This window comes from Balaenoptera ricei, chromosome 1, assembly GCF_028023285.1.
Source record: "Balaenoptera ricei isolate mBalRic1 chromosome 1, mBalRic1.hap2, whole genome shotgun sequence".
Lineage (NCBI taxonomy): Eukaryota > Metazoa > Chordata > Mammalia > Artiodactyla > Balaenopteridae > Balaenoptera > Balaenoptera ricei.
Genome location: NC_082639.1, coordinates 20,735,788 through 20,879,580, shown reverse-complemented (window position 1 = coordinate 20,879,580; position 143,793 = coordinate 20,735,788). Strand labels below are relative to the sequence as shown.

General features: G+C 46.1%; 1 protein-coding gene, 1 long non-coding RNA gene and 1 pseudogene across 6 annotated transcripts; 1 reads left to right on the top strand and 2 right to left on the bottom strand.

Moving 5' to 3' along the window:
* Positions 1-63,461: 63,461 nt before the first annotated feature.
* On the bottom strand, positions 63,462-99,492 carry RPS6KA1 (ribosomal protein S6 kinase A1). 5 transcript variants are annotated; one of them, XM_059916128.1, is made up of 24 exons: positions 99,357-99,420; positions 95,029-95,107; positions 94,634-94,679; positions 93,237-93,281; positions 84,762-84,878; positions 84,411-84,492; positions 82,648-82,728; positions 82,387-82,466; positions 80,909-81,015; positions 80,146-80,183; positions 79,655-79,797; positions 79,191-79,261; positions 78,788-78,876; positions 77,765-77,829; positions 77,407-77,509; positions 75,820-75,950; positions 74,321-74,446; positions 74,010-74,099; positions 73,467-73,625; positions 66,502-66,663; positions 66,182-66,258; positions 65,783-65,900; positions 64,737-64,874; positions 63,462-64,407 (listed from the first exon to the last, which is right to left on the bottom strand). In XM_059916128.1, exons 4-24 carry the CDS (start codon positions 93,237-93,239, stop codon positions 64,285-64,287), a joined length of 2,103 nt encoding a protein of 700 aa, XP_059772111.1. In that variant the 5' UTR covers positions 93,240-93,281; positions 94,634-94,679; positions 95,029-95,107; positions 99,357-99,420; the 3' UTR covers positions 63,462-64,284. The 5 variants fall into 5 exon arrangements, with proteins under 5 accessions (XP_059772111.1, XP_059772105.1, XP_059772098.1 ...); XM_059916122.1 differs by lacking the exon at positions 95,029-95,107 and having other exon boundaries at positions 99,357-99,442; XM_059916115.1 differs by lacking the exons at positions 94,634-94,679; positions 95,029-95,107 and having other exon boundaries at positions 99,357-99,492.
* Positions 99,493-103,896: 4,404 nt separating this feature from the next.
* Positions 103,897-105,686, top strand: LOC132364195 (large ribosomal subunit protein eL18-like; annotated as a pseudogene).
* Positions 105,687-106,235: 549 nt separating this feature from the next.
* Positions 106,236-115,313, bottom strand: LOC132348445 (uncharacterized). Its single transcript, XR_009497476.1, has 3 exons — positions 115,197-115,313; positions 107,415-107,486; positions 106,236-106,625 (listed from the first exon to the last, which is right to left on the bottom strand). It is a non-coding gene; the product is annotated as an uncharacterized LOC132348445 (long non-coding RNA).
* Positions 115,314-143,793: the final 28,480 nt, after the last annotated feature.

Genomic DNA, 143,793 nt, shown 5'->3' with positions numbered 1-143,793 from the left:
GTCATCTGTATATCTTCTTTGGGGAAATATCTAATCAAGTCCTTGCCCACTTTTTAATTGGGCTGTTTGTTTTTTGTCATTGTTGAGTTGTAGGGTTTGTTTTTTTTAACATTTTCTTTTTATTAATCCCTTATCAGATATATGATTTGAAAATAGTTTCTCTCATTCCGTAAGTTACCTTTTTACTCTGTTGATAGTGTCCTTTGATGCACAAAAGTTTTAAATTTTGATGAAATTCAATTTATTTTTCTTTTGTTGCCTGTGCTTTTGGTATCATATCCAAGATATCATTGCCAAATCCAATGACATGAAGCTTTTCCTCTATTTTTTCTTCTAAGAATTTTATAGTTTTAGTTCTTACATTTAGGTCTTGTATCCATTTTGAGTTAATTTTTGTGTATGGTATAAGGTAAGTCTTTTACATTAGGATATCCAGTATATGAGGATATCCCAATACTATTTGTTGAAAAGACTGTCCTTTCCCCATTGAAAGGTCTTGACATCCTTATTGAAAATCATTTGAACATCTATGCAGAGGTTTATTTCTGGACTCTATTCTATTCCATTGGTCATGTTTTTCTTTATGAAAAATAGACTTTTAATATACCATTTTTAACTCCTCAGATTGGCAATATATCAAAACATTGATAACATTCAGTACCGGAAAGAATATGGGGGGATGAGAACTCTCATACATTGCTGGGGGAAATGATTAGTGCTATGACCATTTGGGAAAGTAATGTGGCAGTATCTTTTAAAATGTAGTATACCCTCTTTTTTTTTTTTGGCTGCACTGTGTGGCATGCGGGATCTTAGTTCCCCGACCAGGGATCGAACCTGTGCCCTGTGCATTGGGAGTGCGGAGTCTTAACCACTGGACTGCCAGGAAAGTCCCTAAAATGTAACATATCCTTTTAATGCAGTATATGGGATCTTTTCTATAGAAATAAAAATACCAGTACATAAGCATACGTGTACAAAGATATTTATTGTGGCATCATTTGTAGTGGGAAAATGCTGAACTGGAAAATAGTCAGGTAGCTTTCTCTCTGTTCATCTTTCTTCCCTGGGGTCACATGCTTTCTCATCTCTCTTTCTCTCTGTATTTCTTCCTGGACTTACAGATGGACCAACAAGGTCACCAGACTTGAATCTCTGATCCTACAAATTTCAGTGCTCACCATGTCTCAGTCTAGAGTTTCTATTTTGTTCATTTACAAAGCTGCTATTTTTTTTTTAATGTCACTTTTTATAGTTTCCAGTTCTCTGCCAAATTTTTCAAGTTTAGCTTTTATCTCCTGGAACATAGTAAACAGTTATTTTATAGTCTGTGTCCAGTCATTGTAACATCAGAGTCCCTGTGGGTCTGTTTCTATTATGTGTTATTTCTCTCCTTCCTCATGGTGTCTGGTCACCTTATGTTCCTGGTTATCTTTGTGCTGGACACTGTATTTGAAAAAAAAAAAATTGGGAATCCCCTGGCAGTCCAGTGGTTAGGACTCCGTGCTTCCACTGCAGGGGGCATGGGCAGGGGCACAGGTTTGATCCTACGATCCCACATGCCACATGGCAAAATATATATATATATATATATAAATAGTTTGATGCCAACGATGATGATATTTTCCTCCAAAGAGGATTTTTATTTGCTCTTGCCACTAGCAATTAGGGACAGTTTAATACAAGTTCAGGCTTTTAGATTTTTCTGGGCCACTTAAGAAGATATGAAGTCAGCCTGCAGTCTGTATGAGGGTTAGTTAACTTCTCGTGCTCCCTTATACCTACAGTGCAGTGTTTTAAAGTCCTGAGCCAAAGCAGAGGGTGGTATATCAGAGTTACCACATTTTATGGTAGACTCCAAATTTTGTTCCCATAAACTCTCGAGACTGCCAAAAGTACACTTTAACTTCCCAGTCACTTCTGAATCAGTAAATGTCTCCAGACAAAAGCAGCATGAGTGCCAGGCTCATCACTCCAAATTCCTTACCTATTGAGAATTTTGGCTGAGTAATTCCTCACTGTCTTGTTATTTTATGAGATGTTTCTAGAAGATGCTTTTTAGGTTTCATCCAGGTTGTTTAGCTGCCTTCAGTAGGAGGGTTGACTTGAATTATATAGTCTACCATTACTAACAGTGAAAGTCTATTCAGTTTACCTTATTCCTGCAAGAGAAAATTTCATTAGTTCCAGTCAAGGGCTGATTCCTGGTGATGTGGCCAAGGGTATAGGGTCATTCAATATATAGAGTATTCAATATATATTAGCCTTGAGAAGGGCAGATTCCTAAGAAGAGGATGTGAGCATAGGAGAAATGATTGACATCTCTAATATAACTAATTACTTGCTGTTCTCTAAATATACTCTCCGATGTCATATTCCTGTACTTTTTCATATGCTATCTCCTCAGCCAGCATTTCATCCCCTCCTGTTCACTAGGCAAACTACCATTTCTTTTCAAGTGTTGATACCTCATCTCAAAAACAAGCAAACAAACAAATAAACAAAAAGGCAAAGACAGACATCCCTTCCTCTGCATGCTCTTTGTAATGTGCAAAACTTTTTCATAGCAATTTTTCTATACTTCAGGATAGGAATTATTTTTTCACCTATGTGACCTGACATTGTATCAGGCACATTCAACAAATATTTGTTTAATAAATGAATGACTGTGAGTAAAGAACAACTCTTTCTAAGTTCCTTCAGATCTTACATTCCATGGTTCTATAAAATTCCAACTCCAAAAAATAACTTACTTCAGTGGTTTGTCATTCACAGGACCTTAACACTTACAAAACGCTTTTTCTCCTTTCTTCTAAGAATACAGGTATGTTTTCAGAAAGAGTAGATAATGATATCATTTTAGGGACTTCCCTGGTGTTCCAGTGGTTAAAAGTCTGCCTTCCAATGCAGGGAACATGGGTTCGATCCCTGGTCAGGGAACTGGGATCCCACATGCCGGGGGGCAACTGGGCCTGTGCGCCACAACTGGAGAGCCCACACACCACAACTAGAGAGAAGCCTGCACCCCGCAATGAAGATTCCACGTGCTGCAACTAAGACCCAAAGCAGCCAAAAAAAAAAAAGGAAAAGAAAAGAAAAGGTATCATTTTAGAGGCAATTTCTTAACTACTTTTACCCTACTAGATTTGGTTCTCTCAGATTCTTTTTTTTTTTTTTTTTCTCTCAGATTCTTAATCTTTTTCCTTATTTTCATGCCTGAATGACAAGGCTTCAAGCTCATTAGCTGGCTTTATGACTAATTCACACTTTACCCACCTCCCTCTCCATTCCCACAAAATCCTATTTTTTTTCCTTCCACATTTTCATCCCTTCTCCCTTCTAACATTTCATTCCTTCTTCCATACAAGGACCATTCACCATCACACTACTGGTCAAATGCAGCAAAAGAAACACACAACTTTATATCTACACAATTCTGTAACTTCTATGAAAATCAGAGAATAAGGAATCAAAGCAATTACTAACAAATTTAGAGCATTCCTCTGGGACCTGTATCAACCAGTTTTAACAATTGCACTCCAAGGGAGAAATGGCAAAATGTTTGTGAGTACTAAGACGCCACCTTTTGAAGATTTTTTTTTTTTTTTTTTGCCACACATTGTGGCATGGAGAACTTCCCCACCCAGGGATCGAACCCGCACCCCCTGCAGTGGAAGCATGGAGTCATAACCACTTGACCACCAGGGAAGCCCCTGAAGATATTTTTGAGAAAGATAAGGAGAGCAGTGTGACCAAACAGCCCTCCCATTAGCAATCACCTTCACCAGGACAAGGAAAACAGAAAGCATCTGTTCAACCATACTCCCCAAATAGAAGAGACTAGGAAGAAAACAGACAGAAAACTAATAGTAGCTCTTTGAGGAGGAACAAAAACAGAGGTTGACGTATGACCAATTGTACAAAGCAGGAAGGATGCAAGAAAACAATACCATTAAGAAGTTGCTTTGGGGGCTTCCCTGGTGGCGCATTGGTTAAGAATCCGTCTGCCAGTGCAGGGAACACGGGTTCAAGCCCTGGTCCGGGAAGATCCCACATGCCTTGGAGCAACTAAGCCCATGTGTCACAACTACTGAGCCTGCGCTCTAGAGCCCATGAGCCACAGCTACTGAGCCCGCGTGCCACAACTACTGAAGCCTGCGCGCCTAGAGCCCGTGCTCCACAACAAGAGAAGCCACGGCAGTGAGAAGCCCGTGCACCACAACAGAGTAGCCCCCACTCGCCGCAACTAGAGAAAGCCAGCGCGCAGCAACGAAGACCCAATGCAGCCAGAATTTAAAAAATAAAATAAATAATTTTTTTAAAAAAAGCCATAAAGTAAATTATGAGGACAATTGGGAAAATTTAAATACGGATCATATATTAGGTAATCTGTGTATCTGTGTTAAATTTCTTGAGGATGACAATTGTATTGTGGTTGTGTAGGTGTATTGGAAAGAATGGTAGCCCCCAGAAAGATATACCCATGTCCTAATCCCCAGAACCTTTGAATGTTATTTGGAAAAAGGGTCTTTGTAGATGTAATTAAGGCTGTTGAGATGAGGAGATCATCCTGGGTTATCTGTGTGGTCACTATATCCAATGAGAAGGATTCATATAAGAGATACACAGAGGAGACAGAGAAGAAAAAGAGGTAATGTCACCACAGAAGCAGAGACTGGAGTGATGTGGCCACAAGTCAAGGAATACCAGCAGCCACCAGAAGCTGGATGAGGCAAAGAGGATTCTCCTGTAGAGTCTCCAGAGGGAATGTGTCTCTGCAAACACTGTGACTTTAGAATTCTGGCCTCCAGAACTGAGAAATAATACGTTTCTGTTGTTTTAAGTCACCAAGTTTGTCGTAATTTGTTACGGCAGCCACAGGAAACTAAAACAGTAGAGAATGTATTTTTTCTTAAGCAATGTATGTAAAATATTTAGCATATTTAAGAAATGCCATGATGTCTACAACTTGTAACTTACTTTTGAAAGGATCATAAAATAATATTATTAAAGTATGTATGTATATATTTTTAAGATACATATACACACACATATGTAGTAAATAAGACAAAATATTAATGTTATCAATTGATAAATGGATGTTGTACTATTCTTTTTTTTTTTTGGCTGCGTTGGGTCTTCGTTGCTGCGTGTGGGCTTTCTCTAGTTGTGGCGAGCAGGGGCTACTCTTCGTTGCGGTGCGCAGGCTTCTCATTGGGGTGGCTTCTGATGTTGTGGAGCACGGGCTCTAGGCGCACAGCCTTCAGTAGTTGTGGCACACGGGCTCAGTTGTTGTGGCTCATGGGCTTAGTTGCTCTGTGGCATGTGGGATCTTCCCGGACCAGGGCTCGAACCCACGCTCCTGCATTGGCAGGCAGATTCTTAACCACTGCATCACCAGGGAGGTCCCCTGTTGTACTATTCTTTCCATTTTTATGTAGAATTGAAATTTGTAAAAAAAAAAAAAAAAAATAGAAGTTTGGAAAAAATAATAAAAGAGTACTTCTCTAGCTAAGTAAGAAAAAAAAGAAATTTTCCTGGCCACGGGGCTGTCAGTTCTTAAAAGCAGCATCCACAGGTAGAAGGACAGTTATTTCAGGAAGCTTCTTGGAAATCTCAAATCAAAATCAGCAAAATCTGCTGCCTTATACCCTCCACCCAACCCTCAAGATGGAAGGGCTATGGAAACTATCTAATGCTTCTGAATGGCAGAGCTAAGCAGACTCCATATCTTACTTATAAACTGGGATGACAAGGAAAAGGTAGAGTGGCCAGTTTAAGTAAAACGAGAAAGAACTTAGAAAATGAACTTGTTTCTCATCTTCCCTTTCTTCAGATTCCTGATATGAAGAAATAATTCCACCTGCACATATGGGTTCTTCCACATCCTGCCTTTATGGTGCTAAATACAGAGACCATTAACTTGAATGGTGCTAATATGATTAAAGCCCTCTGAGGAGGAAACAAACCCAAGGTAATTGTTTTCTAAAATAATGTAAGTATTATAAGCAGTAATCAGACAAAATAAATTCAGACACCCAGTTAAACTCTTTGCTCTCAAAGGTGAAAGTTAATGAGAGCAACTTTTACAAGTAAATCAGGAATATAAATACTGTGCAAATGAGGAGAACATGGACTAACCAGCTCAATTCTGTAATGGTATATGACCAAACGGTACCTGTACAAGTGACAGATCACAAAATAAACCAACAAAAGTGAAAATAATCTTTGAATATAATATACTTTTTAGTTGCAAAGATGTTGATCTGCACTCAAGCTAATTGAGTGCATTACTAATTTAAGGAGAGAACTAAGCAACTGTCTTTCTGGAGCTTAAAGAGAAAAATATTATCAATTATTTCAATTTAATTTTCCACTCATTCATTCAAATATTTTTTGAGCACCTGCTATGTGTGAGGCACTGGGGTTGGTGGCGGGTGGTTGTTGAAAATACAAAGGAGAAAATGAGCTCTTAACTTCAAGATATATATGAATACATATTTTTTAATTGATATAATTCACAAACCATAAAATACACCATTTAAATTTAAGTGTATAATTTGGTGGTTTTGAGTATATTCACAAAGTTGTGCAAGCATCACCACTATTTAATTCCAGAACATTTTCATCATCCCTAAAGGAAACCTTGTATCTATTAGCAACCATTCCCTGTTTCCCCCTTCCCCTAGCCTCTGGTGACCACAAATCTACTTTCTGTCTCTATGGTTTTACTTATTCTGGACATTTCATAGAATTGGAATCATGCAACATGTAGCCTTTTGTGACTGGCTTCTTACACTTAGCATAATGTTTTCAGGATTTATCCCTGTTGTAGCAAGTACCAGTACTTCATTCTTTTTTTATTTCTGAATAGTATTCCACTGTATGGATATACACATTTTGTTTATCCATTCATTACCTGACAGATATTTAGGTTGTTTCCACTTTTTGGCTATTATGAATATTGATACTATGAACATTCGTGTACAAGTTTTTGTGTGAACAAAGTTAATACAGAATGATTAATTAATGTACTAATTATGTATTAATTAATACAGAAGTAATGGAATGTGGTAAGCATCATGTAGTGGATTTTTATTGGTTTTGGCTGCCCAGCATCTATTCCTCCTTCCCCTTAGAAATAGTACCCATATTCTCTTACGTATAATCATAAAAGGAAGCTTCCAAGGAAGCTGACTTCACACCCAAAACCAGGATAGACCCTATTTGGCTTAAGCAGAGTACATCCTATCTCCATGGACATTGATTAGTTCAGTGATGGACAAGTGATTTTTTTTTTTTAATAAATTTATTTATTTATTTTATTTATTATTTTTGGGTCTTTGTTGCTGTGTGCAGGCTTTCTCTAGTTGCAGCGAGCAGGGGCTACTCTTCCTTGTGGTGCGCGCAGCCTTCTCATTGCAGTGGCTTCTCTTGTTGCGGAGCACAGGCTCGAGGCGCGCAGGCTTCAGTAGTTGTGGCGTATGGGCTTAGTTGCTCCCCAGTGTGTGGGATCTTCCCGTACCAGGGCTCAAAACTGTGTCCCCTGCATTGGCAGGCAGATTCTTAAACACTGCGCCACCAGGGAAGCCCCTGGACAAGTGATCTTGATTCAGGACAATGGGATATGAAAAGACCTTTGCTGGGGCTCCTGGAAAAGATGCTTCCTTGTTATTCTGAAATAGCTTCCTTGAGAGATGTTCTCTTCCCACTAGAGATGAGGGAAGCACATGCAGCCCTCCTAGAAACTGCTACAGCCATACTGAGATCACGAAGGAGGAAACTTTAGAAAATCAAATATTTTAGAAGATGAAATGGAAAGAAACCAGGTCTTTAGTAGTATCATTGAGCCTCAACACTGAGGACCAAACTTTGAGTTTTCAGTTGATAACTAGTAAATTCCCTTAATTAAGTTTGAGATGAGTTTTCTGTTGCTAACAATCACAAGATTACATCATAATATGAACAGGAACTAAATTTTTATAGCACTTATAGAGTGTAACTTCAAGCTGTGTGAATTCAGTGGTGGACACACTGGCTACTGCCTGTGGGAGTCCTGAAAGGCTTCATGTGGAATGTAACATTTGAATTACAACTTGCAATTAACAAAGTATTTACTGAGTACAATGGGCTAAACAAATTTAAGCAGATTTCTCTTACTGCAGATGTTCTCAGAGACTTTAATATTCATTCATAATTATTCATAACATGAATCATAAATATCTCCAAGAGAAGGATATAATATACAGTGTTTACTAAATTTATTTCACCCGGAACACCTAGTAATATTTCAAGGAATTGGCCAGCTTGGGAAACACTGGTATGTTTAATGTGTTAATGGATGGCTAGAAGTGAAGAACAAGAGCATCTTGGCCACCTTATTAGGAAGTTTTTATGAAGATGAGGGCATTTGAAACAAATTTTAAGAGATTGGTAAGTCCTGACCAAGTAGAATGGATTTAGGTAGCTTCTTGACTAAGTCAAGTTCATCAGCAAAGCTCTTTAGTCAAGAGGAAATCTGAAAGGTTAGCCAACGATGAGTCACTTTAAAATTTATCAGTAACACTCTTTTTTTCTGGAGTCCTGCAGCAAATTCAACAAATAAAAGATAATAACTATTACTAAAAAAAAAAAAAGCTAAAGTGAAAAATTTTTTAATGTATTGGCCACTGTATTTATAGGACATAGTTGCAGAACACAGGCATGAGTAACAAGCAACTGATTCTTTTATATTTGATAAAGGACCTGGTAATGCGTTTGTCACATTCAGCTTCACTATATAATTGTGAATGTACCCTGAAATAAATACTACATCTTTTCAGCTCTGCTATCCAACAGGAACAATTGATAGTTGGAGAAAACTCTGCAAGTTTGTAGGGATAAAATTAGAGAATTAGGGTTGTTACTTTATTAAGACAGAATCATTAAGTTTCTAAAACTCACAATTTTTTTTTAACATCTTTACTGCAGTATAATTGCTTTACAATGGTGTGTTAGTTTCTGCTTTATAACAAAGTGAATCAGCTATACATATACATATATCCCCATATCTCCTCCCTCTTGCGTCTCCCTCCCACCCTCCCTATCCCACACCTTTAGGTGGACGCAAAGCACCGAGCTGATCTCCCTATGCTATGCGGCTGCTTCCCACTAGCTATCTATTTTACATTTGGTAGTGTATATATGTCCATGCCACTCTCTCACTTCATCCCAGCTTACCCTTCCCCCTCCCTGTGTCCTCAAGTCTATTCCCTATGTCTGCGTCTTTATTCCTGTCCTGCCCCTAGCTTCTTCAGAATCATTTTTTTTTTATTCCATATATATGTGTTAGCATACAGTATTTGTTTTTCTCTTTCTGACTTACTTCACTCTGTATGACAGACTCTAGGTTCATCCACCTCACTACAAATAACTCAATTTCGTTTCTTTTTATGGCTGAGTAATATTCCATTGTATATATATGCCACACTTCTTTATCCATTCATCTGTTGATGGACACTTAGGTTGCTTCCATGTCCTGACTATTGTAAATAGAGCTGCAATGAACATTGTGGTACATGACTCTTTTTGAATTATGGTTTTCTCAGGGTATATGCCTCTCACTTACAATTATTGATGGTAACTCCATTAATTCCAGATGAAGAGGTCTTTTTCTTCTACATTTTTCCAAATCACATCTATGAATAGCAGGCCAATTAAAGCTTGAAAGGAAAAGAGACCATTAATATATATCCATCCTTTATTTTCCAAAGAAAATTGTACAATTTTGGGCTTCCCTGGTAGCACAGTGGTTAAGAATCTGCCTGCCAATGCAGGGGACACAGGTTTGCGTCCTGGTCTGGGAAGATCCCACATGCTGTGGAGCAACTAAGCCTGTGCACCACAACTACTGAGCCTGTGCTCTAGAGCCCACAAGCCACAACTACTGAGCCTGCAGGCCACAACTACTGAAGACTGCACGCCTAAAGCCCATGCTCCGCAACAAGAGAAGCCACTGCAATGAGAAGCCCGTGCACTGCAGCAAAGAGTAGCCCCCGCTCACCGCAACTAGAGAAAGCCCGCACGCAGCAACGAAGACCCAATGCAGCCAAAAATAAAATAAATAAAATGAATAAATTTTTTAAAAAAGAAAATTGTACAATTTTGCCATAAATTGCTTTCAACAAAGGCTTAGTCTACACATAAAAAGATGGTAGGGAGGTGAGCACGGGGGTGGGTTGGGGGTGGGAATAAAGAGATTAACTAATAAAAGAAACCCAAAGACTGTATCTAGAAAAGCTACATGGCAGAAGAAAGAAAATATAAACACTGACCTTTCTCTTTAAGAGTAAAGCTTCCACTGACTTCTTACATCCATCAGTCAATGCTTATCCAAACTCCAGGCTGAAGTATTATCTCATATAAGGCTCACCTACCAATAGAAGGCCAATTTTTCCCAAAGTAGGTAAAGCACCCAAAACCAAATTTCTGGGCTGCAAGATGCAAATGCTGACTAAATAAGGTGTTTACAGGGTACTTCTTATCAATAGCTAAGTCTTTAAAGGTAGAGAAGGGACTTCCCCTGGTGGTCCAGTGGGTAAGACTCCGTGCTCCCAGTGCAGGGGGCCTGGGTTCAATCCCTGGTCCAGGAACTAGATCCCGCATGCATGCCACAACTAAGAAGCCCACATGCCGCAACTAAAAGATCCTGCATGCCACAACGAAGATCCCACATGCTGCAACTAAGACCTGGAACAGCCTAAATAAATAAATAAATATTTAAAAAATAATAATAATAAAATAAAGGTAGAGAAAACCTGAGATACTCCTCAAAGTACCAGATTCACACACCAAACATTCACTCTGAAGTTTTTCTACTTATTGGCTGAGTCTCTATCTGAACTGTCTTAAAAGTACATAAGTTATAAAAAAGCAATTGCCTCTGCTCTGCCCTTTAAAAATTGTTACAGTATTCCTAGGACCCAAAGACTTGTCCATTACCCTAAAATCTTCTGCTTCCCTCATGCTAAATAATTTTTTCTTGATATTTTACTCTGCTCCCCTGAACATGATTCCCAAAGGTCTTTTCAAATAAACAATTCAGTATTTTAGGAATAAAGATAGGGTATATTTTCAGCAGAGTCAAAAGGTAATTCAAACACTACTTTGTGAGGTTTAACAAAACATCACTCATTCATTCAAAAAAAAAAAAATTCTAATTCCGACTCCTTTCCATTGTTTCCATTGGGCTATGGTAGTTTCTATTGTAAAGACAGATATTATCAATCACTATTTTTTCTTAAATTATTTTCAAAATATTCTGTAAGTATAAAATAATACACGGGCTTCCCTGGTGGTGAAGTGGTTAAGAATCCGCCTGCCAATGCAGGGGAAATGGGTTTGAGCCCTGGTCCAGGAAGATCCCACATGCCGTGGAGCAACTAAATCCGTGCGCCACAACTACTGAGCCTGCGCTCTAGAGCCTGCGAGCCACAACTACTGAGCCCACGTGCCACAACTACTGAAGCCCGTGCGCCTAGAGCCCGTGCTCCGCAACAAAGAGAAGCCACCGCAATGAGAAGCCCGCACACTGCAAGGAAGACTAGCCCCCGCTTGCCGCAACTAGAGAAAGCCTGTGCACAGCAACGAGGACCCAACGCAGCCAAAAATAAATAAATAAATAAATTTATTTTTAAAAAATAATAAACACACAAATATACAAGGGTATCTTTCATTATCTTAAAATAAAACTATCCCAGCTACTCCCCCATGGTATCACCCCAGGAAGTAAAAATCAGGAAATACAATTATTTTTTCACCATTCATCAATGGCAAAGATGGAAAGAGAAAGAGAGAGAGTGCACAAGCTAAAGTTGTTCTTGAATGGTAAAAAGGCAAAAATGAGGAAATAAAGAAGATCCAGGTGACTGACTGACACGAACTGAGAGCTAAGAAAAAGATAAAGGGAGGAAAGAGAGAGTGAGATTGACAGATAGACCCAAGTCCATAAATTGGGCTGTAGAAAATATAAGGTAGAACACGGTAGAACATGGATACTGAGATGGAAAAACCACTATCCTGGGAGTCAGGATATTGCATTCATGCCACATCTCTGAGATATCAGCTTTATGATATTAGCCTCTGTTTCCTCATCTGAAGTATAAGGAGACTGAACAAACTGCTTCTGATATTCTATCTCTAACTTTCTATGAATTGCTGGATGGATCCCAGGTGGCAGAAGCTAATATAAGCCAAGATGGAAATTTGGAGTAATTTGAAGCCTAGAAAGAATCTCACAGAGAGTGACAGGACAGAGGAACATCCAGGGTAGGAAAAGAAAGTGAGAAGTTGAAGATTCAAGAGCAGATACCACATGAACTATCTCCATTTTTCTACCAATTCCATAAGAGACGAGAAAACACATCACTACCTAATAATATGCTTACTGCTATCAGGTTGAGCCATATGAAATTGTTGACATTTAATTGTTACTTAATATTTTCCATTATCTCACTTGGAGACAAGGCATCCTCACACTGATGACAGTTAGCTGATTTACACTGATTTACATGGAAAATGATAGATTTGATTTCTTAATTTTTTGATAAAGCTGATTTACTCAGTAACTAGTAAAACTAGTAAATGGCCCCCACCATCTATAATCGTGGTTAGATTAATCTCCATATTTTAAGACTATAATTCTGAAATGCTATATTCCCTTTTTTTTGGGCATATTATGTCTTAATTTTCCACCAATTAAGGAAACTGAGTGATAGAACCACAGAAATGAAAACATACAATTTTATTTAGAATAGATAATATTGAAGAGACCTTGAAATGGAGTGGCCTATGGAAAGAAGTTTAAACAATAATACACCATCACTCTATGGGGGACAGGGTACAAATAATACCATATAAAAGAAGCTGACCATGTACAGAAAAAGACTGGTGATAAGAAAGATGTTAAACCTACAAGAGGAAAGAGATATCCCAACTGTACAGCTCAAAAATTTCAGATTGATCCTTGCCTAATCATGAAGGAACTGAAAGAAGCATTTAGTTATGTTAGTCTGGTTCTCTAGTAGAAGGAACTAGCTCTAAGGAACCAAGAAACTAAAAAGAGAAGTAAAAAAGGGGTGGCTCAACCTTTGCCATCCAAACAGAAACACCAAACAATTCAGTTGGTGTTGTAAAAAGATGACTGACATCTGGAGATCTGAGTTTTGGCCCTAACTCTGTTACTAACTTGTGTGACCTTGAGCAGTCTTCACCTTCCCAAATCTCAACTTTCACCTCTTCAAAGTGAGAGGGTGGAACAAATGATCTAAAGCAATGTAATTTCAAACTTACAGAAAAATTTCAAGAGTAGCAGAAGGAACTCCCCTAAGTCCTTTATCCAAATTTTAAAATTATTTACATTTTTTCCATTTACTTTATTATTCCCTCTTTACATATAGACTTATATGTATTTTTTCCTAAACCATCTGAGACTTACAGACATCATACACTTTTTAAACCTAAATACTTCAGTGTGTTATTTATTAAGAACAAGGCCATTCTCTTATGTAACTACAGTGTGTGTGTGTGCGTGTGTGTGCGCACGTGTGTGTGTGTGTATATACAAATTAGGACATTTAACATTGATACAATATTATTGTCTAACTTACAGTCTATATTAAATTGTGTAAATTATCCTAAAAACATTATGTAGAGATATATTTTTTCCTAGTTCAGGATCAAATCTAAGGTCACACACTGTATTTAGTTGTCATGTCTCTTTTGTCTCTTTTAATCTGGATCAGTTCCTCAGGCTTTCTTTTGTTTCCTGACCTTGACATTTTTGAAGAGTACAGGCTAGTTATTTTGTAAAATGGCCCTCCATTTGGGTTTGTCTGACATTTCCTCATGATTAGATTCAGTTTGTGCATTTTTGGCAGGATTACCGCTGAAGTAATGTTTGGTCCTCAGTGCTTTTTTTTTACATCTTTGCTTTTTATTTACTTGTTTATTTATCAATGCATAGAACTGATTAGCTTTTATTCATGTTACAAAGAGTTTTCTTTACAAAAATTATCTTTCTGTCTTCTTTTTTTTAACATCTTTATTGGAGTATAATTGTTTTACAATGGTGTGTTAGTTTCTGCTTTATAACAAAGTGAGTCAGCTATACATAATTTATCCCCATATCTCTTCCCTCTTATGTCTCCCTCCCTCCCACCCTCCCTATCCCACCCCTCTAGGTGGTCACAAAGCACCGAGCTGATCTCCCTGTGCTATGCGGCTGCTTCCCACTAGCTATCGGTTTTACATTTGGTAGTGTAAGTAGTCCATGCCACTCTCTCACTTTGTCCCAGCTTACCCTTCCCCCTCCCCGTGTCCTCAAGTCTATTCTCTAGCAGGTCTGCGTCTTTATTCCCGTCCTGCCCCTAGGTTCTTCATGACCATTTTTTTTTTTTTTTTGGATTCCATACATATGTGTTAGCATACGGTATTTGTTCTTCTCTTTCTGACTTACTTCACTCTGTATGACAGACTCTAGGTCCATCCACCTCACTACAAATAACTCAATTTCGTTTCTTTTTTATGGCTGAGTAATATTCCATTGTATATATGTGTCACATCTTCTTTATCCATTCATCTGTCGATGGACACTTAGGTTGCTTCCATGTCCTGGCTATTGTAAATAGTGCTGCAATGAACATTGTGTTACATAACTCTTTTTGAATTATGGTTTTCTCAAGTAATATGCCCAGTAGTGGGATTGCTGGGTCATATGGTAGTTCTATTTTTAGTTTTTTAAGGAACCTCCATACTGTTCTCCATAGTGGCTGTATCAATTTACATTCCCACCAGCAGTGCAAGAGGGTTCCCTTTTCTCCACACCCTCTCCAGGATTTATTGTTTCTAGATTTTTAAAAAATTTTATTTTATTTATTTATTTATTTTTGGCTGCATTGGGTCTTTGTTGCTGTGTGCAGGCTTTCTCTAGTTGCGGTGAGTGGGGGCTACTCTTGTTGTGGTGCACAGGCTTCTCATTGCGGTGGCTTCTCTTGTTGCAGAGCACAGGCTCTAGGCACACGGGCTTCAGTAGTTGTGGCTTGCAGGCTCTAGAGCGCAGGCTCAGTAGTTGTGGCACACGGGCTTAGTTGCTCCATAGCATGTGGGATCTTCCTGGACCAGGACTCGAACCCATGTCCCCTGCATTGGTAGGCAGATTCTTAACCACTGTGCCACCAGGGAAACCCTGTTTGTAGATTTTTTGGTGATGGCCATTCTGACTGGTGTGAGATGATACCTCATTGTAGTTTTGATTTGCATTTCTCTAATGATTAATGATGTTGAGCATTCTTTCATGTGTTTGTTGACAATCTGTATACCTTCTTTGGAGAAATGTCTATTTAGGTCTTCTGCCCATTTTTGGATTGGGTTGTTTGTTTTTTTGATATTGAGCTGCATGAGTTGCTTGTAAATTTTGGAGATTAATCCTTTGTCAGTTGCTTCATTTGCAAATATTTTCTCTCATTCTGAGGGTTGTCTTTTTGTGTTGTTTATGGTTTCCTTTGCTGTGCAAAAGCTTTTAAGTTTCATTAGGTCCCACTTGTTTATTTTTGTTTTTATTTCCATTTCTCTAGGAGGTGGGTCAAAAAACATCTTGCTGTGATTTATGTCATAGACTGTGCTGCCTATGTTTTCCTCTAAGAGTTTTATAGTGTCTGGCCTTACATTTAGGTCTTTAATCCATTTGGAGTTTATTTTTGTGCGTGGTGTTAGGGAGTGTTCTAATTTCATTCTTTTACATGTAGCTGTCCAGTTTTCCCAGCACCACTTATTGAAGAGGCTGTCCTTTCTCCATCGTATATTCTTGCCTCCTTTATCAAAGATAAGGTGACCATATGTGCGTGGGTTTATCTCTGGGCTTTCTATCCTGTTCCATTGATCTATATTTCTGTTTTTATGCCAGCACCATACTGTCTTGATTACTGTAGCTTTGTAGTATAGTCTGAAGTCTGGGAGCCTGATTCCTCCAGCTCTGTTTTTCTTTCTCAAGATTGCTTTGGCTATTCGGGGTCTTTTGTGTTTCCATACAAATTGTGCAATTTTTTTGTTCTAGTTCTGTGAAAAATGCCATTGGCAGTTTGATAGGGATTGCATTGAATCTGTAGATTGCTTTGGTTAGTATAGTCATTTTCACAATGTTGATTCTTCCGATCCAAGAACATGGTATATCTCTCCATCTGTTTGTATCATCTTTAATTTCTTTCATCAGTGTCTTATAGTTTTCTGCATACAGGTCTTTTTTCTCCGTAGGTAGGTTTATTCCTAGTTATTTTATTCTTTCTGTTGCAATGGTAAATGGGAGTGTTTCCTTAATTTCTCTTTCAGATTTTTCATCATTAGTGTAAAGGAATGCAAGAGATTTCTGTGCATTAATTTTGTATCCTGCTACTTTACCAAATTCATTGATTAGCTCTAGTAGTTTTCTGGTAGCATCTTTAGGATTCCTCAGTGCTTTTTATTAAGAGGTACATGCAGTCAGTTTATCCCAGTATCAGTGATGTAGGCTTGATGACTTGGTTAAAGTGGTGTGATGAGGTTCCTCCACTATTGCTCTGTAACTATTAAATAATTTATGGAGAGATACTTTGCCATGTAAATATCCTGCTCCTCATCAAACTTTCACCCACTAGTTTTAGCGTCCATGAATGAGTTTCTTACTCCATCATCCCATCTGTATTTATTAGTTGTCATCCTCCTGAAAGGAAACGCTTTCACTTTTCCTACATTTATGTAATGATTCATTTACTTATTTATAACAGTGTGGACTCAGGGATTCTTATTTTATTCAGTGGTTTATAACCCATTACTAATAGTATTTATTTTGATTAAAGCAGGGGTTCTTAATCTTTCTTTGTACCATGGATCCCTTTAGCAGTGTGGAGAAACCTATAGACCTTTTCTCAGAATAATGTTTTTAAATGCATAAAATAATTACAGAGGATATTACATTGGTTTACAGAGGAAACCTAATATATTGAAATAGTTATCAAAAAATTTTAAATGTATGATACATTAATAAATGTATTTCTTTTTATTCAAACTAATTTATTTATTTTTGGCTACGTTGGTTCTTCATTGCTGTGTGCAGGCTTTCTCTAGTTGTGGCAAGCGGGGGCTACTCTTCGTTGTGGTGCGCGGGCTTCCCATTGCGGTGGCTTCTCTTGTTGCAGAGCACGGTCTCTAGGTGCGCGGGCTTCAGTAGTTGTGGCACACAGGCTCAGTAGTTGTGGCTCACGGGTTCCAGAGCGCAGGCTCAGTAGTTGTGGCACACAGGCTTAGTTGCTCTGCAGCATGTGGGATCTTCCTGGACCAGGGCTCGAACCCATGTCCCCTGCATTGGCAGGTGGATTCTTAACCACTGCGCCATCCGGGAAGCCCAATAAATGTATGTCTTTATTAACACATTAAATAACAAGATCTCCTAGTAATGAGTACAAACTATATCAATGTGTCTGCAACAACCGCAGTGTGATATGAAATTATCTGTGATTTCTATCAATGACAGTCACAAGTACGGTATTGCTAATACAGTAGTGCTGTGGTTTTGTTACTAACATTCAAACTAAAAGAAATGTTAAATTTCAATTACAAATTAGTGAAAATAAAGATGTGATTTCCCCCAATCCATGTTCATCGACCCAATGCATTCTATCCTGGATGCCAGGTTAAGAATCCCGGAAATAGTCTCTTTGTTCCCCTAAACTCTCTAAGACCTTGCCTTAACATCACATTATTTTTGGAGCCCCAAATTTCAATCCCTCAGTGTAAAACTTCTCTCATCAATGTATAAAAGCTAAATAAGACTAGAAAAGACAGATTTGAGTAAAAGAAGAAATTACTTTAAAAGTCCAGGGTCCTGCAGCACTAAAGCAAAGAAGTAACCTTCTGGAGAATGACCTGGAGCAGGTTGTGGGTTCAGCAAGACCCAAGGTAGAGAAACTGAAGCCCGAATAAGAGGAATGACTTACCCAGGACCCCAGAAAGAATGGAGTCAGAGGCAGTGGCCAGAAAAATCATCTTTAGAAAGCTTGATGATAAAAAGATTTAGCAGGCATCTATTCAAACTGTGGTTTCTAAAATGACTAAAGAAATGGAAGCCTTATGACTTCCAGCTTGGATGCAAGACCGACAATAAGGATCTATTTATGCTCTATGACACAGAGGTTGACAATAAAGGGGAAAGCAAGGCCTGAATTCCATTATGATAAAGCTGACGACTGTGTCAATTTTTATATAGGTTTTAGTCTATAGTATGATTTTCCCTTAAGAAATCAGATAGTGCCACTGTTCTCCCAGTTCAGTGACAATAATCCACAGCAGTTTGACTCTAATGCCTATGGGGCACTGCTGCAGGTTATGAATAGCAATACAGTCACATACAAGAGTTCAGAGGATTATCCCTAGATTTAATAAGAAGTAGTACATTTTCACATGTAATTTCTTCATTTTACTTAAGAAAGACTATGTTCTTGGGGTTCTTACAATTTAACTTCTGAATCTAAATGTTAGAATAGGATTGAGCTGAAAACCTAGTTACACTATCTTATAGCACCAACACCATGAAAGGCATCAGTTTGCAGACCAGGATGTAACAGCAAGGTTGCAGTAACTCTGGAAGCAGAAGCAGGAGCCCAGCCCAAACATTTAGAGTAGCAGAATGAAGCTAAAGCTTATAAAATCACTGTAGAAGGGAAATTTGAATAATAAAGTTCAAATGCAAGGCTTTCTAAATTGGTCAAAAAGTATTTAGATTTAAGTTATATGTTTAATCTCAACTGTAAGTGATTTTCTTTAGGGGTGGGGTGGGTAAGAGTTTTGGTTCTGTCTAACCTAAATCAAAGGATTCTCCCCTTCTCCTACTATAGGAAGTTTGAATTCCATTGCAAACTAGATTTTTTCTTCTCTATCACTAGTCTTGCTTAAAACTCCTCACCAAGGAATTCCCTGGCAGTCCAGTGGTTAGGACTCCACACTTCCACTGTGGGGGGCACGGGTTCATCCCTGGTTGGGGAATTAAGATCCCACATGCTGCGAGGCACGGCCAAAAAAAAAATTTCCTCACCCAATCTGTGCACCTAGGCAAGTGCTTAGACTTAGATGCAAGACTATTTCATCCTTCCAGAAATAAAAGCTACATTTGTGAACACTCACACAAAGTTAAACAGCACATAATTGCTAAGGCCTTCCATCCTTTTTCAGTATTTAAAATCTGAAGACCTGGACATCCTTACACTTACACTTCTCTTTCTTGCCATTCCTACAGTCTTATTTTTCAGTATTGAACTGTGTGATTATTCATATTCCCATTAAATCACTGCCCACTCCTGATCCTTTCTGTTTAGATGCTTCTTAGCTCTTCATTCCTCCCATCCCTCAATCTACATGTTCAGAACCTGAGAACTGCACATGAACAAGGGGAAAAATTTGGGGAAACCTCAAATCAATATATAACTTAAGTGGTTAAAAAAAAAAGTTAATCTAGAAATAACACTGACTTTCTACTGATTTGAGCCTGTGGTGAAGAATTTTATCTCCACTACTAGGTTGCTTCTTAAGAATAGCCTTATCTTGTCCACCTTTATATCTCACAAAAGACCTAATATAGTGCTATGCACATAGAAAACATTTATTTACTGAACAAAAGTTCAGAAACTGTTATCATGCAACACTCAGTCAACTTAACAAAAAAATTGCCTTGTAACAAACATGGACTGGTTCTTCAGACCATCATTGTGCTTAGAAGACATCAGTCCAATAGATTATTCAGAAATATTTGCAATAGAGGAAAATCATGATAAAAGTCATTTAAAAGAAAACAAAATAACAAAACAGACCCATATTTACAATGCTTGGAATGAGACTCAAAACATTTGAATCTGAAATAATGAATCGTTAGATATACATAAAAGTACACGTCTATTTCCTTTCATTCTCACTTATAGCTTTAAAGTTTGTGATACACAAAAAGTTTACAGAAGCAGTACCTCAAGATTCTCTATGACATCTCTTGCAAGCCTCTCATCGACTGAAGGTAACTTTAATTAGAGCTGAAGCCCAGGGAAGAATTGACTTTGGGGATTGAGGTGTGGAATTTAGGAATAATAATCAACCATATTAACAAAAAGGAAAAGTTACCCTTTAAAATGAAATGGTAATTTTTTTTTTTACTGGAGGAGACAAATTACGTCAAAATGTTTTCAAAACCAAAAGAACGATCTCGAATGGGGGAAGGAATAAAAGAATTACAAAATCTAAAACATTAAACATCGTGTTAAAAAACGACTTCACATTGCATAAATAACCTGCAGCACCTCTAAAAGCCTCTGTGCCTGCTAAGATCTCCAACTGGCCCTTCTTCTAATTCAGTAATCGCTACATAGTTCATTTGGGATCAATCGTTTCTCTGGCTTTTGCCAACTGGGCTGGCCTGCAGGATTGAGCGTGCAAAGGAAAAGACTGGGGACTGGCTTCCCACGGCTGCTTAAATTGTAGGAAGTCAAGGGTTACTCTTAACAGTGTCAATTACCGTGTTTGATTTTGGGGACAACTCAAGGAGCCTTTAGAGTCCAGCCTGTCCGAGCTCTGGACCTTAACTTCCTCATCTGTAAAATGGAGCAGGCGCTAGCCTGCAGAAGGAAAAATACAGGATTACTACCCGCAGCCCCACCAACGTGAAAGCAGCCACCCAGTTAGGGCCGGGAGGAGGCGGCGCCGAGAGGAGCGAGAACAGGGCAGTTTGCAGGAAGCGCTTCAGGCTTGGGAGGGGACATAGAAGGCGGAGGCGGGAATGTGAAAGCTGAGCCCTAGCTGCGGAGTTTGTACCGAAGCTCCGGGGAGGCGGGGCGAAGCTGGGGTGAAGGGGTTAGTCAGTGGATGGGCAAGACGGGCCACCTCCCCCGAAAAGAGAGGGCTGGGTGCGGGGGAGGCTCTGAGGTGGCGGCTGAGGAACGTGGGGGGAGGGGGGAAGCTAACGCGCTCAGGAAAGGGGCGGAAAGCGCGCGCCCAGTGCACGCATGCGCGCGCCTAGCTCCTCCAGGTCGCAGGCCTGGGCTTCAGACCGCACGCCCAGCGCCGACGGCGCGGACGTTACAGGAGGAGGAGACATGCGGCCCCTCCCCGCCGGGACCTGACGGTCCTTCTGCGCGTCTCTCGAGGTGGCGGGTCGCCACTTGTTTCTTCAGTGGGGATTTAGGAAGCAGGGAAAGGGAACACGTTTCTCTCCCTTGCTCTTTTCGTTCCCCTCCCCCACGAAGAATGGGGCGGGAGGTTCTGGGCGTGTCAAGGAGAGTCCGCTCCGGGTTTTCCCGCCCACTTTAACTCTGTGAGCGCTTTACTCCACCCGGCGCGTCCGAGCCCTCCGCCGGAACTCGTTCCGCCTCCCCCACACATCTTTCTCCAGGAATGGAAAGTGGGAGCTCGGACCTCTTTGCTTGAGCTCCTTAGACCAGGCAGCCACTCCTTATCTTTTCGGAGTTTCAACTCCGACAGCCCCTGGTAGCTAGAATTCTCCTCTAATCAGGTCGCTCTGAGGGACTACTTGACGTCTTCGTGCGCTCGGTGGTGCGGCCGCGCTCTGAGCTCTTCCTGGAAACTCCCGCCTCGGGGAACCAGGAGAGCCCGGCCGGGGTGGTGGGGGGGGGGCGGGGGGCGGGGGGGGGAGGGGAGTGGAGGGGACGCACACGCCCCCTGTCCCGGGGGAGGGCTCCGCGCCCCCGCCCTCCTCCCCGCGGGGAGGGGAGGGAAGGCGCGAGAGGGGGAGGGGAGGGCTCGGGGCAAGGAAACGGCGGGGGGGGAGCGGCTTCCCGCCCCACCCTACCCCCGCCTCGAGAACAACGGGTTCCCGCTGCTGCCCCCTGCCGCCCACAGAGCCCCGCACCCCGCGGTCCTGCCCGGCCCCTAGAGGGGCGTCGGGGGAGCCGCAGCCTCCGGGGCCGTGGGAACCCGAGCCGAGGCTTATAAGAACTGACCGGTTTCCTGTCAGAAAACTTCCAGTTACTTTAGAGAAGCCCTTTGGGCCAACTTGGTCCCAGCCGGAACTGGCCACATTTCACTACAGCCCGGTGACCTCCCTTCTACTTTAAAACAACGGGGAATAATCTTGGGGGAAGCAGTCGGTTGGTAAAACCAAGAGCAACATTACGTTGCACCGCTCTGACTCAAAGGAAATTAAAATACTGATTGTGGGGAATTTTTAAAGGACTACCAACAGAAGGGACTCGGGTTTTTGAAGTGAAAGCTTTTTTCCCTTCTGTATGTACACAAAGATTTAAGTCATGAGAGTTTATTACAGCAGTACATCTGCTTGTAAGCGTACTTGAGTTTGTGGTTTAAAAAAACCTTCCTGAACTTTTTAAAAGAGAGGGGTTTGTTTCTGAATCCAACAGGAAAAAAACCAATTCGAAAAAGCCTAAAAAAGTTCAATTAGAATAGCAGCCACATTTCAACATTTCCCAGATTTTGCAATATTAAACTGTGAGGGTTTGTGCCAAATTTTAAGGCAAGAATTCTTGCTGCCAAATTACAAATTTCTCAAAATGAGGGGTGTTCAACCAAATTGCTGCCAGACCCCATAAACAGGCACTAACAGCACTGCTATAATTACACCTTATTATCTCCCTCGCAGCCTTATTTGATTCACTGCCGGATAGAATCCTCATCCCGGGTGTCACTAGCTGGCCTTTTTCTGGGGCTGAACAATCACACACCTCCCATGCCTCAGTTCCTCCAACGCCTCTCTAGCTGTACAACCAATCGCCTTCTAGTTCATTCTTTATGGTCCATCTCTTCCAAAAATGCAACCCAATCAGATAGGTTATTTTCACCCCAGCTTCCCTAGAGACTAAGAAATGAAGAAGATGAAAACACATTTATCAGAGTTACTCACAAGAAAAATTTCTTCTTTGAAGAAAAGGATTTAGGCCAAGAAACCAAATTTGTTGTTTAACTCGAGCCCCCTACGGGGATTTAGCATAGTGGGTTGAATGCAGTTAAACCAGCTTAATCACTTTCTTTGTTCTGGGCTCTTTGCATTTATTTAATGTTGTATTTTAACATGATTTGACACAACCTAAACTAATTTCTTCTGTTAGTGTAGAGTCTACACTGTAGACCGTGTAACTTAACCAACCATAGCTTTCTGTGGAACCTTTGACGTTTTTGTAGAATTCTGTACGAAACTGCTATATGACTAAGACTAAAAAAGTGGGGGTTTGGTGGAGGAGGGGTGGGGAGGAAGTCATGTTTTCTTTTTTTTTTTTAATCCAGAGATTTTAAAAACACAAAAGCGTGGCCATTGTAGACCACTTAATTCTTTGGTAAGATCTATAGCTCCACAGCCCTTTCTAGGAGCCTTTACTCATTTTTGTCTGAAAGTGGGTTTGTTTATTTGTTTGTTTGTTTCAATAGGTAAAAAAGGAAGAGACCATGCTGGATCTCATGCCCAATAGATTCTAATTCTTCTAGCCTTTACTCTCCCTCTTTAACAATTCTACCCTGCTTCTCACCAGCCCCAGATTGAGGGGCATTCATTCACAAATGACTCTTGAGCTTCCTTCTGAGTGTCTGCTTCCTTATAAAGCCAAAATCTCAATACTAAGACTCAATGAATTAAGGCTTGTAAAGATTCAGGCAGAAAACCTAAGTGCCTGGGAGAAATAATCTCTTTTCTGTTCTAACTTTAAATTATTTTGCAACGTGCAGGAATAATAATATCTGTCCTTTACTGTGTGCGAGACAAGCACTCTTCTAAGCTTTTTCCATGAATTAACTCCTTACAACAGGCCTAAGAAGTGGATACAGTTGTTGCCACTATTTTACGGATGAGGAAATTGAGTCATAGAAGTTAAGTAACTGGCACAGGATCACCCAGGCTGGAACCTACAGAACTAGGATTTAAACCCAAGCTGTTTCCATTGTGCTCCTCATCATCCAAGCTGGTTATCAGCTCGACTGTCCATAAAGTGAAGAGTCATCATTAATTCACCATTGTTTGCTTTCAGGGTGTCCCCTTTATGACCAAGTCTTGGGCTATGCTTTTTCCTCTGGAACTCCAGGAGAGTGAAATTGTTGAGATCTGCTTAGGAAAAGCATTCCCAAAGCAGATTACTCTCTTGGAAGGCAGCCTCAAACTGTCAGCATATGCATTGTAAATGCTAACCAGGACAGACACATCCAACCTCACCAGATGCAGAAAGAAGCAAGATGGTTAGAAAGTGATTTGGATTCTCTGATGTTGAAACAGGTAGAAACAAGGAGATGAAGTGGAAAGAGATAAGACAATGGAAACTGAGAGAAAATAAATGTAACATATGTGCACAGGGAGAGATCAGTCTGACACTGCAAAGAATGAGGATCGAGGTCATGCAGAAAAGAAGTGTATGGGCGTGTTATGAGAGAACTAGAAGAAGAACGTAAACATGAAAACCAAGTACATAGCAAGGAGAGGTGGTGGGGAGTCAGGTTGGTTTTTTCCACATATGGAGCTTCAGATGAATTAAATACAGTTTTAGGCTGGATTAATAGAAATATAGCAACTGGAACAGGGAAAGAAAGAACTCCATTTCATTCTATGTTAGACCACATCTAAGTAATGTGTTCACTTTTAGAGGGAGGTAATAAAGACAGCAACCAACCAAGATGGTGAGGAGACTTGAAACCTTGGCTTACAAGGAAGAATTGAAGAATTCATAAGTGATCGAAGAGCCATCTTGAAATACCTGAAGAGCTATTGTGTAAAAAAAGAATTAGACTTGTCCTGGGAGGCTCCAAGATTCCAGAACTGATGGTTAGGAGCTTTAGCTCAGAATACAGAAGAAGTCACGTAAACATGAAATAGATTGTCTTAGAATGTAAGAAGCTCCACGTCCATCACTAGAAGCATTCAAAATATATGTGGTGGCTGGACCGTACAATGTTGAGGTGCCTTTCATCCTTGCTACCATTCACTTGGACACTGTAAAAAGGGGGAAAACAATATAACCCACCTCATTAGTTTGTTGAAAAGCACTTAGCATATAGTGATAAGTGATAGCACTCACTAGAAGTCAGCTGATAATAACATCCCTGAAGTTCTAAGATTCAGGATTTCTAAATTTATCAGTGGGCAATTATCTAAGTCCTGTGTTTATACATGCCTTCTTTGGCATTATCAATACTATCCTGAATGATGGCTTGGGTATCAACTGTCACCTTTAGGAGATCTTGGTGCAACTAAAACTTATTTAGTAGCATCCAGGGGCAATATTGTGAATTCTACACCATGAGGATCTTTAAAATTGAATTGTAGTGCCACACAGCAATTCCAGAGGCAAACAACACAGTAAGATAATGTGGGGTGACTGTAGGAAGGGTGGATAAAATAAAATTAATAAAATCTGGCAGACCGAGAGAAGTCAAGCAGTACAGCTTTGTTTTGACGGTTGAAAAGCAATAGCAGCTGAGGTCAGCCTTACATCTCACGTACAAGAGTCAGATGAGATGGCTCATCTTGAGGAAAACATGTCATGAAACCCATGAAACCAACTGGGAAAGCTGGGTACAGAGACAAAGACAAGCCAACAGGTGAGCTGGTTACCTGCTCACCCCAGGAAAGTAGTTTGGTAAAGACGTTGCTATTTCATGTAGAATAAGGCTGACCTCAGCCACATCTTCAAACAAAAAGAAAGCATACATGACTGTTAAAAGGGACAATGAAGCTGTCTTAGCAATCAGACTTACTTAAATTATTTTTTCCTCCAACCAAAAAGGAAAAATGGAAAGGAGACAGGACTGCTGCAGAGTAGGACAAAACTGGAACTAGAATCCCAGCTCTGCCTCTGCTAGATGAGCAACTAGAGCAAATGACTTTACCTTTCTAAGCCTCAGTTTTCTCATCTGTAGAATGGGAATAATAATAACACCCACCTCATGGCATTGTTGTGAGGATTATATAATATATTACCAGTAAAATATAGTTAGGACAATGCCTGACACATAGTGCCTAATATATTACCAGAATAAATGTTATAGGAGAAGCAGGGAAGAAGGTGTGGCCATCTTAGTATCTGTGATATAGATTCTGCCATACAGAGATAGTGACATTATACAAAGAGAATGAAAAGCCATGACCACTGCACAACCCTCCCATCTTAGGTGGTTACTAAAGGGCCTAAAGCTTAGAACTTGCGTAACTTATAGGAGAAAGCCAGCTGGAATGGAATTGCAAGTGTCCTTGCTCCAAATGCAAGGTAAATGATTTCCCTTTTCTCTCCTTTGGTTCTGCTTTTCTCTTCATGCTTTAATCATTTTGACACCAAGCTGTACAAAAGTAATTTAAAATTAACATGTCTGACACTTGGAAGCTAGCAGAACCTGATTCTGAACCCTGCCCCCTCTCCAGGGCAGCCAAAAGTCTTCTTTGATTGGCTACTGGTCCTGCAGCAGCTGATGAAGGGCTCAGGAAAACACATCCAACAATTAATTTGCTAATTTAGTTTTCTGTTTAATTTGAAACCAGAAAATCCTCAATAACCCAAGAGCTTGGCTTTCTGGCTTGCGCATCGGCTTCTGAAACTTCTTTTTCAGTAGCGAGCAAAGAAACAGAAGAGAAAGGGAGAAAGCTTACCTACTTAGGTACATACCATACCTCCTGTGCCCTTCTGTCTTCACAATGGTTTTCTATAGGATCACAGTTCGCAACTCCTTTCACCAGGAGAATTGGGAGCAAAACATTAATACTCAGTGTAGGTAAACTGCTTCATGAGTTACAAGGGATTTCCAGGCCAATATGTGTTCAGAATTTAGAAAACTACCTTAGGGTTACAGACAGACCCAGATGATGGGTGTCTAGCATTAGAAGTAAGCATTGCTCTAAATTTTGAAGCAGCTTTCAGGTTCCCTGGGAACTTTTCTGCTGATTTCAAAAGGAAGAGGCAGAGGGAATTTGTATCAGAGATTGAAAAGATTTATATTAGAGAGTTGGGTGAGAAGAAGGACACAAGTTTCTTCCCACAGATCCCTCTGATAGCTTGCTCTTGCTGGAGAGAGTCTCAGAATTAAGAGGCAGAGGGGTAGGCTTAACCCTCGAGTATGCACCAGAACCCATACCCTTTCTGCCACTCAGAGTGGATTTTGCTCAGCTGGTGGTTTAATTTTACTCCCAGTTTTCCCACCTCAGGCAGGTTAAACTCTTCTGCCTGACTTCCAAGACCTTCTGTAATCTGGCCTCACCCTACCTATCAATCCCTGTTTCTAACTCTTCATCAAAGTGTATTTTCTAATTTGGCCAGACTCAGTGTTCTGAAAACATGCTGCTATGTTCCTGCCTCTGAACCTTTGTTCATTTCGCCACTGATTTTCCCCCCACATGCTCCTCTCCCCCTTATTTAAATCCTATCCAAACCTCAAGGCCCACCAAGATATTATTTCCTCCATTCAATATTCCCCACCAGTAACTTCTCCCCGTCTGTCTTCAAATTGGTAACATTTATATAATGTACCACATGTTGACCACTCTGATGAAACCATATTCAGTTATTTCTTATCTCAGTTCTAACTTTCCATGTAAACTGTCAAGTTCTGAAAACCAGGGTCCATATCATATACTTCCTTGGTATCCCAAAATGGCCATCCATGATAATCATCAGTGCTTGTTTAAAAACACAGATTATCAGGTTGTACCCTCCCTGAGATTCTGTTTTGTTAGGTCACAGATGGGACCCAGGAGTTTGTATATTTTACAAGTGCTTCAGGTATAGCCAGTCCCTGATAGTAGAGAATCACTGCTCACAGCACATGGCATGGCAGTCACTCAACTTGACTATGAACATTTGGGTATAAACTACAGTATATGTAGTTATTAATATCACATGGTGACCTAATTGATGGGCACTCCCACTGCCAAATGTACACCTCAGGGCACAGGTTTGGAGGCAGATAATCTGGTATATCTTTGGTGGCATCAGTTTGGTATGTTTAGAATCCAGATCTCCTCTCCACCTTATGATCTCTTTGTAATTACAATTACAGAGATTAGGTTGACTGAATTGATGGAATTGTAGCTGGTTAGAAACATTCCCATCTTCATTGCCCATCCTCTTCAATCAGTAGCAATCTATAGTATTTGTTTGTGGAGTACTATTTACGGGCAAGGGGACTTTGGTGTGTGAAAAAAGCTCCAGGCACAACTGCAAAATTGGTAAAATACCCGATATCCTAAATCCAACTCAAGTGTTAAATGATGAAGGATTAAGCTGTGATCCCCTCCTGGGGTATTTGTGTTTCAGAGGGAATCCTCTGGAAGTAAGAGGAGGGGATTATCTTAATGACTCCCAATCTTACTTGACAGGCAAGCTGCCAGAGCCCAAGATTTGGGTGCGCATTTTCTTAGCAGATGACCCCCTGGGCACCCCTCTGCTTCTTCCTGTACTCTACCATCTTCGATAAAGTAAACAGTGACCATAAAAGTTTCCGATCATTGTCCTCAGAGCTGAGAACAGTTTAAATGTGGACATGTTGGTCTGCTGTGGCTGGTGTTAGAAGAAGCATCTGAGACAGAGTCCCATCTCTGTTTTGACAAGACACCATATTCTGGATTTTTCACATTCTTACATTATTAAATTCAAAAGAGAAAACCCTTGAAGTCTTCTTTTATTCATCCAACAAATGTTGATCTAGTGCCAAGTACTGTCCTATATTCTAGAGATACAGTAATGAACAGATAAAACTCATAGGGGTTACATTATAGTGAAGAACAGGGGTGGTGAAGGGCAAGATATAAACTAAATAAATAATTATATTTTAAATGATGAATGCTGTGGAGAAAAAAATAATCAGAGAATGGAAATGAGAAGTGTTGGGGGAAGGGTTAAATTTTAAATCGAATGGACAAGGACGTTCTGAGAGGGTGTCATTGGAGTAAAGACCTAAAGGAGGTGAGGAAGCAAGCCGTGTAGATATCTGGGAAAAGAGAATTCCCAATAACTGGTTTAATACCTCTCAAATCATAGGTTAAGAGTTAAGTCTTGCAAATTCTAACCAAACTCTAGTGCCTTTGCTAAATGCACAATAACTTCCCCTTGAAAGTTATTCAGTCCTCAAAACTATAGTCTTTTAAGGCTTAGTTGAAAATTTTGTATTGAAAAGCAAAAAAAAAAATGTTTCCTGAAAGCCAAACAGTACTACCATAGTCACTTAGAGGCATGGAAGTCCACCCAAAAACCAAACAAACCAACAAATAGTTTCTTGTAATTTTCAGCTGAAAGATTCATGTTAATTAATTACTTTAATTAAAAAAACATTATTCACATAAACAATTAGACATTGGATTTTAAATGGATTATTTGTTTTTAGAAAATGAAAAATAGTTCTTCTCATTTGGTTCTCAGAACAAATTGTGATATAGGCAAAACAGGTATTATGCTCAGTTTACACATGAGGATGCTAAGGCTCAGAGAGATTAAGTGCCTTGCCTTAGGTCACACAGCTAATAAATGGTTGAGCCAGTGTTAAAACTCAGGTCTTTTGACTCTAAATCCCATGTTTCTTCCCTCTATCATAGCTACCATTTCAGTTCCCAAATTAGGAAAACAGCTCCAGCACAGTATTTACTTACAGAATTTAAGCAACCTCTAGATGCCCTGTGAAACCACATCTGTCATACAAAAAAGAAAAATAACAACAGTATATTGGAAAAGCTAGCTGTGAAGTTAAACTTAAAACCAAAAGGGCAGATAGCTGGCACCAGTTCCTAAGGCCTAAGTCTTAAAGGCTGGAAGTCTAAATCACAGCAGAAATATTATACCTTTCTACCACTGGGCTCTGGTACAAGAAATGCTTTCCACCTAGGGCAGAGTAGATGCTGAGAAGCAGCACAATGTTCCATTAAGTACTAAAATTTATCAATACCCTAGTTCAGGCAAAAGGAGATATAGATAAAGAAGTGGTTATATTTCTGGAATTTGGTTCTTTCCCCTCATTTCCAAAACCACTCTAGTCAGGGCCCTTGTCACTTATTTCTCATATTTCTGTAAAAGCCTACTATCTGGTTCTCTCACCCCTGTTTCTCCACTTTCCCTGACCTCTTTCCCAAACCCTTATTTTACATTCTTCAGTCCTGTCACTCTTTTGCATAAAAACCTTTAATGACTCCAAAATATAGTTCATTTCAAGAAAATAAGATTCAGTCTAGCTAGCATTCAAGACGTTATCTAATACAACTTACTAAAACTGACACAAGATGAAGTAGAAAATGTGAATTGCCCTATATCTCTTAAAGAAATTGAATTTGTTATCAAAAATCTTCCCTAAAGTAAGCTCTGGGCCCAGATGGTTTCACTGGCAAATTCTATCAAACATTTAAGGGAGAAGTAACACCAATCTTACACAAATTCTTTTAGAAAATAGATGAGGAGGGAATAGTTCCAGCTCATTCGACATTATATAGCCAATCTGATCTTTGATACTCCTGCCCAACCACCAAAAACTATGCATGTTTCCTAATTATCTTCCACACAACATGCTGTTTGCCTTTGCTGACAGTTTTCGCCTTTCTTGGGATTCCCTCCCCACTCCCTTTGCCTACACAAGTACTGTGGAAGGATAAGAGTGAGGATTCTTAGATGACCTGAAACTTAGGTCTATTCTTTTGTCACCTGCCTCTAAAGACAAGTACAGCCTTGAGAAGTGAGCACAGAAAATAAAACATATCACTGTTAGTACTATACATAGACGTTAAGCCCAGCATAGTGTACACCAAAGAAGAGTCAAGGGCTTTTCTGATTCAACAAAGTGGAGTGTTTCCACTCAGCAGTGAAATGCAATATAGAACTATGCAAAATGCAGGAAAAAATGAGACTTTTTTTTGAAGAACAGAAACAGAATACCAATAAGAGTCTTACATGTCACTCAGCTTTTCAGCAAACATTTATTGAGAGCCTACTATGAGCCAAGATTTTGCCAGGCATTGTGTATACACTTGGTGGTCCCTGCCTTCATGGAACTCACAGTCTAGTGGAAAAGACAGACAATCAACAGGTGAACAGAATTATAAATTGTGTTGTGATTAAGTTTTCTGAATGAAAAGAACAATCCCCTGCCCCCCACCTTTTTTTGGTCTTGCCATACAGCTTGCGGTATCTTAGTTCCCCAACCAGGGACTGAACCTGGGCCCTGGCAGTGAAAGCGCTGAGTCCTAACCACCGGACTGCCAGAGAATTCCCAGAACAAACTCTGAAAGAAAGAATAATGGTGGGAACCTATTTTAAAATTGATGGTCAGGAAAGGTCACTCTGAGGAAGTAAAGTTTCCTGCAGGATGAGAAGGCACCAGCCACTCTGGTGAGGGCCATTGCAGGCAGCGAGAAGGGAGTGTGTGATAGTTCTGAAACTGGAAAGTTGTTAAGTTCTCTTAGCAGCCGAACGGAAGGTCAATGTGGCTGGTGGGTTGGACAGGTAGTTGAGGCCAGGCCATGATGGGTCTTCCTGGTTTTGGAAAGAGTTTGAATTTTATTCTAAATATAGTGGAGCCCTTGGAGGATGATAAGTTAATGAAGAGAGAATTGAGAAGACCCCAGATCCATAATATTTCAAAAGGCATTATTTGCTCCCAGATTCAACTGGCATTTATTGAATATGTCTGTGCCAGGTACTTGTCTCAGCATTTTAATATCCCATTCAGTTTTCACCATAGACCTGTAAGTGAGGTATTACATCATTATCACTTTCTCACTTATGAAGAAACTGATGCTCAGAGAGATGCAGCGACTTGCCCAAGATTATACCAGCCCAAAGCTATGGATTTGAAATTTAGTCTCACCTCTGATTCGAGGCCCCTGTTCATTCCACCAGATTATCTAATCGTTGCTCAGGCCCAGACATCCACAGTATCCTTGACTCATCTCTATTTCTCCTATAACCCCCCAACCCCACGCTGATGTCCATCAGCAAATCCTGGTACATTTACCTCTAAAATCTAACCACTTGTCACCACCTCCACTGCTGCCATTCTGACCTGAGCCATCATTGTTTTGTGCCTAGATTCCTGCAGTTGCCTCCTAACTGTTCTCCCTGCTTCTGCCCTTGCACTCCTATCTTCTTTTTTCTACACAGCAGCCAGAATAAACCTTTTTTTTTTTTTTTAATTTATTTATTTATTTATTTATTTTTGGCTGTGCTGGTTCTTCGTTTCTGTGCGAGGGCTCTCTCCAGTTGTGGCGAGCGGGGGCCACTCTTCATCGCGGTGCGCGGGCCTCTCACTGTCGCGGCCTCTCGTTGCGGAGCACAGCTCCAGAGGCGCAGGCTCAGTAGTTGTGGTGCACGGGCTTAGCTGCTCCGCGGCATGTGGGATCCTCCCGGACCAGGGCTCAAACCCGTGTCCCCTGCATCGGCAGGCAGACTCCCAACCACTGCGCCACCAGGGAAGCCCCCAGAATAAACCTTTTAAAACATGTCATATAGTAAAACATAAGTCATTCCTCTAGTGACTTCCCATGTCACTCAAATAAAAGCCTATAATGACTTCCAAGACCTTACAAAGTCTGCTCCCTGCACTCCCACTTCCCTGTCCTAACTTTTAAGTCTCTCCCTGGCTCACTCTATGCAGCTACACTAGTTTCCTTCGACAAGGAAACTCTTGTCTCAAGGCCTTTGCATTTGCTGTAACTTCCACCAGGAAATCTCTTCCCTGTCATATTTATAAAGCTTCCTCCATTCTTTTAGGTCTTAGCTCAGGGAGTCCTTTCTGATTACCCTTTATAAAATAAATAACTCTGTCCAAACCATAATCCCCATCTCCCTTAACTCTGCTGTCTGATTCTCCATAACCCTTATCACCATGAGGTAGACTGTATGTTTACTTATTTGTTTATTGTTTGCCTCCTCCCACCCTTCAGAATGTAAGTTCCACGAGGACTTTATTTTCTGTTCTTAGAACAGGGTTTTCAGCTCCTAGAACACTGCCTGGCTTGATGAATAGAGGTAGGTGACTAAAGAACAGAGCCTAGGGCTTCCCTGGTGGTGCAGTGGTTGAGAATCTGCCTGCCAATGCAGGGGACACGGGTTCGAGCCCTGGTCTGGGAAGATCCCACATGCCACGGAGCGACTAGGCCCGTGAGCCACAATTACTGAGCCTGCGCATCTGGAGTCTGTGCTCCGCAACAAGAGAGGCCGCGATAATAAGAGGCCCGCGCACCGCAATGAAGAGTAGCCCCCACTTGCCGCAACTAGAGAAAGCCCTCGCACAGAAACGAAGATCCAACACAGCCAAAAATAAATAAGTAAATAAATAAAATTTTAAAAAAAATTTCTTTAAAAAAAGAACAGAGCCTATTTGTTCAATGACTGAATGAACAGAAAGACAAAATCATTCTCCTGAGGATGGGAAAGCAGTTTGTAAACTAGGAAGTTATGTAGAGGTTTATTTCTTCCAGTTGGTTCTTTGGTTCCTAAGCCTTAAGAATCACTTCTGAAAGCCTTGACTAAACTGAGTGGACCCAAGTAATCTTGGTTTATGCAGTGCTGACTACCAGTGACATAGGCTACCAGTGACATAACTGGGTATCTCCAGGGAGCCCCGTCTTGCCCCACTTGCCTTCTCTGGTTCATTGGCAAAGCTAGTGAGGACCCCTTCTCTCTTCTAAGATACCCTTATATGCCTTTGGCTTTTTCGAGTTTTTATTGTAGGCAATGGGAGTGATGGTTGGTCCCTATCTGTGGTTGGGATTCCATACAGGGAAAGTCATTCAATTAAATCAAGCAGTACTGAATTCTTTTTTTTTTTTTTAATTTAATTTAATTTTATTTTATTTATGGCTGTGCTGGGTCTTCATTTCTGTGCGAGGGTTTTCTCTAGTTGCGGCAAGTGGGGGACCACTCTTCATCGCGGTGCACGGGCCTCTCACTATCGCGGCCTCTCTTGTTGCGGAGCACAGGCTCCAGACGCGCAGGCTCAGTAATTGTGGCTCACGGGCCTAGTTGCTCCGCGGCATGTGGGATCTTCCCAGAGCAGGGCTCGAACCCGTGTCCCCTGCATTGGCAGGCAGATTCTCAACCACTGCGCCACCAGGGAAGCCCAGTACTGAATTCTTAATTGACACAAATGAGACAGACAGACAGCTGGAGGAGGGGGGGAGGCACAGGGAGCAGGTGCTCTGCATAACAGAGAAAGAAGAGGGGCAGAATATAAACTGAGCTCACTTGTAAGTCTAGGTTTTGTACTACAAGAAAGGTAAGTTTGCCACAACTTACTTTACATACAGCGGAAAGGATCCAGTGGTGTCTTTGCCAAGGATAAGGCAACAGGTTCCAAATGCTTGTGCCATTTTGGCTGCCCTGCCGGCCAAGTCTGCCTCTTGTCAGGTACTGTCATTTATGAGAATCACTCTGTAAAGCCCAGGTTTTTTCCAGATAACTTTATCAGATAATGTTTGAATAAAAGAAACCACTTTTTAAACTCCATTTTTCAAACAAAGGGATTCTTAACACCTGAGTTAGGAAGGTGAAGGAAAGGCTGTTTCCAAATCGTCAAGTCAAATGCCAGATATACGGGCATTCCTGCAGAGAAGGCATGTCCCTTGACAACTCTGGAATTTCCCTGAGAATGTTGGGGGCATTTTTCCTCTCAAGCCCCCTCTTGATCGGAGCTTTGACTCCCCAGCTCAGACAATTCTTCTCTGTATCCATGGGAATTGCTCCCATAATTAGCAGTGTCTCCTGCCTGGAACACAGACAAGTAAATGTTCAAACCTGGCAGCTGATCCTGGGAAGGAGAGCTGATTAAATCTTTCCTGTTGAGAGGCACCTCTTTGATTTGAATGTGACACCTACATCCTCCACCTCAGGTGTGTCTGAGGGAAGCCGTTTCATCCATACCTTCATAACCGGAGATCCTGATATTTAAAGACACATTTAATCTTAAAAAGAGCCCACTGGTTTCCTAAGTCAAGTGACTTAGGAAAAAGCACAGGTTTCCCCCCACCCCCCTCTCCTGGCCACTTCCCCACAAAACACCACCCTGTATTCGGTATGATGAAAGCTCCTGCTGCATAGGTCTCATCATATGCCAGCGGCCTTGAGAAATAAAAGGAGTTCAGAACACCACTAAATACACATAAGTATTAACTACAAATGGAAGAGTGAAAGAATGGGCAAACTATTTCTTTAGAAGTTTTAGTAAGACAGGCTGGAACCATCAAGCCCCTAAGTGAATACTCTTGGTGATATTCTGTTCCAGAAAAGCTTTCTATGGGAGGAGATGTATTCTTATCTGGATGTAGCTAGGATTATGTACTATCATTCAAATGTGTTCAGGAGAGACAATATCCATTTTCTTCTGACATCAAGGCAGCCTTTTAAGTCTATCCAGATTTATTTTGGCTAGTGTAATAAAAAAGCCAGGTTGGAGAATTATGTCTAACAACCACCACAAAAAAAGCCATTGTATGCTTAAAGTTTCCCACTGGAGGCCTGCTTTTAAAGCAGTTTGCTACTCCACAATTCCAGTCACTTCACAGTATTTGCATTCAGGCAGGTTGGCTGTAAACAAAGCAAATTTGCTTCACAGGCAACAGCCCTAAACCTACTCTCTCAAGACAAAAGTTTTTCTTAGCAATGTTTTCTACATGGCTCTGGTGAAGGGCCATTCACTTACCTCCAACCTCTTTCTCCCGGGAGACAAAGACACCTTTGGGCTGCACTGACACAGGAGAGTTAGAATCAGATTTGTTATCGACATTGCAGCCTTCAATTTCAGTAAGAGCCTGAATCTGTCTATTCCAACTACAGGAAGGCAGTCTTTATAACCCCTGGAGCACTTGGCCAATTATGCACCTGCAAATATACCATACAGGACATTTCAGGTTCCTAAGCACTTTGAAAACTGATACTAAAACAGTCTCAAGGGATCCTATCACCCACCTCAAATAATAGCTGCTTTGGAATCTGTTGTTGGCACCAGAAAGAGTCCTCTGAAGTCATTCTAAAGCCATTTTTATTGTGCATTTTCAAACAAAGAACCTCACCAAAAGAACTTCTGTTACAAAATCAGGGTAGAAAGTCAAACTCATCTAAGAGTCAATTACCCTGGCAATTTTGTGAAGGGATGGGAAATGAGGGCTAGGGGAGAGGATTGTGGGGAGGGGGTGGGATTGGCTTTATAAAATCCCCTGTGGGAGAAGTGTGTTCCCATTGGCTCTAAGCTCTAACAATTACAACAGAAGGGCCTCTGTGACTTTCTGGCTATAAACTTTTTATGATTATTAACTGGGGAAATCTAGAATATGTGGTATTTTAACAATCGGCTTTCAACCTCCATTTGCTTCTTTCTGAGAAATTTGTTTTTGCACAGAGTGTAGTAATAACCTAAGGCTCAGAATTTATGTTGACGACCTGATATTCCTTGCTGAAAAGCCACCTTCTTACATATCTTACTTCCAATAAAGAGGCAGATGCCCTGAGTGCTGTTTATCTCCGGAAAGAAATACATGTGGGAAAAGAAGCAATTTTCTTCTTGCAGTTAAATTAAGTCATGACCACCTGTTGTGGGATTATCCTGCCATCTGCTGTTCAAAAGAGAAACAACAGCAGAGAAACAGGTTGAACGAGCTACAATGTCCCTCAGTTGATGAAGGGTTTCAGTACAGTTAAAATCTTCCTTCTTTTAAGGTATCACTGTCTGTTTTTATTATTGTGAGGTAGAGCAAAACTGCTGATGGAGGGTCCAAGAAATGGGGTACAATCCTTTCTGAAAACAATTGGCATTATTGTTTCGAGTCATAGAATGTTCTTTTTTTTTTTTTTAAACATCTTTATTGGAGTATAATTGCTTACAGTGTTGTGTTAGTTTCTGCTGTATAACAAAGTGAATCAGCTATACATATACATATATATATATCCCCATATCCCCTCCCTCTTGCGTCTCCCTCCCACCCTCCCTATCCCACCCCTCTAGGTGGTCGCAAAGCACCGAGCTGATCTCCCTGTGCTATGCAGCTGCTTCCCACTTGCTACCTATTTTACATTTGGTAGTGTAGATATGTCAGTGCTACTCTCTCACTTCGTCCCAGCTTACCCTTCCCTCTCCCCGTGTCCTCAAGTCCACTCTCTACGAGTTGTAGAATGTTCTTTACCTTGACTTAGTCAAGGCACTCCTAGAAACCTCTTCTAATTGATGAATCCAAAATTTAGAAAAAGCCATGTGTGCAAAGATGTTTATCACAATGATCATGGTATATTGAAAAAAAAATTTAAAGACGTAACTCAAATGTCCACCAACTAGCAAATGGTTAAAACCACCTACTTGGTGGAATTTTCTGAAGCTATTATAAATACTTATATTCAAAATTAGTGACATGATATAGTGTTTATATTTTAATACCACATGAAAATAAAACAGATTAAAAGAGCAGATTAAAACCTAAGCATGAAAAATAAGTATTTTTTGGGAAAAAAAGCCACACCAAAATATTACCAGTAGCTCTTTGTGAGGCCATGAGGGACTAAAAATTTTTTCATACTTTTTAGTCTTTTCCAAATTGTCTTTAATCAGCATATATTAAGTTGCGGAATGGAGGAAAAACTTATTTCCCCTAAAAGATGACTGGGTTCTAATTCCATATTTTACTAAAAAACATTGAAGAAACAAACCCTGTGTGACCATGGGCAACTCACTTCAGCTCTCTGGGGCTCAAGCCTTTCATCTGTCAGTTGCTTCCCTCCCTTCCCAGGGTTGTTTGAGGATCAACCCAATAATGGTTGTGAAAGAACTTTGAAGAGTATGATATTCCATATGATTTATTACTAATAATTTACTTTGTTTACAGGTTCTCCCCAGTCTTACCCATATCCCTGGTTTCTTGTCTGGGATTAATAGGGAAACTATAAAAACTTTTATTTCCCCTCACTCTTGGCAAAATAATAATTTATAATCTTGGTAAAAGACACCACTCTCCACCCAATAATCCAAGTCCTCTGGGTGTGTCCCTTGAGCTCTTGATTTGGCCACTGTAATTGTCTCCCATCTGACCTCTCTGTCTGGTCTCTCTTCCCCCGCGGCATTGCTTACACTACTGCCAGCCAGAGTGATCATTCTAAAATACAAGGTTGATTAAGCCATTCCCCAGCTCAGAATCTTTCAACAGCTCCCACTGCCTTATGGGATTAAGATCAAACTCCAGGCTACTTCACACCTCTGTGATTTCCTGTTCCCACTACCAGGGATGCCCTTTCTCACTATCTGCCTGACAAACTCCTCCCCATCTTTTGGGACTCAGTTTAGGCACCATCCCCTTTTGAGACCTTTCCTGACACCCGGCTCCATAGGACTGGCCACACCCTCCTTTGTACCAGTGGCTCCCTTCCCCACCACACTTTAGTAACGGTTGCTTATCACATAGTCAGGTAATTTTCTATTATTTCCTTATCTGACTCCCTTATTGGATTAAAAGCTCCTTGTTTACGAATCTTGTATCAAGGTGTATATCCCAGCACCTAGTACTGTGTCTGGTTTATAATAGAAGTTCTATAAATACTTGCTGAATAAAGAATTCATCTAACATTTTGTTTATTTATTTATTTTGGCCACACCATGCAGCTTGCAGGATCTCAGTTCCCCGACCAGGGATTGAACCCGGCCTCGGCAGTGAAAGCTTGGAATCCTAACCACTAGTTCACCAGGGAACTCCCACATCTAATGTTTTAATTTCCAGAAGGCTTTCATTATAATGTTCCATTTGATCCTGGTAAATGGCAAAGCAAGGATTTGAACCCAGGTTTTCTAAAGGGAAGAAAAAAAGCCAAACCCTGTAGCAGATACTATTCTTGCTCATCCCAGATCATCTTAGATCTCTTGCCACTTCCTCCCCACCTCCCTTGGCTGCTGTTTGTTTTTGTTTCCAATAACCAATACCTGTGCCTCTTCTGAGGAGGATGGTCCTCAGGCTACCAGAATAGCATTGATTCTTCTCTCTTCCCTAGTCTCTAGCAAATGACTAACTGGATATGGGAATTTGCAAACCCAGTTTACTTGTCTGCAGTAGAGTTTATACTCCTGAGTTCCCTAAGGGATTAAGCTACCCTCTCTGGGACTGCCTGAAATCTCATTTTTGCTTGGCTTCTTCCCCTTCCTTGCCCTGCTTTCCCTGTGCCCTTACTGGCTTCTTGGAGGACTTCCTTAATTAATCTTCTATCCAGGAATCATTATCTCAGTGTCTGCTTCAAAGGTTCCCAAAACATCCAACTAAGCATGTCCTTAGTTCCTACTATATGTTAAAACCTGTTAGGTGCTCTTACAAAAGCTAGATTATTTATACTTCACAAACTCTCTGTGAATGAAGTACATGTATTTATTTTTTTTATATACCTGAATAAACAGGCTCAGAGAGGCTGGGTAATTTATCCAAGGTCACACAGCCATTGGAAGAGTCAGAAGTTGAACCTAGTTGCTTTTACTCCAAAGACGTGTCCTTTCCACTAAGTCTTGTTGCCTCTTGTAAACTCTAAATTTAATGTTTTTCTCTTTGTGAAGACTGCATGATAGGCTAACTAAGGTAAAATCATTTGATGGGAACTCTTTTATTTTGGAGCTTTATCTACACATCTGGTTGACTCATTTCCCAGTTTGTATAATTTTTAGTAACGTCAGATGAGTGGCAAAAACAGGTAAGAGACAAAAAGACCTTCATCAAAATAGGCTCTCTCTTTTTTTCTCCTCCTACAGGATTCCCCTAGATTAACTATAAATCATTCTAATAACTTGTGATCTTTGCAAGTTTCCTAACGCTTTGGGCCTCAATTTTGTCATCTTTAAAGTGGGGAAATAAGATTATAAGAATACCCACCTTACAGGATAGTTTAATGAAAAACACTTAGAATAGTGCCTGACACAAAGTGTGCATTCAGTAAATGTTGGTTACTATTATTATTGTTATTAAAACTTCTACTTATTAAACAGGTTATTCTCCAAAAGGTTGTTTGTAAGTCCTTTTGGTCACATGTACATTGCAGTGTAGAGACTCAGGATGGACAAGACACTAACAATGGGTCAGTCACATGGCCCTGGATGTGACGTACTAAGAAGGAGCTGGTTGCTCAGATGTCAGTATTGTTATTTCCAAGTGGGTAGATAAAAAATATTTTTGAGTTGTTCTCACAGTCCACAAGAGTAAATTCCTAGTCCCTCTTGTGGTAACTCCTAGAATTACCATTACCACTTAAATAAATCATAGACTTTATAGGATCAAATTTGCAGTTGTTAGAGACCACTGAGAGACCACTTTAGTTCAGAGGTTACCAAGCTAGAGTCCCAAACCCCTACATGTCAGAGAAGGTCTAATGAATATTTTCAAAATTTCAAAAAGTCTATCTAAAATTGTTCATTTACTTATGACAGAGAAAAATTTTTTTTCACACATATTAACTCAATCCTCATAACAATCCTTTGAGGTAGGTGTCACATTATCAATCCCATTTTACAGATGGAAAAGTTGATTCATAGAGACATTGAATAACTTGTCCAAGGAAGCAAATAGCAGAGATGGGTTTGAACCCAGGCAGTATGGCTCCAGGGCCTATCTATTCCCCTAATTGCCCAGCTGTATGGTTGCAGTAGTACTAGCTCTATTTTCCCAGTGCCGATTATATGCCAGACCACAAGTTAAGTTCACATCATACATCCTCACAACAGAGCTGCATTTTGCAGATGAAAAAGCTCAGACTCAAAGGGGCACAAGGAAGTTTTGGGTGTGAAGGATAAATACATCACCTATCTGTGAAGATGGTTTCACAGGTGTATACAAATGTCAAAACATCAAATTGTACACTGTGCAATCTATTGTATCAGGTTGTAACATTAGACTGGTAAAACTTAGAAAGCTGGGGAGTGCTAAGTGTTAGGCAAAAAGGGGGGATATAAGGACTCTAGTGGGAATGCAGATTAGTGCAGCCATTCTGGGGAGCATTTTGCCAGTACATAGTCAAATGAATTTTGGCTTTAGCCTATGTCTCAGTAATTCTGTTCTTTTTTTTTTTTTAATTAATTAATTAATTAATTAATTTTATTTTGGGCTGTGTTGGGTCTTCGTTTCTGTGCGAGGGCTTTCTCTAGTGGCGGCAAGCGGGGGCCACTCTTCATCGCGGTGCGCAGGCCTCTCACTATCGCGGCCTCTCGTTGCGGAGCACAGGCTCCAGACGCGCAGGCTCAGTAGTTGTGGCTCACGGGCCCAGTTGCTCCGCGGCATGTGGGACCTTCCCAGACCAGGGCTCGAACCCGTGTCCCCTGCATTGGCAGACAGATTCTCAACCACTGCACGATCAGGGAAGCCCAGTAATTCTGTTCTTGAGTCAACATTTTAAAAAAGAAGAGTCACATCATAGTGAAACTGCACAAAATCAAGGAAGAGAAAATACAAAAATATTCAAGACAGGAGGACTTTAAACTACCCAATATTTAGACTTACTATAAATACTATAAAGCTATGGCAATCAAAACAGTGTGGTATTGTATTAAGACATATAGATCAATAGAATAGGGAGTTAAGGGACAGAGCCACATGTATATGGTCAATTGATTACCAACAAAAGTGCCAAAAAAGGATAGTTTTTCAAAAAATGGTGCAGAAACAACTGGATATCCATAAATAAAAAAGAAATATCAACCCTTGTCTCATACCATACAGAAAAAATTAGTTTGAAATGGATTGTAGATCATTAAAAGCTAAAAGCTAAAACTTTGCAAGAAAATAGGAGAAAATCTTTGAGACCTTGGGATAGAACAAGCTTTCTTAGAACTAAAAAAGAAAATTAACCATAAGAGAAAAACTTGATACATTGGACTTAACCAATAGTAAAATCTTCTGCCCTTCTAAAGACACCCTTAAAAAATTAAAACGGCAAGTTGCAGAATAGGGGAAAATATTTTTATTTTTAATATATATTTCTTACAAGGGAACTGTATCCAGAATATGTAAAAAAAAATCTATCAACTCAGACTTCCCTGGTAGCGCAGTGGTTAAGAATCCGCCTGCCAGTGCAGGGGACACGGGATCGAGCCCTGCTCCCGGAAGATCCCACATGCCGTGGAGCAGCTAAGCCCGTGTGCCACAACTACTGATCCTGCGCTCTAGAGCCCCGAGTCACAACTACTGAGCCCATGTGCCACAACTACTGAAGTCCGCGTGCCTAGAGCCTGTGCTCCGCAACAAGAGAAGCCACCGCAATGAGAAGCCCTCACACCTCAACGAAGAGTAGCCCCCACTCGCCGCAACTAGAGAAAGCCCGCACTCAGCAACAAAGACCCAATGCAGCCAAAAATAAATAAATGAATAAATTAATTTTTAAAAAATCTATCAACTCAATAATAAGAAAACTCAATGAAAAAGAGCCAAAAGATTCATTCAGACTCTTTTCCAAGGAAGATATATGAACAACCAACAAGCACATGAGGAAATGCTCAGCATCATTAGGCATCAGGGGAAATGCAAATTAAAACCACCATGAGATATCCGTATGCATCGACCAGAAAAGCTGTAATTTAAACAGACATAACACCAAGTGATGTTGCTGAGCAACCAGAACCCTTATATGCTGCCGGTGGGATTATAAAGTGGTACAGACAAACATTTTGGAAAACAGTTTGATAGTTTCTTATAAAATTAATCATACACTTAACTTATGACCCAGCAATTCTACTTCTAGATACCCACTCAAGATAAATAAAAACATGTGTCTACAAAATGTCTTGTATATGAATGTTTATAGCCGCTCTATTCATAATAGCCCCAAACTGCAAATAACCCAAACGTCTATCAACAGGTAAATGAATAAATGAATTGTGGTATAATAATACAATGGAATACTATTTGGCAATAAAAAGGAACAAAATATTGAATATGCAATACGGATGAATCTCCAAAACATCATGCTGATGAAGGAAGCTAGACAAAAAAGAGTACATACTATATTACCTTCTTTTACATGAAACTTTAGGACAGGCAAAACTATAGTAATGGAAAGCATATCAGTGATTTTCTGGGATTGGAGAGATTGACAGCAAAAGGGCATGAGAGGATTTGTGGGGCTAGTGTAAACGTTCTGTATCTTGATTGGGGAGATATATATACTCATATATATGAGTATATATATTTGTCAAAACTCAACCAACTGTATACTTTAAGTGGATGTATGTTATTGAATGAAAATTATAACAGGACATTTTTTTTTTTAATTTTTATTTATTTATTTATTTATTTATTTATGGCTGTGTTGGGTCTTCGTTTCTGTGCGAGGGCTTTCTCTAGCTGTGGCAAGCGGGGGCCACTCTTCATCGCGGTGCGCGGGCCTCTCACTATCGCGGCCTCTCCTGTTACGGAGCACAGGCTCCGTAATTGTGGCTCATGGGCCTAGTTGCTCCACGGCATGTGGGATCTTCCCAGACCAGGGCTCGAACCCGTGTCCCCTGCATTGGCAGGCAGATTCTCAACCACTGCGCCACCAGGAAAGCCCTATAACAGGACATTTGATTTTTTTTTTTTTTTTTGTCTGCGTCAGGTGTTGAGGCATGCGCGATCTTTTGCTGCAGCGCATGGTCTCTTTGTTGCAGCGCTCAGGCTTCTCTCTAGTTGTGGCGGCGGGTTTTCTCTCTTTAGTTGTCGCGTGCAGGCTCCAGAGCACATGGGCTCTGTAGTTTACGTCGTGCAGGCTCTCTCGTTGAGGCATGCAAGCTCAGTAGTTGTGGCGCACGGGTTTAGTTGCCCCGCGGCATGTGGGATCTTAGTTCCCCAACCAGGGATCGAACCCGTATCCCCTGCATTGGAAGGAGGATTCTTTACCACTGGACCACCAGGGAAGTCCCTCATTTTAAAAATAAAGAGGAGGGAGACTTCCCTGGCAGTCCAGTGGTTAAGACTTTGCCTTCCAATGCAGGGGGTGTGGCTTTGATCCCTGGTCGGGGAGCTAGGATCCCACATGCCTCACGGCCAAGAGACCAAAACATAAAACAGAAGCAATATTGTAACAAAATTCAATAAAGACTTTAGAAATGGTCCACATCAAAAAAAAAATCTTTAAAAAAAAAGAAAAAGGAAGATAAGAAGGAGATAAAAGGAGTATGAGGAGGTAGGGGAAGAGGAAAGAGAAGGTGAGGGAGAAACAGCATCACTCAGGCTCAGAAAGGGAAAGTGATTTACCTAAGGTCACACAGCTGATGAACTGTGGAGTTGAGATCTCAGTCTAGGTCTAACTGACTTCAAATCTCAGTCTCTTCCCACTGCTCCCATCAACAAATGTGGTTTGATTATAGACACAGGATTAGTGAAGGAAAAAATAACACAAAGGGGGCTTTACTGGTTTTCAAACAAACAGAACCATTGGTTGGGTCTTAGTCCCTCATATTACAGATGGGAAACCTGAAATCCAGAGAGGGACGTGACTTGCCCAAGGTCACACAGCTGGTAAATAACAGAATTGGGACAATAATTTTGCTTCAGTGTTTTTATGATTTCTTCATGAGACACTTTTTCTCCTACCTCATTCTATTATTTTTCTCTGCCTCAAAGAGTTAAGAAAAGTAGCTCATAGAGTTAAGAAAAGAGTAAAGAAAGAGTAAGAAGAAAGATGGAAAAGCAATAGTCAAATGAGTGTTGCAAGCAACAAAAATAAAAGGAGACAAGAGCAAGCAATTGGGCTCAGATGATCAAGAAAGTCTTTCTGGAGGAGGTGGGACTTGATGGAAACCTGGAAAGACGGCATAGTGATGTTTGTGAGCAAGAGAGTTTAATTACAGGGTAGTAGGTAGACTTCATGGGAATATGGTTTGGGAGGCACCCTGCCATCCCATTCAGAGTTTTTTCCTCTGGAAACCTGCCAACCTCAAAATGTTATCATGAGAGCCTTAATTTTTCAGTTTGAGACCATATGTCTCCAGCAGTCCTAGGTCAGGGAAACTATCCAACACACTGAAGGCAGAGTTCAGTCATCAGCTCTTCCATTATTTGATAACTATGTCTACTTAGTGAGGTTGCAGAGTATGAGGGGGTCTGGAGTGAGCGATACTACCCTAGCTGGACTCTCTGTGTGGGCTTCTCAGGTCCACAAAGACAGATCCTGGAAAGCTTGGAGGCTGTGGATTGCCAAAGATGAGAATAGACCCTTCCTTGATCTCTTAGGGTAGTACTTGCTGCTATAAGAAACAAAGCCTCAAAACAAGTTTATTTCTGGCTAATGTAAAGTCCAGAACAGGTGTCTCTGATTGATATGTGACCTTCCTCCAAGCAGTGATTCACTAACCCAGGCTCTTTCCATCTTATGGCTCTGCCATCTTCACTACATGAAGCCCAAAGTGGCTATGTTTGTCAAACCACAGGAAGGAGAAAGAAATGGAGAAGTCTTCTTGGGAGGATTTTGTGGACAGATAATATCCGCTCATATCCCATTGGCTAGAACTCTGTCACATGGCCACTTCTAACAGCAAGAGAACATGGTAAATGTAGTCTAGCAGTGTGCCCAGGAAGAAGAGGAAACAGAGAGTCAAAAGTGACAGAGGCAAAAGGGACCTTGCCCGCAGCACTTAATAAATAAAATAACTACCACTGATTGAATGTCTGCTTTATGCCAGACATGGTGCTGGGCGCTTTACTTAGTCAACTTAGTCCTCCGAAACACTTGTGTAAAGTAGGTATATTGTAAGGAAGATGAGAGAGAAAAAAACCAAGGTTTAGAAAGGCTGGATATTTTGCCCAAAGTCATACAGCTAGTGGGTGGTGGAACCAAGTTTTCAAACCTGGATCTGTCTGATACTAGAGCCCTCACTTACTTATGGAGTACACAATGCAGGGGACACGGGTTCGAGCCCTGCTCCCGGAAGATCCCACATGCCACGGAGATCTCACATGCCGCGGAGATCTTAGGACAATTTTAGGACAGGCAAAACTATAGTAATAGAAAGCATATAAGAATGGGATTCCTTAGACTTGTGTTCCTTATTTACATTTATATCTGATCACCTTTCTATAAACCACTAACGAGCAACAGATTATTCATTTATGTATCCTCCCAATGCCTCCCAGTATAGGCTTTGTACATAATTGGTGATCAATAATGTTTTTTGATTAAATAATAATACATGTGTAAAGTTCCTTAAAGGTATACAAAATTCTTTGGCAACTTTAAAACAATCCTCATTAAAAAACTTAAGCAAAAAACTAAACTGAGCCGTTCAGTGGCTTGCCTAAAATCACATTGTAAAAACAAAATCTGAACAAGGTCTACTAATGCCAAGTCCAGTACTGGTACCAGCTTTACCACTTTCTAACAGGATGACCTTGGGTAGATAATTTAACCTCAAAAATAATTTAACCTTGGGACTTCCTTGGCGGTCCAGCGGTTAAGACTCCATGCTTCCAATGCAGGGAGTGTGGGTTCAATCCCTGGTCTGGGAACTAAAATCCCATATGCCACGTGGCTAAAAATAATAATAATAATAATTTAACCTCATACTCATAAGTAAAATGAGTATAATCAAAGCATTGTCTCCATAAGTAAGTGAATAAAGGCAATAATACTTATAAAGCACTTAGTACAGTGGGTGGCACCCATAAGCACTCAATAAACATGAACTATTGATTAAGGGATTTAAGTTTTTCAATATTTCATCTGATTTAAGTTCTCTGACATTCCATTTTTTTCATGTGTGAAATAATAATATCTCTTTGATGTAGTTTTTGATAACTAAATGAGCTAAAGCATTTAAAGCCCCTGGTTAAGTGCTGAGCGTGTGGTAAATGTGAGGAAGGAACAGCGATTGCCTTTTAACAAACACCAAACCAAAATCATCATTTTTTTTCCTCCAAAAAATTAGATGCTGCGTAGGTGCCCAGGAAATGTTGTGTTTTTTAAAAAAATATATTTTATTATTTATTTATTTATTGGCTGCGTTGGGTCTTCGCTGCTGCGAGCGGGCTTTTCTCTAGTTGTGGGGAGCAGGGGCTACTCTTCATTGCGGTGCGCAGGTTTCTCATTGCGGTGGCTTCTCTTGTTGCGGAGCACAGGCTCTAGGCACGCGGGCTTCAGTAGTTGTGGCTTGCGGGCTCTAGAGCGCAGGCTCAGTAGTTGTGGCTCACGGGCTTAGTTGCTCTGTGGCATGTGGGATCTTCCCAGACCAGGGATCGAACCCGTGTCGCCTGCATTGGCAGGCGGATTCTTAACCACTGTGCCACCAGGGAAGTCCAGGAAATGTGTATTGACTGACAAATGAGCAGATGCCAACATCACTGCAATGTATAGTGTAATAAATAAATTTCATCTTTCTAAAACATCTTGCCTTTTAGGCAATCAGAACACTTGCCCGTCCCTACTTAGGCTTCCTTGCTTTCTGTGTTGGGGATCAGTAAATCATTTTCTTTTTGCCATAGTGTCCCTGCAAGGCCCTGGGGATTAGTTAAGACTCTCCTTTGATATCCAGATGGCAGAAAGGTGGCTCTATAGGGCTATATGGTCAAGGGTACAGCAGCTACTTTTTTTTTTTTAAACATCTTTATTGGAGTATAATTGCTTTACAATGTTGTGTTAGTTTCTGCTGTATAACAAAGTGAACCAGCTATATGCATAGTATATCCCCATATCCCCTCCCTCTTGTGTCTCCCTCCCACCCTCCTTATCCCACCCCTCTAGGTGGTCACAAAGCACTGAGCTGATCTCCCTGTGCTATGCAGCTGCTTCCCACTAGCTATCTATTTTACATTTCATAGTGTATATATGTCAATGTTACTCTCTCACTTTGTCCCAGCTTACCCTTCTCCCTCCCCGTGTCCTCAAGTCCATTCTCTACATCTGTGTCTTTATTCCTGTCCTGCCCCTAGGTTCATAAGAACCTTTTTTTTAGATTCCATACATATGTGTTAGCATACGGTATTTGTTTTTCTCTTTCTGACTTACTTTGCTCTGTATTACCGACTCTAACTCCATCCACCTCACTACAAATAACTCAGTTTTGTTTCCTTTTATGGCTGAGTAATATTCCATTGTATGTATATGCCACATCTTCTTTATCCATTCATCTGTGGATGCACACTTAGGTTGCTTCAATGTCCTGGCTCTTGTAAATTGTGCTGCAGTGAACTTTGTGGTATATGACTCATTTTGAATTATGGTTTTCTCAGTGTATATGCCCAGTAGTGGGATTGCTGGGTCATATGATAGTTCTATTTTTAGTTTTTTAAGGAACCTCCATACTGTTCTCCATAGTGGCTGTATCAATTTACATTCCCACCAACAGTGCAAGAGGGTTCCCTTTTCTCCACATCTTCTCCAGCATTTATTGTTTGTAGATTTTTTCATGATGGCCATTCTAACCAGTATGAGGTGGTACCTCATTGTAGTTTTGATTTGCATTTCTCTAATGATTAGTGATGTTGAGCATCTTTTCATGTGTTTGTTGGCCATCTGTATATCTTCTTTGGAGAAATGTCTATTTAGGTCTTCTTCCCATTTTTGGAATGGGTTGTTTGTTTTTCTGATATTGAGCTGCATGAGCTGCTTGTATATATATATATATTTTTTTAATTTTTATTTATTTATTTTTTTGGGTGTGTCGTGTCTTCGTTTCTGTGTGAGGGCTTTCTCTGGTTGCGGCGAGCGGTGGCCACTCTTCATCGCGGTGCGCGGGCCTCTCACTATCGCGGCCTCTCTTGTTGCGGAGCACAGGCTCCAGACACGCAGGCTCAGTAGTTGTGGCTCACGGGCCCAGTTGCTCCGCGGCATGTGGGATCTTCCCAGACCAGGGCTCGAACCTGTGTCCCCTGCATTGGCAGGCAGATTCTCAACCACTGGGCCACCAGGGAAGCCCTGCTTGTATATTTTTGAGATTAATCCTTTGTCAGTTGCTTCGTTTGCAAATATTTTCTCCCATTCTGAGGGTTGTCTTTTTATGTTGTTTATGGTTTCCTTTGCTGTGCAAAAGCTTTTAAGTTTCATTAGGTCCCATTTGTTTATTTTTGTTTTTATTTCCATTTCTCTAGGAGGTGGGTCAAAAAGGATCTTGCTGTGATTTCTGTCATAGAGTGTTCTGCCTATGTTTTCCTCTAAGAGTTTTATAGTGTCTGGCCTTACATTTAGGTCTTTAATCCATTTTGAGTTTATTTTTGTGTATGGTGTTAGGGAGTGTTCTAATTTCATTCTTTTACATGTAGCTGTCCAGTTTTCCCAGCACCATTTATTTAAGAGGCTGTCTTTTCTCCATCGTATACTCTTGCCTCCTTTATCAAAGATAAGGTGACCATATGTGCGTGGGTTTATCTCTGGGCTTTCTATCCTGTTCCATTGATCTATATTTCTATTTTTGTGCCAGTACCATACTGTCTTGATTACTGTAGCTTTGTAGTATAGTCTGAAGTCTGGGAGCCTGATTCCTCCAGCTCTGTTTTTCTTTCTCAAGATTGCTTTGGCTATTCGGGGTCTTTTGTGTTTCCATACAAATTGTGCAATTTTTTATTCTAGTTCTGTGAAAAATGCCATTGGCAGTTTGATAGGGATTGCATTGAATCTGTAGATTGCTTTGGGTAGTATAGTCGTTTTCACAATATTGATTCTTCCAATCCAAGAACATGGTATATCTCTCCATCTGTTTGTATCATCTTTGATTTCTTTCATCAGTGTCTTATAGTTTTCTGCATACAGGTCTTTTGTCTCCTTAGGTAGATTTATTCCTAGGTATTTTATTCTTTTTGTTGCAATGGTACATGGGAGTGTTTCCTTAATTTCTCTTTCAGATTTTTCATCATTAGTGTAAAGGAATGCAAGAGATTTCTGTGCATTAATTTTGTATCCTGCTACCCTACCAAATTCATTGATTAGCTCTAGTAGTTTTCTTGTAGCATCTTTAGGATTCTCTATGTATAGTATCATGTCATCTGCAAACAATGGAAGTTTTACTTCTTCTTTTCCAATTTGGATTCCTTTTATTTCTTTTTCTTCTCTGATTGCTGTGGCTAAAACTTCCAAAACTATGTTGAATAATAGTGGTGAGAGTGGGCAACCTTGTCTTGTTCCTGACCTTAGAAAAAATGGTTTCAGTTTTTCACCATTGAGAACGATGTTCAGCCAGCTACTTCTGAATCTCCCCACCTGTTTGATTCTTAGCACGTGTGCTTAGGAAGGACTGGGTTCTGAAAACAAACATGCATGCACATTTTTTTTTAAATTAATTAAATAATTTATTTATTTAATTTTGGCTGTGTTGGGTCTTTGTTGTTGTGCGTGGGCTTTCTTTAGTTGCGGTGAGTGGGGGCTACTCTTCGTTGAGGTGCACAGGCTTCTCATTGTGGTGGCTTCTTTTGTTGTGGAGCATGGGCTCTAGGCACGCCAGCTTCAGCAGTTGTGGCACGCGGGCTCAGTAGTTATGGCTCACGGGCTCTAGAGTGCAGGCTCAGTAGTTGTGGCGCATGGGCTTAGTTGTTCTGTGGCATGTGGGATCTTCCCAGACCAGGGCTCGAACCCTTGTCCCTTGCATTGGCAGGTGGATTTTTTTTTTTTTTTTTTTTTGGCTGTGTTGGGTCTTCGTTGATGCACGCAGGCTTTCTCTAGTTGCAGCGAGCGGGGACTACTCTTTGTTGTGGTACGCAGGCTTCTCATTGCAGTGGCTTCTCTTGTTGTGGAGCACAGGCTCTAGGCGCTTGGGCTTCAGTAGTTGTGGCACAAGGGCTTCAGTAGTTGTGGCACGTGGGCTCTAGAGCACAGACTCAGTAGTTGTGGCACATGGGCTTAGTTGCTCCGTGGCATGTGGGATCTTCCCGGACCAGGGATCGAACCTGTGTCCCCTGCATTGGCAGGCAGATTCTTATCCACTGTGCCACCAGGGAAGCCCCTCTTTTTTTTTTTTAATTTTTTTTTTTTTGATGTGGACCATTTTTTTAAAGTCTTTATTGAATTTGTTGCAATATTGCTTCTGTTTCATGTTTTGGTTTTTTGGCCACGAGGCATTTGGGATCCTAGTTCCCCCACCAGGGATTGAACCCGCACCTCCTGCATTGGAAGGTGAAGTCTTAACCACTGGACTGCCAGTGAAGTCCATGCACATACTTTTTCAATGTATGAGTTTGTGACTTTTTTTTTTCTGAAATCATAGATTCATCTTAGGAAGTTTGTCAAGTATTTAAAAAGCACAAAGAAGAATCATTGTTAATATTTTGTTGTCTATCATTTTTTTCTATTCATATAACATTAAGAAAATAAATCTGTCTTATACTGTACTTATACTTGCTTTTTAAAACACATTATATCATGAATATTTCCCCATGTTCTTAATAATTTTCCCAAACAAGATTTTATTCATGTCATATATCACCATATAGCTGTACCATATATGCACTTGTTATCTCATTGGTGTATATTTAAGTTTCACCAATTTCCCACCAATAAAACAACACTGAGAGTACACTTGTGCATAATTTTTATATTCATCCTCAATTCTCTCTTTGACATAAATTTAGTGGTGTCCTGGAGCCCATTTGTCCCAGCTCATGAGAGCCAGTTGTGCCCATGTCTTCCCAACTACATGTTTGTGTTAGTGCTTGAAACTGGCTATTATGGGAGTATTTACATCACAAAATCAGTAAAGGCTACAAATTGGGGACCCCTCTCCCTGCCCCTATGAGTTGTTAAACATTTTCCAGCATGCCACTGTATAAGTTCCTCAAAGTAGTATTTCGGAAGCAAGAAGTATGTGTATTTTACACACCTTTTAAACCTTTTGTTATTGCCACATTGCCCTCCAGAAAGATCAGGCACTTCTACTAGCAACTCATGAGAAAGAGGCATGACAGAGTTGGTATTTTAGTCAGCTTCCATTGGAGGAGCCAGGATAAACCTTGCAGATTTTAAGAGTAGAAATCAATGAAATAGATGACAGAAAAACAATACAAAAAACTGATTAAGCTGAAAGCTAATTCTTTGAAAGTATCAATAGAATTGATAAACCCTAACCAGACAGATCAGGAAAAAAAAGAGAAAAGACACAATTACTGATATCTGGACTGAGAGAGGAAACATTATTATAGACACCACAGACATTAAAAGATAATAAGGGAATATTCTGAATAACTTTACACCAGTAAATTAGATGTCAACAATATAGATGAAATGGACAAATTCCTTGAAAGACGCAAACTACCAAAGTTCATTCAGGAAGAAATAGATAATCTGAATAGCCGTCTATATCAGGAATGCAATGCTGGTTTAACATCTGAAATCAGTCTATGTAACTCACCACCTTAACAGACGAAAACAACAACAATGAAAACAAACAAACAAAACATGATCATCTCAATAAGTACAGAAAAGCATTTGACAAAAATGTAACATCCATTTATGATAAAAACTCTCAGCAAACTAGGAAGAGAAGGGAACTTCTTCATCCTGATAAAGGACATCTAGGAAAAACCCACAGATAACATCATACTTAATGGTAAAAGACTGAGTGCTTTCCTCCTAAGATTGAGAACAAGGCAAGGATGTTTTTAAATGTAATATTGTACTAGAGATTCTAGCCAATGCAATAAGCAAGAAACAATATTATTTTTTAAAATATCAAATTCTTAAGGATAAAGTCAGCAAAAGATATGGAAGACCTGGACACTTAAGTCTACAAAACATTGCTGAGGGAAATTAAAGAAAACCTAAAAAGGTGAAGATATACTGCGTTCTTGAATTGGAAGACTCAAAATTGTTGAAGTGTTAATTCTCCTCAAATTAAGCTATAGATCCAATGCAATCACAATAAAAACTTCCTAGACCTTTAAAATTCCCAGATTAACCATCATTTGGGTTTAAAATTATAGAGGCATGGGACTTCCCTGGTGGCGCAGTGCTTAAGATTCCGCCTGCCAATGCAGGGGACCCTGCATTGGAGCCCTGGTCCGGGAGGATCCCACATGCCGCCGTGCGGCTGGGCCCGTGCACCACAACTGTTGAGCCCGAGTGCTGCAACTACTGAAGCCCATGCGCCTAGAGCCCATGCTCCACAACAGGAGAATCCACTGCAATAAGAAGCCGGCACACTGCAACCAAGGGTGGCCCCGGCTCACCGCAACTAGAGAAAGCCTGTGCGCAGCAACGAAGACCCAAGGCAGCCAAAAATAAAACAAAATTTTAAAAAAAATAGAGAGAGGCAGTAAAGCAGCAAATATTAGGAGCAGGGAGTGCCAAGTTAGATAGACCTGAATTTAATCCCAACTCTATCTCTTACTAGCTGTGTGTCCTTGAGTAAGTTATTTAACTTCTCACTGCTTAGATTTCCTCATCTTTTCTTTTTTTTTTTTTAAATATTTATTTATTAATTTGGCGTGCCGGGTCTTAGTTGCAGTACGTGGGATCTAGTTCCCTGACCAGGGATCGAACCTGGGCCCCCTGCATTGGGAGTGCAGAGTCTTAACCACTGGACCACCCAGATTTCCTCATCCTTTTTTTTTTTTTTTTTTTTTTAATTTTTTTTTTAATGCTATTCTTGTCTGCTTACATTCTTTTTATTTATGTATGTATGTATGTATGTATGTATGTATGTATGGCTTTGTTAGGTCTTCGTTTCCGTGCGAGGGCTTTCTCTAGTTGTGGCAAGCGGGGGCCACTCTTCATCGCGGTGCGGGGGCCACTCTTCATTGCGGTGCGGGGGCCTCTCACCATCGCGGCCCCTCTCGTTGCGGAGCTCAGGCTCCAGACGCGCAGGCTCAGTAATTGTGGCTCACGGGCCCAGCCGCTCCGCGGCATGTGGGATCCTCCCAGACCAGGGCCCGAACCCGAGTCCCCTGCATTGGCAGGCAGATTCCCAACCACTGCGCCACCAGGGAAGCCCCTCCTCATCTTTTAAGTAGAGATAATAATTTACCTCATGGAGGTAACACTGATGATTTAGCATAGTGCTTGGTGACAAAGGCTCAGTGGTTGTTAAGTATAATCATGGATTAAAATTACAGATTTCCCTTAAAAGAAAATCTTTGTGACCATTAGATAGGTAAAAATATGAAATAGAAAAAAATGAAACTAAGTTGAAATTTGAGAAATAAATTGTATTTCATCAAAATGAAAAACTTCTTCAAATGAAATGGCAAGTCACAGATTGCAAGAAAATATTCACAGTATATATATCTGATCAAAGATCTTGTATCCAGAATATGCAAAGAATTATTTACAATCTATAATATAAATAACCCAATTTTTTAAATGGGGCAAAAGTTTTGAACAGACAAAAGAATATATGGGAATAACCAGTAAATACATGAAAAGATATTCAGCATCAATAGTCATTAGAGAAATGTAAATTAAAACCACAAAGGGAAACCAATTCACACCCACTAGAATGACTAAAGTTAAAAAGACTAATAATACCAAAGATTGGCAAGGGTATGAAGCAACTGGAACTTTCACACATTGCTAGTCAGGGTGTAAAATGTACTTTGGAAAACAGCTTAGTTATATAATTAAACATATACCTGGGACTTCCCTGTGGTCCAGTGGCTAAGACTCCTTGCTCCCAAAGCAGGGGACCCAGGTTCAATCCCTAGTCAGGGAACTAGATCCCACACGCTGTAACTAAGAGTTCACATGCTGCAACTGAAAGATCCCACATGCCACAACTAAAAGATCCTGCATGCCGCAACGAAGATTCTGCACGCGGCGACGAAGATCCCGCGTGCCGCAACTAAGACCTGAGGCAGGCAAATAAATAAATATTTTTTAAAAAACACAAAAAAACAAAAAAAAACCCCATACACCTACCCGGGGATGCAGCAATGCCACTTCTATATGTTTACCTAAGAGAAATAAAAACATATGTCCACACAAAGATCCTACATGAATATTCATATGAGCCAAAACGGGAAAAAATGTCTAACAGCAGATGAATGGATTAAACAAATTGTGGCACATTCACTCCACGGAATGCTACTCAGCAACAAAAGGGAATGAACTCCGGACACAGGCAACAACATCCACGAATCTTCACAGACATTATGTTGAACAAAGGAAGTCAGACACAAAAGAGCATACCCTGTATGATTCCATTTATACAAGTTCTAGAACAGGCAACACTAATTTACGGTGACAAAAAATCAGAATGGTGGCTGCCTCTGACCTTGGGGGAGATTGAGAAGGGACACAGGGAAATTCTCTGGGTAATAAAAACATTCTGTGTCTTGAGAGTGGTATGGGTTTCACAGGTGTACACATTTGTCAAAACTCATCCAATTGTACACTTAAAATCTATGCATTTTATTTTCTGTGAATTAAACCTCAACATTGATATAAATATACATGTGGAATTGCTTCATGGTCTGTCAGCCTGTGTTGGAGTTTAGGAAGGGAACCCCGCTCCATGAATCAGCTCAGAATAGGGCTGGTCATAGTCAAGGATTTGCCACCTGCAGGCAGCTCATCAGCACCCCCAGGAGGTGTGCCTGCACCTCAGCTCCCTCATTGTGACCCCAAGGCCTTTCTTATGGAATGCTGATCTGGCTGGTCTTGGTTAACCAGAGGGAACTTGGGCAAGCCACAGACCTGGGGGACCCCTCTACTGAGACAAAAGTGGCCAGCTTTGCAGTCAGAGATTTGGGGTTCCAATCCCAGCAGTAGGCTTCCTTCCAATCTCAGAATTCTGTGACCTTGGCTAAATCACTTATCCACTCTGAAGCCTAATGCTCCAGAAAGGCAAGTAGCATTCATCTTTGCATCTTCAGTGCCTGAAACATACATGTCTACTGAATGAACTACTGCGCAGTGCTGGGACAGGAAGGCTGTTCTACATACTTGTAGAGTAAAAGTCTAATTATCTGCTCCCCTGGACACAATGCTTCTTAACATTTTAGGGGATCACAAACCCTTCTGATAATCTGATGAAAACCCTGAACCTTCTCCCTGCAGAAAACTACACATGTGTATACCATTTTACATATCATTTCCACATTCCTGGGAAGCCCATGGACCTTGAGTTAAGATCCTTGGTTCTGGAGTGTTTCTTTCACCTCTGAAGTTTCTATCAATCATTTTTGCAACACAGCTACAATTTGTTCTGCACTTAATCTCTGCCAGAGCCTCTACTCTTATAACCCTCTGAGGATGGTTTACAGATAAGGAAAATGAAATTCAGAGAGGCCAAGTAACTTGCCCAAGATCACACAGCTAGTCATGGCTCATGTTGAGATTTGACTTCATTTGCATGCCTTCTGATTCTAACCCTCTGCTCATTCCTCCAGGTGAGGATTTAGACCCCTTCAGATGCTCTCTGAAGCTCATGCAAAGGGTCTGGGAACTGTAAAGCTCTGTAGTAACAGCAGGAATGACTGCCCCAATCCAGTCCTCTGGTAAGAAGATTCTGCAATGGGTGAGCAACTCCAGGCTCATCCCAGGTGCAGGCCTCAGGCCCAGCTCAAACATGTGTCATCTGCCCCTTTATTTCTCAATTCAGCCCACAGCCCGGGGAGTGGGTATGGAGCGGAAGAAGGGAAGAGAAACAGAGGAAATTACTTATAAAAAGAAGTTTCAGACTGAGTCATAAACATGAGTTATAACTCAGAGAGAGGCTCTGAGGTAGGAGAGGAAAAGAGAGAGATGGTCCTTACGAGAGGGCTCCTTCTCCTCGTGGGACAAAGATGCTTAGATGAGTTGACTGGTATCTCTGCTCTAGAGAGAGAAAGAGAGAAACTGAGAGGGTGGAGTCTGTGCTTGGGGAGGAGGGAGTGGGTAGTAGCCAACGTGTGTTAAGCATTTCCTATGTGTCAGGCCCTGTGCCATGTGCTTCTGATACAGTGCCTAGTTTACCTTCACCAAAGAGTAGATACTACTATTAATCCCCATTTTATTTATTTATTTATTTTTTTAACACTTTAATGGAGTATAATTACTTTACAATGGTGTGTTAGTTTCTGCTTTATAACAAAGTGAATCAGCTATACATATACATATACATATATTCCCATATCTCCTCCCTCCTGCGTCTCCCTCCCACCCTCCCTATCCCACCCCTCTAGGTGGTCACAAAGCACCGAGCTGATCTCCCCGTGCTATGCGGCTGCTTCCCACTAGCTATCTATTTTACATTTGGTAGTGTATATATGTCCGTGCCACTCTCTCACTTCGTCCCAGCTTACCCTTCCCCCCTCCCCGTGTCCGCAAGTCCATTCTCTACGTCTGCATCTTTATTCCTGTCCTGCCCCTAGGTTCTTCAGTTAATCCCCATTTTAAAGATAGGGAAATTGAGGCAGAAAGTTTAAGTGACTCGTCCAATGTCACACAGACAAGGGGTCAAAATTGGATTCTAACCCAGAAATGCTTATACTTCAAGAAAAAAGTTAAACAGCAAAACCAGGACAGCCCTGACCCCAGAGTCCATGCCTAACCACAGCTCTAGACTTCTTCCTATGTCCTGGTTGCCATTTGCTTATAACCAAATGGCTCTGTAGACATACCCTCTCCTTTAGTGCTCACAGCAGCCCCATTTGACAGTTGGGGAAACCTCAGGGCAGTGAAATGACTCTCCCAAGGTCACACAGCAGGTCAGCGCTGGGGCTGGGGTGTGATTGCAGGTCCGTCTGACTGCAGGTCCAGCACTGTTCCCACCACCACTCCTGCCTTCCCAGAGAGCTGGGCGGGAGCGAGTAGGTGGGGTTCACTGCACAGCCCGAGGGACGGGGATGGCCCACAAAGCCCGCCTGCTCACCTCCACATCTTTCTCTCTTGACAGCACAGCCTTAACAGCTACCCTTTGCCTGTGGCTGCAGCTGACTTCACTGGGGGTGGGGCTGGGAGTGTCATTTAGATTTCCCTCCTGCTACTGCTGAGTCATTTCTCCCTCGAGTCCTTGGAGTTAGTCGGAACCGCCCCAAGAAATGGAAGCTACTCAGAAGACCTCAGTTCAAAGTGGAGGAACTTTCCAGCCGTACGGGGGACTGCCTTGTGATGTGGTGGGGTCTCTGTAGTGGTTGGCGGTATTTGGGCAGAAACTGGATCACCATCTATGGGAGATTCCTGTCATGGGCAGAGACTGGGTCTAGACCTTTAGAACCCTTCTAACTGTGAGATTTTATGAGTCACTGTAAGATGAAATTTAGCCCATGCAGCAAGGTGGCTTAGTATGAGCTTTGGGGCCAAATTAGACCTGGGCTCAAAACCTGGCTCAGCCACCTCGTTGCTGGAGACCCGTGGGCAAGTTTCCTCTCTTAGCTTCAGTTTCCTTGTTATAAGCTGGAAATGATCATACCTACCTCATGAGATTGCTTTGAGTATTAGGGGTGATGTATATATTGTGCCCCATAAAAAGTGGGAACTCAATCATGCCTACTATCATAGCCATTAAATGAATGGCCAAATCAAGGATCAAATCCATGTGTTAACCAAAGTACCAAATGTTTGGATGCATAACATTTGGGGGAAACCAGATTTTTCTCTGAGGGTGCCTGTCTCAGAAATAATCATGAAAAACACAAAACGTAAGTGGGTGAAAAGCAGGAAACAACTAGGGACTTCAATGCCTGTGCCAACAACTGAGAATTGGCATCTCTGACTCAGACGGGGTGTGTAAAATCATCTAAACAGTCCCCGACTGGGAACAGGAATATTCTCTAAGACCTTGACAAGTCTCATTAGTTCTCTGCATGTGCAGCCCAGGCGATGGGGAACTCACTACCTTCTGAGACTGTCCATAGGAAACTCCTCAAATTCCCTAAGGTGTTTTCTGCTGTTTGCCAGCTGGTAAATGTAACTTTCTAACAACTACATCTTCTAATTGAGACCAGACCCCAATATTATAGGAACCTTTATGACCACATGGCTGGCTGAGGGGAAAAGTGATAACCAGACAGGTCTGTGGAACATGTAAGTAGATCTTGGGCATCTTGGAAGCAGAGAGGTGGGACATCACCCTGTTAAGAGTGAGTTTCAGGGACTTCCCTGGTAGTCCGTCCAGTGGGTAAGACTCCGTGCTCCCAATGCAGGGGACCCGGGTTTGATCCCTGGTCGGGGAACTATATCCTGCATGCATGCCGCAACTGAGTCCGCATGCCACAACTAAAGATCCCGCATGCTGCAACTAAGACCTGGCACAGCCAAAATAAATAGATTAAATAAACTAAAAAAAAAAAAAAAAAAAGGGTGAGTTTCAGAACCACACAAACCTCGATTTGAGTTCTGCTCTGCCACTTAGCTGTGTCCTTGGGCAAATCACTCAACCTCTTAGCCTCAACTTTCTCATGTGTGGAATGGAATTAATCATATCTCTGGGAAGTCCTGGTGATCCAGTGGTTAGGACTCTGCTCTTCCACTGAAGGGAGCACAGGTTCGATCCCTGGTCGGGGAATTAAGATCCTGCAAGCCACGTGGTGAGCCAAAAAAAAAAGCATATCTCCTTCACATGAGGATCAAATGAAATAAAGCCTGGAAAACACCTGGCATCCAGCGTCTCCACATAGTATTTGTTTAATAGACTGGAACGGGGACTCCCTGGTGGCGCAGTGGTTAAGAATCCGCCTGCCAATGCAGGGGACACGGGTTCGAGCCCTGGTCCGGGAAGATCCCACATGCCGCGGAGCAACTAAGCCCGTGTGCCACAATTACTGAGCCCGTGTGCCACAACTACTGAAGCTCGCACGCCTAGAGCCCGTGCTCCGCAACAAGAGAAGCCACCGCAATGAGAAGCCTATGCACCTCAATGAAGAGCCACTCCCGCTCCCCACAACTAGAAAAAGCCCATGCGCAGCAATGAAGACCCAATGCAGCCAAAAATAAATTAATTAATTTAAAAATATATATATTAAAAAAAATAGACTGGAGTGGATATTTCATGGGAAGGGGCATCCTACAGGGTGGGAGCTCATGCATTCTTATTTGAGTGTTGAAGGGAAGAGTGACTCTGGAACTTGGGGACATCTGGACTGACAATTTGTTTCCCCAAGCCGGGTAATTTCTATTAGTGGGTTTTGCCCAAAGAGTCAGCACACAGGGAAGTTCCTGGCTGAGATGTTGGTGGCTTGGAACTGTGTTTCTGGAGCCCATTGAGTTCCTGGGGGGCCGTCCTGACCTTATGAAAGTTAGAACAAGCTTAACTGTACAAGCCACACTTTTTACCTTCCAAAACATGTTCAGACTCACTTGTTCATTTGATCTTCAGGTTATGCTGTGAGATGAGCACAGATTATGATCCTCATTTAGCAAGTGAGGAAACTGAGGCTCAGAGAAGGGAAGTAATATTTGAGTTTTGGGGTTTAGCTGCTGAGAAAGCAGTTGTGGACTCCCACTCTACCCATCACCGTTTCCGGGTTCTTGAATCTTCCCTCTGGTGCCTGGGGCAAGACACTGCTTGGTGTCTCAGAGCATCAGCTTCCTTTCCTCCTCCCTAGATGCCTTTCCAGGCTCCTGCAACTCTGTGGGTGAAGTTTCTATACTTCCTCCAGCACTACGAAGTCCACTGTTCCTGCATTCTCTCTTGTTCACCCATTCAACAAACACTAGCTGAGGACCAATATATTGTGTGCCAGGCCTGGTGCTAGGTGCTTGGGATACAGAAATGAACAAAACACAGCCCATACCTTCGAGTTCACAGACTGGGTAGGGAGAAAACACATCATCAGCTAATTCCAAAGCTGTGTGATATACAAAGAGATGGAGTGAGAGCGTCTGGGGATCCCAAAGGAGGACTGCCAAACCCTGTCTGGGATGTCCTTGTTGGCTTCCTGGAGGTGTCATTTGAATTTTCCTAAAGGATGAGTAGAAGTTAGCCAGGCAGAATCCAGTGGAGGCAGGAACATGTTCAGGTCTTGTGAGCAGTATGGGGATAAGTTATGAGAGCTGATGCTGGGGCTCAGCAGGGACCAGATCACACAGGACACTGCCTGTCAGGCTAGGACGTCTGGGCTCTCTCTGTGGGCAGAGAGGAGCCACTCCAGGACAGGTGCTGGGTCAGATTTGTGATTATAATGGAGTATGCTGGGGACACAAAAGACTGAAGGGGGGACTTCCCTGGTGGTGCAGTGGTTAAGAATCCACTTGCCAATGCAGGGCACATGGGTTCAATCCCTGGTCCAGGAAGATCCCACATGCCGCGGAGGAATGAAGCCCATGCGCCACAACTACTGAGCCTGTGCTCTAGAGCCCGTGAGCCACAACTACTGAAGGCTGCGCACCTAGAGCCCATGCTCTGCAACAAGAGAAGCCACCACAATGAGAAGCCCGCGCACCGCAACGAAGAGTAGCCCCCGCTCACCGCAACTAGAGAAAGCCTGGCCCGTGCACAGCAACGAAGACCCAACGCAGCCAAAACTAAATAATTAAAAAAAAAAAAAAAGACTGAAGGGAATTAGTAGCCTGTGGCAAAGAACAAAAAATGCGGTAATCAGGGAGAATGGAGAGAATGGGATGGATCCCACAAATATTTAGGGAACGATATTGATGGGACCGGGAGGAAGACTGGATGTAGGAAGTGGGGGGAGGGGTCAGGGATGATGCTCAGGACTCCAGCTGCGATGATGGGGTCCAGGGTGGACAACCTAGGGTGGCGGGTGGGACAGGAAATGTTGGTTTCACTGCGCAGAGAAGTGGAACGCACCCAGGTCAGGGACTCAGTACTGCGTGTGTCAGTGGTGTTCACCAGAGCTCCAGTGCAGCCTTCCCTGCTCCTGTGGGGAGGCTGCTAGCTCAGAACCTGCAAGCCGAGGCCAGCTCAGAAGCTGAGCTGCTAGAGTCACAATCTCCTTCCATCGTAACAGGACTTACCTCTTGGGCCCTTACTTTCTTATCTGTAAAGTGAGGAGGTTGAGAAATAACAGAAGCAAAAGACCCTGGTTCATAAAGCTTTGAATCCTGCCAGACTGGCAGGTCCCCACTCACTGACTGTTATCTCACAGTTTCTTTTGCTGGTTCTCCCTCCTCCAGGCCACCTCTAAATGCTAGTATGTGCTAGGGCTCAATCAGTCTCCTCCTCTGCTCTCAGTCCCTACAATAGCACTTCTTAAACTTTAACGTGCACACAAATCACATGCAGATCTCATTAAAATGTAGATTCTGACCGAGCAGGTCTGGGGATGGGCCTGAGATTCTGCACTTCTAACAAGCTCCCAGGTGATGCGGATGTTGCTGGTCCATGCACCACACTTTGAAAGTCCAGCTTCCTGGCTCTACAAACTTCCTCCAGACTAATGACTCCCAAATTTATACTTCCAATCCAGACCTCTCTCCAGAACTCCGACTTCTAATTACAACTCTCGGTTGACACCTCCATTTGGATATTTTAAGGCAACTCCCAGAGTTCTCACACCTGCTCCTCCCCAACTTCTCCTTCAGTACTCAGCTGCTCAAGTCAAAAACCTACAAGATATCTGTGCGTCTCCTTTTTCTCTTAGCCTCTACATCCAAACTGACAGCAAGCAAGTGCGGTCTACTTTACCTCCAAAGCATATCCGGACCCTGTCTACTCCCTCCCCATCTCCACTCCCACCACCCTAGTCCAGGCGACCTCCTCTCTTGTGTGAGCTACCGCAGAAGCCACCGACCTGGCCGCCCTGCTTCCTGCCTGCCCTCTCCCTGCATCATTTCTCTACACATTAGTTAGAGTGGTCTTTTTAAAATATAAATCAAATCATGTCACTCTCCTGCTTAATTAAATTCTTTTAGGAGCTTGCATCTCATCTAGAATTAAATCCTAACTCCTTACCCTGGCCTACAAAGCCCAGCATGCCTGGCCCCTGCCCTCCTTCCGAACCTCATCTCAGGCAAACCCCTGGCCCTGATACCACAGCCTTGTCAGCTTCTCTCCAGTCCCTGAGCATGGCCAGCCTGTTTCCTCCTTGGAGACTTTGTCCTGACTCTGCCCTCTGCCTCCTGGTCCTGGCTGGGCCCTTCTCATCATTCAGATCTCAGCTTGTGGGTCACCTCCCCTGAGAGGCCTTCCCTGATCACCCCATCTCTCACCCCAATTTAACTCTGCATGTCTCATCAGTAGCTGACCTTTGTTTACTTGTCTGTTTCCCCACTGGAAGTAAGACCCAGGAAAACAATGACCTTGTTTTCTACTTGGTTCACCAGCATCTGGAACAGGGCCAGCATAGGTACTCAGAAAAAAATTATTGTGTTAGGAAATGTCACTCCCCCTCTGAGCCTCAGTTTCCCCATCTATTAAACAGGGATAATAATATAATAGCATCTTCCTCACAGGGTTGTTAAGATTAAATGAGAAATACATGTAAGGCCCAGGCACGGTGCCTGGCACTTGGTCACTAGTGGCTAGTAATTCCATTACTATGATCAATACCATATTGGAATCCCTGACAGGAATGTGTGGGCAGAGCCAGCGGGACTCCCACATGCTCCCCAACTGAGCTCCAAGCAGCTGGGCTAATTGGCCCTGGCCCACTACTTGTCACTGCCAAAGTCCTCAACACCCAATAGCAGAGGGAGGGCAAATCCAGGGATGACAAGTGGAGACAAGTGAGCTTCAACTCAACTGTAAGTTTATTAGAAAGGCCGTGGACAGATGAACCCTGAGTTACCAGCTGAGGAAGAAATGAAAAAAGCCCCTGCCCCTCTTGGCCTGCCCCACAGGCCTCCTGTGAACTCCGTCCTGTGGCAGACTCCAACAGAAGTCAGCCAAAAAAGTGCTTTCCAGATGCTCCTTCAGGGGCTGCCCAACCTGACTGCAGAGGACCCAGTGGTACGGCCAGTGTGGATGCTGGTGCCTGGAGCTGGGAGCCACGGGGCCTTGGTCCTCTCCTCTAGCAGAAAGTGGTTCCAGAACCCCCAACAGAACAGAACAGAAAAGGAGCCGATGGGGATAGAGCAAGTTCTGCTAAACAGCCAAGGGCTCTGGAGGGTGACGCTGGACTGCCTTGGAGGTGGGTGCAGATGGCTACAGATGGCCAATTGTAGGGGTCCCCCCCGGGGGGACCCTAAAGCTGCTCTAAGGAGTCTCAGCTACAGACAGCCCTAGTGTGACTCAGTGCCCCTCCTGGGGCTGCACTGGCTATTTCTGCTCCCAGAAAGGCAAATGGATCTTGTAAAAATCCATGGTGGTTGGTGCCATTTTTTCCTTAAAAAAAGACAAGAGTTTGTACAGTGAATCGATTTCAACCAGCAGAGCCTGAGCCGAGAAGAGTGCATCCTGGGGGAGGAGAAGGCACTTCTCACGCCCTCCCTGGGGTGATCTGGGCCCCCTCGGGGCTCCACTCCCTCTGGCCCTGTGACTCAGGCCCGCTCCCTCTGGGAAGTATGCTGCCTCCGTCGAGCTAGCACTGCCCTGCGGCCTGGATGCTCTGGCCCCTCACAGGGTGGTGGATGGCAGCTTCCTCACTCGCCGCTGGGCCAGGATAGACGACTCGATGGGCTTCAGCTGAGGGCTGGGCTTGGAGCTGTTGAGCGCAGAGTATGTAGCTGCCATGGCTCCCTGGGGGAGGAGGTGGGAGTCAGTTCCCGAGGGTGGGAGGGGCATGTGCTCCAGGGCCAGGCCAGCCCCTCCCAGTGTCCCACAGGCCCCTGTTAATCCCGCCTTGGTGGTTCTTCATGGTCATCAGTCCTGCCTCATCCCTCAGACTGGAGGCTTCAGAGCTCAGGGGCTGGGCCCCCTAGAGGACCGGGGGGGCCATGAGTGCACTGTAGACACCCCTGCATGTCAGACTGGGGCTCCCTGGGAAGAGACACACATGGCATCTCCTGGCTCTGCCGCCCCAAGTCCCTGCCCATGGAACCTTGGCCTGGCAGCCTGGGTGGCTGTACCTTCACAGTCTGCAGGTCCTGGTGGGATAGCTGGCTCTGGGGGAGCTTGTCTTTCTGGGTGATCCACGGGTGCTGCAGCACCTGCTTAGCTGTGAGGCGCTGGTGCGGGTCCACATGCAGCATCTTGGATACCAGGTCCTGGGGGGACAGCAGGAAGGGGTTGGTGGGAAGGGCTAGCAGGGGCGCACACAGCCGTGTCTGTAAGGCAGCCGCCTCCTGCCATCTCCCGCCTGGACCCTTGCAGTGGCCCCTTCGATCCACTCTCCACACCACTCCACGGCCTCCCCGAGCACACGCCCGTCTTCAGGACTTCTTCCTGGAAGGCCGTTTCCTTTCTCTTTCACCTTCTAGAAGCCATGCAGGAAGGTGGGAAGAACCTAAGGCTGGGGCTGGGCAGGTTCAAAACCTGACTCCCCTGCTCACAACTGCATCTCCTGGGCAAGTTACTTTAACTCTCTGAGCCTCAGTTTCACCTCTGAGAAACGGGATAACAAAAATACCTGACTCATAAGGTTAATGCAAGGTGGTACTGTTCATTAAGGGTTCAACCTCTGTCTGACACAGAGGTTCCCATGACTGGAACCCATTGCTAACAGCGAAAGCTCAAACGTCCCCTCTGCTGAGAAGGCCTCTCTGCCCGGTGGCCCGGGGCTCTGCTCGTGTCTCCACTGCCTGTACCCCTGACCAGGAGGACCGGCCTCTCCGCACCTGGCATCTCTGTTCCTTGTGTGCGAGCCTGTCTCTCCCCTCACACTAAGTTTCCCCGAGGCAGGGGCTGTGGTGATGCAGCCCCTCTGTCCCCCCTACAGGGCCCAGAACACGGGAAGGGCCAGTAAATGATCACCAAGTTGTTTCCAAACAAGGTGTAGGGGGCAGTCTGCCTGGGAATCTTCCACTTGGAGAAATATGGCAACAGAGATTTGTGGGACATTCCACTTGGAGAAATGAGGCTGCAGGTCACCTGTTCGGGAAATGCTGAAAAGCCCTGGGATGGGACCCTGCCTCCCCACCCCTAAATGAGCAGGGTCCAGGCCTTACAGACTCACCTTGGCTGTGTCTGAAACCGTGTTCCAATTTCCCCCGCTGAGGGTGAACTTCCCACTGCCGATCCGGGTCAGGATTTCCTCTGGTGTGTCACTGGGTCCATTGGCAAATGGAGTGTATCTGGGGAAAAGTCCACCCAGTCTGGGTATAGTCTCTGGCCTCCATCCTGGGGCCAGGGGTGGGGAGGGGTGGGGGACTGTATCTCCCCCTTCAGACGGGGTGCTCCCAAGGGTGGCACTTCCTCCTCAAGGTGGAGCTCCCAAAGGCAGGGCCATGTCCCTGTCTTCAGGCCTTCCTGAGGCAGGGCTGAGTCTCTCCCATCAGACAAGCACCACCCCAGTTACACTAGGGCTGGAGGAAGGGGCGGGGGGCCGAGGGGGGCAGGCCAGCGGGGTACTCACCCCGCCAGCATGGTGTACAGCAGAATGCCCAGGCTCCAGATGTCGCAGCCCTCATCATAGCCCTGGCGCTTCAGTACCTGGCAGGAGGGCAGGCAGGGGAGGGTGGTCAGTCCGAGGGGCAGTGGCGAGCGGCCCCATATGCTTGCCTGCTCCTCCCCAAAGGGTAGGACAAGGGTCCCAGGCCTGGGCTGATCCTCCCTTGGTACCTGGGCCAAGGCCACAGAGACGGGTTCTGGACAGCGTGGGGCCTCTGGAAGGGACACAAGGCTCCCCGTGCCAGGTCCCCTCACTCTTGCAGCTGAGGAGGCCAGGCCACTCACCTCAGGCGCCACGAAGTTGGCGGTGTAGCAAGGTGTCATGAGGAGCCCATTCTCAGCCCGCAGCTGCTTGGCAAAGCCGAAGTCGCAGATGCGCAGGCACTCAGGGTTCCCAGACTCGTCCACATACAGGATGTTGCTGGGCTTGAGATCCCTGTGCACAACCTGGGGGCAGAGGGCCTGGGTCAGTTCTCCATGTGGGCAGGCTGCCGGTGGCCCAGGTCAACTGCCAGGGATGGGAGAGTTAGAAGATGGGCCCAGAGAGGGGGCAGAAGGACCCAGAATCTGAGAGGGGAAGGGGCTACAAAGGGGCCTTAGTGCTGCTGGTATTGCCGACTTGAAACTTCTAGGTCAATGTCTGTGAGGCAGCTCTAACTTCACTGTCCACACGGAATTCCTCAAATCTGCCATCACACAATCTTACCTAATGGCAACTCCATCCTTCCCATTGCTTGGGTTGAAATCTTAAGAGTCATTCTCAATTCCTCTTTTTTTCTCGTATTCCTCAATCAATCCATTAGCAAACTCTGCTGGCTCTACCATTAAAATACATCCAGAGCCCAAGCACTTCTCAGCCCCTCTCTTGGCAGCACGCTGATCCCAGCCACTACCATCCCTCCCCTGGGTTACGGCAACAACCTCCTAACTGGTCTTCCTGCTTCTGACCTCACCCCCTACGGCCTGTTCTAAACAGAGCAGCCAGAGTGATCCTATTAAATGTAAGCCAGATCATGTCCTCTCCAAGGGTTCCACTCTCAAGAGAAAAAGTCTTTACGATGGCCTGATGGCCCCACCTCATCTCTCCCCTGCCCCCTACCCACATTGCTTGTGCTCTCTGGTCCTCTAGCACTCTCCTTGCTCAGTTGGCTTTGGCCACACCAGCCTCTTTGCTCTTCCTTCAACATGCCAAGCACACTCCTGCCTCAGGGCCTTTGCACTTGCTGTTCCCTCTTTCTGGAATACTCTTCCCTTAAGCATCTGCCTGGCTCATTCTCATTTCTTTCAGGTTTCAGCTCAAATGTCACCTTATCAGTGAGGCCTTCCCTAGACCATTCCATATAAAATAGCAATCACGGACCAGTACTCCTGTCTCCTCACCCTGCTTTATCTTTATCCACAGCATTTACCACCATTGGATATTTACTTAATTGTCTTCTGAACCCACCCACTGGAATGTAAGCTCCACAGGTTGTTTTGCTCACTGCTGCATCCCAGCATTTAGAATAGTTCCCAGCACAGAGTAGGTATTCAATAAATAACTGCTGAATGAATGGATGAATGACACTTAACTACTGAGGCCTTAAGCAAACGACTTTCCTCTGGCCCCATTTGCTCATCTGTAACCTGAGGGGGCTGAACCACTCCACGTACTTTTCATCCACCTCCTCTCCCTTGGCATGGTTCTATTCATAGTCATTCCTCTAACCATCACCTAATTATCGACAACTCTCAGATCTCTGACACTAACCCATAGCTTTCCAGAGTCCAGGCTCATATAGCTGCTTACCAGATGGCAACCACTGAAGGTCCCATAGACCCTCAAACCCAACACATCCCAGACTAAACTCATTCTCACCCTCCTTCTCCTCCTCCCATGAGCTCATGGTACCTCCTTGAGCACTGTCAAAGACCTTCAATGGCTCCCTACTACTTGCAAGATAAAGCCTGAAGTCCCCATCCTGGTGTGGAAGGCTCAGCTGTCCGTTCCAGCCTTTGTCCACCACATCCCTCAAGCGCCCTGAGCTCAGGCCAGTGGGGGTTCCTTCAGCCATAAATAGCCGTATCTCTCTGTGGAACGCTGGCTCACCCCCAGCACCCAGCACAGGGACTCGCACAGAGCAGGTGCTACGTGAACTCTGTGCAATGAATGAATGAATCACACCTCTGAAACACACAGAGACCTTGCAGGTTAGATCAGCTGAGTCTCGCAGGTTAGTTGGCTTTATGAGATGGTCCTTGCATATTCCCCGTAGAGCCAGGCCAACAGGCTCAAGGGGCAGCTGCTGCTCACTCCAGCTGACAGTCATCATACAGCAACTCGGGCCCAGGTTTCAAAAGCAGCCAAATTACCAAACCAAACCAAATCCCAAACAAGAAAACACCCGCACTGTGGAGGCCAAATGCAGCCACCGAGTCAACAGGCTGTGGCTCTGGTAGAGTTGTGATTTCAGTCAGGAGGCAGATGGGCCAGAGTGGCTTTACCAGCAGTAGCTGTGTGATCTTGATGTGTCACTTAACCGCTTTAGTCCTTGGTTTTCTCACCTGTAAAATGGGGCTGATAAGAGTGCTCGGCCCCCAGGGTTACAGGAAGGAGCATATGAGTTATGTACCAGAAATATTTAGCACAGGGCTTGGAAAATGGCAGCTGCTGTCATAGTAACGCCAGCACTCCCTGGGGCTGAACCCCACCATCATGCTGGACATTAAGATACAGTGAGTGCTTGTTAAGAAGCCCTTAAAAATTAGAAGACAAGGAGGGTAGGAAAATGAAGGGACAGATGCTGTCCAAAGCAGCATCTGATCACACACAAGTTAGGGGCACAGACTCTGGGGCCAGTTCAGCGATGAAACTTTTACTTAAGCTCCCAGAGCCTCAGCTCCCTCACTTATAAAATGGGCAGAATAATACTAATACCTTCTTCATAGGTTCGTTGGAACAGTTCAGTGAGTTGATGTGCAAAGTGCTTAGACTCTGTCTGGCCTGTGGAAAGCGCTACGTGGTACAGCAGCAGCATGTCTGTCATCACCAGCACCATCGGAGGATGTGCATTAGGGCGCCTGTGACCAGCCACACACACACAAAAGGGTGAAGTTCTTCTACATAAATCATCTGGCTAAACAGAGAAGTCAAAGTGTGAAGCCCTGCTGAGTTCTCAGACAAGCTGTCCCCGGCACGCTGGGGCCCTTACAGAAACAATATGAGGGAAGCAAGAGACCTGAAAGGGCCCACTATTAAACAAAGAACTCTTGCAAAATAGATGAAAAAGGCAGACAACCCAATTTCTTTAAATGGACAAAAGACTTGAACAGACATTCCATAAAAGAGGCTGTCCAAATGGCAATAAACCCACGAAGAAGTGCTCAACTTCATCAGTCATCAGGAAAATGCAAATTAAAACCACTATGAGATACCATTCCTCATCTCCTAGAATGGCTGTGATTAAAAAGATGGAGGGCTTCCCTGGTGGCGCAGTGGTTGAGAATCTGTCTGCCAATGCAGGGGACACGGGTTCGAGCCCTGGTCTGGGAAGATCCCACATGCCGCGGAGCAACTAAGCCCGTGAGCCACAACTACTGAGCCTGCGCGTCTGGAGCCTGCGCTCCGCAACAAGAGAGAGGCCCGCGCACCGCGATGAAGAGGGGCCCCTGCTTGCCACAACTAGAGAAAGCCCTTGCACAGAAATGAAGACCCAACACAGCATAAATAAATAAATAAATACATAAATAAATAAATAAATAAAATTTAAAAAAAAAAAAAAAAAGATGGAAAATACCAAGTGTTGGAGAGTACCAGAACTCTCACACGCTTCTGGGAGGAGTGTAAGTAGGTAAAACAACTTTGAAAAACTGGCAACATCTACTAAAGATGAATATACACTGCACTATGACCCAGCAATTCCACCGTTAGGTTTACACCCAGCGTTCAAATGGGCAAGTGTTCACGAAAGACAAGTGTAAGAATGTCACGGCAGCATTATTGGTCACAGTCAAAAAACTGGTAACAACTCCATGTCCATTAACGGTAGAAACGACAGTTAAATTGTGGTCTATTCATACAGTAGAAACCACACAGCAACGAGGAGTGAACTGCAGTCACACAACATCGCAGGTGAATCTCGGAGAGTGCTGAGTGGCAGAAGTGAGATATGAAAGAGTACGTTTATATAAAATTAGAAGTTCACTTAGAATGGTTATCCTTGGGGAGGGTGCAGGGACTGGAAAGGCTCGTGGCGGTTGGGGGGAACTGGAAATCCTTCAGTTCTTGATCTGGGTGCTCGGTTACGTGGGTGTATTCACTTTTTGCAGATTTATTGAATTATACATGATGATTTGTTTATGTGATATTTCAATAGGAAGATAACATTAAAACAAACAGGAGGTCCCAGTGGACCCTGCTCCTGGTCAGCCCCTGCCCATTCCTCGGCTGTTATGAGATTCCCAGCTTCTAGACCACAGATGCCGCCAAAGTATAATCAGCCCCGAGAATCTCCCTCCAAATACCTCCAAGAGAGCTTCCCATTTCCTCATCATCTACCCCTGGTATTTGGAAAGGGCCAGAAACTTTAGAGCCCATAGATTCCAAAATCCCAAAGATTTTCTTTGGGCAAGAAACAATATTCTCCCATGACACCCCGCCGAGCAGACGTCTGTACTGGAGCTCACTACCCCTCACGGAGGGGCTCACTACCCCTCACGGAGGGGCTCACGACCCCTCACGGAGGGGCTCACTACCCCTCATGGAGGGGCTCACTACCCCTCACGGAGGGGCTCACTACTTTTGGAGGCAGCTCCCACTCTATAAAGCCCTTCCCTGCTCTGAGTTTAGGGGGCCCACTGGAAACGCACCGCTTCAGCTCTGTCTTCTAAACCTTCTTTGGGTAACATCAGCTAGTACTCACGTGAGAATAAAACAGGAAAAGGAAGCACATTTACTGTCTGACCTGACATGTTTCCGTATCAGTCTGTTTGCACTGGCCATTTCAAAAACAAAACCACTTCAAACACGACCATTAACAGTACATGTGGTAAACAAACTGAAGCTCTGGTTATGAGGTAAAGATCTTTTTCACAAAACTTTTACTTTATTTTTACAAACCCTAATGAAAGGATTGATTCAGGCCAAGGTCCTGAAAGGCTGAAACCATTGCATGAAGGGCTGGTGAGGACCTTTATGATACACCTCAGGCCCACCCACTGCCCGCCACCCATTCACGCATCCCCAGACTGTGACCACCGACACGACTGATGACTAACGGGGGCAACGAGATGCTGGCTCACGGACGTGATGCTTTGTGAAGTACACTGTGCCTCCCATGGAGTGTTTATTGACTCCTTGCTCCCAAAAAGAAGTTGAAGCTAAACCTAATTAAGACTTTGGAGCACCTTGCAGTTTACAGGAAATATAGGCAATAGAGAAACAATTAAAATGATGCCACGAGGAAGCAAACAGACACATTCAGAATGTGGGACAGGGACTTCCCTGGCGGTCCAGTGGTTAGGACTCCACGCTCTCACTGTCAAGGGCCCAGTTTCGATCCCTTGTCGGGGAACTAAGATCCCGCATGCCATGCAGCACAGCCAAAAAAAAAAAAACCAAAAAAGATTTGGTGAATCTTGGGACTTCCCTTGCGGTCCAGTGGTTAAGCCTCCGCGCTTCCACTGCAGGGGGTGCAGGTTCAATCCCTGGTCAGGGAACTAAGATCCCCCATGCCGTGTGGCTCGGCCAAAAAAAAAACAAAAAGGATTTGATGAATCTTAAAGGGAAATGTTTTTCCTTGTACTATTCTCTTTTTTTTTTTTTTAAACTTTTTATTTCCTATTGGCGTATAGTTGATTAACAATGTGTTAGTTTCAGGTGTTCAGCAAAGTGATTCAGTTATACATATACATGTATCTATTCTTTTTCAAATTCTTTTCCCATTTAGGTTTTTACATTATATTGAGCAGAGTTCCCTGTGCTATACAGTAGGTCCTTGTTGGTTATCCATTTTCAATATAGTGGTGTGTACATCCCTTGTACTATTCTTTTAACTTTTATATAGGTTTGAACTTTTTCCTCCATAAAAAGTGGGGAAAAATACTCCAGCAACAACAAAAAAGAAAGTAAGAAATTGAAAGAGGGAGAAGGAGGGAGAAGGAGAGGGAAGGAAGAAAAGAGGGAGGGAGTGGGGTAAAAATCTTGACAATTCTTGAATCTGGTTACCAGGGTGTTCATTATTCTATTCTTGTACTTTTTGTATATGTTTGAAATTTTTCAAACTAAAAAGTTAATGTTAAAAAAAAAAAGGCATAGCAATGATCTGTTCTTATTTCCCCGTAATGCTTATGTGGCCTTTTCCAGGGCCATGGTGCTTCCCCAGCACAGCACCTCACTTCATGCCTCATCCAACCAGTGAAGGGGCAGCTCTTACTGTCATGAGTTTGCAGATGAGGAAATGGCTCAGAGAGGTGGGAGGCTTTCCCAACCTAACACGCAGAACTGGACACAGCCAGTCTCATTCCAGAGCCTGCGTCCTTAACCCCCATACTGCCTGACCAGAAGCACCCTAAAACATCATCTCATCCAGAGAGAAACTCACGCTGACTCTGTTTTCAGCTTTGATACCCTATAAGGACCTTCTCTAGCTCCGCCTTGTGCAATGATAAGGACAAGTCCTACGGCTCGGACACACACTCTTCTGTAGCGCCTGCTGTGTTTCCAGAAGCACTTCCTCTTGCATCCACTTCCTCTGTCCTAATAGCCGAACCCATGGCCGGATTCACCTCCCTGAAGCCTTGCAGCTCCCACAGTGATCCTGCTCCTTCCTAACTTAAAGCCCCACTCCCCATCTGTAGCCCTGCACCCAAATTCCTCAGTCAGACATTCTGGCTCCATTCTTCCTGGACTGTGTGACCTTGGGCAAGTGAGCTCACATCTCTGAGCCTCGGCCTTCTTACCTGTAAAGTGAGGCCAATAACAGCACCTACCTAACAGGGTTGTTGTGAAAATCAACTGAGATAATGTAAGAAAAGAACTCAACATGACGCCTGCTTAGGTCCTGAATAAATGTTCCTTTTCACAGTTTGGCCTCATCTCTCCCTCCCTCCCTTCCTTATGTCCATCCACTCGCCCCCTCACCCATCCCAAGTCTCCCCTCTGTCTGGCTGGTTGAACACTGCCTGGGCCAGTCATGGTTCATACACTCTGTTTACGGTATGACCCTTGGCCGCCCCCCACGCCCACTTGGTGCCCCCTACCCAAGACTTACCCCCTGGGAGTGCAGATACTCCACGGTCTTGCCGATGGTGTGCAGGACGAAGCTGGCCTCACGCTCCGAGAAGAATTTCTGCCGTAGGATCTTATCCAGCAGCTCCCCTCCCCGCATCAGCTCTGTCACCAGGTACACGTGTTTGCCATCATCGTACACCTGCCAGAGACCTCACCATCAGGCCCCTCCCCTTGATGCCAGGCCTGGGCCCCTTGGCCACCAGCTCACCAGGACAGGAAGGAAGGAATGACATGAGGCTTGGGCGTGTGTTCTGCTCTGTGCTTCAGTCACCCTGGCAGGGCCTTCACCTATCTGGGCCCCTGGACAGGATGCTGGCTCTGTCCTGATGGGCAGGAAAGCTCTCAGAGACTACCTGGGTCTGAAGTGGAGGGCACTTGGGTGCAGCCGGATCAGAGGCACTAAGGGGTCCCCCCATCCATAAGCAGAGGAGGAGGATCAGAAGTCAAAAGAATGGCAGCCCTGAGACCGGTCCTAGAGTCGAGGGCCCCCGTCCCCAGCCCACTCTCAAGGACCCCCACTTACATCTTTCAGAGTGATGATGTTGGGGTGCTGCCCGTACCGCAGAAGAATCTCAATCTCTTCCGAGGGATCTCGCTTGCTCTTGTCGATGACCTGAGGAGAGGGGTGCGTGTGGTGGTGTCCGAGGGACCGACTCCAGACTCCCTTCCCGCCACAGAGCCCACGCTGCAGGGCGTGGAGTCTCAGCCGCACACCTTTCACCCATCCACAGAGCCTCAGGCACCAACCCTCCCCCACCAACGGGCCAGGGCTACATAGCCCCCCACCTCCACCCCGCCGAGCGGCCTCAGCCAAGACAAGGTCGAGAGGCCTACCTTGACAGCATACTCCATGGTGGTGGCCTTGTGGACACAGCGCTTGCACTCGGAGTAGGAGCCCACACCGATCGTCTCTTTTACCACATAGCCGTCGCTAAAAACCAGGTTCTTTCCGTGTAGTTGCTGCAGGAGACCAACAGGTGGGACTGACCCCGAGCTCTAGGATGCAGAGGTCATCCCCCCAGAACCCAAGGCCTTGGCACTGTGGAGATGGCACCGGGCAAGAGGCTGGAGGCCCGGGGTAGAAGGTTGGCTGTGTGACCTCGGGCAAGAATCTGCCCCTCTCTGGGCCTGTTTTCTACACTATATGATGGGCACACTCACTCTCTCCAGGGTGCCTGGCTGCAGTCTGTGGTTAGTGGGTGCTGGAGGGGGCAGGCAATAGGCCACAACACACATGGAGTGGTTTCAAGCTCCGAGAAGCCCAGGCAGGACTGAGAGGGATGCAGGAGTCCTGAGCCAGGTTCCAGCTCTGCCACTTACGTGACCTTCAGTGAGTTGCCTCCCCTTTCTGGGTGACACAGCCCACCTCAAGGGGTGTCTCGAGGCTCTGAGACATTAACAGTATCAGATGCCCCTATGGTGCTGAGAGTGTGGCAGGCACTATTCCGAGCACTTTTCACCAGGTGACCCACAGCCCGTGGACGGCCCTGGATCATGTCTGTTGTCCTCACATCCAGTCTGGTTTAACATTTGTCCACAACCAAGATATCCCAGGTGGATAATAAATCACATAGTCACCTTAACTTTACACACATTAACTCACATAATCCTCGAAACAATCCTTGGAGAAAGGTTTTATCATCACCCCCATTTACAGATGAGGAAACTGAGGCACTGGGAAGGTGAATGTCCCCTCCACAGTCCCTGACCTTGGAAGCTCTGACCCAGGCAGGGAGCTCCAAAGTCTACATTCTTTTTTATTTTGTTTGTTTGTTGTTGTTGTCGTTTTTTTTTTGTTGTTTTTGTTTGTTTTGTTGCTGTCATTTTGTGGCCGCACGGTGCAGCATGCAGGATTCTAGTTCCCCGACCAGGGATTAAACCCACAAACCCCTGCAGTGGAAGCATGGAGTCTCAACCCCTGAACCACCAGGGAAGTTCCTGAAGTTCACCTTCTTGCCTCTCGACTCTAAATTTCCTACAGAGCCGGGAAAGTGTGCAAATGGGGGACAAGTGGAAGGAGACCCAAGTGGCACGCCACCCACCCCCGTCAGGACCAGCCACTCCCCAGCAGCACCACCCTGGGCACTCCCTGGCATTTACCCAGGCCCTACAATGTCCTGGCTCTGTGTCAGGAACCTCATAACCGTGTTGTTATCCCTGTTTTACAAATGGGGAAACTGAGGCTCAAGGAGGCTGGAGGCCCAATGGGCTCCACAGTGGCATCAGGGTTTGAACCCAAACCTATCCAAGTCCAGAGCCTGTGTTCTCAGCAGTTCTGCCTTGTGGCTTCTAGGTGGAAAAGGACAACTGAGCAGCAGCCTCCTGCCCCTTACCTGTACCACCGAGTGCAGGGGCGCCTGCGTGGCCCGAGGCTTGCCGTCGTCCTCCATCAGGCCAGTGGCCACGAAGCTGAAGCCACGGAACAGCTGATGGGCACCAGCGCTGGGGGGGATGCCTGGGGAGTCTGCAGGGGCAGGAGAGGGATGTGAGCCAGAGGAGGTACCCTTGACCCGAGGCAGCCCTGCAAAGTGGACCCCAGGGGCTTCCAGGCCTGCCTCAGCAGCTGGCCGTGGTGGCAGCCTGGGCAGGGCCCCTCATCCCCGGCCTTAGTTAGCCCATCTGCCCATGTGTGTTTAGAAGAGCCCAGCCCTGACACACAAGGAACAGAAAGACCCTCACCTCCACCACCCGCCCAGGCCAAGGCACTTTATCCCTTCCTGGAGGCCTCCCTGCCTCTGGTCTGCCCCTTCAGGTCCATCTTCTGTGCAGCAGCCAGAGGGATAGTTCCAACCACAAGTCTACCCCCTGCCTGTACCCTTCAAATGCCCCCCTCTGCCCTCAGGAGAGCCCAGCTCCTCAGCCTGGCACTGAGGTGCTTGTGAGCTTAGACTCCTCTCTCCCCACTCCACAGCTCAGCCACGCCAAGCTTCTCAGATCCTTAAGGAAGACTCTGAGTCCCTGCACATGCTGTTCCTGCTAACTACAATCCACTCCTTGTCCATCCTTTGAGGCTCAGCTTACACACTGTCCTCTGAGAAACCCGGCCTCATGCTGCTCCTGCAGCCCCTCACCCCATTAAGCTGCACTTGTCGTGCTGCCCAGAGCTGTCCTCATGTCTCTTCCCCCACTACAGCCTGAGCCATGTGAAGGCAGGGCCTGGGTCTGTCTTGTTCACCATCAGTGCTCCCATGGCTGGCACACAGTAGGGACTTGGTACGTATTTGTCAGATCAACAAATAAAGATGGGACAGACTGCTTGGAGAAGTGCTAAGCTCGCTGACATCAGAGATGTGCAATCCACAGTGAGAAAAGCACCCCCTCTGCTAAACCCGCCCCTCCAGGAGACCTTCCAGAACGAACACTCTTCCCCAATATCTGGCCAAAATGTTAGGATTTACCAAGTTCCCTCCCAGAAGCCCCCTACTTGGCTTCTAGCAGTAACCCCAGAGACTGAGTGGGTCTATGGCTGAGCCCATGTTTCAGATGAGTCACTGAAGCCCAGTGGTCAGAGTAGCCAAAGCCGATTCCCACACTCGCCCCTAACCTGTGGGCACTATCACTCCTGCTGCCAGACCGTCTCCACCTCATGTGTTTGCCGGGTCAGACACTTTAGCCCTGACGTGAGTGTGAGCCTGATGTGTCTCGTCTTTCCAGGGGGCTGAAGATGCCCGGGGTAGGGGTCCCGACTTCTCTGCTGTGGCCTTCACCCCACCCCCCTCACCCAGGCACAAAGAGGCCCATAGAGTCCCGGAGTGGGACGACCAGGCAGAATGAGACGGAGACAAGGAGTCAGAGACCCATCCACCTGTCTGCCCACACACCTGGGCCTGCCGCAGCCCTGACCACCCCTGTGCCCCGAGGCCCCTGACTCCCTGCTTCCCTCCTGTACCAGTCCAAGACAAACCGGTCAAAGGGCGCACCTTTGGGCGTGCGGGATGTGAACTCAGTGTCAAAGTAGAAGGTGTCATCGGGTTGTGCCACAGCCGGCTTGAAGGGTGGCTTGATCTCGCGCCGGTACAGCTTCTGCAAGGCGGGGCGGGCACACTGGTCACCTCGGCACCTCCACAGCCTGCCAGTGGCCCCGTGCAGGAGTCAATGGCCTGGACGGAGCACAGGCTATGCAGACAGGGCATAACCACTTGCCCTTGGGAGGCCAGCCCATGCCTCCAAGGCCATGGTGTCACCTCTGCTTCTTATGGGATGCCCTAGGCAGTAGAAGCCCCCTCCGACCACAGGTGAATCCCTGACTGGGGCTCTGGGGTGGACAGACACACTCACATTCCAGTCAATGGTGGAGTAGAAGACATGCCGCTTGATTTCCTCTGCCCCATCAGGGCCGGAGCCTGAAAAAGCCCAGATGAGAGGTCTGCCCTGGGATGCTCCAACCCGCAGGCACCCGCCCTGTCCTCCGAGCAGCCTCGCCTCACTGTGGTCTGGGACCAGTGGCTGGGCTCACGCTGCCCCAAATCCATCCAGCCATCACCCTGAGGCCTACTGCCCACTCAGCATTTTCCACTGTCTGGAGCCCCTCTATGAACAAGCTCCAATGTACTGACAGGAGAAGGAAAGCCCAGAGAAGAGAGGCCAGGCAACTTGCCCAAGGCCAAAGTCAGGACAGGCCGAACCTGTTCCAAGATCTGCAGGGGGCCCCCACCTCCCTCCCAACTCAGGCCTCATCTTGCTGCTCTTATCCCATTGCCCTTGTCAGCCACCAGACAGGCTCTCACTCCATTCAAGCCCAGGGACCTGGACGGGACCTTACAAAGCTGGTCATGATCCAGGTGAACCCAGGAGCCAAGGAGCCAACACACACTGAGCAGCTGCTCCAGGCACATTCGCGTGACTTCATTTAATCAACAGAGCTTGAGATCACTGTCCTCCATGGAGACGAGGACCTAGGGCTCTGGGGGGAGAAGTCAACTGCCTTGGGTCACTTCGCTCACAAATGGTACTCACTCGATCAACAAATATTTGTGGAGGGACCACTGTGTACCAAGCAGTGGGGTCCCGTCATGGGGCTGGGACTGGGACCTGAGCCTCTGGCGCCTGAGCTCGTGCTCCTCCCGTGTGGGGCCTCTGTCCTCATCCCCAGGGGGAGCAGAGATGACTCAGTTCCTGCCTTCTCCCTACACACAGGTCACCCCACTGCCCCAAACGCCACACGTGGAGCCAGAAAGCAGGGTGGCCGGGGGCATTGTCTCCCCACACAAAGGACAACGGCCTCTTTCAGCCCCAGATGTGGCCCCGTGGCCTAGGCCGCAGCTGTACCCCGCTCCCCTCCCCTGAGCTGGGGCTGCTTACCGAGTCGGTTGGCAGGATTCCGCTTGAACAGGGACCGCAGGAGGCTCTGGGCTTCTGTGCTCAGAAACTGCGGCATGCCTAGCTTTGCCCTGAAATGGCCCCCGGGTCTCATCAGGGCAGAGCCCCACCCCAGAGGTCCCGTATCACCTCCCACCTCTGTCCACGTCTAGTTTCCAGCTCAGTCCAGACAAGCCATCCTCAAACTCCCCTCCCAAAGATTCAGGGATTCCCCTCCCACAGGCCCCTATGGGTGAAAAGGGAGCCCTAGGAAGCACAATGCTCAGCCCAGAGGAGTGTCTCACTAATGGGGAATCTGAGGCAGGCGCAGGGTGTTACTCTGGCCCCCAAACTGGGGCCAGGCGTGGAGGAGACCCTGAGGTGTCAGAGAGGGGCTGGAGCTTACTTCAGAATCAGTGTCATGGTCTCCTTCCGGTCCTTTCCCTGGAAGGGCAGGGAGCCCGTCAGCATCTCAAACTGCAGAGAACAAGGGTCTGTTCAGGCTCTGGTCCCATCTCCCATGCCCCCCCCACCTCCTCCCACCCCGGCCACTCAGCTCCATGCCTAGGAGGTCCACCTGGATTAAGAACTGTGTCTGTCCCTCCCCGCTCTGTCAATCAGACCACGAGGAACAGTACTAGGGGTCCAAAGCTGGGGAGAGGCCCAGCACAGGGCTGGGGGCACCCCAGGTGGGGCTGAGCCTGGAATCCTTCCAAGGAAGGAAACTGCAGCTGGGTGGAGGGTGAGGCCAGCTTAGCTGTGAGAGGACAAGAGGAGAGCCTTAGAGACCATCATCCACCCCCTTACACAGATGGGGAAACTGAGGCCCAGGGCCTGGGCTGGATGCTTTATCCCTGCCTGGGCACTCACCATCAACACCCCATAGGACCACCAGTCTGCACTGTGGGTGTGGCCCTGGCGGTTGACGACCTCGGGGGCCATGTACTCCACCGTCCCACAGAAGGAATAGGCCTTCTTCTCGTGGTCAATGGCCTCCTTGCTCAAGCCGAAGTCTGTGGCAAGGAGGGCAAGAAGACACATCTTCAGGACCCCCTGCCTTCCTCGCTGCCACTCCCTGCACACCCATCCCTCTCGCCCAGAGGCCTGAGGGCATCACCCCCCATCACACTCAGGAGGAAGCTGAGGCTCAGGGAGGTTAGGTGACCTGCCCAAGGTTACACAGTGGGGAGCTGGGATTCAAACCCAGGGCCTTCCAGGTCTGGGGCCTGGGCTTTTGACCGCTTCCAAGTGCCTGGCATAGCCTCTCAGAAAAAGCGGATCCCCTGGCACTCAGCCCAGGCCCATCAAGAGCCCATCCTGCCCTCCCCTGAAACCGGAGGGGTCAGGTGCCCTCCACTCACCAGTGAGTTTGATGTGGCCTTCCTCATCCAGAAGGATGCTGCAATGGAGAGATGGGAGTCAGGGCCCCTCAGCTGTGGGCCCTCAGTGGGTTCAGGGGACACCACGGGGCCTGTGGGGGTCGGGTCCAGCCCAGAGAAGGGATCCACCCAGGGCCGCTCATCTGATGAATGGGCAGGTGGAGCGGGTGTTGGTGGTGCCCTGTAGGTGGGTTGCTTACCTTCTTGCTAATTCTTGAAACAACTGTGTGAGGTAGGTACTTTCATGGCCCCATTTTAACAATGGGGAAGCTAAGGCTCAGGGAGGTTAAATAACTCCCCCGGTTACAGAGCTAGTAGGTGGTAGAGACAAGATTTGAATTCGGGTCTGCCTGACTCTAAAGCCACATCTCATTCTACCTCAGCACCTGCCCCTGGCTCCCAAGTTACCACTTGAGGATATTCAGATGTTAAGGAAAATTCTAGAGAGGGCCATATCAAGGAATGACCTTCAATGGTGGCATCTCAGATGTCACACTGGATTAGCAAAAAAAGTAGGCAACACCCAGGCACAGAGGTACCTGGCCCTTGGTAATGGCAGTACTAGAGATCAGGCAGCCCCTCGGGTGAGCCTGCTGCCTCCACCACTCTGCTCCACCCACCCGTCCATGGGGCAGCCCGTCAGGCTGGCTCTGTCCCCCAGCGGGCTGGCTCTGTCCTAGAAGAGGCCCCAGGGCCTGCCTCTGCACACCCTAGGGAGGCCGGGCGCGGCTGGGCCTTCACTCACTTCTCAGGCTTCAGGTCTCTATAAATGATGCCCAGGCTGTGCAGGTGGTCCAGGCCCAAAGCCAGCTCGGCCAGGTAAAATTTCACATCCTCCTCCGTGAACATAACCTGCAAGAGGCGGGAGAGGGCTGCAGCTGGGATCGCTTCTCACTCAGGAGCTGGGGCACTGGGCAGTCAGCAGCTTCCCAGTCCTCCTTAGAGATTCCAGTGCCGTACACCCTGCTCTGTATGAAGGGGTCTGAAGAATAAAATGACTAGCATCCAAGTCACTCATGGTAGCATTGAAATGCAAACAGCGAAAGGCTGGAAACAACCCGAGGGTCAAGCAGTAGACTAGAATAAACTCTCTGCCCGACATAACGGAGTCATAAACTAGAACAAGGATTCCTCCACGTTCTGATATGGATCCATCTCCAAGATACACTGCTGTGAAAAAAGCAAGGTACAGAACAGCAGATACAGAACAGTACTTTGTATGTAAGAAAGTAGGGGTCAGGATTCAGAACACACAATGAATTGGTTTGTATTTCCAAAGAAATGTGGGAAGCTTAGATAAAAACCAATAAAATGTTTATCTGTTGGGGGGCGGGTGGTAGAGGGGGCTGGAGTGGGAGGAAGACTTCTCAATGAATATTTTTCTTTTCAATCATGTATTATCTATTTAAACGTTAAAATAACATTTTAAAAATTTAAAAAGTTTGGTTCTCTTCTAAAGTTTAAGTTGTATTAATGGTCTCATTTTTATATTTGGCTCAAATTCTTTTTTTTTAAAATAAATAAATTTATTTATTTATTTTTGGCTGCGTTGGGTTTTTGTTGCTGCATGCGGGCTTTCTCTAGCTGTGGCGAGCAGGGGCTACTCTTCGTTGCATTGCATGGGCTTATTGCAGTGGCTTCTCTTGTTGCAGAGCACAGGCTCTAGGCACACGGGCTTCAATAGTTGTGGCATGTGGGCTCAGTAGTTGTAGCTCGCGGGCTCTAGAGCACAGGTTCAGTAGTTGTGGCGCCCGGGCTTAGATGCTCCACGGCATGTGGGATCTTCCCAGACCAGGGCTCGAACCCGTGTCCCCTGCATTGGCAGGCGGATTCTTAACCACTGCGCCACCAGGGAAGTCCTCAATTTCTTTTATGTGAGTTCAAAATCCTTTTGGTTAACTGGACATAATGTTAAAGCATCTAGCTTTCTAGGTGGATTTGGGCTTCTCTGCATCCCTCATAGCCCTGCCCAGAGAAGCCCTGAAAGAATGGAGGTGAAGAGGTGAGAGCCACCCTTAGCTTCCTGGAATCAGGGCAGCATCAGATCCAGAGCCTGATTCTCCTCAGACCATCTTGGGGGAAACTCTCAGAGGCTTTGCCAGGGAATGGCCTCTGTCCCAGGGTGGGTCAGGGACAGCTGGGCAGGTCTGAGGAGTCCCAGGTTGAGGTCTCACTGTCATGCCAGCTCCATCCTGGTGCCCTGGCAGTGGGGTGTCAGCTCACCTCTTTAGAGAGCCGTGTGAAGAGGTCCCCGCCACGCAGGAAGTCCAGAATAAGGTAGAGCTTGCCCTCGGTCTGGAAGGCTGGGGAGAGGGGAAAAGGCCATGGTGGAACCAGCTGGGCCCTGGGCCCTGCCCCTCTGATCCCAGCTCCCTTAGCCTGCTGGGTGGCAGACAGGGCAACATACAGGGAAGGCAACAGCCCACCAGCAAGGGCAAAGGCTGGCAGGTAGGGTAGAAGCTCAGGTAGGGTCTGTGGTCTCACCGTAGTGCAGCTTCACCACAAACGGGTGGTTTACATCAGCCAGGATGTCTCTCTCCATCTTGGTCCGAACGCGGTCACGCACTGGTCAGAGGAAGAAGGCGGTTACCAAGGGTCTGGCCACCCAACACAGCTACCTCCAGCCCTGGCTAAGAAGGACCCTCTTTTCTACTTGTTCCTCACGTCTCTCGACAGGGCCCAGAGCTGGCCCTTGGTGCCCTGCCCATCTCTCTAGCCCTGTCTCTTGCCATGCTCCAAGGAGGCCATTCAATCCAGCCAGTTTAAGCAACCTGTTCCTTGTGTGCCCTTAGCCTCTGCCCCCGTGGCTCCCCCTGGGATGCCTTCATCAGCCCCCTCTCCATCTGGCATAAAAATCCCCAATTCTAGTCCAGGGCAGATTCTCTGGGCCTGAAATTCAGACTCATGGGTCTCAGCAGGCATCCCACAAACACTTTTCTTTTTTTTTTAAAGAGTAAAAGTCCTGGGACTTCCCTTCCCTGGCGTTCCAGTGGTTAAGAATCCGCCTGCCAATGCAGGGGACACGGGTTCAAGCCCTGGTCCAGGAAGATCCCACATGCCACGGAGCAACTAAGCCCGTGCGCCACAACTACTGAGCCTGTGCTCTAGAGCCCTCAAGCCACAACTACTGAGTCCACGTGCCGCAACTACTGAAGCCCGCGCACCTAGAGCCCGTGCTCCGCAACAAGAGAAGCCATTGCAATGAGAAGCCCACGCACCACAACGAAGAGCAGCCCCTGTTCGCCGCAACTAGAGGAAGCCCGCACGAGCAACAAAGACCCAACACAGCGAGAAATAAATAAATTAAATAAATAAATTAAAAAAAAAAAAGGCTACTCCCATGTGAGCCCACACCCTGTGAGGCTACAACCCACGCTCTCCCGGGCTCCCTGGTCACAGCACCAACTGCACCGCGCTGCAGAGTCTGCTCAGCCTCTCCTGCCCCAGCCTGGGAGCCCTTCGCAGCATTTTTCTCCTCCCATCATCCCTCCTGGGGAAGGACTCCCATCCCTACCAGGCTGGCCTTGGGGTACCACAGCTGCATCACCCCACAGACAGCCCTTTGTGGCTCCATGACCCCAAGGCCAATACCTCCTATTCTCCGCCGCCCCCCACCCCAGCCGGGGCCCGCTTCCCCTGGTCAGTGGCCACACTGGTTCCCAGGCTGGTCAAAGAGACACTACCCAGCCCAAAGCCCACTCCCAACCACACTCACGCCCTCTGCAAGTCCAGGGGTTCTAGACCTGGGCTCAGCTCCCTTCTCTGAGCCCATCCATCTCTGCGGCCTTGCCTTGACCCACCCTCTCCTACCCACCCAGCTGCCTCCTTTCTCGGGTTCCCTCCTCTCCTCTCACGCCCTTCTCCACCCCGAGACGTCTCCCTCTGACTCTCCTAGCATTGCGAAGCAACTCTGCTGACAGAACAAGGCCCCCCGCAAACACAGTGCACTCACCCCCTGCCTCCTTCCACTCACCTTCAGCTACAGTCAGCACCTGGCTTAAGGGGAGCGGGAAGGGGTGGGGTTAATCCCCAGAAGTCTGTTCTTCTGAATGGACCCTGTCTTTGCCATCAGGTGAGGTGGGGGATAAGGAGCGGCTGAGAATAGGCCTGTTTCTCTACCTTCAGACCAGGTACTCCTGGTGACAGAGCTATCTCCTCCATCAGACCCAAGGCCCTTGAGAGCTGGGCTGTCTCCTTCAATCTGTGCCCAGCCTGGGCTCCGCATGGGGGAAGTACCCCCCACTCACCTTTCAGTGTCGCCTTCTTTAGTACCTTCATGGCATACAGGTGCCCACTGTCAGGCCGGGTGACCTTCCGCACCAGGAAGACCTGAGAAGGCAGCGGGGGGGAAAGCAGGGGAAGAGCTGGGCGGGGGGCCGAACACATCAGCTCCCATGCTCCAGGTCCCAGGCTGACCTCCAACTTCCCTAAGCACCAAGTTGACCTTGTGTCCCCACTGGGTACCAAGGTGACCTCTCTCCTCCTCCCCTTAGACCCATCAACCCTTGCCCTCTGATCTTTTGAGCTCCAAGGTGACCCTCCCACCTGCCCTCTGACATGACCAGTGTTGCCCTTCCACCTGTGGGCTCAGGACTCACTTTGCCAAAGGATCCCTGGCCCAGAACCTTGAGGAGCTCAAAATGGGATGGGTCGGCCTTCTCAGAACCAGCCTTGACATGGTGCGTGATGGAGATCTCCTTGAGGACGTCCTCATCCTGATGGAGGAACAGAGCTGGTGAGCACAGTGGGCCCCATTCAGGTCAGCATAGGGCATGTCCCCCCATCCAAGTCTACTGCCACCGGATCTCAGCAGACAGCGTCCTGCAGGCCCAACCAGCCAGCTACCCTGACAGGGCCTCCCAGTTCATCAATAGCAAAAGCCGGGGAGGGTCAAACTACCAAGGTGCCAGGTCAGGTGAGCTCCTATTCCTCCTGCTGCTCCAGGCTGCTCAGGCCCAGAGGGATGCCCAGGCTCGGCCAGGTGGAGGCAAGCCCAGGCTCGGCCAGGTGGAGGCAAGCCCAGGCTCTGGCTGAGGCCCACGAATCTGCCCCAGGTCCTCCCTGTGAGGCTCCCCTCCCCCTGCTGCAAAGGTTTTGGTTTTGCCACAATAGGAAGTAGGGTTTGTTCTCATACTGGGAAGGCACAACTGGGCTTTCGTTCCTGGTCAAGATGGAAGATGGGCTCTCTCTGGCTAGAAGGACAGGGCTGAGATACACAAGAACCCAAGAGTCACCTAAGACTCCCCCACCAACCGGGTAAGTGCCAGTCTGGGGTGGGTAGGAGCTAAGGCCAGAGACTCTATGCTCCACCCTCTGAAACTTCCTTCATACAAGTCTACTAGAAACCCCTTGCCATGTCCCAGTTGTTCTAGGACCCCTCTGCTCTCCCTCCAATCTGTCGATATGGCCCTGGAGCCCTGAAGTGCCTCCTCACTTCCCCAGGAAGCAAGTCTGGGCAGGGTCCAGTCACCCAGTAGGGACAGGCGTGGGCAAGGAGAGCCCAGAGCCAGCTGAGGCTAAACTGGCTTCCAAGGCACCTGCTCCAAGGGCCACAGTCAGGCCAGGCCCAGACATCTGGGCACACTCACCGAGTCCTGCCTGGGGCCAGAGCCAGGGCCAGGGGCAGGAAGAGAAGTCTGGCTGATCCTGGGCCGCTGCTTCCTGGGCAGCCAGGGGAGCAGGGCCCAGAGCCGCAGACGGGGCAGCTTGGGATCCTGCTCCATCCGCCCGGGCCGGGCCGAGGCACCATGGCAGGAGCAGGCAGCGTCCGGGGCTGCTGCGGAGGTGGCCGGGCCCAAGGCGGATGTGCAGGGTGAAGGCGGGGGCTGGGCCCAGCCCAGGACTGCCAATCACTCAGGGCCTGTGGTTTCCCAGCTCCCTTACCACGCTCCCTTCCTCTCTCTTCCCCCTCCCCATTGCCTGAGGGCTGCCCTCTGGCCCTCCTCCCCATCCTCCCTGTGGGCCTTCAAAGGGAAAGCCCCACGCCAACCCAGCTACTGAGGAGTAGATAGGTACCCAACAGGGAGAGACAGGCAACTAACATTTAGAGGCAGATAAAGAGGGACACCCAACAGGCAGAGGCAGGCATCCTACAGGTGAAGACAGATGGGTACCTAGGAGTACCTAGGAGTAGATAGGTACCCAACAGGCAGAGGCAGGCATCCTACAGGTGAAGACGGATGAAGGCGGGCATCCAACAGATGGGTAGGAGAGTCCACATGCCCAACAGGCAGGGATGGATAGGGGCATGTGCCCAACAGGCAGAGGTAGGAAGAACACACATCCAACAGGCAGAGACAGATGGGGACATGTACCCAACAAGCGGAGGCAGGAAGGGGCTCATACCTAATAGGCAGAAGTGGACAGAGACTCACACCTAACACGCAGAGGCAGATGGGGACACATATCCAACAGGCAAAGGTAGATGGGGACATGTACCCAACAGGCAGAGACAGATGGGGATCCAACAGGCAGAGGCAGATGGGGGCTGCATCCAACAGGTGGAGACAGATGGGGACATGTACTCAACAGGCAGAGACAGAAGGGGACACGACCAAACAGGCACCCAGCACGTGACATGTACCCAACAGGTGAAGACAGACACTCATGAGGTGGAGACAGAGACAGGAGCTCAACAACAGAGGCAGGTGGGCAGCAGCCAGCATCAGTGAGGCCCAAAGAGCCTGACAGATACCCAGGGCAGACACACAGGCAGGAAAAACACACAGACATCCCGAGAGTCAGACCCTGGGCTTAAGGGAAGACCTCCAGGTTCTTGCTGGTGTGCCTGGGGGCAGGAAAGCGGTGAGGGGACATCACCTGCAAACTCGCAGCGCTTGGGAGAGCAGTCTGGTATTTGTGGCAGACTCATCTCTGAGGAATTCCATTTCTTTGGAGTTTCCTTCCCATGCTATGGCCTGAGAGGCCCAGGATCAAGACACTGGAGACCGAGATGGATGTCTCCTGAGTGCAAACTGATGGCTTTGATCCAAATATCCCAAAGCTGTCATCCTCCACTTCAGGAACAAGAAACTGAGGCCCACAGGACAGTGACTCACCCAGGCTCAAAGTGAACAGGTGGCAGAGCCAGCTCAAACCCAAGTCCTTCCCCTGGTTACTGCCTGGCCTGGGGTCAGCAGACCTCAAGTACCAGGAAAGCGTGGGCAGGTAAGTCAGTCAGAGCCACGTCCTGCCTTTCCAATCCTGCCCGCTCCCTTAGTACCAGGACAGTCTGGGGACTTCCCATTCTAGATGTTGACCCTCAGAGACACAGCCCCATCTTCAGGGGACCCTGAACAGCCACAGAAGCTGCAGTCACAAAAAGCTGCAGGCTAATCAGGCCCCTGAGTGTAACCCAGTGGGTGGGACAGGCAGAAAGCCCAGCTCAGAGAGGGGCTGGGGAGGGCCAAGACCACAGAGCAACCTCTACCCACCCCGTCCTGAGGTCTGAATCTCCACCTGTCTGTCTGCCTCTGACTGAGAACATTCCCTGGGGACACAGGCAGTCACCCGGAAACCCCAGGGGACACAGCCACCCCCAAACCCATTCCTTGCCCAGAGTCATGACAGACCCCGCTGGAGGCAGGCCAACCCTCTGCTCACCTTTCTGGGACAGGGGAGTGAGTCTCTCTCAACTCTGGGGAAATCTGCTGGGGTCTGCATGGTGGGGCCCAAGCCGGCGGCCACAGGGCCCAGTTACTCCCCTTACTTCTGCTTTTTCAGCTTTCCTGGCCCAGAAGGCAGGGTCCCTGACCCCCTCCTTCTCACTTCCCCCTCTGCAGGGAGGAGGGACAGAAGATGGCTTAGGCTCCCCTGCTAAGGAGGGGACAGTGCAGACCCCAAACCCAGGGCTCCAGGGTGGGCCCAGAGAGACACCCCTCATCTCCTCTGATCCTAAGGAAAGGAGACTAGAACACAGACAGAAGTTACAAGGAGGTGAGGCAGTGACACAGTGGGTACCCCACACCTGCCAACATCCCCTGGAGAGAATGGGGGGCAGAAGTCACCAAGGCCACCATCTCTGACTGTCCCGGTCCAGAGCATGGGCACTCCTTCCCCCGTAGTGACATTCCCATGGCTGGGCCCACCCATAATGGCAGCCCACAGAGCAGGCACCACTCTGCCCTAAGAAGCCTGCCAGCCCAGGGCCCTGGGACGGGCAAGGGGGCAGAAGGCCCTAGCATGGACCTCACAGAGGCCTGAGAGGAGGAGCAGGTAGCCATGGGGCAGGGGTTGACCAGGCCCAGCCCTTTGCCACATGGCCTCACCACATCACTCACACCAGTACACCCACAGAAACTGACACACACAAATGCACACAGTCCGATGATCGGAAACCATTTCCACAGACATCCCCTATGTGGAAACGCTCCCACGTACACCGAACTTCCCCTTCCAGTCCCCACAGGGCCTCCAATAACTGTCTGATGACGGCCTGCTGGGTGTTGTGAAAGATGCTTTCTTAGGCTGAGGCCTCTCACTGTACTCCAGCTTCTTCTGGAGCGTCTGGGGTCTGGAGGCTGGGGCAGTCCTGAGAGCCCCAAAGCTCTCTGGGCCAGTGCTGGCTGGGCCCCCCCAACCCCTGCATCCCTCAGAAGCAAAGGAAGACTCTCCATGGCTAGCAGGGTACAGGAAGGGACAACAGGAAGGAAACTATCTCGGAACTGCCTTCACTGAAGGGAATGTGCAGGGCCTGTGAGGCCGCTGGTGGCAGGAGTAGGGAGGAGAGCACCAGACCCCACCCCCTGGTCCCTGCCCCATTCCCCCTATAGATACTTCCTCTTATTTACTTCCTCCCACAAGGCAGCTGGAGAGAAGCCCAGATCCCCACCACCTGATCCCTGGCCCGTAGGGTCCCCACACTGGGCCTCCCTCCAGCAGCTGCACCCCAAGCCCACCTGCTGATCTCTGGCCCTAACGGACACCAACAGCCCCTCCCCCAGCTGGCATCATCTGCAGGGCCTCCCAGGACTGTCCCCTCTGGTGGGACAGATGTCCCCAGACGCCTCTCCCAGCATGCCTCTGGGCAGGTGAGGAGGGATCTACATTTCCCAGGCATCCTTGATAGGGGAGCTGGCTTTGGGCCCGAGGCCAGGACTGGCATGGAATGACAATGAGAATTGTGCCTATTAATTGAACATTTATTGCATGAAGTCATTCTTTCCCTCAACTTTTGCTGGTGTGGATTCTGCCAGGCCCTGTGTCCTAGCTCCAAGGGAAGTACTGTCATCCCATTTCAGAGAGGAGAAAACTAGACTCAGATAGAAAGTGACTTGCCCAAGGCCACATGGCCAGAAAGGGGGAGGGCTCAGGGCAAAATCAACCTGTTTACTTCCAAAGCCCACACTCTAAGCATTTCATTATCACCTTCCTTGCAAGGCCTGCCAGCCTGCCTCCCCTCTGGAAACCACTCACAGCTACTGGCTCGCTGCTCTGTCCTCAGGCCAGGAACAGACACTAGGAGGCGCACATGTTAAGGCAGACTCTGGCCTTGTCCTCAGGCAGCTCCCCAAAATAAATACACAATAACAAAACACAACTATCCTGGGACAGAGTGCAGTCAAGGTGCTGTAGGTGCCCAGAGGCTCTAACTATCTGCCTGGGGTGAGGTCCAGGAAGACAGGGCAGTCCAGCTGGACCCTGAAGATGAACAGGAGTTGGCCAGGCAGAAAGGAGGAAAAATTTAGACACTCCGTGTAGGAAGAGACCAGCGTGGAAAAGAGGCTTGAGGCCAGGAGTACAGCGTGGGAAGTTAAGAACCATCTACTCACTAGCTGAGTATTCCCAGGCAAACTTCTTTCCCTCTCTGAGCCTCAGTTTCTTCTTCTATAAAATAGAGGTCAAAACTAGATTGTTCCACCCTCAAAAGATTGTTTCTAGAAGCAAAATGGGCCACAGAAACAAAGGGACGTGGTAAACAGAACTCCCTGGATTACACGGGCACTCTTACTGCCGCAGGGTCTCCTCTGGGAAGGCTGAAGGGACAGAACCCAGCAGGTCTCAGGTGCTGGGAGGGTGGGCTAGGCTGCCCTGGCCAGTCCCAGGGAAGTTCCCCCCAACACCTGAAGCTCCCAAGGCTCCCCGAAGTCCACAGTCACATCCTGCCTGAGCTCCAGCCAGGGGGAGCATGAGGGATCCGGGAGGGATCAGGGTTTCATAAACAGGAAGAGAGGAGGGGAGGGGGGAGACGCTCAGCTCTCAAAATAGACCTGCAGGAGCTTCAAAGGGGTCCAGCTCCGGAGATAGCCGGGGAGGGGGCCTGGGGCACCCAGTCCACCCCCAGGAAGGGAGGGAGGGTGAATGGAGCCCCAGCATGCCTGAGGGCACCAGGTGCACTCCAGGAGCTCTCACCCTAGACTGCAGTCCTCACTATGGCTGCTAAAACCCCAATCTCCCCTTCTGCCTGAAATGGATAAAATAAACAAGCATTAAACACCAATATTATGCCTCACACCCTGTTGGATTCTTCACTTTATACACATCACATTCCCTCCTCTGGGTGGCCCTGAGGGGTGGACTCTATTCTTTTACAGAAAAGACATCTGAGCCTCAGAGGGGCAAATCACTTGCCCAAGGTAACACAGCAAACAAGAAAGAGGGGCAGGATTCTGAACTCAGAGCGCCTGCCTCCCAAGTCCCCCTCCAAGTCAGGCCTCTCCTCCATCTGGAAGGCCCACTTCTCTCTCCAGCTGCCCAAATCCTGCCTTTTGAGGCCCAGCCAAATGCCAGCTCTGCAGGGAAGGTGACCTGGTGCCCCACGGCCCACCCCAACTCTTCCTCTTCTGCCACACAGAGCAGTGACTGTCCTTCTGGTCCACGCTCAGCCCTGAGTTCAGATGCCACTGGCTGGGTTCCCCGGGATGCGCTCATCTCATCATGCCCCCAAGAGACATGTAGGAAGGTGGTATATTTCACTGCCCACTATGAGGCCTGGCGCAGAATGGAGGTCTTAGGTGCCCACAGCCTGTTCTTCCCCATCACAGCGCCCTCCACACAGCTTTCCTGTTACTACCATTCCCCCAACACTGGGAACTCCCTGAGGGTGGGTGTTGAATTCATTTTGGGGTCCCCAGTGCTACAGCAGGGTGCACTGAAAGTCTGATGTTGCAAAAAATAAACCAGCCTGCTGCCAGCTTGTTCCACTGAACAAAGGGATGAGGTCCTGACCACAGGCTGAGCGTTCCCTGGTGTGTTGAGCCCAGAAGTGGGCACTGGGGATGCTAGGAGGTTCTGGAGCAATGGAGAAGGTGAATGAGCAGGTGCTGAGGAATGATGGAACTTGGGGTCACGGGGACCCAATGCTCCTCCTCTTCAGCACTCAGTGTGTTTCCTGGGCTGGGAGGAGTGTGGGTTCTCTGGTCAAGCAAGACCTGACCCTATCGCCCACCAGCTATTTGACCTTGGGCCTCAATTTTCTCATCTGTAAAATGGGGAGAGTTAACCTCCAGGGGTGTTATGAGAACCAAATGCAAAGCTCCTGATATGGCGCTTTCTCTCCCTTAACATGGCATTCGAGGTTCTCCCTGACCCATCATGTCCAGCCACGTCTCCCTTCCCACCCCAGGATCTGCTCTAGAGCAAGAAGGAGTCACAGGCTTGGGATCAAATGTAGGTTGCCCGCCTGGGTAAGTTCCTGCCCTTTCCCAACCAGCCTCTCTAGCACTGAGGTGAGAAGCTGCACTCACCACCAGCTCCCTCAAAGCTGCAAGCACCTCTGCAACTCCCAGAACCATAGCCCCAAGATCTGAACATCCTGGGTCTTCACTGGAGACCTACAGCCCCTTCATTCTGTTACTAGGCAACCAGGGGCAGCTCCTTTGTGGGAAGAGGTTCTCCAGACATGGGGCTGAGATAAGCCAAGGGGCCCAGTCCACACCACTTGGCCTCCTTTTGGTGGTCCAAGGTTGCCATAGTACCAAAAAAAGGAGGGGGTGGGAGCCTACTTCCGTCAGCCTGCCCTACCCCGGCTAGCTCAGCTCCCTTATCTTAGGAGGCTGAGTCAAGGCAAACATCAGGACCAGCTCTGGGTCTATCTCAAAGGTCGAGCTCATGGTCTGGTGCCCAGGCAGACCCAGGCCAGGAGGGTGTGGCCACTAACAGGCAGTGGAGCTGAGCAATACAGCAGGGCGTTCACGCTGCTGGTGCTGAAGTCACTGTGTGGCAGGCAGTTGCTACCTCATTTGTCCTTCATGTCACTCCTGAGAAGTAGGTTACTATTATTCCCAACTTACAGCTGAGGAAACTTTTGAGAAGCTTCTGGTCAAATGGTGATGGTGGAGCCAGGACTCGAACTCAGGTTGGCTCTACTGCCAGAACCCACACTTTGTCCTGCCTGGTGGCTTCCAAAGCCCCTCCACAACCAGCAGCTCTGTGACCTCACAGCTCCTCGAGAATTGGAGGAGCTCAACGTGGAGATGAGAAAGCCCAGGCCCAGAGGAAACAAACGACCCACCTAAGGTCACACAACTGTCACCCAGACCTGGCACTTGTATCAACACACAAAACCAGTAACAGGAGCTGAGGGGCTGAAGGGAGGAACCCAGGGGAAGCAGAGAGAGCAGAGAAGAGGGAGCCAGCCTGGGGCTGGGAGGTGGGATCCCTGAGAAATGGCCTGTGTGCCACATGCCAGGCACTGGGCCCTGGTTAGATTTGAGGCCACCAGGTTCCCTCCAGCACCAGGTGCCCAGATGATTCCAGGCCCACGTCAGGCCCAGCAGACCTGAGCCTCTCTCAGCACCCCTTCACCCTCTCAATACAGTCGGCCAAGCTGCCATGAGTAAATAAACTGAGGAAGTGTCCTGGTCTGGGTGATGGGTAACCAGAGTTCTAGCCTGGATTCTGACCCTGTCTGGGCCACAGTCCCCTCACCTGAGAAATAGGAAGGTTGGAGTAAGTAATCCTGACACACAGGGTTGCCTCGAGGATTAGGTGGGACCAGAGAAGGAAGGCTGAGCTGGGCCAAAGGGCCTCACACCCGGGGGGGACGGGGGCAGGTCTCCCTCCTCTTCCACTCCATGCAAACGGTCCCCCCACCCCTGACAGTCCCTAGCTCTGGTGCTAGCCCTGGTCCTTACCATGGACGGCTGAAGTCCAGCTTCTTCCCCTGAGGCTTGTCCATTCTGGAAAAGAGAAGGGAGATGAGGGAACACTGTCAAAACTTACTAGAGTGGCACAAAGCAAAGATAGACCTCATGGGGCACCCCCGCCCTTGGCTGCTCCCAGTAGCTAGGGGGCCATGGAGGTGAGGGCGGGAGTTCTGGCTGTGTCCTCTCTACCTCCACTCTCACAGGGAGGGCACAGGCATCAAGGCTCCTGCAACAGTCTCTCACAACTCAGACAGACCATTTCCCGGCATCTCTCCCTCAGGCTCTCTGCCTGGCAAATACCTCATCTTTGAAGGCTCAGCTCAAATGTCACCTTCTCCCAGTGAGAAGGAAAGGACTCCCAACTCTGCCACAGACAAATTGTGCATGCCAATTAACCAACTCAAGAGGCCTCAGTTTCCTGATCTGTAGCAGGAGGGTATTTATATCACCTCCCAGGGTTGATGCAAGGGCTGAAGGAAACAAAGTCTGGAAGAGTGTCCAGCCCAGTGATGGTGGCTACCCTGGCCCTGCCTGCTCTGGGACCCCTCCCTGTCCTTGCAGAATCACTGCTGCTCCACTACGGTCCTGCGATCCTTCATTTTACCACTTATCACAACGCAGGGACTATTTACACACAGGCCTGCCCCTCCTAAAAGACGGGGAGCCCTGGGAGGGCAGAGATTAGGGCTTGGTGCTAACAGCTTTTCTTTTCCGAGCCCCTGCCACATGCCCGGCACTGGGCTCAGTGTCTCACACCTGTGGCACCATTAAACCCTCCTGACCTGGGAGGCAGGCCCTGGTCCTACTTGGCAAAGGAAGAAACTGAGGCGCAGACGGGCCTAGTGATGGCGCATAAGGTTACACCGCTGGTAAGTGGGGGTTCAAAACTCGGTCTCTGACACCAGGAAGTGCTCAAAAGAGGACTGAGGAAAAGCAGCCCACTGCCCAGCTAGGGGAACTACCTGCAGAGAGGCAGGCACTGCCCCTGGGCAGTCCTCCAGCCCCCAGACCTCACCCTCAGGTGGGTGCTACTCACCCTGGGGTACACCATCCCTTTCCTGTGTGATATGAGGTGAGTAACCTACCCCATCTGGGCCTTGGGAAGCGGAAAGAAGCTGTCCCCACCCCTCCTGCACAGCGAGAGTGTGGAGAGGCCAGGAAGATCCAGGACTTTGGAGCCAGGGGCCGGGTCCACAGGGCAGCTGCGGCTTTGCTCGGCAGCAGCAGGCACAGCTGTGCTCTGCCCGTTACATAATCTCCCTGCCCCTGGAGCAGCCCTCCCCTTGTCGCTCCCAGGACATCCTGCCCCCTGAGCCCCTTTAATGCCCCTAATCCTCCCCAGGGGCCAGTGTTCTACAGGCCCCACCACGCACGCATACACATACCTGTCATCTCTCAGAAGCCTGGGGAGAAGGACCAGGTCGACCAGGGCTGGGGGGAGGGGGAGGCACGATGCATTTGTAGATGGAGTTCCACTTCACCCAGCATTCTAGACTCTTGACATAATTCCCCCAGATGGTAACAAAGGCCTATACACCAGCCTCCCCCATTCCAAATTCTCACCCTTCCTAAAACTCAACTGTAATCGTTACACTTGAGTGATCGACTCCCCTGGTCACTCACTCACTCCTTATTGAGAACCTTCTATGTGCCAGGCCCCAAACCCTTCCATGGCTTCCCACTGCCTGCAGGATAAAGTCCCAGCTCCTTGGCATGGCATTCAAAGCCGTCATCACCAACTGCCCAACATAGGTGATTAATGTGGGTTCTGGAACCTGACCTTGTGGGTTCAAATTCTGGCTTCTACCACCTGCATGACCCTGAGGTTACTTCATTTCTCAAGGCTTCAGTTTCCTCATCTGTGAAATGGGGATAAAAGTAATGTACCTCATTGGGTAGCTGTAAGAAGCAAGCAAAATAGTGTCTGTAAAATACATATACCTGGCATGTAACTGGCCCACAAACAATCCCCATTATTACTATCAGGCCCTATTATGGAGCTAAATTGAACAACCTGAGACCCTGAACAGACCAGCTTGTTTCACATCCCCACGCATTTGCACGGTGGCTCCTCCTACCAAGAAAACCTTTCCTGCCTGGTCACTTTGGCAAACCCCTGGTCTTCTTTCAGGACTCAGTTCTAATGTCATCTCCTCTGTCTACACAGTCTCAAGTCCTTTCCTCCCTCCTCTGGGCCTCACAGCACCGAGCAAACTGCAGATTAACTCAGGGAGGAGCCATGACTTGTCCAGCATCATCTCCTTGGCACCCAGATCAGGGTCCAGCATGTAGCCTGTCAAATGAAAGCTCAACCCAGCAAAGAGAGCAAGGAGGCCAGAGCAAGTTTTTTTTTGTTTTTTGTTTTGCCACGCCATGCGGCATGCAGTATCTTAGTTCCCCGACCAGGGATCAAACCCATGCCCCCGGCAGTGGAAGTGTAGAGTCCTAACCACTAGACCGCCAGGGAATTCCCCAGAGAAAGTTCTATTACTCCCATTTTTCAGACGAGGTTCAGAGAGTTGAGGGACTTACCTGTGGTCCCTAAGACATGGGGCCATGACCCAGAGTCATGTGGCTGCAAGCCTGAATCCCTGATGAGGGAGGGGAGGGGGTGGTGGGTGCACCCAGAGGTGTGCGCTTACAGAGCAGTATCTTGGAGGATTCAGGGGGCTCCACAGGCCCTATGTGGCTGCCTCCAGTCCAGGGGTCTCTGGCTTGGATGCCATCCTCATGGAACCCCATGCCTGTAAGAGCTGTTGCACACGGTCTCTAGAGGGGAATGGGGAGCCCTGGAGAAAGGACTGGAAGTGCAAAGAGGACCACAGGTGAGCTTCCCCCACTTACAGCCAGGGTCCTGGGAAGCCAGGGCTCATTTGCCCCTCTGGCCTGACTGCTGCACAGATGGTGGAAAGAACACAGGTCTGCAGCCACAAAGACACAGCCACTAATGCTAGCTCTGCCAGCCTCTCACTCTGACCTTGTGTCTGTCACATTACTTCTCTGAGCCTCGGCTTCCTCATCTGTACTGTGAGGGCAGGCCCATCTTGTTCACAGCTGTACCCTGCTGCTTGGATTAGTACTTGTCACATGATAAGTGCTCAATAAATATTTGCTGAATGAATGAATGAATGAACGAAAGAGGACAATGATAGTGACCTTGCAGAATACTGAATGAAAGACCTTGTCTAAAAAGTCTGGTACAGGAAAGGCCTTTTGGCCTCTTGGAGGATGGAGACCCACTCTCCTCCCTCTTCCTCAGAGAGCACTACTCATGGGGACAGCTGCGGAGGGCCTCCAGACCACTGTGCCCCCTCCCCAGAGGTCAGAGTTGGGTTTCACCAAGCATCCTTCCTTCCCACCCAACCAGATCTGTCTCGGGAAGAGGGGCCAGGGCAGCGTCTGGAGAGGCCGGGCAGCAGATGGACAAAGACAGCACGTGCCCCACAGGCAGGAAGCAGCCCCAGGAGTTGGGTTCAGAGCCCAGCACTGGCAGCCCTGCACGCTGCTGGAAGCTGGGGGCCAGGTGCCAGGGCCGGCTGGTACCACCAGCCCTCAGCAAAGGCTGGACAGGAGAGTCTGCCAACATCCGGAGCCTCTCTTGGAGTACCTTCCACCTGGGCCAGTTTGATCCCAGCTTTTCCCTGTCCTTAAGCCTCCCCCAACTAGGCTGGAGACAACAAGAGATCTGGGTTCCAATTCCGACTCTGACATTAATTCACAGGCCAGTTCTCCTCTCTGAGTTCAGCTGTTCCATATTAAAATGGGGGTAATAATCCCTACCTTGAGAAGTTGTTTTGAGAGTTGTTTTATTTTAATAAGGTAACAGCGGTGAAGTGGGGTGGGTGGCACATAATGAAGCTCTGTACACAGCGAGGCTGGGCCTGGGGTCAAGGTTACTGCTTTCAGCAAGGCCAGGGAAGGCCCAGGCAGAATCGTCAACCACACTTCTAATGGGTTTACTCCACCTGGGCCACACCCCAGACTAGGCCCTGCCTCCCAGCAGCCCATTTTCGGCAGCGTCATGGGGAGGGCAGGGCAGTCCAGATCCCAGGCCTCTGCCAAATGCCCCCGCCAGCCCCTCTGCCTGCCTCCTTCCTGGCCAGGAGCCAGCGGCAGCGCCTGTACCTGCAGGTCAGGCTGCTGTATCACTTACATGTCACCTGGGCTAAGAACAGCGAGGCCCTGTTCTCCAGTGAAAACAACCCAACCCGTGCCCTGGCTGCCCCATGGCTCCTGTTACCCAAACAATAACACCCAGTCGCCTGGCACCTCCACGGAGTGGGGAGGAGGAAAATGGGCAGTGGTACTCGGGACTCTGTACCCTCTCAGGCCCAGAAAGCAGGGGCCAGAACCCAGCCCTGGCCATTGGAGAAACAGAGGCCCAGAGAGGCTAAAGACTGACTGAGGGTCACACAGTGTTTCCAAGGTGAAGCTCCTAAAGAAATCACAGCCCCCCTAATCCTAGGAAATAAGCCAGTCTCTTCCTCTCAGAGTTCAGCTGCAGCAGTACTAAAACTGAGTTGAGTTTCCTGTTTAAACCTGGCCCCTGCCCCAGGATTCCCCAAAGAGAAACAGGAAGTAGCGCCCTGGACTGGGAATTGAGCTCCTGGGTGTCTTTCTTCCCTACTAGTATAACCCATGGTAAGTCCTCAGATTAAATCTCTCCCTGGCCCCTCCCAGTCCGCCTTCCTCTAGGGAGGCCTAGGTCTCAAGGGTATGCCAAGGCAAAGGAATCCACCTCTGAGCACCTCCCTGACCCTCTGTGACCCAGTCCTTGGGGGGTGGGCTGCGGTGGATAGGGGCTGCAGAGGGCAGTGTTCCTCACCTCAGGGGGTGAGTCAGCGAGAGAACTTCTGAACTGAGCAGGGCCCGTAAAAACCCCATGGCAGGGATCCCAGAGCAATTTACTCCAAATTGCGCCTTCAGGTTGGCTACCTAATCCTGCCGTGCGCCCACCCTCCAATAGCCAGTGTCAGCCATGACCATCCCTTTAAAGGGGCAGCACACCCTGGGTTCTGGGGACCAGGGATCCTCACTCTGATCTCAACCTGTGGCCCTGAGAGGCAGGGCACTTGGTGGTTGCCCCAGTTAAGAGAAGAGGGCAGAGGAGGGGATCTAAGCAGGGGCTCCGAGCCCAAGCCAGAAGAAAATCACCTTGGCTCCCAGGCTCACTGAGGTTTCCATACCCTCCCTGCATATCCCCACATCCCCTCTGGAAAGGCAGTATCACCTACCTCCTTCCCAGAATGAGGCTGAGGGAAAAGTTTTTTTTCTCCATCTGCTGGCAGATGGGCTTGACCTTGACCCTGGGAGTCAAAGGGCACAGGAAGAGCTGGCCTTCTGCAAGCTTAGGGCCTAGCACCATAGAATCCTCAGAGGGCAGGAGGTGCTTCTGGGAGAGGCTAGGCAGGCAGAGGCCAAACTCTCCAGGGGTCCAGTCCTTCCTATGGGAGGGTGCAGGAACCAACGTCCTCCTCATCTCCAGGCATAATTTTCACAACGTCTAAGGGCTTTTCCCCATTCCCTTCTCCCCAGCCTGGAGCAGGTGACACAGGTGTCCTCTGACCCTAGGCTAGGGCAAAAAAACCCAAGAGTTTCAGCCCCAGACGGGCGGTGTCACCCCAAATTCCACCACTGCTAGGGTCAAGAGGGACAATCCTTCTAGGGTCAGAAGCCGAGAAGCGGGAGCTCTTGGGGTAGGGCGCTGGGAGACATCAAGGAGAAGTGGGGGGGGTCCCATGATCCTTGTCTCTTGTAGAATCCGAGACATCTGACACCCCAGCTCTGGCCGTCTGCCCTAACGAAGGAAACTCCGACAGCTCCCGGTACAGGTCCTAGGTGTGTGGGGTGAGGCGGGGGTCAGATCTCAGCGCACCACGGGATCCCCTCTCCGGGCTAAGGGGTTTCTCGGCGCTGTGGCGGAATTGTCCCTCGCGCACACACACCCGGGGCAGAAGGGGGTGGAGCCGGAGAGGGGGCAAGAGATCGGAGGGCACTCGCGTCCTCGCGGGCGCCCGCAAGGCTACAGAGGCGCCGCGGGCCGCCCCGCCCCTGTGGGGACTCGGGCTCGCCGGCCGCCAGCGCCCGTCCCCCGCCCAGCTCACTCACCTCCGGGTCCAGCGGCACCAGCTCCATGAGCGGCCAGGGCTCCTTGAGCTGGGCGAGCGGCATCGCGCCGCCGCTGGGCGGCCCGCGCTCCACTGGCGGCCCGGGCCGCCTCGCCTCCCGGGTCCTGAGGTCCCCGGCTCCGCGCCCCCGCGCCCCCTCGTCCCCGCACCCCCTAGCCCCCACGCCCCCGCCGAGACCCTCTCGCTCTGGCTGGGCCGTCCGCGCCGCCGCCGCCGCCGCCGCGGCACTCGCACTTCGGCTCCCTCCGTCACCCGGCGCCGCCGCGCCCATTGGCTACCTGCGCGAAGGGCGGGGCCAACGAAGCCCCGCCCTGGCCCCCGCGGCGCGGCATTCCCAGCGCGGACCCCCCGCCCCCGCCGCGAAGAGAGTGCGGGCCCCGCCTTCACCGCGAGCCCTGGGCCCGCGCTCTGCTCAGCCCAGAAGAGGCCCTTCCTGGCTCCTCCCTCCCAAACCTGGTCCCCGGAGGGGACCACGCCAGGGCCACCCATCTCCCCCACTCACCTCGTTTGGAATAGCTCCCCAGATGTTCCTTCTCCCCCCAGCGGGGGCTGTTTCCCCCTGCCACACACACACACACACACACACACTGAATGTCCTGGGCCTGACCCAGGCAAAGGCTAGAAAGGAGCCTGGGCCCTACTCCCCCCATTACAAGGCCCTAGGACTCCCCAACCCCGCCCCGGAAGGCGACACTGGGATCTTCTGCGCCCCGGCTCCAGGTAGGGTACAAGTCTTTTGCCACCATCAGGACCCACAGTGCCTCCAAAGTGATGTCTTAATACGCATGTTTTGCTCTTTTGCTCTTTTCAAGCCGTCTCCCCCGAATCTCTCCCAACTGCAGGCCCAGCTCTGGGCTCATTTGGGCTTGCGCCCCCTCTGAGGAGACCAGGGACCAGGTTCCCAGGATTGACCGACACTTGGGCTGCACTTGGAGTGCAGGGAGGCCAGGGAGAGAGATTTCCCCCGGAGAGATTCAGCCTCCGTCTAAAGAGGTGTTAAGTGTTCAGGTGTGATGAGATTTATTCACGCGTAGGGGAGTGGAGAGATGGGCTTTCGGGTTTCATGGGTGGGGAAGAATGTCCATTTGCAAAGCTGCTCTAAAGCAGGATTGTTTATCAGAAGCCTTCTTCCGGTCAGGCTTCACCAATATATGATCTCCTTGGATCCTGACCACCACCTAGTTTACACATCATAAAACAGCCTCAGAAAGATAAGGTGACTTACCCAAGGTTACACAGCAGATGGGGAACAGACTAGGACTTAAAAAAATCAAAGTCAATGAGGATTTCTCCTAAATCCAGATGCTCCTGTTATTCCATCACTTTCCAAGGGTAGCACCTCAGATGTTAAAGTGAATTTTTGAGTGGAAAAGACTTTGGAACCGAACAAATCTGGATTTGAATCCTAGCTCTGCCACCTCCTTAACATTGGAAAACTCATTTCATGTCTCTAAACCTGTTTCCTTATCTGTAAAAGGGGAATTATTAATACAATTCCAATATTTCAGGTATATCCTGAGGACTAGATTTAATTCAATAAATATTTATGGCTATATATTACAAGCCAGGCCCTCTTCTTGAGCATGCATTATAAACCAGCCCTGCTCCTTGTTCCTGTGGATATAGCAATGAACAAAAGAAAGTCCCTGTTCTCATGGAGTTTACATTCAGTCTGGTGTGATTAGATAAATTATTAGAGCTAACATTAACATAGCACTTACTATGGACCAGGCACTATTCTAAGCACTTTACCTGTAAACTCATTTAATCCTCACAACAACCTTATGAGGTAGGTGCTGTTATTATCTCCAGTGTATAGATGAGGAAACCAAGGACAGAGAAGTTAAGCATTTCATTTTCTGGGTCCCTCCAAGGTCACACAGCTGGAAAATGGCAGAGCTGAAAGACAACCCTGGTAGTCTAGGCCTAGTGTTCATTCCTTTTTTTTTTTTTTTTTTTTTGGCTGCATTGGGTCTTCATTGCTGCGCACGGGCTTTCTCTAGTTGTGGCAAGTGGGAGCTACTCTTCATTGCGATGCGCCGGATTCTCATTGCGGTGGCTTCTCTTGTGGAGCACGGGCTCTAGGTGTGCAGGCTTCAGTACTTGCAGCACACGGGCTCAGTAGTTGCGGTGCGCGGGCTTCAGTAGTTGTGGCGCATGGGCTTAGTTGCTCCACGGCATGTGGTTGCTCCATGGCATGTGAGATCTCCCCGGGCCAGGGATCGAACCTGTGTCCCCTGCACTGGCAGGTGGATTCTTAACCAGTGCGCCACCAGGGAAGTCCCTAGAGTTCATTCTTTTGTTCACTCACTCTATTACCTCCTTAATGAGGGCTAAACTGGAGGCAACCTGGGCCAAAGTTGGCAGCTGTTATTGACATCAGTGTTAGTATCAGTTGCCTGGAGCCAGTTTCCGATGCCCCAACCCCTGCTGATCACGGCTAGCGTTGTAATGTTTAGACTAAAAATTAGACGAAAAAATGGTTGTTGTTTATCTGAATTCAAATTTAACTGGGTGTCCTGTTGATTTGCTAAATCTAGTCATCCTACTCAGGGCTCAGAACAGATTGCACACAGGTGCCAAATATCTGGCTGCAAGCTGGTTTAAGTTAAACTTGGGAAGAGACATTGAGACCTAGAGAATGAGGCCAAAGGACTGCTGGGCGAGGAAAATGAGGTGGATGGGTGGGAGGGGCATGGGTGAGGGGAAAACTGGAGTGATTCTACCTTCAGTCTGCCCCCTTCCTGGGGCTCCTGGTCTCTTCCTTCCCCTTCTTACAGGAAAGGATTCCATATCAAGTGCATCATCTCAATTTAAGGACCCAGTAGTGACTGTGCTTTCCTATGAATGTTTCACTTCCTGTGTCCTCTCTCCCAAGAGTATTGGGTTATGAGTGGGTTATGCTGGAAAAGGGGGTTGCCCAGAGGACACCTGGGCCCTGCCTGGGAGCTTGGGCAGGTCAGCTTGCCCATCACTGTTGAAGGGATGTTGCAGTCACTCAGCAGAGAGCTATAGAGACCAATCATAGCCTACAATGTGCTGATCCTGCTGCAGCCTCAGCTCACAGTTTTCTCTGTTTCTCTCTAGGCTGCAGCCGCACTGACTTTCCTTCAGTTCTACTGCCCCAGGGCCTTGCTCCTTGTTCTTTTTTTTTTTTTTTTTTTAAACAAAAGTGACTCACTTCTGTGGTTTTTCTTTTTCTTTTTTTAAAAATTTATTTATTTATTTATTTATTTTTGGCTGTGTTGGGTCTTCATTTCTGTGCGAGGGCTTTCTCTAGTTGTGGCAAGCGGGGGCCACTCTTCATCGCGGTGTGCGGGCCTCTCACTATCGCGGCCTCTCTTGTTGCGGAGCACAGGCTCCAAACGTGCAGGCTCAGTAGTTGTGGCTCACGGGCCCAGTCGCTCTGCAGCATGTGGGATCTTCCCAGACCAGGGCTCGAACCCGTGTCCCCTGCATTAGCAGGCAGATTCTCAACCACTGCGCCACCAGGGAAGCCCTTGCTCCTTGTTCTTGAAACTGTCTTCCGTCTTCCTCAAGCCAGTTTATCTCCACAATCACTTCCTCCAGGACATCTTCCCTTACCTGCCTGTTATATACACTCATGGCAATGGATACTTCTCCTTAGTGCTCCTCAAGGTGTACTTTTACATTTGTCTTTGTGATTACCTGATTAACATCTAGCTCTCCAATTAGACAGGAAGCTGTGAGAGGGCAGTAATCGGGTCTTCTTGGCTCTTCATTGTCTTCCTGGCACCTGACACACTGCCTGGCACATAGTAGATGCTCAAAGAGGCTAAGTGATATGTACAACATCATCTAGCTACAAGACAGTAAATCTAGGACTCAGACCCAGGCAATCTATCCTCATGCTCTGAAATGCTACACTCTGAGTCGTGGATAAATGCTAGCTATTATTATTATTCATAATGGGGTGAAAACAGGCTGTTCTGGGCAGTCACTTGAGGTGTTTGTTAAGGGAATGACTCATAAGTGTGAAAGGGCTCTGCTGGACACAGTGAGGTTCTTATTCTGTACCTTGTGGAAGAGGTTATTCTGGCATGAAGCAGGGGGCTGAGCTGACAGGGTGAGCGCTGGGTTTTAGGTCCTTCTACCGCAACCTGGGCATGTGCTTGCTATAATGTTCAAGAGCACAGGTCCTGGATGGGCCCTGCCCCACAGGAGGAGAGTCTGTCATTATTCTTTCTTGGCCATTCAGTAGAGGAGGGTCTTGGCACACGTGTCTCCTGGCAGCAGGTGGAACAGCATGAGGGGAACAATCATAATGGCAGTTTCCTTTAACAAGTGATTACAAAATGCCAGAACTTGGGTCAGCATGTAAATAGTAATCATCATCAACTATGACAGCTGATTGAGAGAGAACTATGTGACCTGCCTGGCACTGTGAGTGTTTTAGAGGCAAGAGCTCATCCAGTCACCCCAACAACACCATGAGACAGAAATTATTGTCCCCATTTTCCAGATGAGAAAACTGAGGCTCAGGAGTGATGAGATTGCCCATGGTCCAACAGCTAGTAAGTATTACAGCTAGGTTGGGAACCCAATTCTCTCAGACTCAAAATCCAGTGCTCTTATTCACTTCACTACACTGTCAGCCCAGAAGGGGCTTCACGGGTACTCAGTATGCAGAGGTGGGTAGTGGTGAACAAGTAAGGGGGTGGATTCTCTTGTCTGCCCCATCCAGGTCTGAGGGATGGAGGTGCTTGAAACCCTGCTGTAGCTCCCCCATCAAACAAACTTCAAACAAACTCCAAGGACTTTGCTGAGCCTGCAAAGTCCCACAGGATCTGGCCCCCTACTCCCCCTGCCCCCTCCTCTCCTACCACTCACTCACTCACTGCCCCCCTGCCACCAGGCTTGCTGCCTGCTCACTGACATGCCACATACACTCCCACCTCAGGCTTTGCTCCTGCTGTGCCCTCCACCTGGAACGTTTCTTTCTTCAGCTCTCAAGAGTTTGCTCCCTCACTTCATTCGCACCTCTGCTCAAACGTCACCTCTTCAGAGAGGACTGACCCTATCTAAGATAGCTCCCCATTGATAGTATCATCTTATGTTATCTTTTTTTCATGGCATGCCTCTCTACCAGGGATCATATTGTATATTTACCTGTTTGTTTATTGTTTGTTTCTCCCACTAGAACAAAGCTTCATGAGGTAGGACTTGTCTATTTTGTTTATTGCTATCTCGCTGGCTACAGCTGACATATGGCAAGCCTTCAAAATATGCTTGTGTGGGGACTTCCCTGGTGGTCCAATGGTAAAAAAATCCGCCTTCCAATGCAGGGAATGCGGGTTCGATCCCTGATTGGGGAATTAAGATCCCACATGCCACGGGGCAACTAGGCCCACGTGCTGCAACTACTGAGCCCACAGCGCAACAACTGGAGAGCCCACGTGCCACAACTGCGAAGCCTGCGTGCTCTGGAGCCTGCACGCCACAACTAGAGAGACCACCCACTGTAACTACTGAGCCTGCGTGCTCTGGAGCCTGCTCGCTCACCAAAACTAGAGAGAATCCTGCACGCCGCAACAAAAGATCCCACATGCTGCAACTAAGACCCGACTCAGCCAAAAACAAATAAATGATAAATAAATAAATACTAGAAAAAAAAAGTTTCCTACTCAAAAAAAAAAAAAAAAAGAATGAGGCCAAGGGAATTCCTTGGTGGTCCAGTGGTTAGGACTCCATGCTTCCACTGCAGGGGGTATGGGTTCAATCCCTGGTCAGGGACTAAGATCCTGCAAGCTGCGTGGCAAGGCCCAAAAAAAAAATAAAAAAAGAATGAGGCCAAGAGCTAGGACAGCTACCTAAGGCTGTTGGTCAAGCTGTACAGGTTTCTGGCCAGACCAACCAACTCCTTCAGTCAAGTTGTGCTGAAGAGGTTGTTCGTGAGTTGCACCAACTGGTGGCCTCTATCCCTTTCCCAGATGATCCGGAAGATGAAGCTTCCTGGAGGGGAAGGCAAAACAGCTGTGGTTATAGGGACTAAAACTGATGATGTGCATGCCCAGTAGGTGCCCGAACTGAAGGTGTGTGCACTGCCCCCGGAGCCACATCCCCAAGGCCTGGGGCAAGATCCTCACCTTCGACCAACTGGCCCTGGACTCTCCCAAGGGCTGTGCCGCTGGCCTACTCTCTGGTAAAGGCCAAGAGGTGTACAGGCATCTCGGCAAGACCTCAGGAACACCAAACCCTACGTTCCAAGGGCTGGAAGTTCAAGAGCACCAGAGGCCGACAGGCCAGTTGCCACTACAAAAACCAACCCCAGATCCTGCCTTGTTATTAAAAAGATTTTGGATGCTGAAAAAAAAAAAGAAGAAGAAGAAGAATGAGGCCAAAGATAGGGTAGTCAGAGAAGAAGAGGAAAAATGGGAGCATCCAGATGGGACAGTCCCAGGGCTACTGGAGAACTAGCTAGTGTGCTCCTCCACTGACCTGGAGACAGGGACAGGGGTGGGGGGAACAGAAGCTTGTTGCTGCTGGTTACAGAGAATGGGAGCTGGAAGTAGAGGTGGATATAGTAGCAGCAAGAGATGGGAATGGAACTGGAGGCAGAAGAGGAAGCAGCTGGTCATCAACAGATACTTATGGGCAGCTATGTGCCAGGCAGTGTTCTGGGCACTGTGGACACAGCAAAGGAATACACAGAGAGGGTCTCTGCCCTCTAGAATAAGGGTGGGTAAACTATGAACGGCCTGTGGTCCAAATCTGGCCTCTTTTTATGTGCCTATGAGCTAAGAATGGCTTTTACATCTTTAAATGATTGAAGAAATCGAAAGAATATTTCATAATGTGCAAAAATTATATGAAATTCAGATTTCAGTATCCATAAATAAAGTTTTATTGGAGCACAGCCACGCTCCGTTTACGTATGGTCTAGGGCTGCTTTCACACTACAACAGCAGAGTCGAGTAGTTGCAACAGAGACCATATGGCTGAGAAAGCCTAAAATGTTTACTAGCTGGCTCCTCAGAAAAAAATTTGTCAACCCCTGCTCTAGGAACTTACATTCTCTTTGGTTAAACAAGCAGGTAAGCTAATTTCAGAGTGCTTCTGAGGACAAGAGCCAGCTGGCATCAGTAGTTTCTCAAACCCTGCTTCTGCCTCAGCCACCTTCCCCTGGAAGCGAAGTGCTCCATCCAGCTGGGATGTAATACAGCAGCAGAGGAACTGGGGTCATTGTGATCAGCCCCCTGCTTCTGGGCCAAGAGGATCAAGACTTGTTCTGGAAGAAAAAAGTCATTGTCAGTGATTTGCAAAGTCCAGCACCCACTGGTTCCCCTTCCCCTAACCCAGATCCTCAATCTAGGAACAACTTGTTTATGACTTCAGAGGAACATCATCACCTTTGTCATCAAGGCCTGCCACCTGTGTTCCTGCCACTTGTGTGCAGTGCCTTCTTCTTTACAAAAAGTCTTCTTCCACACTACCTCATGGAGCCCTTATGGGGTAAGGCATGGCTTGGGGTTATTGTTCCCATTTCACAGATGAGGAAACTGAGACTTGGAGAAATGACCTGACTTACCCAGGGTCACATAGCTTGAAATAGCTTGCAAAGCCAGAGTTAGAAAGTAGTGCAATGTCAGCTTTGGAAGGGCCTTTGGGACTGTCTCATCCAGAGATAGGAAACTGATGGCCTGAGGTGGAGGTGAATCAGTTAAGGGTGGTGGCCAGTCCTCCATGTGCAAGAAATAAGGCATGCATTATCTGTAGAGAAGTTTAAAACATTAATGAAACTGGGTGGGTCTGCTTTTTTTATCACTGTGCCCTGGCAATTCTAAACAATGTCGTTGGTGATAAAATCCTCCCTCCTGAAGAGATCTTTCTTGGTCTAAGTTCTAAATAATTGCCGCGATTATTATGGGAGATATATATATATATATATATATATATATATATATATATATATATATACTTCAAATTAGTACATTTTATCACCTAACCTTTAATAACATATTCTACATGGAAGCTAATTTGAAGAACTCTCAGTTACACAACTGGCACCAACATATACCTTCAATTTGAGAGCTCATAGCAGGTCAGCATCATTGGCGCTCACACCAGGAGCGTTCATGTCCCCATGTCCCTGCATTTAAACAGCAGATTTGAAATCAATGGTGATAGCACAGTGATTGTAAAACTGTTACTGTAGTTCTGTCATTCTCTGTGCAAGTCATTCTCTGAACCTGCCAAGTTGCCTCTTTTAGAGGCATTTCTTCATGTGTGTGTGTATGTACCTTTTTGTTAAAAAAATACATTAATATAACCATAAACTATTAGTCCTTTACTTTTTTCCCATTTGTACTATAATTTTTATTTTATTTAAAAAATTTTATTGGTCTGAGTATATATATGAAGTTCAATAAAAGCAAGTTTTTATTTATTTATTTATTTATTTATTTAATTTATTTATGGCTGTGTTGGGTCTTCGTTTCTGTGCTAGGGCTTTCTCTAGTTGTGGCAAGCGGGGGCCACTCTTCATCGCGGTGCGCGGGCCTCTCACTATCGCGGCCTCTCTTGTTGCAGAGCACAGGCTCCAGATGCGCAGGCTCAGTAATTGTGGCTCACGGGCCCAGTTGCTCCGCGGCATGTGGGATCTTCCCAGACCAGGGCTCGAACCCGTGTCCCCTGCATTGGCAGGCAGATTCTCAACCACTGCGCCACCAGGGAAGCCCTAAAAGCAAGTTTTTACTGTCTCTGTTGCTTTTCTGCCATTATTATTATTTGTTTTATTTCATGATTATTATTGAAGATAACTCTTGTCATGTTGGGATTAAAAAAATGATCTTTTCTACACAAACTACTATATATAAGATAGGTAACTAACAAGAACCTACTGTGTAGCAGTAGGGAACTCTACTCAATATTCTGTGATAACCTATATGAAAAAAGAATCTAAAAAAGAATTAATATATGTATAACTGAATCACGTTGCTGTACACCTGAAACTAACACAATATTGTAAATCAACTATACTCCAATACAAATAAAAATTTAAAAACATTTTTTTTACATTACCAGAAAATCTAAGAAGAAATTCAAGAAAAATAAAATTTGATAACTTGGAAAAAAAACCCACATTCTGGGTGTCAAACACACTAGGTTCACCATTGGCTTAAAGACAGAATAGGACCCACAATGACATCATTATCTTCTTAATTATAATCATCATTATTTTTTTATTGAGCACCTACTTGGTGCCAGGCACTGTTCTAAGGTTGGACATGTATCATCCCAATATTTTCCCCATTCAACAAATATTTATTAAGATCCAACCATGTGTGAGGCACCATTGTAGGTGCTGGTGATATGGCAGTGAACAAAGTCAAATGCCTTCTCTCTCTTACCCGTGAACCACTGGGCCTGGAGGTGGGATGGGTGTTCTCCTTGTGCACCATCCTATTTTAAGAATAAAGCCAGGACCCCACAGACCCAGGGTTAGGGTGAGGTGAGTTAAGGCCAAGTCACACAAGTGCAAGGTCATATCCTGTCTTCACTTAAAATGTTGCTATTTTGGTCATTATGGATTTTTTTTTTTTTTTGCATTACTTTTTTTTCTTATTTTAAAATTTATTTATTTTTGGCTGTGTTGGGTCTTCGTTTCTGTGCGAGGGCTTTCTCTAGTTGCGGCAAGTGGGGGCCACTCTTCATTGCGGTGCACGGGCCTCTCACTATCGCGGCCTCTCTTGTTGCGGAGCACAGGCTAGAGACGCGCAGGCTCAGTAGTTGTGGCTCACGGGCCCAGTTGCTCCATGGCATGTGGGATCTTCCCAGACCAGGGCTCGAACCCGTGTCCCCTGCATTGGCAGGCAGATTCTCAACCACTGCACCACCAGGGAAGCCCTTTGCATTACTTTTAACTTTTGAAAATATATCTTGATTGTTGAGTTTTTTTGGCACCCCCTTAAATTTTGCACCCAAGATGATTCCTCATTAACCTCATTCTGTTAACCTCTCCCTAGTCCTGTCCTTGCTCATGTGATCCTCACAACAATCACGTGAAGTAGGTGCAATAATTACCCCCATTTTACAGATAAGAAAAGTGAGGCACAGAGAAGATAAATGACTTGCTCAAGGACATACAGTTAATTAAGTGGTAAAGCTGGTGCATGAACTTCTCTTACTTTAGAATCCATGCTCTTAACCCTACTTTACATTTTGTTTAGTCCATACAGGCTGCTAAATATCTCAAATAACTTGCCATCACTTTAATTTAAAATTAAAAATACAGCACAGTGCAGTCCGCAGCCCCTCAGGACCGGGGTCGGGTTGGGAGACCCCTTGGTCCTGGGACACGGGGCGCAGCCAGAAAGGCAGCAGCCCCCTCACCTATCACACAGCACACATTGTTGGGGAACCTGGTGCTAAACCACTCATAGATGACCTGCTTCTGGGTCAGGGTTTCCTACATAACAGAGCAGCTCCCTCGCTGGGATCTATTGAAAGTCAGCCCTAGACAGAGGGTTTGTAAAAAGAAGGTATTAAAAAAAAAAAAAAAAAGGAAGAAGAAAATTTAAAATACAGCTTTCCAGCCTCTTTAAAAGTCAGGCCAGGGACTTCCCTGGTGGCGCAGTGGTTAAGAATCCGCCTGCCAATGGAGGGGACACAGGTTTGATCTCTGGTCCGGCAAGATCCCACATGCTGCGGAGCAACCAAGCCCGTGCGCCACAACTACTGAGCCCACACGCCTAGAGCCCATGTTCCGCAACAAGAGAAGCCACCACAATGAGAAGCCCACGCACCTCAATGAAGAGTAGCCCCCGCTCCCCGCAACTAGAGAAAGCCCGCGTGCAGCAAGGAAGACCCAATGCAGCCAAAAATAAATAAATAAATTTATTTAAAAAAAAAAAAAAGGCCATCTGGGCTCACATTCCAGTTTTGTGACCAGCAGCAGAATGGAGTGGCAGCCTCTCTCAGATAAAGCAAGCTCATCAGATCACACAGTCTCCACCACTATTATCTCACTGCCTCCCCCATTTCATTCACTTGCTACCTGTCTGCTCCTGGGGGCGTTTAGATTTGGACCCCTAATCTGGCCATCTCACAGATGGAAGAATCCAAGCCCCAGAGAGGAAGAGGTTTACCCAATTCACACAGCACTTGGAGCCTGGGCTCCAAGCCAGGCCTCACACATCCCTTCAGTGACAAGAGACACTTGTAACTTTACACTTGATGGGAGCTCAGAAAGGGAGTTCCCAGACAGATCAAGCTAACTCCTATTTGCTGAGCACCGCCCAATTTTTGCCTCCAAGGTGGGCATTTCCACATCAACATCTCAGGTGGCCCTCCCAACAACTCTGGCAGGTCAGCCTTGACAACCTCTATCTTACACGTGAGAAACTGTTGCTTGGGAGGTTAAGTGACTCTCCCAGGATCTCACAGCAAGCTTGTGGTAGGTCTAACTTCAGTTAACTAGCTCTTGACATAAGACCAGAGGAATCCACCTCCTGCTCTCTCCCCAAGACACCCTCTCTGACTCTTACTAGGATTTTCTTGGACTGAGGCTGGAGTCTCCGCTGGCTAAACTTACTCTCTTCCAGAAGGATTCTAACACAGGGCAGCCCGAGAGCCAAGCTGGAGTTGTCAGAAATACCGACTATAGGCCAAGCATATGCTAGATGCTTTTCACAAAGCTTATGTATTCTTTGTGTTTATCTGCATCCTCTAAATTTTCCACAGTGACTATATTTTACTTCCTATACAAGGAATTGCTTGATCTAGGCCTGGAAATGATTCTACTGAAAGTTTGGGGAAGTTGAGGATATTGGTCCCCAGCTTGCAGTTAAGGAAACTGAGGCTCAGATGGATGGCCCAAGGTTACACAGGTAAGAAGTGATGGAATCAGGATTCTGTCCGAGTCCAAAGCCTGTGCTCTTTCTATTCCACAACTCTGCTTGCCCTTTTTTTTTTTTTTAACAACTTGTTCCACAAAGGAGTTCAGGCAATTTATAAAAATACATGAAAGAAATCAAGCATTTATCCTGTCTTTCTTATACAAACTATTTCAGGAAAATCAAATAATGAATGAGGAAAAGTTATTCTTTTATTTTTTCATTTAAGTTTTATTTTTAAATTATTTTTGTAATTTAATTTTATTTTTAAAAATAATTTTTATTGAAAAGTTGTTCTTTATGGAAGAATTCCAGCTAATGAATGCAAAAAGAATGACAGAGGGACTTCCCTGGTGGTCCAATGGTTACGACTCCGTGCTTCCACTGCAGGGGGCTCGGGTTCTATCCCTGGTCAGGGAACTAAGATCCCACATGCTGCTGGGCGCGGCCAAAAAAAAAAAAAGAATGACAGAATTAGAAAGTCATGGGGAATTCCCTGGCAGTCCAGGACTTGGCGCTTTCACTGCCAGGGCCCGGTCCCCATTTTGCAACACCTAATGAAATAATGGGCCATCAGCAGATGCTAAAACCAACAGATAAAAGGTTGATGGGGAATTCTATAATGAAAAGAGCAGGCCAAGAGCCCTGAAACCATGGATCAATCAATAAAAATATTTCAACTAAATATGTGCCACTAGATGAGACATAATAATAAGTAGACAGCACCATCGCCAATAAGGTATTCTTGCTAAAGACATTAAACCTGAATCTTATCAAGCTCTAGATCTAACTTTCAGTTTACTGGAAATACAAGAGACAGAAGAACAAGTTAAACTACACCATCAGGAAGCAATCAGCCAAATCTTCTGGGATATGGGAGCCTTTACAGGACAAATGCTCTGGTTTCCTTTACAAATAAATAGCATGAAAAAAGAAAGAAAAGTGAAACTGTTATAGATGAAAAGTTACTTATGACACATATCAACCAAATGAAATGTGTGAGCCTTATTTGAGTTCTTATTGGAACAAACCAACTATTAAAGAAATTTGAACATGAACTAGGTATTAAATGATTTTAGGGAATTTGTATTAATTTTGTTAGGTATGATAGTGGCATTGTAGTTATATTTGAAAAAGCCCTATCTTTTAAAGATATATGCTGAAATAATTCCAGTGAAATGATATGGTATCTGGGATTTGCTTTATAGTACTTCAGAGGGAGGGAAAAGTGAAACAAGATTGGCAAAATGTTGATAATTATTGAGGATGGGTTACAGGTACATAACAGTTTATTACATTCTCTCTACTTTCATGTGTTTGAAATATTCCATAATAAAAAGTTTTTTTAAGGCTTAAATAATTAAGAAAATTGGGACAAAGAGGAAATACAGATCCAGAAATAGAATAGTTCTGAGCTTCTTAGCAGCCAAAACAAAGAGGGAAACAAGAGTCATGATGGCCAAATGTTGAGAAAGACAGTCTCATGCCTGCAGTTTTTTGACCCTTACTCAATCATGTAAGAATGGGCCCTGGGCCTGGAACACTTCCTAACCAAGAGATAAAGAGCCCACACAGCCTGTGCTGGATTTATCACCTTGTGTGGGAGTATCTTTCCTTGTTTCAGGTGTCATGAGTACTCTTTTGTCTCTGCTTAAAGCATGTCGGTCATATGGCATCTAGCCAACCCCATGGTTATTATCTGTCCTCCTCTTGGAGGGGATAGGGTCCTTCCACTATGGCACAAGAAGGGTGAGCATAGGTGAAATGCCCTGTGTTGATCACTGGGAGAGATCCCCTGGCAATGAGGGACCAACACCCACTACTGAAGCTGATCCTGCTCTGTCTCTTCTCTATGTGAGTAAAGCGTTGTTCCATCCGGTGCTTGACTGCATTGTGTCTTCCTTGACTACTCAGATACCAAGAGGAAATCGGTAGAAGTGTTTAGAGTCTTCCCCTGGGAATTATAACTGGTGCAAGGGTACTCCACTTGACACAAAGAGATTTCTAAAACCAACAAACCAGCACAGTTTCTTGTAATCAAAGAGATTCCAGTGGTGGCAAAATTCCTACTCAATATGGCCTATCAATAGGGGGCCAGTCATCTGTCCTGATTTGGGGTATAATGAAGGACTTGCAAAGAGCTAGGGCCAACAGAAGGAGGGGAAAGAGGTGGAGAGAGGTGGACCTTGGAGGATGAAGGAAATGGAGAAGGACATGGGAAAGGCAGGGCATTCTAGGGGGAGGGTACTGGGTGAGCAAAGGCAGAGAGGCTATTTCACTTTCATAAAAGAAAAAATACAAAAAATGTATGTGAACCTGAAGAAAGCTGGTCTTTTATTTGCTCCCTCTTCGCCAAAAGAAATCGATCCAATTCCAAAAAGCACTGACAGGAAACAAAAGTCTTTACCAAAGGTCTCTGGAGGACACTGCAAAGGGATTACATGGCACAGCTCACGGCAAGACATCCTTTCAGAATCCTCCTAAATCTCTCTTCCTCAAAGTTCCACACTATTACAACAGCTCCCCAAACCTCTTCCTTCTTTCTCTTTTTCCAAATTCCTGACCACCCAAACTCTGCCAGCTCCCTCACTCCCCTCCCTTCTCTCAGAAGCAGCTTTTCCTGATTGGGACTGGGAGGAAATTCCTCCAGGTCTCTCCACTCTTTTGCTTAGGTTTATTTCTTTCCCTCTGCCCTCCTTACAAAGGCTCCTAAGCCTGGGAAGGAGGAAAAGCAGTGCATATTTACATGTGAGTATTTTTGTCCCTTTGCCTGGAAAAAAAAAAAAGATTGGAAGGAAAGACACCCGAATGTTAACAGGAAGATGCCAGCAAAGCTTTGGAATCAGATAAAGTTGGGTCCAGGTCCTGGCTCTGCCACTTTCTAGCTGTGTGACCTTGGGCAAGCCTCACTGGAGACATTTCTCCAAACCTCAGATTGCTGTTCCGTGAATGACTTAGCATGGTATCTGGCATATAGCAAACATTCCATAAAGTGTAGCTTACAAAATAAAGGAGTTAGTTACCTGTAGATAGTAGGAATATGGTGAACTTTATTTTGTCTTTATCCATATTTTTTGCCTTTATCAGTATTTTATTTAAAAAATTTGACAATAAGTACATATTTGTAAAAATAAAACAAAATAAAGATCATTATAAACACAGGCGTAAGATTAAATGTTTATCAGTAGAAGATCAAATGAATTATGGGGTAAGCTTTGCTGGAGCAGAGAAGAGGGCAGGGGCAAGAGAAGGCCCTGGGGCCTGACGACCTTTCTAGATGTATGTGGCCTGTGACCCCCAAGACTTCCCCGCTCCCCCAATCTTGTTGAAACTGAAGATGTGGGGGGGGAGGCTCTGGAGGGACCGCAGGGCCTTGCCGGGTTCTCAGGGTGGGACCCGCCCGGTGGGACCCGCCCCGCAGCGTGTGGAGGGAGGAAGCTGCTGACCCCCAAACTCTTGGGGGACAAGCCTGAGCAGTTCCCGGAATGTGGGGGAAATGGGTGCCCTATCAGCCATCTCTATAAAAACCACTTGGGGGCCCCTATCAGCCCTCTCTATAAAAACCATCGCCTACAGAAGATCAAGCCCCAAGATTGAGTCCCAGGATTTCCTGACTAGTTCCAAGAACCCAACCTAGAAAGTGGGCGGGGTTCCTGCCTCCTCTTCCCCTCCCCACTCAGGCCCCTCTCGCTTTGGGGCCCCAGTTCAGGCCCAACCCCACGGCCAGCCCATTCAGCTCCCAAGTCTAGTCTGCCCTGCGCTCCCTCAAACCACCCCCAGTGCCCGCCCCGCCCCCACTTCTGCGCCTCCCCCCACCCCATTTCCGCTTAGTTTGCACTCCCGGCACCCCGCGCGCGCCTCGGGTACCTCCTCGGCCCGCGGGAACCCAAGCCCCGAGGCCCCGCCCCTCTGATGCCCCGCCCCAAAGCCCCGCCCTGGCACGTGCCCGCGCTTAGCTTGTTTACCTCTCAGTGCCTGTAAGGGGACCCCTATACAGGACAATCCCTGACCATATTATCAGCCCTTGGGACCTGCATTCGAAGTGTCGGGAAGGGGGTTCGCGGCGTTCAGAGAAGTTAGGAGAAGATGCAGGCCCGGAAGCGGAAGCAGTGAATGGAGAGGGCCAGAGGTCGGGGCAGTGAGGACCACAAAGCTAGAGCGCACGCCCACCTCCTTCCCTCCGGGCCGGCGCACTTGGGAGTGGGATGAGACGCTCGGTCTGGGTCCGGCGGGCTCGAGCCTGAATCTGAGCAAGGGCTGGCCCTGTACCCGCCAGGTGTGCTGCGCAGGACTGGCGGCAGGGCGGGGTGGCCCCGGGAGCCATTGTCGGGGGTGGAGGGCAAGTCAAGTGAGCTGGGAGTGCCCGGCCTAGTATCGGGAATCGAGGGTCCAGCTGGAGGTATTGAGGTGAGGTGAGATTAGGCCCAACGGCTCTCTCGGCCTGGATGCCGTGACCTGTCCTGGCAAGGGTGGAGAGCAGGAGGCCCAACCGTTGGGGCTGTGCCTCATTAGCGCTTCCCAGGTGGGGCGCGGAGCTCGACTCTACGCCGCCACCGTGTGGCCGCAGGGAGCAGCGCCTGCCTGGACCCGGAGACTCCTCAGGGCTGGGGCGGGGGACCAGGTCCTGGAGACCTTGGGAGAGCCGCCCTTGGGGAGACTGACTTTCGATACCCTGCTCCTCCCGAGCTGGGTTCCAGGAATGGGGTTGAAGTTGCTATGGCGGCGGCGGAGCAGTCGCCGGGACTTCCTCCAGCCGCTGTGAATCCTCCTCAGGACAGCGTGGGATTGTGGTGTGGACACCCATTTTCCGCCAGCATCTTGTTGCTCACTGAATAAGGAGGTGTGGAGATGTGGATGAGAATGATCCCTCCCAAAGGCAGCAAGGCCTCCAACAACCAACCAGCTTTTCCTAAGCATCTACTATGTGAAAGGCGTACAAAGATGAATAATTAAAATAAGTAGGGAAAGCCCTCTCATATTTGTGGCTCCCCACTCTCATGAAAATAACAGGTAACTTTTAGGAAGGCTTACTGTATGCCAGACATTTACTGAGTACTTTTATATGCGTGATAACATTAAATTCTCACCACAATCCTCTAAGGGTAGGCACTATTATTCCTATCCAACAGATGAGGAAGTTTAGGTTCAGAGAAGTTAAGTAACTTGCCTAAAGTCACACAGCTAGATCGAATTTCTAAGCCTTGGCTTGACTTTTTTTCTTTTTTTGGCCGAGCCGTGGGGCTTGCAGTATCTGAGTTCCCCAACCAGGGATTGAACCTGGCCCCTGCAGTGAAAGCCCAGAATCCTAACCACTAGGCCACCGGGGAACCCCCTTGGCTTTTTTTTTTTTTAATAGACTTTATTTTTTAGAGCATATTTAAGTTCACAGCAAAATCGAGCAAAGATGCAGTGTTTCCATATGCCTCCTGTGCCAACACACAACTTCCTCTATCAACATCTAACACCAGAGTGGTGCATTTGTTACAATTAGTGAACCTACACTGATACATCATTATCACCCAAAGTCCAAAATTTACGTTTGATAAGCCTTAGTTTTTAACCACTATGTCAATCTCCTACCCTAATTATAAGGCCACTTTCCTGAGCAGGGATTCAACTGGGACTTTGAAGGGTATGTAGAATTTCCAAAGAAGGGGGTAAGAAGGACATTTCAGGCAGAGAGTTGCATAGAGAAAGATGTAGAGGGATTTTCAGGGTACTTGGCAAGTTTGACTTGAGCAAGAGGCCCCAAGCTTTAGTCAATTGAGTATCAACCTCATGAAGTTTGTCCTAAGCAATAATAGCCATGAAATCATGGGTTTAGAATGCAAGTTTTATTTTTGAATCCCCATTGAAATAAATATGTTAATCTTTGAAAAATATTTGGTTATATGCCACTAAAATTATCCCTAGAGCCCCTGGTGATAGTCATGCCCCATTCTGGAAAACACTACCATAGGGAATTACTGGAGGTACCCTGGGGAGGTAGGATGAGGCCACTGCTTGCTGAGCAAGGGTCATCTGTGTCCCAGGTAAGCTGCTTGCTGCTGTTCATAATTCTCTGAGCCCCAGACCTACCAGCATATTTGATCTTATCTTTCCTGGCTGGCAACACTTTGGTGGCTCCTTATTCTCTTCTAGATAGAAGAGTAAATACCTTAACATAACCTACAAGGTCCTTGGGGATCCCGGGGTAGGCCCACCATGACCCCATCAGGCTGGTGAAGAGAGGGAGATAGGAGACAGGATCTCCTGGAGGAAGTGACAACTGAGCTGAAGTCTAACGGATTTATGGGAGAGAACTAGGTGATGGTGGTGAAGAGCTCTTTCAGGTAGAAGGAACAACAAGTGCAAATTTCCCGAGGCAGGAAGGAACAATGTGCATGTGAGCACCTGAAAGAGGCACTAGAGGAAGAGTTCGGGAGAGGAGTTTGCAGGGGCCAGACCCTGCCTGCAGTCCCTGGAGGCATCACAAGCATTGCGATCTTAATGCTGTGCCTTTCGAGGAGCCATTTAGAGCTTCAAGAACAGTGACTTCAGTCACTTGAATAACAAATACTTTTTGAACACCTACTTCAGGTGGAGCACTGGGGATTTTAATAGAAGACTCTCGTGGTCCCTGCCATCAGGAAACTTATATTCTTTTACAAATAAAACTTATATATATGCATGGTTTAAAGAAATAACCAGTATTACAAGGTTTTCTATGAAAACAGAAGGCAGTCCACTACCTTTTCCCCCATTTCCACTTTTGCAGAGGCATCTATTTTCAACTTTTTTAGCTGACTGTATTTTAGATTTATCTCCATTATCTCTAAGTAATCTTGGTTTGTTTGTTTGTTTGTTGAGATTTTGAATTTAATTTATTTTTTTATACAGCAGGTATGTATGTCAATCCCAATCTCCCAGTTCATCCCACCACCACTACCCCACCCCCCTGCCACTTTTCCCCCTTGGTGTCCATACGTTTGTTCTCTACATCTGTGTCTCTATTTCTGCCCTGCAAACCAGTTCATCTGTACCATTTTTCTAGGTTCCACATATATGCATTAATATACGATATTTGTTTTTCTCTTTCTGACTTACTTCACTCTGTATGACAGTCTCTAGATCCATCCACATCTCTACAAATGACCTAATTTCGTTCCTTTTTATGGCTGAGTTAATATTCCATTGTATATATGTACCACATCTTCTTTATCCATTCGTCTGTCGATGGGCATTTAGGTTGCTTCCATGACCTGGCTATTGTAAATAGTGCTGCAGTGAACATTGGGGTGCATGTGTCTTTTTGAATTATGGTTTTCTCTGGGTGTATGCCCAGTAGTGAGATTGCTGGGTCATATGGTAATTCTATTTTTAGTTTTTTAAGGAACCTCCATACTGTTCTCCATAGTGGCTGTATCAATTTACATTCCCACCAACAGTGCAAGAGGGTTCCCTTTTCTCCACACCCTCTCCAGCATTTGTTGTTTGTAGATTTTCTGATGATGCCCATTCTAACTGGTGTGAGGTGATACTCATTGTAGTTTTGATTTGCATTTCTCTAATAATTAGTGATGTTGAGCAGCTTTTCATGTGCTTCTTGGCCATCTGTATGTCTTCTTTGGAGAAATGTCTGTTTAGGTCTTCTGCCTATTTTTTGATTGGGTTTTTTTTTTTTTAATATTGAGCTGCATGAGCTGCTTATATATTTTGGAGATCAATCCTTTGTCCATTGATTCGTTTGCAAATATTTTCTCCCATTCTGAGGGTTGTCTTTTCGTCTTGTTTGTAGTTTCCTTTGCTTTGCAGAAGCTTTTAAGTTTCATTAGGTCTCATTTGTTTATTTTTGTTTTTATTTCCATTACTCTAGGAGGTGGATCAAAAAAGATCTTGCTGTGATTTATGTCAAAGAGTGTTCTTCCTGTTTTCCTCTAAGAGTTTTCTAGTATCCAGTCTTACATTTAGGTCTCTAATCCATTTTGAGTTTATTTTTGTGTATGGTGTTAGGGAATATTCTAATTTCATTCTTTTACATGTAGCTGTCCAGTTTTCCCAGCACCACTTATTGAAGAGACTGTCTTTTCTCCATTGTATATCCTTGCCTCCTTTGTCATAGATTAGTTGACCATAGGTGCGTGGGTTTATCTCTGGGCTTTCTATCCTGTTCCATTGATCTATGTTTCTGTTTTTGTGCCAGTACCATATTGTCTTGATTACTGTAGCTTTGTAGTATAGTCTGGAGTCAGGGAGTCTGATTCCTCCAGCTCCTTTTTTTCCCCTCAAGACTACTTTGGCTATTCGGGGTCTTTTGTGTGTCCATACAAATTTTAAGATTTTTTATTCTAGTTCTGTAAAAATTGCCACTGGTAATTTGATAGGGATTGCATTGAATCTGTAGATTGCTTTGGGTAGTGTGCTCATTTGCACAATATTGATTCTTCCAATCCAAGAACATGGTATATCTCTCCATCTGTTTGTATCATCTTTGATTTCTTTCATCAGTGTCTTATAGTTTTCTGAGTACAGGTGTTTTACCTCCTTAGGTAGGTTTATTCCTAGGTATTTTATTCTTTTTGTTGCAGTGGTGAATGGGATTGTTTCCTTAATTTCTCTTTCTGATCTTTCGTTGTTAGTATATAGGAATGCAAGAGATTTCTGTGCATTAATTTTGTATCCTGCAACTTTACCAAATTCATTGATGAGCTCTAGTAGTTTTCTGGTGGCATCTTTAGGATTCTCTATGTATAGTATCATGTCATCTGCAAACAGTGACAGTTTTACTTCTTCTTTTCCAATTTGTATTCCTTTCATTTTTTTTTTTCTTCTCTGATCGCCGTGGTTAGGACTTCCAAAACTATGTTGAATAATAGTGGTGAGAGTGGGCAACCTTGTCTTGTTCCTGATCTTAGAGGAAATGCTTTCAGTTTTTCACCATTGAGAATGATGTTTGCTGTGGGTTTGTCGTATATGGCCTTTATTATGTTGAGGTAGGTTCCCTCTCTGCCCACTTTCTGGAGAGTTTTTATCATAAATAGGTGTTGAATTTTGTCAAAAGCTCTTTCTACATCTATTGAGATGATCATATGGTTTTTATTCTTCAGTGTGTTAATATGGTATATCATATTGATTGATTTGTGTATATTGAAGAATCCTTGCACCCCTGGGATAAATCCCACTTGATCATGGTGTATGATCCTTTTAATGTGTTGTTGGATTCTGTTTGCTAGTATTTTGTTGAGGATTTTTGCATATATATTCATCAGTGATATTGGTCTGTAATTTTCTTTTTTTGTAGTATCTTTGTCTGGTTTTGGTATCAGGGTGATGGTGGCCTCATAGAATGAGTTTGAGAGTGTTCATTCCTCTGCAGTTTTTTGGAAGAGTTTGAGAAGGATGGGTGTTAGTTCTTCTCTAAATGTTTGATAGAATTCACCTGTGAAGCCATCTGGTCCTGGACTTTTGTTTGTTGGAAGATTTTTAATCACAGTTTCAATTTCATTACTTGTGATTGGTCTGTTCATATTTTCTATTTCTTCCTGGTTCAGTCTTGGAAGGTTATACCTTTCTAAGAATTTGTCCATTTCTTCCAGGTTGTCCATTTTATTGGCATAGAGTTGCTTGTAGTAGTCTTTTTTTTTTTTTTTAATTTATTATTTATTTTTGGTTGCATTGGGTCGGTTGCTGTGCGTGGGCTTTCTCCAGCTGCGGTGAGCAGGGGCTACTCTTCTTTGCGGTGTGTGGGCATCTCATTGTGGTGGCCTCTCCCGTTGTGGAGCACGGGCTCCAGGCACACGGGCTTCAGTAGTCGTGGCTCGTGGGCTCTAGAGCACAGGCTCAGTAATTGTGGCTCATGGGCTTAGTTGCTCCATGGCATGTGGGATCCTCCTGGACCAGGGCTCAAACCCATGTCCCCTGCATTGGCAGGCAGGTTCCTAACCACTGCACCACGAGGGAAGCCCATGTAGTAGTCTCTTATGCTGCTTTGTATTTCTTTCTGCAGTGTCTGTGGTAACTTCTCCTTTTTCATTTCTAATTTTATTGATTTGAGTCCTCTCCCTCTTTTTCTTGATGAGTCTGGCTAAAGGCTTATCAATTTTGTTTATCTTCTCAAAGAACTAGCTTTTAGTTTTATTGATCTTTGCTATTGTTTTCTTTGTTTCTATTTCATTTATTTCTTCTCTGATCTTTATGATTTCTTCCTTCTACTAACTTTGGGTTTTGTTTGTTCTTCTTTCTCTAGTTCCTTTAGATGTAAGGTTAAATTGTTTGAGATTTTTCTTGTTTCTTTCTTTTTTTTTTTTTTAAGTAAATTTATTTATTTATTTTTGACTGTGTTGGGTCTTCATTGCTGTGCGCAGGCTTTCTCTAGTTGTGGTGAGCGGGGGCTACTCTTCGTTGTGGTGCGTGGGCTTCTCATTGTGGTGGCTTCTCTTGTTGCAGAGCACAGGCTCTAGGCGCGCAGGCTTCAGTAGTTGTGGCACATGGGCTCAGCAGTTGTGGCTCACGGGCTCCAGAGCTCAGGCTCAGTAGTTGTGGCGCTTGGGCTTAGTTGCTCCGCGGCATGTGGGATCTTCCCAGGTCAGGGCTTGAACCCCTGCCCCTGCATTGGCAGGTGGATTCTTAACCATTGTGCTACCAGGGAAGCCCAAGATTTTTCTTGTTTCTTGAGGCAGGCTTCTATTGCTATAAACTTCCCTCTTAGAACTGCTTTTGCTGCATCCCATAGGTTTTGGATCGTCGTGTTTTCATTGTAATTTGTCTCTAGGTATTTTTTGATTTCCTCTTTGATTTCTTCAGTGATCTCTTGGTTATTTAGTAATGTATTGTTTAGTCTCCATGTGTTTGTGTTTTTTACGTTTTTTTCTCTGTAATTGATTTCTAATCTCATAGTGTTGTGGTCGGAAAAGATGCTTGATATGATTTCAGTTTTCTTAAATTTACCGAGGCTTGATTTGTGACCCAAGATGTGATCTCTCCTGGAGAATGTTCCGTGCGCACTTGAGAAGAAAGTGTAATCTGCTGTTTTTGGATGGAATGTCCTATAAATATCAATTAAATCTATCTGGTCTATTGTATCCTTTAAAGCTTGTGTTTCCTTATTACTTTTCTGTTTGGATGATCTGTCCATTGGTGTAAGTGAGGTGTCAAAGTCCCCCACTATTATTGTGTTACTGTAGATTTCCTCTTTTGTAGCTGTTAGCAGTTGCCTTATGTATTGAGGTGCTCCTATGTTGGGTGCATATATATTTATAATTGTTATATCTTCTTCTTGGATTGATCCCTTGATCATTATGTAGTGTCCTTCCTTGTCTCTTCTAACATTCTTTAAAGTCTATTTTATCTGATATGAGTATTGCTACTCCAGCTTTCTTTTGATTTCCGTTTGCATGGAATATCTTTTTCCATGCCCTCACTTTCAGTCTGTATGTGTCCCTAGGTCTGAAATGGGTCTCTTGTAGACAGCATATATATGGGTCTTGTTTTTGTATCCATTCAGTGAGCCTGTGTCTTTTGGTTGGAGCATTTAATCCATTCACGTTTAAGGTAATTGTCGATATGTATATACCTATTACCATTTTCTTAATTGTTATGGGTTTATTTTGTAGGTCCTTTTCTTCTCTTGTGTTTCCCACTTAGAGAAGTTCCTTTAGCATTTGTTGTAGAGCTGGTTTGGTGGTGCTGAATTCTCTTAGCTTTTGCTTGTCTGTAAAGCTTTTGATTTCTCCATTGAATCTGAATGAGATCCTTGCTGGGTAGAGTAATCTTGGTTGTAGGTTCTTCCCTTTCATCACTTTAAGTATATCATGCCACTCCCTTCTGGCTTGTAGAGTTTCTGCTGAGAAATCAGCTGTTATTTGGCAAATATAATCAAATGTTATTTGTCATTTTTCCCTTGTTGCTTTCAATAATTTTTCTTTGTCTTTAATTTTTGTCAGTTTGATTACTATGTGTCTCGGAGTGTTTCTCCTTGGGTTTATCCTGTGTGGGACTGTTTGTGCTTTCTGGACTTGGGTGACTATTTCCTTTCCCCTGTTAGGGAAGTTTTCGACTATAATCTCTTCAAATATTTTCTCTGGTCCTTTCTCTCTCTCTTCTCCTTCTGGGACCCCTATAATGCAAATGTTGCTGAGTTTAATGTTGTCCCAGAGGTCTCTTAGGCTGTCTTCATTTCTTTTCATTTTTTTTTCTTTATTCTGTTCCGTGGCAGTGAATTCCACCATTCTGTCTTCCAGGTCACTTATCCGTTCTTCTGCCTCAGTTATTCTGCTATTGATTCCTTCAAGTGTATTTTTCATTTCAGTTATTGTATTGTTCATCTCTGTTTGTTTGTTCTTTAATTCTTCTAGGTGTTCTTTTTTTTTTAAATTTATTTAATTTATTTATTTTTGGCTGCATTGGGTCTTCGTTCTATGCATGGGCTTTCTCTAGTTGTGGCAAGTGGGGACTACTCTTCGTTGTGGCACGCGGGCTTCAATAGTTGTAGCACGTGGGCTCAGTAGTTGTGGCTTGTGTGCTCTAGAGCGCAGGCTGAGTAGTTGTGGCGCACGGGCTTAGTTGCTCCGCAGCATGTGGGATCTTCCTGGACCAGGGCTTGAACCTGTGTCCCCTGCACTGGCAGGCGGATTCTTAATCACTGCGCCACCAGGGAAGCCCCTAGGTGTGGTGTTTGTTCTTTAATTCTTCTAGGTCTTTGTTAAACATTTCTTGCATCTTCTCAGATCTTTGCCTCCATTCTTTTTCCGAGGTCCTGGATCATCTTCACTATCATTATTCTGAATTCTTTTTCTGGAAGGTTGCCTATCTCCACTTCATTTAGTTGTTTTTCTGAGGTTTTATCTTGTTCCTTCATCTGGTACAAAGTCCTCTGCCTTTTCATTTTGTCTATCTTTCTGTGAATGTGGTATTCCTTCCACAGACTGCAGGATTGTAGTTCTTCTTGCTTCTGCTGTCTGCCCTCTGGTGGATGAGGCTATCTAAGAGGCTTGTGGAGGCTTCCTGATGGGAGGGACTGGTGGTGGATAGAGCTGGGTGTTGCTCTGTTGTCAGAGCTCAGTGAAACTTTAATCCGCATGTCTGCTGATGGGTGGGCCTGGGTTACCTCCCTGTTAGTTGTTTGGCCTGAGGCGACCCAGCACTGGAGCCTACCCGGCTCTTTGGTGGGGCTAATGGCCGACTCTGGGAGGGCTCACACCAAGGAGTACTTCCCAGAACTTCTGCTGCCAGTGTCCTTGTCCCTGCGGTGAGCCACAGCCACCCCCCGCCTCTGCAGGAGACCCTCCAACACTAGCAGGTAGGTCTGGTTCAGTCTCCTATGGGGTCACTGCTCCTTCCCCTGGGTCCCGATGTGCACACTACTTTGTGTGTGCCCTCCAAGAGTGGAGTCTCTGTTTCCCCCAGTCCTGTCGAATTCCTGCAATCAAATCCCACTAGCCTTCAAAGTCTGATTCTCTAGGAAGTCCTCCTCCCGTTGCCAGACCCCCAGGTTGGGAACCTGACGTGGGGCTCAGAACCTTCACTCCAGTGGGTGGACTTCTGTGGTATAATTGTTACCCAGTTTGTGAGTCACCCACTCAGCAGTTATGGGATTTGATTTTATTGTGATTGTGCCCCTCCTACCGTCTCATTGCGGCTTCTCCTTTGTCTTTGGATGTAGAGTATCTTTTTTGGTGAGATCCAGTGTCTTTCTGTCGATGATTATTCAGCAGTTAGTTGTGATTCCGGTGCTGTCGCAAGAGGGAGTGAGCACACATCCTTCTACTCCGCCATCTTGAACCAATCTCCTAATAATCTTGTTTTGCCACTTCTAGACATTTCAGTTTTAAACACTATCTCTTGACTTTCTACTATGGAAGATAAAGTTTTAATTGTCTTTCCCCATCACCTGCCCCACCATACACATAATCCCCACATCCTCAAATTGCCAACATAATTTTGGTTCGTTCAGTAGTCTTTGTTTACATTATTATATGTAAGCTATGATTACTTTTCCTTTCCTGTGCAACTTTTTGTTTTCCCCAGAGTCAACAATTGTCGTGTTGTGTCACTTGCTTAGTTTCTATGTATTCCACCCTCCACCAGTTATCTAAATCTCTTCTCAAGAGGTTCCTACATATCAGGTGTCTCAGATTGGTGTCTCTGGACACAGAGGTGGAGATAGAGATGTTTACTAGGATCAACACCTATGAAAGGAAGTGGGCGGAAGCAGGATTGGGCAGAGGCAGAGGAACGGCACTGAGACCTGGAAAACCTCCGCCCACCTGGCAGGGAGCCCTGGAGCAAGTATGGCCCATCATGAGTGTCCTGAGCCCTGCTGAAATGGCCAGGCCTTTATACCCTGCCTGGTTCAGTCCTGCCTATGGGCTACCCCAGGAAGGATCTGATCTTCGGCGAGGTAGGTCTCTGCATCAGAGACCGATCCTGAAGGAGCTGACAGCTGGAGGTGGTCTGCTGCCCAAACTCCCCACAGCTGGGCCACAAGCCCTTCCTTGAAGGGGACTCTGGGAGGCAAACTCCATGACTACCACATCATGTGTTCTGTCAATTCCATCTTTTTTTTTTTTAGTGTGGATCATTTTAAAAGTTTTTATTGAATTTACAGTATTGCTTCTGTTTTATGTTTTGGTTTTTTGGCCGCGCGGCATGTGGGATCTTAGCTCCCTCTGCACTGGAAGGTGAAGTCCCAACCACTGGACCACCAGGGAAGTCCCTGTCAATTCCATCTTCTTGAGGAAACTTTTCTTCTTCTCCAGTCTGGAGCATTTGCCCTTTATATCTGGTGAACAGCTATTATTCTGGGCAGGGAAAGATCCAGACTTTGTAGGGTTTAAAGTTTATACAATCTGGGGGCCCTTTAAAAAAAGGAATACAAAGTTAGCTGTAATTTATTTGGATTGATAAATCAATAAATTCCTGGAGCTTGAGATCCCTTAGAGACTCAGGACCTTTTCTTCTGAGCTCTCATTGAGCAATCTAGCAACAGTGCTCTCTGATTGGTTTCTCCCACCTGCCTAGAGAACCCTCTACAACTCCCAGCACTCCCAGCAGCCCCCGGAATGTGCAGGAAGCAGAAGCTTAGGCTTCTAGGTGAGCCCGCCTCTGATCCTGGGGTCTTCATGAGCATCTGTCACCTCGCTCCTGTGTTGGATTTCCCTGGGACTGCTGCTTTCTTTACTCTCTCCTTTTGGTGGAGCACCTACTCCAACATTTTCTTGGGAAAGAGAGTGTGTGAGGTGACATTTTTAAGACCTTGCAAGTCTGCAAATACCTTCATTCTACCTTCCCCTTAATAATGTGGTTCGGTACAGGATATATGAAAACTCTTAGAACGTTGCCTGGCACGTAAGAAGTTCTATAGGTGTTTTGCCATCATTATTATAAAAAACTCTCATTGGAGGGACTTCCCTGGTGGTCCAGTGGGTAAGACTCCATGCTCCCAATGCAGGTGGCCTGGGTTTGATCCCTGGTCAGGGAACTAGATCCTGCACGCATGTCACAACGAAGGATCCCACGTGCCGCAATGAAGAGCCAGCACAGCCTAAATAAAAAAAAAGACAAAAAACCAACTCTTTTTGGAGATTATTTTCTTTTAGTGTTACTATTGAGAAGTCCAAAGCATCCTGATTCCTGGTGCTTTGTGTGTAGTCCCTTTTCTACTTTGGAAGCTACAGGGTCTTCTCTTTGTGTCCCCCTCCACACCTCCCTGACCACCATGGTTCTGACATCTCACGTTGGTACCTCTGGGACAGGTCTGTTGCTACCCATGGCACTGAGCACTTGGAGATGCCTTTCAACATGGAACCGTATGTCCTTCAGTTCCATTTTTTTTTTTTTTTTTTTAACATTTTTATTGGAGTATAATTTCTTTACAATGGTGTGTTAGTTTCTGCTTTATAACAAAGTGAATCAGTTATACATATACATATATCCCCATATCTTTTCCCTCTTGCGTCTCCCTCCCTCCCACCCTCCCTATGTGCCTTCTTAAGGAAGAGGAAAATGAGTCAGTTTGGCAGAGGGAAGGGAGGTGCAGTTGCCAAAGAAAGCAGAATGTTTGATCAAGGATGCTCTGTGAAATGACAAGAAAAGAATATCAATAATACTAACAATAAAATTAACACTAATAACTGCACAAATAAATAAATAAATAAATCGGAGGACGTCTCCACTCTGCAGCAGGCTCTGCTGTGGAAACTGTCCAGGTGGCCTGGGAAATGGTGACTGTGGGCTCTTGATTGATCACAGCTGTCACGTCCTCAGTCATTCAGTCCAACAAGTCAATCAACACGTCCTAAGTGTCTACCTGGTACTCGCTAGAGTTTTGTGAGGGGGGGTGTGGACACAGCATGAAGAAGGCCACAGCTGTAAGCACTACTGGCTTTAATAAGTAGTGTTTACATTCAAGTCACAAAATTCTGAGCAGAGAAGGGACAGGTTAATTGGGAATGGGAATCAGGAAAAGCTGCACAGAGGAGCTGGATTTTAAAAATAAAGGTCAGATTATGACAGATGGAATGGGCAGGCTTTAGGTTACAGAGAAGGTGTAAGCGAAGGCACAGAGACAAACTTTTAAGGAGCAGGTGCAGCCCTTCTCCAGGGGGAGGCTGGGGTACTCAGAATACGGTGACCTTAGCGGCAGAGATGACCAGTTGGGAAAGAGGGCATTGGAGTGGCCTTCAGTTCCATTTTTAATTGATGACTCCTCTCTGTTCTGCTTTCTCTTTCTGTAATATCCATTATTCAGATGTTGAGTGTCCCAGACCAGTACTCGAGTTTTCTTTTCTTTTCTTTTCTATTTTTCTCTCTGCTTTTCTATCTCTTTTTCTCTTTGTTTTACTTTCTGGAAGATTTCCTCAAATTTATCTTCCAACCCTTCCATTGAATTTTTAATTGCAAGGGCTTTTTGTTGTTGATGTTTGTTTCTTTTTTTTTTTTTTTTTCTTTCTTTTTTAATTTTTTTAACTGTGCTGGGTCTTAGTTGCGGCACGCGGTATCTTCCTTGCGGCGTGTGGGATTTTTAGCTGTGGCATGCAGGCTCTTAGTTGTGGCATGCGGGATCCAGTTCCCTGACCAGGGATTGAACCCGGGCCCCCTGCATTTGGAGCTCGGAGTCTTAACCTCCAGGGAAGTCCCTTGTTAGTTTATTTTTAAAATAACATCCTGGGGCTTCCCTGGTGGCGCAGTGGTTAAGAATCCGCCTGCCAATGCAGGGGACACGGGTTCGATCCCTGGACCGGGAAGATCCCACATGCCATGGAGCAACTAAGCCCGTGTGCCACAACTAGTGAAGCCAGCGAGCCACAACTACTGAAGCCTGCACCTAGAGCCTGTGCTCTGCAACAAGAGAAGCCACCACAATGAGAAGCCCGCGCACAGCAACAAAGACCCAATGCAGCCAAAAATAAATCTATAAATAAATTTATTTTTTTAAAAATAAAATAACATCCTGTTCTTGCATCCTGGATGCACTATGTTTTCTTATCTCTCTGAAGATGTGACCATACATCCTTCCTCTCACCCTGGTCAGATTAGCTTTGAGAGAAATTTTTCTGATCCTCTTGCCCAGAGAGCAAAGCCATGGGTGCCAGCTTTCTGGGAGGAAACAGGTTGGGCGGTGTCTCAGCCATCACAGTGTATATGGTCACTTCATCGCCTGATTTGGGAAAGATACCTCCGACCTCCACTGTGCCTGCAGTTTCCCATCCCACTGATTGTTTAATTCTCTTTAGAGATTAAACCTCCAGTGTCCTGCCAGGATTGGGGAAGGGACGTAGGGACCTAAAAATTCTGATCCCGGAACATCTTCCAACCTCTTCTCCTTATTTAATACTCCCACCCCCGTTTAAACAGATACCTGAGCCTTTTGGGGGAGTCTGTGATCTAAATTGGGTTGGCTCTCCTTTCCCACGTCCAGGTTAGGCAGTAGTTTCCTTGGGTTTGCTGTGTAGTTACCACCCAACCATCTGTTTTCCAGCTTCCCTCATTCTCCTCGTCTCAGTGGGTTTGTGCTTTTTTTAAAAATTTTTATTTATTTCTATTTATTTACTTTTGGCTGTGTTGAGTCTTCGTTGCTGCCTGCAGGCTTTCTCTAATTGCGGCGAGCAGGGGCTACTCTTCGTTGTGGTGCACAGGCTTCTCATTGTGGTGGCTTCTCTTGTTGCGGAGCACAAGCTCTAGGTGCGTGGGCTTCAGTAGTTGTGGCACATGGGCTCAGTAGTTGTGGCTCGCGGGCTTAGTTGCTCCGCGACATGTGGGATCTTCCCGGACCAGGGCTCGAACCCATGTCCCCTGCATTGGGAGGCGGATTCTTAACCACTGTGCCACCAGGGAAGCCCTCTTTCTGTAGTTTTAGTGGAGTTTGGGGAGGGACTGAAATTAGATGCATATGTTCAATTTGCCATAATTTTCAGAGCTTCAATTTTTACCTAAACCAGTAAACAGATTAATAATTACAGACTGTGAGAGCTACAGAGGAAACAAACATGAGGCCAAGACAAGAACAATGGCAAGACGACTCAGACTTAAGAAATGCAGAGCTGTATCTTTAAAATATGCACCTTGCCTCAGTGTAGAGGGACTTCCCTGGCAGTTCAGTGGGTAAGACTCCGTGCTTCCGCTGCAGGGGGCCCAGGTTCAAACACTGGTCAGGGAACTAGATCCCGCATTCATGCCGCAACTAAGACCCATCGCAGCCAAAATAAATAATAAAACAAATAAATAAATAAATATTAGAAAGAAAATTAAGACATATCTTGCGTCTACTTTAAAAAAATAATAAAATATGCACCTTGCTTCAGTGTAGAGAAGACACGTGAGGAACATTCATGGAGTCGGAGACAGTGAGGAAGCTACTGGAGATCAAGGTGAATGCTGGCTGGATTGGAAAGGTGATGGCTGTAGAGCTGGAAGGAACCATGTAGAACGTAGACAGACTGTAACCTGCAAAGGGCAGGCACCATGTCCATTTTGTTGCCTGCTGTATATAAACCCAGATATGCATATTGTGTATATATGCCCAGCTGTCTGGTTACCAGAGACATTTGATAAATGTTTGTGTGTGGACGTGGGTGGGTGAAGAGGGGAGAGGAGATGAGAATGACCTTTCTCCCTCTAGTGTAGACCTCAGAGGCCAACTAAGGGCCGTGGAATGTGCGGCCAAAGGGAGCCACAGAAGGTCTGGGAGTAAGGGAATGACCAGCAGGTGAGAGCAGGTCTTCACCTGCACACAGGACCTGTATCACATGACCCCTCACCCTCCAGCCTGTCTTCCATCCATCACACTCCACTCTGGCCCCTCCAGCAGTTTCCTCTGCCTGACGTGTCTTCTCCCCAGCCTCAGCCCCTCACCTGGCCCCTCCACACTCCCATACTGGCCTCAGGAGGCCACAGTCTGATTTTTTTTTTTTTTTTTTTTGTATTAATCATGCTTTTCTATTCTATTTTTAAAATAATTTTTATTGGAGTATAGTTAATTTACAATGTTGTGTTAGTTTCAGGTGTACAGCAAAGTGAGTCAGTTAAACATATACATATCTCCACTCTTTCTTAGATTCTTTTCCCATATAGGTCATTACAGAGTACTGAGTAGAGTTCCCTGTGCCATACAGTAGGTCCTTGTTAGTTATCTATTTTATATATAGTAGTGTATATATGTCCATCCCAATCTTTCAGTTTATCCCTGCCCCACCCACAGTCTGAGTCTTAAACCATATTCTTTTTCTGCAGGCCTCTTACATCAGTTTGCAGTTGTATGGCCATTGAGGGGCTTCTGGATTTAACGTCAGACTCCCCCATAGAATATGAGCTCTGTGAGGGATGGAACCTGGCTGTTTTATTTGCTATTGTATCCCTAGCACCTGGGACCAAACCTAGCCTGCAGAAGGGGGCTTGATAAATTTTTTTAAATGATTTATTTTTATTGAGATATAATCAACATATAACCTTGTATTAGTTTTATTTGATTCAATATTTGTATATACTGGCAAATCATTACCACAATAAGTTTTGTTAACATCCATCAGCACACAGTTACAACGATTTTTTTCCCTGCGATGAGGACTTTTACCATCTACCCTCTTGGCAACTTTCAAATATATAATACAGTATTGTTACCTATAGTCATTTACCGTACCAATAATTGTTGAAGGAACCAAATGAAAGTAGGTGTCATCTCGCCGAGATGGTGGGATGGAGAAGAGTTTGAAGGAGAGACCACGGAGGAGGTATGGCAGTGACTTGGGAGGGAGAGGGTACAGCCGGAGCACAGGCAAGGGGCAGAAGTCCTGAGAGAGGAAGTGACAGGTCTCAGTGCCTGCTGGGCTCTAGTTGAGTGAAACGAGCCCTGAGCCTTTGTTTGGTGCTGGGCCTGGGCCTGCGCCTGGGCTCTGCAGACTCAGGTGAATGTGAATGCCTGTAACTCCAGGCTTGGTGAGATAAGCTATGAACTATGCTGGTGAGGGCATCAGGGAAGGCTTCCTGGAGAAGGATGCCCTGGAGATGGACTTTGAAAGCTGAGGGAGACATGGCCAGGAGGAAGGGAGTGATTCAAAGGTCTCTAAGGTTCTGAGCCTGGCTGAATGGCTGAAGAGTGGGGCCACAGCCAGAGGCAGGGGACTTGGGCTTTAGATACACTGATCAGTGACCAGGATCCTGGAGGATGGCTAGGGACCTGTGAGGGGGCCCAGGGTGAGGGACGGAGTATGGCATGCGTCTCAGGCTCACTCCTGCCACTGCAGAGCCCTCAGCCAGCCCTGCCATCCCACCACTGCACACCCTAGCCTGGGTTCCAGGCCACTGAGACCAGGCTGTCCTGGCTCCATGCCTCGCCTCACTCCCTGCCTTCGTGCAGCCTCCCCCCAGCCGAGCCTGCCCTCCTTTTCCACTCAGGAACCTCTTCTCCTCCCTTCAGCTCCCCCAGGAAGTCCTCTAGGATTTTTTGTGCTGGGTACTTTTACAGACCTCTCCTTTACCACCTTGTGTTTGGTCGTGTACCCCATATTTTAAAGACGGGAAACTGAGGCTCACAGAGGCAAAGCGCCCATAGTCATGATCAGGGAATTAAATCTGGGTCTGCCGACTCAAGCCCACTCTCCTCACTGCACCCCAAAGGCTGAGCAGGCAGACAGAGAGCCTGGGGGATCAAGGCTGCTTCTCTTAGCCAAAGCTCTCTTCTGGGTGCCCTGGGGTTGGTCATATTGTACTAACAGGAGAGATGCAGTAGAGCACAATGGTTAGAAGCATAGATCTAAGAGTGCTTGGGTTCAAGTCAGCTCTGCTGCCTCCTCCTATACCTCAATTTTCACTTCCGCAAAATGGGATGATAATAGTACTTACCTTATAGGGTTACTGTGGGATTAAATGAGACACATAGAAAACACTGTTACTATTATATATATATCTCACATCTTTATCTATTCATCTGTCGATGGACATTTAGGTTGTTTCCATGGTTTCCATGGTTGAAACCAGCCATGGTTTCTTGTCTATTGTGAATAGTGCTGCTATGAACATAGGGGTGCATGTATCTCTTTGAATTATAGTTTTGTCTGGATATATGTCCAAGAGTGGGATTGCTGGATCAATCCAGCAACTCTGGCAACTCTATTTTCATTATTTTGAGGAACCTCCATACTGTTTTCCAAAGTGGCAGCACCAACTTACATTCCCACCAACAGTGTACGAGGGTTCCCTTTTCTTCGCACCCTCTCCAGGATTTGTTATTTGTAGATTTTTAATGATGTCCATTCTGACCAGTGGGAGGTGATACCTCATTGTAGCTTTTTTTTTTTTTTTTTTTTTAATTTTTTTTTTTTAATTTTTATTTATTTATTTATGGCTGTGTTGGGTCTTCGTTTCTGTGCGAGGGCTTTCTCTAGTTGCAGAAAGTGGGGGCCACTCTTCATCGCGGCCTCTGTTGTTGCGGAGCACAGACTCCAGACGCGCAGGCTCAGTAGTTGTGGCTCACGGGCCTAGTTGCTCCGCGGCATGTGGGATCTTCCCAGACCAGGGCTCGAACCCGTGTCCCCTGCATTGGCAGGCAGACTCCCAACCACTGCGCCACCAGGGAAGCCCCCTCATTGTAGCTTTGATTTGCATTTCTCTGATAATGAGTGATATTGAGCATTTTTCTGAACATGTCCCTCATTGTCTCATCTCTGGCCTTGCTTATGATCTCAGACCTGAAGCTTGTCTCTTTTCAACATGTTATATTTGCCCTCACCCACAGTTTACTTGTTCTCATAACATTTATTGTTTCGGTCCTGTATACAGGACAGTAGAGGCCTGGCTGGATAAATTATAAGACATTAATACTGTATAATACCGGATATCCATGGTTGCACAGCGGTTTCAAAATTAACCTCAATGGACTCAGAATGCTTGAATTCAAATCCCAGCTCAACCATTCATTAGCTTTGTGACTTTGGGGAAATTATTTAACTTTTCTGTGCCTCAGTTTCCTCATCTATAAAATGGGCTAACAATAGTATCTACCTGGTATAGTTATTGTAAATAATTTGCAATCTAGAATGGAAGCTCTGTAAGGGCAGGATTTTGGTCTGTTTTATTCATTGCTGTATCCTCAGTGCCGAGCCTAGTGCTGGCACAAAGAAGCTATTCAATAAATATTTGTTGAACAAATCTGTGGAATAATGAGGTAATGTATATAAAGCAGCACTGTCCAACTGAAATATAATACAACCCACATATATAATTTTAAGATTTCTAGTAGCCATGTTAAAAAAGTAAAAAGAAACAGGTAGAATTAATTTTAATAATATATATTTGAACATAATACTGTATATCCAAAATATCATTGTAACATGAAATCAATATAAAAATTATTGAGATACTTTCCATTCTTTTTCTCCTACTAAGTCTTCGAAATCTGGTATTTTACACCTATAGCACATTTTAGCTATACAACAATATCTTAAGCAATGTAATAAAGTAAAACATAGTCCTACCAAAAAATAAAGTTGTATTTAGCAGACAAATATTTTTAAATTTAATTAAAATTAAATAAAAATTTAAACTTAGTTCCTCAGTAGCACCAGCCACAGTTCAAGAGCTGAGTAGCCACGTGTGGCTAGTGGCTATCAGGTTGGGACAGCAAAGATCTAAAGTGCCCAGCACAAGCTAAGTTCTTAAGAAGTGCAGCCATTATTACTGGTGATCTGGAAGATGTCTGTGCTTTAGGTTGAGTGAAACCAGCCAGTCGCTCACCACTGGATACAACATGATTTCACTTGTGCAAACAAAACAAAACCCCACCTCCAAACTATTGATATATGTTAAATATGTAACCCAGATGTAAGCAGAAGCCTCCTAATGAGAGCTCCAATCCCAATCCATGAGAGCAGCAGGAAAAAATGAAACGTACAACCACAGATGCCTGCTGAGGAGGGTGGGCCCAGGACAATGGAAGGCCTTTGTGTTGGCTCCACAAGGAGCTGGGGAGCTGAACTGCTTGGGTAAGGGAAGGAGGAGAATTTGAATTTCCCGAGCCAGGGAAGGATGGGCGAGGGGCAAGATGGTGGGATGTATGGGGCAAAGGACCAGGCAGGGGGTATTTCTTATTGGCAGGGGTGGCTGAAAGGACTTTGAACCCATCACAGAGATGATGCTTAAAATTGGTTGCCGCATGGGGTACAATGTGAACCCTTCAAAGAACCTCCGAACCCTTTGTGAAGTCTACTTGGCTGACCGACCAATGTTCTGGGTGCATGAGTTTCAGGGTAGAATCCAGAAAGGGGTTGAGCTTCTCACCTGGGTCAGAGAAAAGAGACGGCAAGGGTAGAACCAAGGGCTGGAGACGGAGGAGACTGGAGACTGGACACATTCGGGCCCACCTCTTTCCCCCCATGCCTTTCTTGGGGCTCAAGGGCTCCACACCAACATGGTGGCAGCTGCCTCTGGGAGGACAGTGGGTTTGGGGAGGTGACGGGGGTTTTCACCGTTCCTCTATGTTTCTAATACTTGAATTGTTTCAAAGAATATTTCTATAGTGAGCAGGCAATACATTTATGTTTAGAAGGCAAAGAAAACACTCCCCTCACACCTCCCTCCCAGCCCATTCAAGGAATACATGGGCTGAGTGGAAAATTTAGAACATACGGGCAGGCAGGTAAGAATAAGAAACAAAAGTCATTGCTGACTCCACTGCCCAGCAGTGACCACTGTGTCCTCAACTGCTAAAACTCTCTGGGGAAGCATCCAGCCTCTGGCTGGTCCCCTGCCACGCAGGCTCTGTCGGGGCCCCACCATTTCCCCCAGCTCCAGAGCAGCCAAAGGTCAGAGTAGCCAAAAAGGTTCCTTTTGGGCCCAGGGACTGAGAGGGATCTGGGCCCCTGTGCTGGGAGTGGAAATGGGGCCCTTGCTTTGGCATGGTGCCTGCTGGGCTCAACTGGGGCTATGCCAGGAGCATGGGAGCAGTGCCCACCTGCGGCACCGCGGACACTGCCTTCTCCCAGCACAGAGGTCAGGAGTTTGGACAACTTACTAACTGCTCTGGGCTTCAGTGTTCTTTTTTGTAAAATACTGTTGTGAGGGTTTGAGATAATGTATGTCGTACATTTAGCACAAAGTGATCTTAGTAAGAATAAGAACATTCCAGAAACCAGTCTTTGCTCAGCTAAACCTCCAGCCCTGGTAAAGGAAGTGAGAGGGGGTAAAGTTTTTTTCTGTTAAACATAGTGGGTAAGAGATGGGGTCCCAAGGGCCAGTTTTGTCTGATAGCAGCAGCAGGAGACAGAGTTACTGGAGACCCCGTGTTGGGTGGTGGCACCAGCAGGGAAGCTGGATACATTCAGAGGTTCAGTGGTAGAAAAATGGTGGGTGGTGGGGTGGGAGTTGGCAGCTTTAAGGGCTGGGGCATATCATGCGGACTAGACCAGTGAAGGCAGGTGTAGATTCTGGTCTTCACTCTGCCATCAGGGAGATGTGGCCCAGGGAGAGCTCCTGGGGACTCAGAATAGTGTGGAGGTTTCTAATGCAGCCTTCTGGCTCAGACCACCCAAGTTCAAGTCAGATTTAGTCACTTGCCAATTATGCAATTTTGGGCAAGTTACTTAACTCTCCTGTGCCTCAATTCTCCCATCCGTAAAATGGGAACAATGATGTTACTAGATTGTAAGAATTAAATAATTCAAATAAAGAATTTAGAAGAGTATCAGGCTTATAGAGGCCTCAGTAAGGATGCAGAGTTGTTGCTATTTCCTGTATGCATCATCAAGAGTGGAAGGTGATACTTGGGGTTCTTTCTGATTCTTTCAAGTGTTTGACCCAGACTTCTCAGAAGGTGATTTAAGATCCGTCCCTCCTGTTCAGTTCTACCTGTGGCCCTGAAGAAGATAAAGTTTTTGAATAACTGAGAAAAATGTTCTCTACTCCCTGCATTTTTGTGGGAAAATGAAGAGGACGTTTCTGCTGTGGTCAGTCAATAATGCTTCAGCCTTCCCGTCTAGAGCTCAGTCCAGGCTGATACTTTACATTCACATTTCCAAGCTCAACTCGTTCATTCACACTGCAGATTAAATGTTGTCTGAGCCAGTTTGCAGGACAGAGCCATGGTTTGGGATACAGGGGCTCTGGAGCCAGATGGGCCTGTGCAGGACTCCTGGCTGTGCCACTATAGCATGTGTGACCTCGTAAGGCCTCAACTTCTCCGAGACCCAGTTTCTTCACCTATAAAGTTGAGAAATTAATTCCCACTTCTCATTAATGTGAGGATAAAATGAAACAATATATGGAATCAGGGCTGTTTTCAGCTGCAAGTAACAGATTACCCGACAAAAATAAAGGCGTCTCATTATCTCACAGAAGTATCTGGAGTTTAGTAGCTCTAAAATGAGCTCACCAGCTCAGTGCTGTCCCAGGCTTTCTGCTCTGTCATCCCCTGTGTATTGGCAACATTTGGCTTTATGGTCACAAACTAGTTGCTGCAACTCCAAGATTCACATTGTCATAGGCCACCACCCAAGCAGGGAGTAAGCAGGGGGAAGACAGCAACAAGTTTTTCTCCTTTAGAAACTTTCTTCCTCAAACTTTAGTGGACACGAGAATCACCTGAAGAGATTTTAAAATCACAGAGTCCTGAGCCCCTTCTCCAGCAATCTGAGTCTGTGGGTCTGGGGTAGGACTCCAGACCTGCACTGCTCACAAGTTCACAGGTATTCTGAGGCACTGCCCCATAGAGTGTTAATAGTGGCTTGGACTGGGGTTGTGTCTTACCCTGGCATTAACCTTCCTTGAGAAAGAAAAGGCTGAGGAAAGGATTAAAGTGCTGATCCTTTACTTGGGAGATGCAAGACCAGGGTGACGAGGGTGAGGAAAAGGAAAGATGCAGAGCCATGAAATGGGATGCGTTACACACTGGCTACTGCTTCCCAACAAGCCCCAGAGACACAGCAGGCCATTCAGAGGGTGTATCTGCTTGGCACAAGAGCCTTTCCTGGAAGAGCTGAAAGGAGGAAACTTGGAGGCAGACAGAGGTGTTTACCAGCCCAGTTCCCTCCCCTTTCATCGCCCGTTTGCTATCTTTCAACTTCTGCCTCTGGGGAGCTAATGACTCCACAGTTCTGGACCAAATCAACCAGCCACTTGGCTGCCTTTTAGGAAGCCAGATCTCATGGCCCAGGAGTGGTCTTTCATCCAAGTCTGCAAGTGGAGGGCTGGCTTGGTGCACATGGGATCCAAATGAGAGCTGAAGAGGCAGCTGAGGAACCTCATAGAGTCTGCATCCACTGTAGGTAGGATGATGCAAACTGGTTGGGTCCAAAACAGATTTTAAAAATTGAGCCAATAGAATTTATCAATGGATTGATCATGAATGGACTAATGGACTGGGAGAGAGAAATTGTTTTGGTGGATGATGGTGCCACTTACTTAGATGGGGAAAGCTTGAGGGAAAGATTCTTTGTTAGGAAAATTAATAAATTTTTGTTAGATTGGTGAAGTCTATTAAGTGGTCTAAGTTTGGATCTGAGGGGAGAGGTTCTGTCTGGAGATAAGAATTTGAGTCACTGTCACGTAGATGGTACTTAAAATCAGAACACTGGTTGTGGACACCTAAGAAAAGAGGTTGGTTGAGAGGAAAAAGGAGATGAGGGAGAATTTTTGACTCTGGCAAGATGAACACCACTGTGGCCTGTTTAACAGGTGGGGGAGAGGCAAAAGCCTCCTTACTGGAGTGGGTTGAGGAAAGACTGCGGGGAGAGGAAGTGGTGATGGAGAAAACAGACAACTTCCTTGAGTAGTTCTGCTGTAAAGGGGAGCAGAAAAATGGGGTGGTGGCTCAAGAGGGCCAAGGGAAGATGCTTTTGAGGCTTGGTGTTTGTCCACAGGAATAATCCAGTAGAGGAGAAATGGATAAGGCAAGAGAAAAAGGGGACACCTGCATGGTTTTAGTCTTAGAGGAGCTGAGAGGGATGGATCTGGATGACAAGTTGAAGGCTTGGACTTAGAGGAAGAGAGGTCTACCCCCGTAAGAGGAGGGGATGCAGGTGGTAGGGGAGGAGGTGGGAAGATGAGGGGGCTCCTCTTGACTGCATCTTCCATGACTACGAAGCTTGAGGGGAAGTCACTGATGAAGACGGAGATGGGGTGTTGCAGAGGGGAGATGAGGTAAAGGTGTGGAACAGGTTATCTGAGAGGAAAGGTGAATCTTTTAGGGAAATGTAAGGGGGAATATAACATTATTTATCTGTTAAATTTTTTTTTTTAAAGGAAAGATTAAATCCAACAAAAAGGCCCATCAATGAGAAGGGAGGGCATAAGGCAGAGAATGATACAGGAAAAGAAACTAGACTTCTCTGAATACATCTTGTTTTGTAGATTAGACCTGGAACTATGTAATTACTTTACATAAGCAAAATTAAACTAGGGAATTCCCTGGCAGTCCAGTGGTTAGGACTCCATGCTTCCACTGCAGGGGGCATGGGTTCAATCCCTGGTCAAGAAACTAAGATCCTGTAAGCCACACAGTGCAGGAAAAAAAAAAAATTAAACTAAAAAATTCTTAAAGAATGGAAAAATAAAACAGGTTAATAATATAAATGTGTATCCAGCTAGGAGCAAGCCACACAGAGAGGAAGTATACTAAGTAAGTTTAAAGCCAATTGCAATATGAGACCCTGTTTGGATTCTCAAACAAAAAAATTACTTTAAGAAAAAAAGGGGCTTCCCTGGTGGTGCAGTGGTTGAGAATCCGCCTGCCAACGCAGGGGATACGGGTTCGATCCCTGGTCCGGGAAGATCCCACATGCCACGGAGCAACTAAGCCCGTGTGCCACAACTACTGAGCCTGTGCTCTGGAGCTCGTGAGCCACAACTACTGAAGCCCACGCACCTAGAGCCCGTGCTCCACAATGAGAGAAGCCACTGCAATGAGAAGCCCGCCTGCTGCAACAAAGACCCAACACAGCCAAAAATAAATTAAATAAATAAATTTATTTTAAAAAAAGACACTTAGAAATTTAAGAACTTGAGTATTTCATATTAAGGATTAATGTTTTTGATATGCTAATGTATTGTATTTTAAAAAGTCCATATCCTTTAAAGATATATACTGAGGTATTTATGGATGAAATATGATGTCAGGTTATGGTAAGAGGAATAAGCAGACAGTGGTATTAAATAAAACAAGACTGGCCACGAGTTGATAATTACTGAAGCTATGTGATAGGGACATGGGGGTTTGTTACATTATTCTACTTTTGCACATATTTAAAATTTTCCATGACAAAAAAAATGAAACAAAATTTTCCCAAAGTTCACCATGATTTAGGCACTCACTGGAAATGAGTGATGATGGGGAGGGAGGTGGGTAGCTGGGCTAACTTTCAGGATGATTGCTTGAGGGATGCTTTTACCAGATGTGGGACCAGCAGCGGAGGTCAGTTTGTGAAGAACAAGATGAGTTCCATTTTGGTCACGCTGAATTTGGGGTCCTGTGGTATGTCTAGGTGGGACTGCACAGGAAGTCGGTGGAAATACTCAAGACAGACGTGGGGGCTTCCCTGATGGCGCAGTGGTTAAGAATCCGCCTGCCAATGCAGGGGACACGGGTTCGAGCCCTGGTCCGGGAAGATCCCACATGCTGCAAAGCAACTAAGCCCACGAGCCGCAACTACTGAGCCCGAGTGCCACAACTACTGAGACCACGCTCTAGAGCTTGCGTGTCACAACTACCGAACCTGTGTGCCACAAATACTGAAGCCCGCGCGCCTAGAGCCCGTGCTCTGCAACAAGGGAAGCCACCGCGATGAGAAGCCCACACAAGACCCAATGCAACCAAAAATAAAAATTAACAATAAATTTATAAAAAAAAAAGAGATGTGGGTGGAAGATGAACATGTGAATCACTGGATGACATCACTATGAGAAACTGTAGAAAAGGGGGTCTCAAAGGGGTCTGAGTGGTCATAAGGCAAAGACCAGGACAAACGGTGTCTTAGAAAATAGAAGGCCCAGAAAGAGGTCTAGAACAGTTTTTAAAAGGAGGGAATGCTTGGACCTCACACCATATACAAAAATTAACTCAAAATGGTTCAAAAACCTAAATTTAAGAGCTAAAATTACTTAAAACTCTTAGAAGACGTAAGTGTAAATCTTTATGACCTTGGACTAGGCAATGGTGGATTTAGATATGACACCAAAGGACAAGCAACCGAAAATTAAATAAGCTAAGATTCCATGCTCCCAATGCAGGGGGCCCAGGTTCAACCCTTGGTCAGGGAACTAGATCCCACATGCTGCAACTAAAGATCCTGCATGTTGCAACTAAGACCCGATGCAACCAAATAAATAAATAATTTTTTTTTAAATGGGCAAAGGATTTCAATAAACATTTCTCAAAAAAAAAAAAAAAAAAAAAAAAAAAAAAAAAAAAAAGGACTTCCCTGGCGGTCTGGTGGTTAGGACTCCATGCTTCCACTGCAGGTTCGATCCCTGGTCAGGGAACTAGGATCCCACATGCCATGCGGCAAAAAAAACAAAAAAAAAACAAAAAAAAAACCCAAAAAAAACAAAAACAAATGGCCAATAAGCACCTGAAAAGATGCTCAACATCCTAGTCATTAGGGAAATGCAAATCAATACCACAATGAAATATCACTTCATACCCACCAGAATGCCTATAATAAAACAGGAAAGTATGTGTTGACGAGGATGTGGGGAAATTGGAACCCTCATACATCGCTGGTAGGAATGTAAAATGGCACGGCTGCTTTGGAAAACTGTTGGTTCCTCAAAAACTTAAACGTAAGAGATACCATGTGACCTGGCAATTCCACTCCTATGTATATACCCCAAAGAACTGGAAACATGTCCACACAGAAATTTGTACACAGTACTCATAGCAGTACTCATAATAGCCAAAAAGTGGAAAACAACCTGAACGTCCAACTCATCAATGGATAAAATATGGTATATCATCCATATAAGGGACATTTGGCAATAAAATGAAGTACATGCTACAACACGGATGAACCCTGGAAACATCCTAAGTGAAATCAGCCAGTTGCAAGACTACCTACCCTAAGATTTCATTTAGATGTAATGTCTAGAATAGGCCAATCTAAAGACAACGTGGAGAGCTTCCCTCATGGCGCAGTGGTTAAGAATCCGCCTGCCAAGGCAAGGGACACGGGTTCAAGCCCTGGTCTGGGAAGATCCCACATGCTACAACTAAGTCCGTGTGCCACAACTGCTGAGCATGCACTCTAGAGCCCATGCTCCACAACAAGAGAAGCCACCGAAATGAGAAGCCTGCGCACGGCAGTGAAGAGTAGCCCCCGCTCACCGCAACTAGAGAAAGCCCGCGCGTAGCAACGAAGACCCAACACAGCAAAAAAAAAAAAAAATTAAAAAAATTAAACAATTGACAATGTGGCTTAGTGGTTGCCTAGGGCTGGGGGGAGGGGGAATGGGGAATGACTGCTAATAGGTATGAGGTTTCTTTTTGGAGTGCTAAGAATATTCTGGAATTATTGGTAATTGTTGCACAACCTTGTATTCTAAAAACCACTTAACTACAGGCTTTAAAATGGTGAATTTCATGGTGTGTGAATTATTTCTCAACTTAAAATAAAGGTGGGGCGGGGGGGCTTGTGCTCAGCAGTGTCAAATACTGCAGTGTCAAGCCGTGCAAGGTGAGGCTTGGAGACATCACAGGATCTGAGTGTAGCAGTAATTGTCCACTCAACCCTTCTTCTGTCATCATCTATCCCTCCCCTACTTAATTTCAATAATCCTGGCTGAAACCTAAACAGATTCTGTGGTTCCATCCCTCTTGCCATGATTGGTTTAAGACTGGGCAGGTGACCTACTGCTGCCCAATTAGACACAAGCTACTAAGGCACTTCTGGGAAATAATTCATTATTCTTTTTTGGCCACGCCAAGCAGCACGCGGGATCTCAGTTCCCCAGCCAGGGATCACCAGGGAAGTCCTGTATAATTCACTCTTCTTAAGGAGAAAAAAAGAAACAATCTTCTGCCTCTGGAGACTGGTGTCAAGTTGAGGTCTGGAGCAGCTGACTTGGAGGCTGAGGTGGGTGGACAATGTTCTGAGGGCAGCAGAGCAGCAAAGTTGGAAAGAACCACCCGGGTCCTTAGAACCACTCTACCTCAGGACTTCTCTTAGGAAGATAAATCCTCCTGTTTTAGACATTTGACTTTTTTTAAATTTAAAGAGCCAAAGCAGCCTAATGCAGGTTACTGGTGACTCTTCCCAAATGGGCTTGGAGACAGGACTAAGGGGAAGGGAATCCATTTTTATATTATCTGATTATTTTTAGTTCAGGTCAGGACTGCCACTGTTCAAGCTATTATGGCTGTCTTAAATGTCCTCACCAGGTTTTCACATTTGGTTTCTTGATTTTTAAGCCCAGGCACTCTCATGGTCCACAGCCAGTCAAATCAGCAAATATTTTCTGGGAAGGAAAAAAAAGTTCAAGTTCACTCTCCTCATCCTAATTTCTAGGTAACACAAAAAAATGGTTACTACTGAGTATAACCCAAGTCAGTCACTTCATATCTGAGTCTGTTTCTTAGCTATCAAATGGGGGTAATACCTACACAGGATTGATCCAAAGATTAAAGGAGAGCATCTGGCCAAACTTCTAGCATGGTCCATGGCTCAACACGTCTTGACAACCTGAACTCTTAACAAATACTGATGAGATAACCCCAACTGTGGCTTTCCTCAAATCCTGCAACTTCTGTGCAAGTAACAAGTTGCCATACCCCTACTCCTAACAGCTGTATCAGGCTCCACTCTGGAAGATGACACCATCCCTGAATAAAAATTAACAACCTACATCCTAGAATTATTTCAGCAATAATGGAAGCAAATGCCTGGAAATTGCCTAAGTGGGCAAACTTTACTTTATCTAAAAGGTGCCCCTTAAAAGTTGAACTCAGAAATTATTCTTGACTGAAGTTGGGGGTTTGAACCAGGACTTTGCTACTCATTAGATGTACTCATAACCACTTCTCTTTAGATGTACACATAACCTTGAACAAGTCTCTTCATCTGAGCCGTTTCCTCATCGGTAAAAAGGGTGTTAAACACTTTACACAAC

What these genes read in the sequence shown, in the direction of transcription:
- RPS6KA1 (XM_059916115.1), bottom strand. Translation starts at nt 99,419, where the DNA reads ATGCCGCTCGCCCAGCTCAAGGAGCCCTGGCCGCTCATGGAGCTGGTG. An exon ending in TGGTGCCGCTGGACCCGGAG is followed by an intron (nt 93,282 to 99,356) that starts GTGAGTGAGCTG and finishes TCTCTTTTCCAG; the next exon opens with AATGGACAAGCCTCAGGGGA. An exon ending in ACTCCACCATTGACTGGAAT is followed by an intron (nt 77,510 to 77,764) that starts GTGAGTGTGTCT and finishes CCCGCCTTGCAG; the next exon opens with AAGCTGTACCGGCGCGAGAT.